The sequence below is a fragment of the Xenopus tropicalis genome, chromosome 8 (genome assembly GCF_000004195.4).
Source record: "Xenopus tropicalis strain Nigerian chromosome 8, UCB_Xtro_10.0, whole genome shotgun sequence".
Classification (NCBI taxonomy): domain Eukaryota; kingdom Metazoa; phylum Chordata; class Amphibia; order Anura; family Pipidae; genus Xenopus; species Xenopus tropicalis.
The window spans coordinates 78,061,765-78,187,268 of record NC_030684.2 but is presented as its reverse complement, the minus strand read 5'-3'; the positions used below and the strand labels follow the sequence as shown (position 1 = coordinate 78,187,268).

Below are 125,504 nucleotides of genomic sequence, written 5' to 3'. Positions count from 1 at the left end.
ATCTACCACATTTGCACATATATTGTCGTCCTCATATGCTGCAGTCATTTTATTCCCCAGTGAGGAGGCAACCTGATGATTACACCATTTAAATATCTGCTTTCTATTGTAGCACTTAGCATTCCATATTGTATAGGGTTAATGATCAGTTCAGATTGAGTGAATTTGCCTTTCAGGGAAAACACCCTGCATTTCATGTTGCTGTTACTTTCCATCTACAATGCAGCTCATACAGTTAATCTAACAAATAAATGAGCACTAACCAAAGATCCAGCTCAGAGCAAACCATCAGAAAAGTCCTCTATCAAAAGAAACAGGATTTCTTGTCTCCTTTTTTGTAAACATGTTCTTAGAGTATCTGACTTCCTCTCTCAGAAAAAAAACCTTCATTCCCTGTGCAGTTCTCTCCTTTCTCACCTCTCCTGCTCCCCCTCCCACAAGAATACAAAGAACTCCCTCCCCCCTCCCTTAGTAATGTGTGATCTGAGCTACCAAGGGCTAGACTGCAAACAGGAAGCTACTTAAAATTGTAGCTGCTGTCTTAAACAAACAGAGAATGCTTCCAGGGCTTTCTGGGATGGCTTGTCGGGGAGATTAGTCGCCCACAATAGTGAAGATTTATTGCGGGCAACAAATTTCCCCGTGTGCCACTGCCCTTAGAGGGAAATCACAAAAGTGTAGCAAGCTAAAACAGAGTAGAAACATTATTGGAGTTAAATTGCCATAAAAAACAGATTCACAAAATGAATCACTCTATTAGTGAATACACTGGTTTTGATGCTTTGGTTCTAGGTTGTTATTTAACACACCACTTGGCAGTCCAATGAATGCCCAATGTCTTAAAGCCATATTTGCAAATTCCCCCTATATTCAATGAGGTGTGTGGGCTCTGGGCTCTTGTATCAGTTTGTTGAGCTTCTGATTACCCTCCTGTCTATGTACTGAATATACCTGCAGGAAAATGGTGGTGGTTTACTTCTATACATTGTTATTAGAACCAAACACACTAGAGATGCTGACCTCTGAACTGTTTACCTATGGTTAAAAAATAAAACAGTAAGAAGCCTTACTGCAGATAACCAGACAGTTGCTAATATGGGATTTGCTGAAATCGTGGAAGTTTCCTCTCAACGTGCGCAAATCGCGGCGTCGTGTATACCATCCAACCGGCCATTTACATTCTAGCCGGTGGGATGGCATTTTGGGGAGCCCGTCGTTAGTGCCCATACATGGGCCGATAAGCTGCCGAATTGGTCTAAGGGTCTGATATTGGCAGCTAGAATCGGCCTGTGTATGGCCACCTTTAGTCAGATTGGGAAAAGAACCTCTGGTGGTGGAAGGTATTGTTCGCAACCAGAAAGTCAAAACTCTGAACAGATATAAAATTGTATTTTTAGTTATTGTGAGCAGAGGCTCTTGCATTGGCTGGTATGGCTGGTGATCACCAGCAAGATTAAGTGTTTTTCCTGTTTTTCTACTCTGTGAGTAGAAAAAAAATGACTTTTGATTAACTGGTGCTACTCCATGTTGTAGCTCCCATCATTCCCAGATATTGAGCAGAAAAAGATCCCATCAATACATTTATATATCATGGTTTAGTATACAAAGACCCTATACACTGTTGTTACATAACAATATATTGTAGATACAAGCAAGTCCAATAGTGGCCAACAGAATGTATGTTTTGTATATCAAAATTGTCCAGACCAATTAGCAATTTATCGAAACACACTGATAATCTATATAGGGGCTGTCACCACAAAAGCAATCTCCAGCACGTTCCTAACAGCCTATACAAGTGATGATGTATAGGCTTCTAATATCCATAAATTTCCAAAAGCAACACTTAATGACCCCTCATTTCTACAAGTTCATACCTCAAAATTTGATGTTTCCTATACAAACTTTACCTTGTTGTGGCAACACCTAACACACCTATAAATAAAGAATTGTTGCTTTTCTATTTTTGTCTACCCAGTAAAGTGGAGGTGCTCATGGATTTAGCGGATCATATAAAACAGGGCTGTCCAACTGGCAGCCCATGGCCCCCCACCTGTCTGGCTGCAGTGACTGCTAAAACTGTAAACTTTAAATGGTATCAGTACTTAGATTAACTGGCCCCCTGCATGGTTCACACCTCCAATTCAGGCTGTAAACCCCTGTATTGTTTAAACATGTAATCCCCTGTATTCTTCACACTTTTTAATCCCTGCATTGTTCACCCCCTGAATTGTTCACAACTCAGGCTCAGACTGTAAGCACCCACATTGTTCACCTATTCACACAGACTGTAGGAGCAGTGCCTGCATTGTTTCACTGTATGTACTGTGTATGGCACACACAGGCAGCATAGGGCAGGCAAAGTATGGCACACACTGGCAGTATAGGGCAGGCAGAATATGGCACACACAGGCAGCATACAGCAGGCATAGTACGGCACACACAGGCAGGGTAGGGCAGGCATAGTATGGCACACACAGGCAGGGTAGGGCAGGCATAGTATGGCACACACAGGCAGCATAGGGCAAGCAGAGTATGGCACACAGGTAGCATAAGGCAAGCATAGTATGGCACACAGGCAGGTTAGAGCATGCATTGTATGGCACAAATAGGCAGGGTAGGGCAGGCAGAGTATGGCACACACATGTGGGATAGGGCAGGCAGAGTCTGCCCTATGCTACATGTGGGAGGTGAATCTGGCATGGGTTTAGTCTTAAAGTTTGTTAGAATTTGGAAATAGTCATTATATGGTCCCTAAAGTGTATAATTATATGCTAGGGGTTGCTGTGCTATCCACAAGGGAGGAGGCATATGGATTTAAGGGTGTGTATTAATATGACTTAGTAAACTTCTTTCACATATGAATAAAGGGTGATGTCCCTGCAGTGAGTACCAACCATTCGGGTTTTTGCTGTGCTACCACCATTAATGTTGGTATGTTCTTTATAGCTCTTGTGATAACATGGGTGTGGTTTGAAGTGTGTGCAGTTTAAAAAAGGGGGAGTGGTCAAAACTGGCTTCCATTATCGGCCCTCCACCATGTAGGCCAGAAAAATTCCGGCCCTTGCTATCTAATGTAACTCTATGGTATGCAGAGTGTTTCTGCTAGAAGCAAGCTGCTTGTACTGTGAGTTGTTATAGCTGTCAGTTAGTGATTTGCTTTTGCGATTAGTTTATGTTTTAGTCACACCTATATGAATCTGTATGTTCTTTGTATGGTAGGGGCTTTAGTGTATTAAAAGTAGGGTTACATCCTGCCTTTCTAAGGGGGAGGGCTGGGGAGACCAAGCACTGGCTACGCCTGTACTCCCCGTAATTTACCTTCCCTGGGACATTCACAAAACTTTCCATAGTGTCTCTGTGGGTTCATGAGTATGATGCTTTTAGTACATCTAGCACTCCCACCTACAGAAACAGTTAAGAAAAGACACACACAATAATAATGAGATCCCCTGTAGGAAAGATACAAATGGATTTTGTATAGGTCATACTAAACTGAGGGCTGTCTTAAGAGCGTTTAGCGTGGGCCTTAGTGTGCAAATCAGAATCATTTTTACCAGTAAACTTAGAATCATGCTACAAATCCAGATCCAATTACTTTAACTGTGCTGGGAAGGGGGAATCAACTCCAGACTCATGTCTGTTATGATAAGAATGTCTCCTACAACTCCCAAGTGATACTGAATGATGATTGGTTCTGGAATAGGCAAATGGTAATGTCAAGTTCATACTTGCCCAGAAGAACAGGGATCTTTATATTTATATCACATTTTAAATGTATATGAATGTCATAATATTTCCCTTTATGCATCCTAATTAGGTTTTGGAGGTTTTCTATTACAAGGCTGATTTTTTAAACATTTATTACTTTAAAAATTGCTACATTTGCTTTGATAAGATCTTACTTATTCTTCTAATGAAGCCTGTTAAAAGCTAAGAATCCTGCAATGCTATAATTAATACGTTTCAGATAGGATCTCTGAGCACTGGGGTCTTACTCTGTAAGAGAAAGCTACTTTAGCTGGGAGCACATCATACTTCTTTTTTAGTGAAAAGGAGATAAACATCTATACCAGTGATCCCCAAGCAGTAGCTAGTGAGTAAGATGCTGCTCACCCCACCGTTTGATGTTGCTCCCAGTGTCCTTTTTTCAGCCTAACTTACTATGTTACTATGTTACTGAATTTAACAGAAGGCTACAATCAATAGAATCTGTATAGAACAGATTTAAATTGGTACTTCAAAGAGATGAAACACTTGCAGACTTTAAACTCTATTTAAGTCTTTGGGCTTTATTACTAAATAATCTGATTATACTGTATTTACTGCTGTGATGCACAGCTAGTTCCCACAATATTGGAAATGCCTTTATTACCATGTATTACCATAAATCAGGTTGAGCCTTGAATGTGTCACAAAATGAGGTTTGCCTCTGTTGTCATGGGGTTAATAAGATAAAACTGGCAGTGGATTGTTATGATGCAATGTATCATGTGACCTATATTTATGTCAAGAGTTTAAATTTTGAAATTTTTGGGCCCCTGAAAATAAGTAATGGATTGACTCCTATTACCCACTACCAGATAAGGACCTCTCCTTCTGAAGCCACTTCATACTCAGACAGGTGAAGCAGAGAGATGCCAAGAGTTATAAATATGTAAGTTATTATTCCAAATACTTTCCCTCACCTGGATGTGGCAAGTATATCTTCATATTATTCTTAGACAACCCCCCAATTGCAGCACAGGGTTAATTACAGTAAAATTTGGGTTTAAGGTTTATAGTTTGTATTCCAGGTTCCCCGTTATTTTAAAATTGCTCAGCTTCGCCTGTTATGGGTGATCAGGTACTTTTATTAATTTGCTGTTCCTACATAACAGGTTTTAAAAATTAACAGGTAACAACTTTATTTTATCTAAGTTTTCTATCATACAGGAATAACGTTTTTTGACGCTCAACACGTCAACTGTTGGAATTAAATGCTTTTTGAGTAATTATGTTTCCTGAATTCTTTTATTTTTCACACACCCCAACCTTTGGAATTAGGCTGTTGGGTATGGTCAACACTCATACCATTGGAATTAAAGGCTTTTTAAAGTTATGACGTTTTCTGTATTCTTTTATTTTGGAGAGAATGTTACTTTTGGCTGATCATTGCCAATCTAAGCCACATCGCAGCTATTACAAAGCTCTATCCTTCAAGGTATGGTTTTTTCTTATGGTGTTAATATTTATCTCTGGTTTCATCTTTATTCATGTCAAAATATTCATTTTTATAATTATTTCTAGCTTTTTGTAGACATCAGTCCGCTTCATTTTCAGATCCTCAGCTGCTTAGAGAAGCCAATAGTTGAGTGACAGCCCTAAGTTTGGGATGTCAGAGATTCTATAAATCTCTACAGTTGCCAACAGGTGATAGCTCCTAATGGCTTTTAAGACCTAAGAAATAATTGGGGCCAGCGACCTTGCAAAAACACTGTTTATCACTGGACAAGTGAAAGGGGCCCAAACTTTTGCATTTGGCGCAATTACTATTTTCTTTTGTTTCTTAAAGTTTGCAAAAAGATATAATATGGTTTTAATGCAAATACCAAGATAGCTACAAGAAGGGGTCAGTTAATGGAAGCTCTTTAAGCTAATGCCATTTCAGAATGGCCAAAAAAATAAACACAATTATATGTAAAGGGATACAACTTTTAGTAACCCTACTTTTAATACACTAAAGCCCCTACCATACAAAGAACATACAGATTCATATAGGTGTGACTAATGCCATTTCAGAATGGCCAAAAAAATAAACACAATTATATGTAAAGGGATACAACTTTTGTGAACCAACCACTGCTTTATGTGTGACCTTTTGGATGATTTCCTTCACATCTTCCATCTTAATCAACCAGGAAAAATAAGAAATTCTGGACTTTCTCTGGAGAAGTGACACTGTTGTGTGGTGTCATGCTAGCATAGTATTTCCCTGGCATGTCCAGAGTTAAACTTGGCAGCATTTGGCTTTGTGTCCACAACAGACCGTTAATTAATTCAATATGCAACAAGGGACTGTGGAAGGTGACAAACTTATCTGGGTTAGCAGACAATTCTAAGCCAGACCATTTGGGGCAGGAAATATAGGGCAATTGGTTTCTTTGATCTGTTGATCAAAGAAAGGCAATTGTGGACCTAAGAACAGCAGGAGGGAGCAGCTATGAGAAAATATGGATTATAGAAAGGGATCCATATCTCCTTTGCTTTAGGGTTCACATCCTCATAAATCATATATTGGTTATTAGGAGGTCCCATGCTTCCCAATGATACCTGCCTATACCCACCAGTTAGGAGGGATAGTTTCTGGGGGACTGGAACATGAGACACCCCTCATGTTTGTTTTCATTCTGATCGCCCACATATGGGCTAAAGCAAACCCATATTTTCATAATAATATTGGGTACTGGAAAGAAACTGGCCTGAGAATTGCAGCCCTCTACACGGGTTCACAAGGAACAAGTTCCTGGACACTTCCCCCCCCATGCATACGGCAATGAGGAAGGGTCCCAGCAGGGGATAAAAGGGCAACAGACCCAGTTACTGACAGCTCATACTTGAGGTTCCAATTCTGTTGGGTTGGGGTATGTGTTCAGGTTTTCAAACTCTGGCCTCTGGAGGACACATGAAATTCCTAACTTGGTAACGTTCATAGGATTTCTCTGTGTTTTATTCTCTTTTATTTTATTTCCTGTTTTGTATGCGTATGTCTCTTTTTGTAAAATCTTTTTAAATGCACTATTTACTCTTGTAATATTAAATATAAAATTTAATAAGTTATGTCCTTTTGCTCTATAAAGATCCCACGTACTTTGTATAAATGCTTGGGCCTAAAATGTCTGTGAGTGGAGGGCAAGTTGTCTGTGTATATGCTAATTAACTAGTTGACTGCTAGCAGGGGAGTGTGTTTGACTGTAATTTAACCCTTTGGCTGCTGTTTGTTGAATTAGTAGAAGCTAACCCTAATTACAGTGAGAGAGAGCAGGGAGATATTCAGATTAGATCAGATCGCCTGTTAATGATAGATGGTGGCAGCGAATAGTTATTTCGGGTGGTGGTGTGTTTGGGGGTGTCTGATGTTAGTCTAACCTGTGTGAAAGGTGACTGAGTGTAACCCCTTGTTTCCCCGTCCCAGTGTCACGTGCGTCTGGGAGTGGCGTGTTCCTGACATGTGGTATGGAGTAAATTATGGGAAAGGGTGTTGGCTGACATTGTAGAGCTTTGTATTGGGGTCTATTGATATGCTGCATTATGTCAAGCCTTGCTACAACGAGACACGTCATATAGACCTAGGGGATAAAAAAAAAACAGAATCCAGCATCACTTTCCAGTTTATATATTGAGCAGAGTTATGGGTTAAATGCTTGTAATCTTATACACTGCAGAGAAAATAGGTCATGAGTATTAATTCCTATACGTAGTAAAGCTATAAAGTTAATCCTGACAAACCACAGATTACAACAAAATTGGAACATATACTTTAAATACATTCTGACTGTATTATATATACCATGTTGTGAACTATACCTTGCATATAATCAAACCTGAAATGTGTGTAATAACTAAGATATATTAATAATGATGATAATTATAATTACTTATATATTACTATTTATTAAGTAAAGCTCATTTCAAATATATTGCACTTTTATTATTAAGGTCTTGTATTGCATTTTGTGTGCAAATTTATTATAATTTTTTCAGTTGTCACTGGTCAGCATAATGGGAAATAACCCAGGGCTGCTATCAGAAATTATGGGGCCTCATACAAAAAAATTAGTAGGGCCTCTATGGGCCTAATGGTTACAAGCACAGATGGGAACCCTTTAATATACTCACTTAAGGCTGTGAAGGAAGCAGTACAGGCCCAAATTGGTAACATTATTAATGATTTCTATTGCAAACACACTTTATTTTAAATGGGAAAAATTCCAATTTATATTTATATTAAAAAAAGCAATTTAGAGTGCACCCATGAACTTACAGAACAAGACAAGCACATTTTATCCATTCCTATGGGATTTTTAGAAATGTATTTATCAAATGGTTAGTTCTTAGTTTCACCCATAGATAAAAAAAAACTTCTAAAAATCCCTTAGGAATGAACAGAACATGGGTGTATTTATGTATTACAGGGGTTGTTCGTCTTTGGGTTAACTTTTAGTATGATGTTTGCAATAGGTTTTCATTTTTTATTATTGGTAGTTTTTTTATTGTTTTACCTTTTGTTCCCCAGCTCTCCAGTTATCTAGTTGCTAGGGTCCAATTTACCTTAGTAACCAGGGAGTGGTTTGAGAGAGTGACTGACATATGAATAGCAGAGTGGCTGAAAAAAAAAATAATAATAAAGTAACAATAAAATTATTAAAGAGCAGCTGCGTATCTGGCCAACATCTTCTCTGCAAGTCAACAGTCTTCGGGTTTCACCGCCAACACAGACCCTGCTTGTGCATGCGCAGTTTAAGTAGATTTCCTGCTACCTCCAACTGCACATGCGCAAGCAGGGTCTGTGTTGGGTCGTATCGGCGGAGACCCGAAGACTGTTCACTTGCAGAGAAGATGTCGGCCAGGTACGCAGCTGCGCTACTCTACATTTGTAGCTTTTAGGGGGCTTTTATAGCCCGGGGGTATAGTTCCCCTTTAACAATCCTACAACTAGACTAGTTCCAACCCGAGGACCCTACAAAAAGGGAGGTGCTGCTCCAGCTATTAGTAGCAGCTACAGAAATGATCCCCCCCGCATCAGAGAAATAACCCTTCCCCGTCACAGTAGTAAGATGATTTAAAGCAATTAATAAATATATGTCTTATGGAAGAACTGACAGCTGCACTCCACTGTAAGTATAATGTCTATTATTCAGTTTTGTGCCCCTACAGAAACTGTTAGAGCTCAAGCGATAAATAGATCTCTAATTAACACAATTGGTGGAAATAATTTTAATATGATGCATTGTTTGGTCAATTAAGATACTACCATAGATTAGGGGGCACATTTATGAAAGTACAAATTTTCACCAATTAAAAGCACGATTTGAAAAAATTCGGACTAACCATGATATTTCTGATGTGTGTTAATTGCGCAAAAATTTGTGTCGTGGACGTATGAAAATATTGTGGTGCGATTCGAAAGTTATTACATTTTCGTTCCCAAATGATTGTAAACCGCGCAAAAACCTTCCTGGCTTTGAAACTTCAATGCATGATTTTGGAAGCCTCCCATAGGACTCAATGGCTCTCTGCGGCTCCAACCTGGCCAAAAGGAAAGTCACGATACCGAAGCTTTAATTGAATTCTGAAACTTTCATAGTCGTTGCAACAAATAAAACTTTGTCGCATAATTGGTGCAAAGCAAGAAAAAGTTGCGTAATTTAACGAAAATATTGTGGAAATTTCACAATTTTCTATAAATTAGAAAAAATATGAATTTTTCCCATTCGGACCGAATCGTACTTTGGTAAATGTGCCCCCAAATGTATATGGAAACTGTATATTGATACAAATCGCTTGTGAACTGATTTAATTTCTTTTATTTGAGATTAACAGGATTTAATTTCAGATTTCATTTCTTTTTCATTATGGAAGTAATGATCTACGCATCACTGACTCTTCCAGATAAAGTTACCTGTGAATAAGTTTATATAAGCATAAAGTTTGTTTAATAAACACAGAACAAACACATAAAAAACTAAAATGTTGACAATTTTACCCTGCACCAGTTTGCACAAAACCTCCTTTCTGATCGAATTAGAAAAGGCTCTGCTTGGGGCAGGTACCATTGGCAATCTGGTAAAAGTATTTTTTTTTTTTTTATATATTCTTTATTTATTCTTTTTTTTTCCAAATGATAACACATATAGGGTAACACATTGGGGAAGGGGGAACAAAGGTATCCATTGTTTGTCACAGTTGTCACACTTGTGGTAAATATAACATTACATATTATTTATACAAGCTTATTACTTTAGGATCATGAGCTGTAATGGGTATTGAAATATTAACTGGTTTGCTTACTTAAAAATGGGGGAGGAGGTAAGGGGTTTGGACCAGGCAGCGCAATTCAATGGTAGTTAATTCTTTTAGGTTTATTTCAAAAGTATGTTCTGGTATTTTTGACATGCATTTTATTGTTTCATTACTTGTCAGGGTACACACTGTTTGTATGATTGTCTTATTTTCCAGCAGTTCAGTTCTGGGTCTGGATTGGGTTGCTGGTTGCTAAAAGTTGGTTGTATACTGGGGATTCTTTGTACAGAATCCATGCTGTCCATACTTTAGTAAAATTTTCTCATTGTTTAGTTGTATGGGCCAAGATCTCTTCCATTCTCATTATGTGATTGAGCTCAATCGCCCAGTCAAGTATTTTTTTAGTTCCTGGGCACAGCTGGCACTCTCAGCAGAAAATATAAATAATTCTTAGGAAATTAATAACTAAGGTGGCAAGGGGCATGGCAAGAAACGAAACCAACATGAAAGAAAACACTTTCTATTTTAGTTCGCTAACAGAAGCCGGTGGTGCGAGCAGACGAAAAACAAGTTGTCAGTAGAACTAGCGCGACTGTATGTATGAATTGCGCCGACTCTTCATCCCCACAAGGAGATGCGTCACTGCGCTTACGTCTCTGCGCCAGTCTCGCGTGATGAGAGCTGCGGTGTTGGGGCTGTAGGAGAAAGAACTTGCAGGCACCCTAGCAACCGCCCTCCCTTCCGAAGTAGGCAGCTCTGTGACAGCAGGGAACCCGATAATCCAAGTAAGTGCAGCATAGCCCCTTCCCCCTTAAGACCCGAAACCCACCGGGGCCATTGTCCATCCGTGTCCCTCCTGCAGGCGGCCCTGAAATAACCTCACCATGAATGCCTATGAGAAATAGATGGATCCATACACACTACTTTGTCAGCATCCTATGGAGATTAGATCAGTGCAGTGGTGTCATGCTTTAACTTTGTTTCGAGAGTGTTAGAAATGATTGTATATGTATTCAGTTGGTGTGACTGAGTTATTAACTTATTGAAAATCAGATTTTGCCTGAAACACTTGTATTCAGGGGGCCTATATTATTATTGATGTGTCCATTCATTATTCAGCCCCTCTCAACATCTGTTTCGTTTTCCTGGAGATTCTGCAGTGGTAGGCATGCAGTAGAACTGCAGTATTATCACTTCAAATAAAAAACAACATTTTTAGATACTGGCATAAGGGAGAAGACACACAGAGTTACTAGTAGCAGCTATTTGTCACAGCTACTAAAATAGACAATGTTGATCATTTACTGATAACTGTCTCTACTTGTGTTTTAGCAGAGGCAATTCTCAGCATTGTCTATGGCAGGGTATATTCTGGACATTAGTAGCTCAGTGTGTCTTCACCCTAAATGGTTGATAGTAATTGTTGCAAGCTTTGCAGACATCATGGACAATTGTCCAGCAATTATGACATTTGAGATGGACATTACACATTCCCGCATGATCTTTGTACACTGTGAACTAACTGACTGATACCTTTGAGAAGAATCGACATTCATTTGATCAAACAATTGTTCAAAGTGAAACTGCTAGCTGCCTCAGAATGATTGCCATTTAAGCACATAGTAAACATATGTAACATGGTAAATTTATATTCATTCTAGCCATTGAATCAAATGCAATACTGTATTGTACTGTAATCTTACTAGCTGAACTGGCAAAGTGTCATATATATGGGGTAGCTGACCTGGACTTTCATGTTTCCTGTAATTCCGTGTATTGATCTAGTCAAATGATCCTCACGTGGCTCATATTGTACAGTATCCGTATATTTAGATCTTATAAACAATTGTTTCTGCTCTTTTGCTGTGTATAAATGTGGCATTCAGTTTGTGCTTTATTTGTAACAAAGCCTGAAAAAGAGTCCCAAACACTGCATTAATTCTTTTGGCCCTGCACTAACCTGGGGTACCTGCGAGTGAGCAATCTTCTTTCTTCTTCTTTCTTCACACCGCTTGCAGATGTGCAGCAGAGTGTTAAGCCAAACTTTAACAAAAAAGCTGGCTTTTTCACTCTACTGTGCATGCATCAGCCATGGGTTCGCAAAGAAAGAAGATGGAAGGAAGAGGCTTTGTCACTCACAGGTATCCCAGGCCAGTGCAGTTCTCTGCTAACAGGAGCACCGTCCCAGGGTATCAGGTAAATGATTACAATCGCTGTGGATTGCCTAACATGTGATACCCCCCAGTGATTGTACCTTTCCTTCTCCTTTAACAGTTTAGAGGTTTGCTATATTTTCACTAGTATTATGCATGGTATTCACATGATATTTTGTTTGCAGTTAATCCTAAGAAAATTAATCTAGAGGACCTGACACAATTCTCCAGTAAATCATTTTTCTTATATATAATGGTAATATAAAGGGGAAGTGGGGAAACCAGCAACACAGTACTTGGAGCTGTGGCTGCCACCTCACCTTTTAATACCAGCCGCATATAGAATCCACATCCTGCATGGCTAGTTAGCAATTAATTTAGATGCAAGTTACAGCAATTAATTGCTGATTAGCCATGCAGGAGGTGGATTCAATATGTGGTGTTATAAAAGGGATGAGATGGCAACCCTAGTTGGCGCAGAACTACTAATATTTGAAACAGACCAGTGGGACTGTGAGGTGATATTGCACATTTTGGATTTTAAGGGCATGCTTTTATGTATTTATACACACCCATTCTAATCCTATCGCTGAATAAAAAATGTGAGCTAGTTCCTAATTTGCAGCTATACTTAGTGGGGGTAGACACACATATTTAGGATTAGATATCCTAGGGCAGATATATATTTTACACAGTGATGACACTAGACCTCGCTGCAAACTAAAAAAAATCACCCCCATACCTTGGAGCAAATTATAAGTTTGAATATGTATTTTCAGGGTTCATCAGTTTGAACCCTCAGTTAGATCTTTATGATTCTGTCACAAAACACACACACAATTCTGGAGTGGAGAGCTGAAACCTTTTAAATAAATACCTTTTGTTGTGCAAGACGCTGTGCTGGAAGACCCACATCTGGCACAAGGGTTATAAATACATACAAGGCTTATCAAGGCTTACTTATTAGACTCATTTACATAACTAGAAGCTCTGTTAAAAGATAGAGTTCCTTTACTGTCTTCTTTGTTATATAATCTGTTATGTTTCCACTGTGATTCATTCAGCATCTTTGGCTTGGGTGAGATCAGAGGCAGATGTTTTTATCCCAAAGGTGTTTATCTTGCTTAGGGGGCTCAATTAACTTGTTATTCTAGTGTTCTAGTGTATTCAATACTCAATTTTGAATAATATCGTAGCCTGTATTTTTATTTATACTTTTTTCTTTAAATTTAGCTTTGCACTGAGCTATGAATAGTTCAGTTTTGCTTATGTACTTTAATACTTATTAAATTATAACTAATAATCTCAGCCTCAGACTGCATCTGCTTGCAGTTATTTATGCAGTATGTGCTAGGCCTTGAAAGGTGTGGTATTTATGTAAGTATTGGATTTCCTGAGGTATGATTTGTGCTGTGGGATTAAAAAACACTGTATGCCACAGTTCTTTATCTTTTTCTTGGATTGGTCAAAGACAGAGTTAAACGAAAACAATCTATCTATCCTAGTTTTCCTATCTGATATTTTTCTCATTTACCAAAATAATTGATGTAAATAACAGTCAGCATAATTCTCATGTTATCCACTATTAAGAGTACAATTAAAATAATAAACAATAATAATAAAAAATTTAAAATGCACTGTTCCAAATTATTATGCAAATTCTATTTAAGTGTCCCAAAGATTAGATTTTTTGGTTTTCAGTTAAAATCATGGATGGCATTGTGTCTCAATGCCTTGGACGAGGTATGAAACAGATATTTCACGAAAACTTAAGCGTGATCTTCGCACTATTAAGAGATTTGTGGCTGATTCAGAGCACAGACGTGTTTGTGCAGATAAAGGCACATTGAGGAAGAGTTCTGCCAGATCCATGCATCAGGTCAAGAGAACAGCTGCTAAAATGCCATTACATAGCAGCAAATAGATATTTGAAGCTTCTGGTGCCTCTGGAGTCCCACGGACATCAAGGTGTAGAGTCTTGCAACTGTGCATAAACCTTCTATTTGGCCACCACTAACCTATGCTCACAAGCAGAAACGGCTGCATTGGGCAGAGAAATACATGAAGACTAATTTTCAAACAGTCCTGTGTAAGATTTTTGACTATATATTTATTAATAATAATAATATTAATCACCCCTCTTACTAGGGTTACGGTTCTTTTGAGAAGCAGACAAATTACCCACACCAATAAGTGTATATTAAAATGAATATATTGAATAGCAAATCAATTGATTTGTACAATTAAAGATTAATAACAAAGTCTACATCATCATAGTTACCGACAAACACAGAACATGGTGGTCTGGTTCCTGTTCTCTAACCAGCTGATCATGGCTTCCTCTGGTCTCTAGCCCTCACATCCTGCCCGGTCACTTCTGATGCAGTTCTCAGATCCTCTCCCCAGGTGTTCCCCAGGTGCTCTTCCCTTGACTACTATCCAGTCCACATTTTATACACCTTTTCAGCCACTGCCCCCACATACCAACTGATCAGATGGGGTTGATAAGAACCACACCTTGCCCATTGTTCAGTAACTGTCGAGAAGGCTTCTCGCATACAGTAATGAGTCAGGACTTGTCCTGAAAAGGGGCTCTATTCCGAAAAAAAATGATTTTTTTTTTTTCCATTCGCCCATTTCTAGGCGAGCTTGTCATGCTGGGACACTGGGAGGTTTAGTGACTTTTCCAGGGTCAAAAGGAGCCACCCAGGAGGTAATCGAACCCGAGTCCCAAAGGGAGGTTTCTTGCTGAAGGCAGAAGCCCTAATCACTAGGTTATTATCCCTCCTCCCTTTCTGGTCTCTTGTATGTTACATATGAGCGGTTGGCATGTCCTATTTGTGTGCATGAAACATGCAGGGTTGAAGCCCACTGCTTGCACCAACACCTGTATAACTAAGGTGGCTGTTTAATAAGTAGGGAGTAGATAGGACTGTGTGCTTCAGCAAATACAGAAACAAGAGGGCCTTTGCACTCGCCCATTATTAATATAATATATATACACACACATACATACATACATACATCCTCCATTGACGGCACTCACCATTTCCACGACTTGTGCTGGACCTATAAAGTTGAAAGCACTCACAGCAAGGTATCTGTCCATATACTGCAATATATTCAAGCTGGCCAACTACGTCAAAGTCATTCCCGGTCTGGCCAGTCCTACACTCAGTTTCATCTGATTCATTAAAAATTCTATGGCTTCATTATGCATTTTAAACATGGACTGAGTTTTACCTGCAAATTATTTGCTTATGGTTATGGCCTCATTGAACCTCCACTTAGCGGTTTAAAATTTAGTAGTTACCATGATTTGCCGTTCAAATTTTGGGGTCACACATGCCACATTGTTCAGTAATATCCCCAATTTTTGTGGGACAGTCCTGGTTTTAACAGCTCAACCTGCAGTCCCAGATTCTTATTCAGAAGTCCCTTATTTCCCTCTGATTTCCTGCACTGAATGCCAAAAAAGATACAAAGTTTCTCAAACTTAATGTAGAATACTCAACACCTGCATGTAGATACAATTGTTACTAATAAGAAAATCAGGTCTCTTGGGGTAACTGAGACTTGCAGCTTAAAGGGCAATTTCAATTGCTCTTTACAAAAATGGGCTTGGTCAAGAAATTTTCACGGTATTAAACACGCCATTTCTTTTTGTCCCTCCTTCCATTTTTCAAATGTTGGAAGGTATGCATACGTGCTAATGTAGTGTAAGTCATGCCTATTTCAATGAATGACTTGCATCACAACTTGGGTACACTTACAAGAGCAAACTCTAATTCACAACTGCACTGGTAGAAGTTCTGGCACTTGTGCCTACAATTATGTTGGCCTTCTTTAAAAAAGGTCCCACGCACTCAGCACCTTTTTGAGGTGCAAATTTCTTTTATGCAGTTTACTGCATGTGAACACAAGTTCTGGCATATCTGTTCTTCCCTCAGCTGATCAAAACCACAGCATAGATTAGACTGTGTGCCAGGTATATATATATCTCTTTATTCAATTACTATTGCTTCTAGCTGCCATTCAATTTATAGTTTAAGTATTATTTCACAGATGTACCTTAATTATTTGGGGCTCAAAAACTTCTTTGCCTGTCTCATGAGAGTTAATGAGTAAGATTGTTTCTGTTCGGTTCAGTTAAACATTAGTGCACACTGTTGCTGGGGGATTCCTTTTTGTGTGTGTGATGTAATATAATAAAAACCGAATATGAAATACTAACAATTGTTTATAATATTGCAGTTACATAAAGCTGGCTATACACATTCAGATTTAAGTTGTCTTACAAAGAACTTTTGGTCATCGTTTGTACATTTTAATTCAACAAAAACTAACCTTCAGATTGAAATTGTAGTAGGATAAAAGTTCTAAAAATAACAAATCTGACGATGTTTTGGCACGTAATATTTGCCAGACAAAAATTGTATGAAAGTTTATGTCTTGGAAATACATTGTGGGTCACCCCTGGATATTGTCAGAGTCCATGCACCATCCTAAAATCGTACAAAACAAAGTGATTTTGGAGTGTGTGTGGCTAGCTTAAGCAGTGTTAAGTCTAACTTTAAGAGACTGTTACCTTTTCCTCCCTTCTTGTTACACAGGTTGTTGTGATGGCAAATGTTAGTCCAGAGCTTGATAATATGGAAGTGCAAACACCCCCAAATAATAATAATCGATGGGAACAAAAAGAACATCCATGGGATGAGCCGGCAGCAACAGGGAAACTGTTTGAGTGTTCACGAATTAAAGCTCTGGCAGGTAAATATTTCTAATTTCATTGGCCAGTGACAAAGATTTTAATAGCAAAGAGAAATTCAGATGCTCAGTATCACATGTATATAACTAATCCATTATAAGGCATAAACAGCTAACTGGATTTACCCTATGTTTGCATTAACTAGTCTTGCCTATGTGAAATAAACACACCATATGGTCCTAAGTTCATAAATGTTTATGTTGAAGGGATGTTTTATTCTAAAGTTTTTAGTCTATCCAGTCAGAAATTGAAAGGTTTGTTAATAAAATGTGAGCACTAAACGAATCCTCAGGAAAGGGAAGAGACTTGTTCTGTTAAATTGTACTTAATGAATAAAATTCCAATATCTATGCCACGGTTCTCATGATTTTCTTGTGATCTGTGATTAGTGAGTGCCCAGTAGTGTCCACTATAAGACTCTTGGCAATAGTACTGTGTAATGCAGACCTAAAGTTTCAGTTAACTACCCTCCTCCTTGCACACAGCTCAGGTCGATTCCTGAGTGTTCCTGCACAAAATTGTGCCCTTATCCTTCTAGGTGTGGGGAAGGGGAAATGTTTAGAAATATATTTATTATTTATAAATAAAAATACGAATCTACAGCAGAGCTAATAAAATCCATTTGAGCTTCAAGCACCTTTTGTGCTTTCTTGAGAACCTCTCCTTTTGCCAGATAAAAACAGTGGATTTTGTTTTACAGGAACACAGTATGTTTTACCATGTTCAAAAAAATTAGTCAGTCACCTGGTACTTTTTCTTTTTGGATAATCCCACAAATAGTGACCCGCTGGCACACATAGTTCTTATACATGAAATGTAATGCTAAGCTTGTAATGTAATGCTAAGTGTTTAGTTATATCTTACTAATCTTTTGCCTTACAGATGAGCGTGATGCTGTCCAGAAAAAGACTTTTACTAAGTGGATAAATTCTCATCTTTCCAAAGTGCCATTGCGTGTTAATGACTTGTACACTGACCTCCGAGATGGGTACATCATCACCAAACTGCTTGAGGTGCTATCTGGGGAGCAGCTGGTAAGTGACAAAGGGAGGAAAATGTGAATACCCAGGTAGTGCCTGAAGGCTTTACTAGGCAGAATACTTACCACTCTTGCTTTGTGCCATCTATCTATCGATCTATCTATCGGTAGACCTGTGCCTACAGCGCAGTTCAGAACTGAGTCTAGACAAAGTAAAGCATGGGGGAATGTTAGCAGTGATGATGAAGACTGTGTAGAGGCAGACTGGTGGGGTGCCAAGCCAGGTAGTATTGCCTTCGACTTCAGTACTTCTTGGCATACTTTGGGCTGTGAGGAAGGATTTTGTATAAGGAGAGAGTGAAGTATAACAGGATTATAACTAATACTTTGTGTTTATAAAAAATGATGCCTTTTAATGCTTTGTGCTTTTCTTCGATACCTGTTTACATGTTATGCTACATTTTTGTGTGTATGTATGTGTGTGAAGGTAAGTCTTGCATTTGCTGCCTTCACTTTATATGTGTTACAGGAGAGTATGATACAGGCTTTGGTGTAGCTGTGTTAATATGCATGTTTTGGAAATCGGCTTGAACTGCTTTTGTGTGTATTGTAAATGTGATGGTTTTATTTTACTTTGTATAATGCTAACACGTTCATGCAAGTTGAGTTTTATTGTCGAACTAAGCTGGTGTGTTTATATACATATTATGCATATTACACTATGCTTAGAATGTTTAGACATGTCATTAGGTGGAATAATCCAAGGATACTAGAATTCTCCCTTTTCCAGCTCAGAAAAGTATTCTTCCTTGAGTATTACCCACATACATTTTTACAGGGTGTGCTTGAAATTAGAAATATCAGTAGGAGATGGTCTAATCCCAAGCACAGTAGCAACAAAAAAAGCAAATGGCACTCAGGACTACAAACAAGGGTAAAACCCTTTTAAAAGTTTTATTGCGGAGATGCAACATTTCAGGGCAATGTGACCCCTTTATCAAGATCCCTCTAGCAGTGTGCACCGGACAAAAGAATTTTTTGGAGTGTTAGGGTGTGCGGATAAGGTCTCTGTGGTCTAATCCCAAGCACACCCTGTAAAACTAATCCCACCTATACCAAGTACTGCACTGTATTGTCAATACTATCTTTTACTTTCTCCCCCCTCCAAGCTGTTTTAGCACTGACTTATATTGCTTAAAGGGGTGGTCCACCTTTAAGTTAACTTTTAGTATGTTATAGAATGGTGTATATTCGTGGCAACTTTGCACTTGGTTTTCTTGAATTATTCTTTATAGTTTTTGAGTTATTTGCCTTACTCTTCTACCTCTTTCCAGCTCTCAAATGGGGGTTAGAAAAAAACTGTTCCTCTGTGAGGCTACAATCTTATAGCTGTTGTTACTTTTTACTTATCTACTTATTCAGTCCCTCTATAATACATATGTGAGTCTCTTATTCAAACCACTGCCTGGTTGCTGGGGGAAATAAGACCCTAGCAACCAGGTAGTTTCGAAAATACTAAACAAACCAATTGCAAACTGTCTCAGAATATAATTGTATATACCATACTAAAAGTTAATTTAAAGGTGAACAACCCCTTTAAAGTGTGTGTCATCTGTAAGTTACAATTTCCTCTTTCCAGCCTAAACCCACTAGAGGTCGTATGCGCATACATTATCTAGAGAATGTGGACAAGGCACTGCAGTTCCTAAAGGAGCAACGCGTGCACCTGGAGAATGTTGGATCTCATGATATTGTTGATGGAAATCACCGCTTAACTCTAGGTCTTATATGGACTATTATCCTTCGCTTTCAGGTAAGTTTTTCTAGTAGGAGAGAAAAACTACACTGGAATTAAAATTAAATTTCAATTTGAGTTAAATGTTTCTTTGAATGAATGCAGTGTTCAATTTTCACTTTCATCTCAGGGGGACACAGAAACTGGAGGGTTAACATTGCCTTCTGGGAGGAAAGGACACTAAAAGAACAGAAGGCATTGATGTCCCTTCCAGGGGGCCAATCCAACCATTCCCAGAATGTTACAGTTCCTCAGGGAGGCTGTCACCAGTTCTTTTAGTGCCCTTATGGGGGGGGGGGGGGAACTAGGGGAGTTATTTTTTTTTATTCTTTTATTTTCACTTATTCTTATAGGTGTCTGAAACAGGAATCCTGATTTAGTACTGAGTTATTGCAGAGCGATAGTCAGGGGCAGGAGCAGGAGCTTTGGCTCAGTCCCCTGTGCTAAAATGGAAATGGTAACCCCCCACTACAACTCTAAAGGGCAGACACTATCCTCTAGCACTATCCACTAGCACTCCCGCACACAGCAAAGTAAATCCCACTGGCAAGCCCACCATACTCTGCGTTTAGCACTTACTCTTCAAGTACAAGATCTGTGGCTGCTACCACCTCCCTCTGGGTCAGACACAGCAGGGAATTTAGATACTGCCTCACCTGTGCAATGGCTGATCCCACCAGGGAAGGCCTTACCTTTTCCTGCTTGGTTGGGATGAGCGTTCCATTTAGCCCAGTGGTTTAGTTGGGCATTCTTGCCTTGTTTACTGTTGTTGGTTACAGTTAGAGATGCTTGTTTACATTCTGGGTGTAGACTGGCCTCCCGGAGGGAGTGTAGCCTGCTGGGATTGGTCAGGCCCTTGACAGGGCCGCCAGTGCCTTTTGTTCTTTTAATATCCTTTCCTCCTGAAAGGCAATATTAAACCTCCAGTGCCTGTGTCCCCCTTTCAATAAAGAGAGAAAATGATTTTACATGTAAGACAAAAAATCCATCTTTTTGCAAAAAATGGGCTGATTATTACTTATAGTAAATGTTAAAAGGAAAAGATTATAGTAAAATGTTATTGTGATACAAATAAGTTTATGGAACCCTTGAGCAGACTAGGGATTGCTCTTATAACTTTTAGCAATTGGGATAGGGGCATTATTAAGCAGGCTATTCTTAGGGATATTGTACCAGATTTAGCTATACACTCATCTGGTTAACCTGTGTGTTCAGACCCTTATTTCGGCAGTGTTGGGCTTGGCCACTTAGGGCCCACCAGAAAACTTGATACAAAAGGCTTTGAAATATATCTAGATTAACTATCCAGACTGATCATAAATTGTGGCATACTAAATTGTCAGCTAGGTAAACAAACCACTATGCACACTATGCACACAACTATCATAGTATTGTGGTTTCATAGAGGAAAACACCAGAAGGAGCTTAGGAGTGCTCTCATTTTCTGCCAGAACAGTCAACATTTGGCTGTGTGTGGGTCTAAATGACCAAAATTCTCTTTGCTTGAAATTGTTAAAGTTGTTAACTCAGACATGTTGCTAAATTCACCTATCTGTATTGGCTTATCAGCACATGCATACATCAGCAGCCAAATATTTTTAATGGACCTGTTGCCTGAGGCAGGTGCCAAAAATTTAGAAAAGGGCCAGAATTGGCCTGTTTGGCTAAAAGTGTTGGAGGCTGCTTAAGCTGATTAATCTTGAGAATATTAATATCTTTTCCTTGAGAATATTCCTTCCCATTGCATCTCTTTTATCTCTACAAAGTTCAAAGAATTTCTGGAGATATAGAAGATACAGCAGGAAAAAAGGTTCTCTAGGAGAAGTGGCAGGCAAGCAAGCCAAGGACCAATCATAGCCAAATTCGTATTGTTCAAAAAAATGTGGACCATAGCAATACATCACCACTGCTCTGAATTGTAAATGTTTCAAGCTTTATAATATATATTGGTTACATAGTAAGCCACTATTCCTTTTTTTGTGATCTATCCATAAGTTCTTATCTAGAAATCTGCATTCAGTACAAAAAGTTATTCTAGGAAAGGAAAAAGCACAAGGTCTTTGCTTATGTAGATGTCTGTCCTACAGACCAGATTGCTGGGGGCAGATATAGGCAACAATGCCTTTATACTGAAATAATAGTTTATAGAGAACAAGGCTACAAGTTTCTAAATACATACTTTTTGTAGGTTTGACTAAAAAAATATGAAAATAAACCATTGTTTGTTGCAATATTTTTTATTCCACCTTCATTTAGGCTGAAGATACACTGAGCTAATAGTAGCGGCTACTTTTTTACGGCTACTAAGCTCCAAATAATACCCTGCCATAGACAATACTGAGAATTGCTGCTGCTAGTAGCTCCGTGTGTCTTCACCCTTTGTGTTCCTGGACCCTCTTTGAAAATCACAGTAGTTCAGCAGATATCTTGTTTTCAATTTCTTACAGATTCAGGTTATAAGGATTGAAACAGAGGACAGCCGCGAGACAAGATCAGCAAAGGATGCCCTTCTCCTTTGGTGCCAAATGAAGACATCTGGGTAAGTGTCAACTTTTTCTAGAGTGATGCACGGCATCATACCTCTCCTAAATGTTTTTTCTGTTTAACATTTTGTCTGAATTTTTAGATATCCAGAAGTCAATATCCAGAACTTTACAACTAGCTGGAGAGATGGGCTTGCTTTTAGTGCTCTGATTCACAGACACAGGTACAGAGTGATTGGGATTATTTTTATTTTTTTTATTTTTTTCCAAAATCATAGATGAGTACACAAAGGTATTGGGGTGCTGAATTACAGCTATTGTCTTAGTGCAGATGATTCATTAACAAAATCTGAGCATATACAGTCCATATAGTAATAATTTGCATTTTATCATTAAAGGGGAACTATTGCAGAAATGAAAACTTAATATAAACTTCATCAAACTGAAATAATGAGCTTTCTAAATATCTCAGTATCTGTATCTCTTCATTCTCTCCTCATGCAGGAATTGGGTGTCAGATTTTTATTGACAGTTAAATTTCAATGTATTTTTGCGATAGTTCCCTTTAAAATTGGTTTCATGGTTTGCAGTTCACAGAAATTTTACCAACTCCACTTTTTTATATTCACAGACCAGATGTTATAGACTTTAACAAACTGACCAAATCAAATGCCACATACAATCTTCAGCATGCATTTAATACAGCTGAACAGCAACTGGGCCTTACCAAACTTTTGGACCCTGAAGGTGAGTCAGTTTTTGCTAAATTCATAGTCACATGCCATCTGATTACTTGACTCCAATTTTATATTAGCTGTTTTAGTGAGTGTATTAATGAGGGTAAGTAATAAAAGGGCAAAGCTTGCTATAGTTCTAGGTTCTAGGGGGTGTGCAGGTAACCTGCACAGTAATTTAATTTGGCTAGCGCACAATTTTGGTGCCATATTTATATTAGAACTAATAATAAAATAAGAAATAAAATCTTGGAAGATATAGATACACTTAGGGGCACATTTACTAATCCACAAATCCGAATCCCGAATGGGAAAAAATTGGATTGGAAACCAACATTTTGTGACTTTTTCATATTTTTGGCGACTTTTTGCGAATTGTCGCGACTTTTTCATAATGAGCGCTCGTAAACGGCGGGCAAACCTTTCCGACTTTGCATGATTTTGGAAGCCTCCCATAGGACTCAATGGCACTCTGCAGCTCCAACCTGGCCCAAGGAAAGTCATGATACTGAAGCTTGACTGAATCTAAAACTTTCGTACTCAGCGTGACAGTATGATTTTTTCGCAACGGCGCCGAAAAGTTTGCGACAATTCGCGAAAAATTTGTGACAGCGACGAAAAAGGCGCGCCTAACTGTTGCACTTAATGGTGAAGAAATTTGTGCCTGGGGGATTAATACCATCCCTCTATGAGGTACAAGGCTTATCTAAGGAGAGAAGGAGTCTACCAACTCCACAGTGGTGTGCAAGATTGTGAATCTTTAAGCTCCAGCGTTTATTGGATTGGATGTTGTTGTCTGTATATAATCAGTAGATTGATTGATACTTAGAGGCATTGCACAGTAAGACAAAATTAAGCAGTCAGAACCATCTAATTATGTTTATAGCATATGTTTGAATTTTACTGTGAAATATACTTGTAAATAGCTGCTTTTCTTGTTACAACCTAGATATTGTTTATATTCTGTGTTATAAATATGACAATAGCCTTATACTTATCCCAGATGTTAAAACCGGACAGTAAGACACATGATTAAGTTTACAGCCATGCTGTGTCTAAATATTTTACTGCACTTGCACAGCTAGGCTTTGAGTTTAAACCATTGAACGAGGCACTATGGTTTATTGATGCATAGTTGGCAATTACAGCACATCTGGTTGCCACTCACATCCCCAACAGCAATTACTTCACCACAAACTGGAAGAAGGCTGTTGGCAGCAGTACCAGGATAATTTCTCTCATAAATATGTAAACCCATTAAGGATTTATCTTTTTTTAATCTCTACATGGAATCATCACAGAAACTAGTTAATGTTTTACTTCATTTTGGTGTCTTTAATTTTCTTCCTTTGGTTTTAAAAGATGTCAATATGGAGCATCCAGATGAAAAATCAATCATCACCTATGTGGTATCTTTTTATCACTACTTCTCCAAGATGAAGGCCCTAGCTGTAGAAGGCAAGCGGATTGGCAAGGTTAGATGTGCCTGTTTTGTGTATGTACTTTGTTGCAGTGGTTACTCTTCTTCACAAAATCTGTAGGTTTCAAATACGGGAATGGGGCCTGTTATATAGAATGTTTGGACCTGGAGTTTCCGGATAAAGGGTCTTTCTGTAATTTGGATCCTCATCCTTTAAGTTCAAATTAATTGAAATAATGATTAAACCCAATAGGATTGTTTTGCCTTTAATAGAAATAATTGATATCTTAATTAAGATCAAGTACAAGCTACTGTTTTATTACAGAGAAAAAGAATATAATTTTTGTTTTAATTCTTAATTATTTGATTAAACTGGAGTCTATCGGAGATGGCCTTCCTGCAATTTTCTGAATAACAGGTTTCTGGATAACATATTCTATATCTAACATATGCCACTAATAATGATTCTAATGTTTCTAAAATTTATTTTTAAGGGGTAATTCATCTTCAAATTAACATTTGGTATGATGTACATAATGACATGCTAATACAATTTGCAGTTAGGCTTGATTTTTGCATAATTTGTGCTTTTTTTAATTATTTTTCTTTTTGTTCAACTGTTCACAGTTTGAAATTTGAGCAGCTGTTTGGTTTCTAGAGTCCAGTTTTTCTTAGAAACCAGGCAGTAGTTTGTATGAGAGACTGAAACATGAATAGAAGAGGGCCCAAATAAAATCATAATAAATATAAAAATAAGAAGCCTCACTGAGCTATGTTGTGGCTGTGGGGTCAGTGAACCACACCTTTCACCTTTAAACCTTTCACCTCTTGTGTATTTCTCATTTCCCAGTAAGCCTGGCCACTGTTACAATTAGTTGCTGACATCCATAAATTTGTAACAGGCTAGAGAATTGGTGAGAAGGGTTACTTAAGGTCCCCAAACACGGTAAGATCCGCTCGCTTGGCGAGATCTCCAAGCGAGCGGATCTTCCCCCGATATCCCCACCTACGGGTGGGCGATATCGGGGAGCTTGAAGTTAAAAAAAAAAAAAAAAAAAATAATCCGATCGTTTGGCCCTGTGGCCAAACGACCGGATTATGTAGGCGGCAATGGGGCAATCGGTTCGGGGACCGCATCAACGAGCCGATGCGGCCCCGATCCAACTGAATCTTTTAACCTGGCCGATCGATATCTGGCCAATTTCAGGCCAGATATCGGTCGGCCAGCCCGCTCGTTTCTGCCCCTACACGGGCAGATAAGCTGCCAAGTCGGTCCAAGGGACCCATATCGGCAGCTTCTATCAGCCCGTGTATGGGGGCCTTAAGATGCTATGGAGAGGGAGAGTAGGAGTTAGGGATTAATAACTTGAACGGGATCTAAAGGCAACCAATAAAAGTCAATTTCTCCACTTAAAAATAGGCCTTATATACTAATTAAAAAAACTTGATGGTCACTGGCTGAACTACAGTAAAACAATCAGCACTGTAGTGTTCTGGGTTTTTTCATGTGTAGCAAGTAGCACACTACTTCACTGCTATCTAGAACTCACAGTGCTAATAATTTCACTGTAGTAGTCCACCCAGATTTCGCCATGCAGTTTTTAATAGTGAGGGGAGACGAAGGGAAATTGAACTGCAGAAGAACATTTTCTTTAAAAAAAAAAATTGGTACTATTTTAGTGAAAGTATATTTTAAATAAACTTCTGAAGTGGGAGATCCAGAAAATTGTCTTGAATTTTTTGCCTTTATCACCCTTAATTAAATAGTAGTCCTTTGAGGCAATAACATCATTAGTGATTTTAGTTGACTCCCCTTCATCTCGTCCATTGCCAAGTTTGCACTGAAGAGTCCTTAAATCACTTTTTTCATTTTTCAAAATGCATTGTATCTAACAGGTACTTGACAAGGCTATTGAGACTGAGAAAGATATTGTGAAGTACGAGGTTTTGGCATCTGAGCTCTTGGAATGGATTGAGAGGACCATAGCCATAATCACCAACCAGAAATTTGCTAACTCACTGCTGGGTGTTCAGCAGCAACTCCAGGTCTTCACTACCTACTGTACCACTGAGAAGCCCTGCAAGTGAGTCATATCCTGTGAAACACTCTCATTGCTTTAATGTAAGGATAGGTAACTGACAAGATTAAAGTTTAAAGGGTCTTGCCAAAATCACCCCATAACATTATTTTTATCCAGCCTGGTGCTAGACCAGGCTGTAGAGATTGAATATAAACTGGCTTGCTTGTTTCAGGTTCCAGGAGAAAGGAAATTTGGAGGTTTTACTATTTAGCATTCAGAGCAAGATGAGGGAAGAGAAATGTAAGCTTTATGTCCCAAGTGAAGGCAAAAACATTTCTGACATCAACAAGGTAAGGCTAAAATGAGGCATGGGGAGAGTCACCCTCACCTACATTTACACTTATTGTCTCTGGACCTCTGAAAGCTCATTTATTTATTAAAGGAACATTAACACCATTTTTTTTTAAATACTCAATTCCTCCCCAAAATAGCTATAATGATAGGTAAGACTTACTTACCCTTGGATTTTTTTTAAAATCTTCAGCTTAAAATCATCTTGCCATTTTAACTAGTACTAATAAATATTGGCTTTCTAATGTATAGGTACTCACTCCCACAACCAACAGCCTTATACCAACCTACTTTTTTACCCATAATTCTTATTTCTAGATTGGCAAATGTACAGCAGGAACCTCAACTCCAGGGGAGCAAATTGTAAATGTGCCTTGGCTGCGCTTGCACAGAATTTCAAGAGTGACTTGTTCAGCATTTGTTATACAGTTGCTAGAATAAGTCTGTGTTTGAACTTGCACAGTTTTTGGAATACCAAAATGTACAGCCACCCTTGCTGTTTGCATTGATTTTAAGCCAAAATAATATTGCATAGATGCAAGCCTCAGTTCTATCAGTACCAAATTTTAATGCTAAGATATGCCCAGACACATTGGGGGATAAGTAAATTGCTAAATTGTAAAAATGTAAGCATGACAGATTCACAGAAGGCATCTTATAGTTGGATTTGTCGTAAAGCTGCCAAATTGTTGTATACGCGGTAAAAAACTGTCGTTATCGTGCTGTGAAAATGTTGTTTGTGTGCCAAAAATTTTCTTTATGCAGACTTAAGCCAAATTAACCTACCAACATTTTTCTTATGGCAGGGACATTTTGGTGTAAAAAAATGTCTTGGGCACGACTAATTATCAACAAGGTCGTACAAAATAGCCAGGCCCACTTTTTAATTACGATTTTTGAAAATTGACGGTAGAGGTGGAAAAATGAAGGTAAATTGGTCTGTGAATAAGTCATCACACAACATTTTTATACAACATTTTTACGACATTTTCCTTTACCGACATTTTTGTGGATTCCCCCCCATAGTGTTACCACAATATATTGTAGGCTTGGGCATGTCTGGAGAAGGCAGAACATGAGCGGGAAGTGGCTTTGCGTAATGAACTCATCCGTCAGGAGAAGTTGGAGCTGCTTTCCCAACGCTTTGATCAGAAGGCTGCCATGAGGGAGGCATGGCTAAGTGAGAACCAGCGCCTTGTTTCCCAGGTACTGTAAACAAAATCTGCTTTTCCAAAAGACTAAATACCGTAGATCCATGCAACTCTTATATCTAGTACTGATGCCTTCTCTAAACTACTCACCTTGGATTTATAATAATACATTTTTCATGGGGAACTTGTCAGTATCGCCTAATCTTGGATGTGCCGGTATCACTTCAAGCTACACAATTCTTAAGTGATCTTAAGGACTCCTCTTTATAATATTAATAATAATAATACATGTAGCATTCACACGTGCAAGACTTTAGCTGAGAACATATTAAGGCTCATTTACAAAATGCAGAGCCGGCGTAAAGTGCAGATTGTGCCCCCATGTAAAGGAAGGACAATGTTGGCAATGCCTGTTGATGGCGGCTTTCTAATGAACAGATGATCTGACCAAGGCTCAATGAACATGGGTCCAAATGGCTTTAAAATCTTGAACCACAGATTCAGCAGTAGGGGCTTCAACCTCTACAAAAGTGAAGGAAATGTTAAGAAAAATTGTGAAGCTTCTCGCTAGGTAAGAAAGTTACAGATTTCAGTTGCAGTTATGAGCGGATATGTTAGAAAAGACATCAGACTCAATGTAGGGACACGCAAGCCATGAAGTGCTGGTCCTGTCGCAGTCAGTGCAGAAATACTGCCCAGGATGCAAGTTTAAAATGAATGCAATTTTACTCCCCTTAATGTGTTTGCTGGAGCCATAGTAAATGAGGCCCTTTGTGTGTAAGAACAAACAGTGCAGTGCATTGCAGGAAATAGACACCAGAGGGCAGAAATGCTCCGTTAAGAAGAACTTTTATAAAGCATAAAGGAGATCTAAAGCCTGAATAAAGTAGGGCAGAAATGTTGTTGGCAAGTTTAAAGTCCTGAATCATTGCTGCAATTAAGATGCTGAAACTTTAGGCAGGTGCGTCAATTACGCTATATAAAATATGGCATTTTTAACCATATTCATTTTTAGGGTTTAGTTTTCCTTTGAGCTGTACTGTTTTTACTTCATGGAAATTACTCACAGTGGCATAGATTATCTGAAAAAAAAAATTCAGGATACATCAATGCCATCTTGTATTTAATGCATGGTGTTTAAAATGAACTGCTTATTTATATTTGATCCCTCTCAAGGGACTAAAAGTAATTGAACAATTGGCAAGTTGTTCTACTGCCAGGTGTGGACAGTTCCCTTGTTATTCAATGATTAAAGGTGGCTATATAAGGGCAGATTTAAGCTGCCAATTCGGGTCCTTCAGACTGATTCAGCAACTTATCTGCCAGTGTATGGGACCCTCCAACAGCACTCCCCGACTATAATCTGCCCAAAAATCTGGTAGATGTTGATTGGGCAAGCTTGATTTTCCTATTTAATTCAGGACCACATCCGCTTATTTATGCAGTCCTTGCTCCTCTCGCCTTCATTGTAATGTGATTGTTTGGCCCTAAATTATATTGCCCAATTTGTATTTGGAAACTGTTGCAATTGAAGCAGGACATCATTAGGCTGAGAAAACAAAACAAGTAAAATTAGGAGTGGCCAAACCAACAGTTTGGTTCATTATTAAAAAGAGGAAATGCACTAGCGGACTCAGTTTTTTCGATTTCTAAACTCCAATTTCCTCCCACACTCCAAAACACAGGTTAATTGGCACAACAGACCCTGCTGTGTGTGAAAGTCATAGTAATCTTAAATTGTAAACTTCATTGGGGCAGGAACTGATGTGAAGAATAAATAATCTATTTAAAGGAGAACTAAACCCCCTATAGGGGGCTGTTTGCCATAGGAGTGTTGCATAAAGTGAAAGTCTACTGGGTATATTTTGCCTTACCTATTTTGAAAATGAAATGATTTGTTGTTTGCCACTCCCTCCAGCATTCTAACAAATATTTGAATTTTTCACTAATAAATGGAAAAAAAAAAGAATTGCAAATATTTGACATAGTACACAGGTTGGTAGATTATGTAAAAGTTCAACTTTACGTCTCATCATTCACAGGATAACTTTGGTTATGATCTCCCTGCTGTGGAGGCTGCAATGAAGAAACATGAGGCAATTGAAGCTGACATTTCCTCCTATGAAGAAAGAATACAGGTAGTGGCTGATCTGGCTCAAGAGTTGGAGGCGGAGGGATATTATGATATCTGCAGGATTTCTGCCCAAAAGGACAACATATTACGTCAGTGGAACCTTCTTAAGGACATGCTGAGCTCCCGAAGGGCGAGGCTGGAGCAGAACTTGTCCTTGCAGAAAATATTCCAGGAAATGGTCTATATGATCGACTGGATGGATGAAATGCAGGTAACACAAGTTAATGTGTACTGGTTATAAGGAGCAATAAATGACTTGAGAACAGGAGAGAGTTTTCTCAGCTTTTAGTATTTGCAACATGCATTTGTTAAACATACCCTGAACAGAAGATGCACAACTCTCAGAAACTGTTTCTCATATACTACAACTAAAGAGAGGTTGCACTGCTCCTTGTAACTGTGACACATACAGGGCATTGCTACAAATGAGAGACAGAACAGACATCAGCAAGCCATATACCCATGACTGAAAAACTTTGGGCGCCCCTTGCCATATTATATATTTTATTATACAATTTTGTAAGTTAGAAGTAGTAAACAACTACTGCAGGAAGTGGTGTTAAAACATATTTGCAAATGATAATTTTATTTTACAAACTTTAAACATAGACACAAAAATACTAATGGTGGCATGTGCAAAAATGTGGACACCATTCTACTGCTCCAAAGATTAACACTGTTTTGCATGGTCCTTGACCCTAATTACCTCATTAGGCCCTAATAGCCTTTAGGGGCTGTTACAAGTTGACACGTTGAGATTATAAAATCTCTGACATCTCAAACTTTGGGCTGTCACTCAACAAACATGGGTCCCTCTAAGCAGCTGAGTGATCTTAAAATGAACCAAACTGATGCTTACTAAGCAGGGGAAGGCTACAAAAAGACTGAAAAACACTTTCAGCTCACAATTTCCAATGTCTGTAATGTCATCTAGAAATGGTAGTTATTGGTAACTGTGGAAGTCAAGGCAAGATCTTGAAGAACATAAAGACAGAACTGCTCAGATCAGAAAGACAAAAACAAATCTTATATGACATCAAAGGAGCTGCTGGGAGGTTTACAGGACTGTTGTTGCACAGTTCCAATGTGTAGCTTTGCTTGCACAGAAATGCTTTGCATGGAAGCTTTACATGCAGTCTCATCACAAATGTCAGTGTCCAGCACATACAAAACAGCATCTAGACACACCAGAGGCCTTTTGGAAACAAGTGCTGTGAAGTAAAAATGTAACAAAAAAAAGAGCAGCATTTGATGGAAAAAACACATTGCCATCTGTTAAAAATGTGGGTGGTTTCATTATGCTTTGGGGTTGGGTGGCAGCCAGTGGTACAGGAAACACTGTAGGTGTAGAGGGAAGAATGGATTCCACTAAATATCTGAATGCCAATGTGAAACAGTCAACCAAGAGACTGAAGCTGAAAAGAGGGATGGCTCCTACAAAGGCAATGATACTAAAACATACCCCAAAAACCAACATGAGCTACTTGAAAAAAGGCAAGCTGTAGTTTTGGAATGGCCCTCAGTCCCGTGACGTAAACATCTTTGGACATGCAAGATGGCCCAAGAAGATTTTGAAATTAGTAAAGATCTGTAAGGCAGAGTCCGAAAGACTCGTAGCTGGATACAAAAGGCATTTACATGCTGTGATCTGTATCCAAATTTTGCACATGCCACAGTTCTCATTAATTGTGTCACATCACCTGCTACAGGAGAGAGAGCCTTCATGGCCTTATTTACAGCTTAGTAATTATGGCATATACACTGCCCCAGGAGAAAGCTCACAGCAACTATGAAATAAACACTGAACGATATCTGAATATCTCCTAGGTGGAGCAAAATTCTTTGGGAATGATAAGCATTTTCATATTTTCCAGGTCCCTTTATCTTCCAAAGACTTTGGAAAACATTTGTTGGAAGTGGAAGACCTGCTGCAGAAACACTGTTTACTGGAGGCTGATATTGCTGCTCAAACTGAGAGGGTTAATTCTCTGAACCAAGCTGCCCTAAAGTTCACTCAGATGACTGGTAGGTATTTTGTTTAATTCTTGTCCTTGCCTCTAGTGAAAATCTGTAAAACTGGTTGGCACTATTTGTTGTAAGGCACCGGTCACACAGAGCCTTTTCTCCGCCTGCAGTTTTCAGTCAGCCAAAGAAAAGCTGATCCGCTCTAATATGCATTACATTACCCTGTAGCTTCTGCTTGGATGTCGCTAAACAGAGCAGAAGTGGAGATGGACCTGAAAACACAAAAGCAGGCACGTTGGACAGTATATGCTCCATGTAGCTGCACACAGGCAGAATCTGAGATAGTCAGTGCAGCTACAGGGCGATGTGTATTAGAGTGGAATTGCTTTTCTACAAATGACTAAAAACCACAGCCAAACAGAAGTGGAGAAAATGCCTTGTGTGACCAGGGCGTAAAACTATTGGATACAAAGCCTTATTTACAAAGGCAGTGTAATGTTTAAAGTGCAAAATGCGGATGCAATATGCCATGGCTTTTTACCAACAATACTATTTTTTTTTCCTGAATTTCGGTGTATTTGTGTCTACTGCTTCTTGTGTAATGTACCAATACAAAAGCAAAATTAGCATCCATTTTGGTTAATTGCACTTAATTGGTGCAAGTCTTTACCCTGTCTTGTTGTTGGAATAGCAGTGCTTTCTGTGTGCAGCTTTAGTAATGGTATTAGCACTGGATTGATTTAGCACTAGTCACTTGCACCTACTGGTGCATCCTGCAAAGGGAACCCTGGATTTTCTGACAAGTACAGGCTGCAACTAAGCCCTGGGTTCTCTTGCATTAATATGTACTTTCTTGCCTAATTTATCAGAAGAGTCTGAAGGTGTGCGTTAGCACTTGACCTAATTATTGACATGTCAATGTGTTCTTGATTTTGCTTTCACACTAGCACATTGCACTTGCGTTCATAAATGAGGCTTTAGTAGTACAAATGCAGGTGACCACAAAAGTTACTGACAGAAGTCCCTTTGCCAGATAAATTTTACTGTGCCATTTTAGAGTCTCACAAATAATAATAATACTCTGTTACAGCCTGCACTACACGTGCTTTACATCTAGAAATATTTTGCCTGGCATTGGAGCTAGAAAAATTTAATTGCATTTATTATCTATAGACTACCAGCCCTGCGACCCTCAAGTAATCTGCAACCGTGTGGAACATGTTAGGAGTTGCTTAGAGGGTCTGCGCCAGCTAGCTGAGAAGCGTCGTGGGGAATTGGAGGAGTCACGCCGCCTCTGGTGTTTTCTGCAGGAAGTGGAGGAGGCTGAAGGCTGGATTCGTGAAAAAGAACAAATCTTGTCTGCACCACAGAGCTATGGAAAGGATCTAAGTAGTGTTCTTCGTCTCCTCAGTAAACATAAGATCTTGGTAGGGGAACTAAGAGGCAGGCATGCCATGTTACAACAGACCCTCCAGAAGGGAGAGCAGGTGAGCTTGTCCACATAACTCCAGATAAGCTTGTACGTCAGTGCTGTCCGACTAATGTGGTACTGAGGGCCAGAATTTTTCTGGCCTACATGGTGGAGGGCCGATAATGAAAGCCAGTTTTGACCACTCCATTTTTAAAGAGCACCCATTTCAAACCACACCCATGTTATCACAAGAGCTTTTAAGACCATAACCACATGAACGTTTATTATGCCATATTAATGCATACACTTAAATCCATATGCCTCCCCTGTGGATAGCACAGCAACTCCTAGCACATAATTATACACCTTACCGCTGGAGGCTGTAAAATGTGATACATTATAAATTCCTTCATTAACATTGTTTTTATAGTGTTATGCAATTACATTCAGTTATCCAACAAAAGCTGTATTTAAAAACAGATTTTCTTTTAAGCACTGGGATCATAGTAACAACTGACTTATGTTGCATACTTCAACTGGTGCATTTGGATTTTAGGAGTAACCCATTGCAAGTAGCATCCAGTGTACAGCTGTGAGAACTGTTTAAAGTGTGGGCTTAGGTGTCTAGTCATAGACCTGAAACTAAGGAGAATTGAAAACTGTGACATTATCAGTACATTAGGAGGCAGACAGATTAATTAAGTGAAATTCCCATGACTAAGGGGCAGATTCATCAAAGTATGAGTTAGAATACCGAAATGGGTAAAATTTGGATTAGATACGATAATTTCTGATGATCAGAAATGTCACAAAAATGCTTACGAAAAAATCGCAATAGTCATGATATCGTATTCGCGATTCAAGAGTCATAAAATTTTCATATCCAAACGATCATAAACGGCGGGAAAACCTTTCTGTGCATGCAATACGACATTAAAACAACAGCAGATTCACTTTTTAAACAAGATTTATTATAGCAATTGTTACTTAACCTTAGTTAGTCTTCAAAGCTTCATCACAAACATTTTCTGCTGTTCATATGAAGATCCCCTCCCTACTACATCGATAGAATAAAGGGGGGACTGAGAAATAAACCTGTTACATTAGTGCTCATTGGCTAATGGAGGTATAAACAGGACACCTACTTTGTAGAGTTTAATTCTAAATTAACTGACTTGTAAACATGTAGTTATCATAATATGTGGCAATCAGTGCAAACACATGTTTTTCATTTCTGTATGCTGGGCCTTAAGGTGGCCATACACTGTAAGATCTACCTGATCTATCGGGCTAATTCAGTCGTTTGGCCCTAGGGCCAAATGATCTGATTAAAACGGTGGGTATAGGTGCTGACCAGCTGATGTGGTCCCCGATCCTAGGATAAAATCAAACCTGCCAGATCGAGATCGTTTTACGGCCAGATGTTGGTCGGGGAGGCCCATTCTTTGTGCCTATATACAGCCAGATAGCTGCTGTATCAGTCTAAAGGACTGAGATCGGCAGCTAAAATCGGCTACCGTTAGACATATTGATGCAGGAAATCATGTCATTGCTGAAACTGTATGTTGACATTAGACTTCATACTTGTTTGTTTCTAAGGTGCTTGCCAAGAGACGAAAAGGCATGTCTGGGCTTCGTCAGCGAATGGAGCAGGTGAGACTTAAGTGGGAAAACCTACAGAAGGCCTGTGATAATCATCAGCAAAAGCTTCAGGAAGCCTCCAGCTTCTACCAGTTCAGTGCTGACACAATGGAGCTAGCAGGTTGGCTGCAGGATACTTACCGCTTAGTCTCCAGTGATGACTTTGGTCATGATGAGTATTCAACCCAATCCTTGGTAAAGAAACACAGAGCAGAAACTGTGGAAATAGAGAAACACAAAGTTGCTGTGTTGGGTCTGAGACAACAACTGTCAGAACTGGGTGCAGAGTACAGGGATCAAGTTGATGTGCAGATTACTATTGTGGAGGTGGAGCAGCTCTATGGAGAAGTGGTGGAAGTGTCTGCCCTCAGGAGCCAATGGCTTCAAGATGCCTTGGATGTTTATAAAATGTTTGGTGAGGTAAACTCCTGTGAGGTCTGGATTGATGAGAAGGAACAGTGGTTGATGAAGATGGAAATTCCTCAGCGACTTGAGGAGGTGGAAGTTGTTCAGCACAGGTAGGAATAAATCGTACATGTTATATCATTCCCATTTTTGATGTATGAACAAAAAAGCAGCATTGTTATAATACTATGTATTGACATTGAGAATGATTACCTCTCCAGTGGTTGTAATGTTGCACTAAGTAATATTTTACATGTAAATGAACAAAAGAACAGAGGAAAATTTGATACAACAAATAATGTAACAAAGTAAAAAGAGAACAAAACAAAATATAATGAAGTCTCTGGTTAAATTTGAGGATTTTAAATCAGGAATTGCCCTTTGCTGCTGTAGTGGAGAAAGAAAAGGATATAGGAAGGTGCTTACAAACAGCAGCGGAGACTGCAGAAATGTTTGTAAATATTGCATCATGTAGACAAAAAAAGAAACAAGGGGGTAATGTGAAACATGGAGAGCAGAATCTGTGTGAGAAGTGTGTATTATCAGCCTTGCATAGGTTGCTCCATAGAGTAATAGCAGATGCCCCTTGTACATAAATACTTCCTTAATGGAAACGGAGGGCTATAGAGTAGCCAATAAAAATGATGTATAAGCAAAGTGACTGTAGTGGAAAGTGGCTTTATTAATACCTCCTTTTTAATTCTCTTTCTGTTTAGGTTTGAGAGCCTGGACCAGGAAATGAACAGCCTAATGGGGCGTGTGTTGGATGTTAATCAGATTGTACAGCAGCTTCTTGAGGGTGGTCACCCCAGTTCTTCTGAGGTTCGTGCTTGCCAGGACCACCTAAACAGCAGGTATGCCCAGGCATGCTGTAATTGTTCACTTAAAGCACACAGCACATAATCTTTTCATTATTATTGTTCCGTGTATCTTCCACCATGCACAGTAGGGAGGAGCATCAATGTGTATGGTTTTGGCCTCCACCTAGCACTAGTCCCAGTCAGGCAAATGATCGACAATTAAAGGTTAAAATTTTAGTTGGCTAGTAATTCCCAGTACTTTTCTATAATAAACTCTACTGTGGGGAGCACAGTGGCTCACTGAATAGCACTTCTGTGTTGGGGCATTGGGATCATGAGGGTGAATAAAACTTAGCTACTATCTGCAGGAAGATTGTATGTTCCCCCCATAACTGCATGGGTTTCCTCTGGGTATGCTAGTTCCCTTCCACTCTTTAAAAACATACACACAGTTTAATTGGCTCATGATTAAATTGACTTTATTGTGTGTAAATGTGATAGGAACCTTAGACTTGTAAACTCCATTCACATCAGTTGTTGCCCCAGTGAAGTATAATCTCTGCAGGGTCGGACTGGGGGTGAAGGGCCAACCGGGGCCAAAAAGAGCTTACAATATACAAATAATAATTCAAAAGCCATAAAAGATAGTGAAAGACTAATTACAGTGTTGCTTTAAACATTTATCTATATAAAGCATAGTTGATTTAAAGGTTAACTTTGACACTTTAATATCATTTTGATACCATTATTTATTTACATTGTGCCTGATATTCCTACTTTAGGAATATAGGTATGGGATCTATTATTTTAAAACCAGTTATCCAGAAAGCTCCAAATTTCCAAATTACCGGGTGACCATCTCCCATCGAATCAAATTTGATGAAATAATTCAAACCATATTTCCTTTCCCTCTGTAATAATAAAACAGTATCTTATGCTTGATCCTTGAACTAAGATTCAGTTATGCCTTATTGGAGGCAAACAATTTTATAAGTTTATTTAATGTTTAAATATTATTTTTTAGTAGACTGAAGGTAAGGAGATTTAAATTACAAAAAGACCCCTTATCCAGAAAACCCCAGGTCCCGAGCATTCTGGATAATTGCTTCTATACCTGTATAACACAGAAGAGCAAAATGATTAGTAAGGCACTGCAAGCAGGAAATCTGAACAGTAACCAAGAGCAACTGACAGGAAAGGTAGATAAAAAGCAAATAAAAACATATTGGATCATTTAATTTTTGTTGTTGTTTGTTTTACCTCCTCCCACATGCTTGGCTCTCAGGGTCTCTCTTACAAATGCGCTTGCACCTTGCCCTGCTCTGTGCAAAATGGACTTAGTATGGAGGGCAAAGACCTGCACAACCTCCATTAATGCAATGTTCATCGGCACTATATTAATGAAGGGTGTGCTTGGCAAGGCAAGTAGGCATCCTATGTCCTGTTCCCTGCCCACCCCCTAATTTGCATCATTGTGATGTGCAAATAGGTGCAGTGTTCTAAAGATCCTTGTCCTTAAATCACCTGCCATATGTCAGGCAATAAGGGCAGTGCTGCCTTGTACCCTCTGGCACTACACTCACTCTTCATCTTGCACTGGATTTTATATCAAGCCTAAAGTGTAGAGTGCATGATTGCTCTGGATGAAGGTAAGATTTTGCACCCTGTAGTTCTCTGCCACTTGTCTCCAGCTATATCAAAATGCGGCCCGTTTTGTATAGAAAGTATTCTGATTTTTTATTTTGCATCATAGTATTCAATCTCTAAATCTGTTTGAACAGGTGGAATAGAATTGTGGAGTTGGTGGAACAAAGGAAAGAACAATTGAGCTCTGTTCTCCGTCTGCAGAATTATTTCCTGGAGTGTAATGAAGTGAAATCCCAGATTCGGGAAAAAAGAAGAACTATGGAGACTCCACAGTGTGGAAGTGGTGAGCTAGGCGGCGTATTGTCCCTTCAGAGGAAACTTTCGAGTATGGAGGCCGCTTTGTTGGCTCTGGAACCTAAACTTGTTCAGCTTCAGCAAGATGCCGAAATTCTTGCCACCAGTCATCCTTCTCAAGCAATGGAGGTACTTGTGCATTTTGAGGAAATCAGTGGAGAATGGGATGCCTTAAAGAGGACCCTCCAAGGATGTGAGGACTCCCTTACAGTTGCCAACAAGCTCCAACAGTTCATTCAGGACTTAGACAACTTCCTGACCTGGTTAGTTAAAACACAGACTGCTGTGGCTGCTGAAGAACTTCCATCAAATTTAGCAGAAGCTGAGAGACTACTAGGACTTCATGGCTCCCTTAAAGAAGAGATCAGTCGGTATGAGGAAGAATACAACAAAATTCAGGCAGTCAATGATCTTTTAAGCCTGGAAGAGGCAGACCTTCCATATCTATCACTGCAGCAATGGCTACAGAAGCTGGAGGTGGGATGGAACAAGCTGCTGCAGATGTGGGAGAACCGAAGGGAGGTTCTTGTGCAGGCACACATTTTCCATCTTTTTCTAAGAGATTTTAAACAAGCTGAAGCCTGTCTAAACACCCAGGTGAGGTATTTCACTATTATCAGGGCATTTAAAGTAAAAACCATGTTTGCTCAATTTCCCTTTTACCCTCACAATCCTATTTCATTTTTTAAAACAGGCATTTATGTATCTTATTATGTTGCAGCCAGCCATACTGTCTTATTCCCCTATTTCCCACAACCTACCTAGTTATGCCCTCCAACTTTGTAATTTTTCCCTGTCTTGTTATGACTCCTTGTGTTTGGGGGGGGGGGGGGGTAAAAACCTGTGTCTGACACGTGGTGACAGGTGGTGGTCGCCTTTCTGCCCCATGTTTGTCACTCAAGGCATTTAATATAATCAGGAATGTTAATGGGGCATTTTAGCTTCACTGACTGCCAGCCAAAACACCTGTGTTCCATAAACTTAATGGAAACTACCTAATACTGCTAGTACAGGTATGGGATTCCTTATCTGGAAACCCCTTATCCAAAATTGTTATAAATAATTTTCTTGATCCCAACTAAGATATTAGTAGAAATTTAATTTAAGGCAAAACAATCCTAATGGGTTTATTTAATGTTTAAAGGATTTTTTGGTAGATTTAAGGTGTAGAGATCCAAATTACAGAAAGACCCCTTATCCAGAAAACCCCTGAGCATCCTGGATAACAAGTCCCATACCTGTACAGGTTATCAAAATTCTCTAATGTGCAAATTCAGTCTGTACTCAATTTACATCAATAAGTAGCATGAGTGGCTTCAATCATTCCTCTGTCAGCTAAATTACTGTTAAAAAACTGCCCGTATGCAATTATCTTTAGACTTTCTGAATCGGCTTGTACAGTTAAGGCAATACATACACTTGTACATAATGGTACAGTGACTATAATATTCCCACATACTTATACATTATACAGTACAGTGAGTAGCAATGCATCCTGACACCCCACACCCTACCTCACCCTTCCAAAAACCAGGTTACCTAAAGGGTGGAGTAGGTTTTATCACCGTACACCATCTGTACTGCTAAAAATTCAGTGCATCTATGTAGCACCTAGTGGTAGATATAAACACCCAGCAGGGGAACTAGGAGGAAAGTTAAGTTATATACCCAGGAAGATGAGAATTGCAGTAGCTGTCTGAAAGGACTTGCGTGATGCTGTGCTGGCTGTTTCTGCATATGCACGATTACTGCCCACACACATACATTTATTATTTTGGGAAAAAAAATAATTATTTGCATTATTTCAATTTACACAGTGTAATATAGTGTTAAAAACTACACCATAAAAATCATGACAGTATGCCTTTCACCAGAGTGTTAGAGGTGAGAGGAGCGAAGTACAAGGACCCAGTGCTTTTAAAGCAGAGGGAAAGCCTAATAAAGTGTTAATCTTAAATTACAGGCATATATTCAGTTCTCTTAATAGTGCCCTTAAGTCTCCCAATATTTCGCCTGTTCAGATGATCAGAAGCCTCATAGGAAAAAAAAACGCTGAGCTCTGTAAACAAAATTCCCACAAAGCCTTGCTCCTGCACATGCCCATTTTGTAAGACTATGAGGAAGCTTCATGCTGTATAGTGGAGATCATTCCTGGGGGGGGGAGCAGGAGAGGGGAGAGAGCTGCCCTTGCACCCACTTTAGACCCGAGCTAAAGTATGACGGCAAAGGATCTTTTTTTGCTTGTGTATTGGATATCCAGGGATGTACAAATACAACCCCATATAAGTAAATTTGATCAAAATTAAGGACAGTGGATTTGATATTCCATTTTTAGAGCCTCTTTTCAGGCAGTTGCTTGTATAACCTGTGAACTAAAAGATTGGGTATTATATAGGTCAGTATAAAAAAAAATCTATTGGTTGTCATTGACTAAAATTAACATGAAACATGAAATTAACATGTTCCAGCAAAGGCAGTAATGTTAACCAGCAGAAGAACTGGAAAACCGCTCTCTCTGCCATTGTCCTTTAAAGGAGAAGGAAAGGTGGAATGCCTGGGGGGTGCCAAAATATTTGGCTCCCCCCCCCCCCAGTGATTACGATTCTGTTTTCCCAGGTCTAGTGCGTGCAACAGTAAAGTGAAAAAGCCAACTTTTTTGTTTATTATCTTTTTCTGACTCCTTCATAATAAAATGGATTAATGTTATAAAACATATAACACTGCTCCCTACAAGAGAAGTTGTATTTTTTTAAACCGATATGTCTTCAGAAAACAAAAGTGTTGCCTTTTGTTAAAACAAAAAGAAAATCATTTATTAGGCACCTGCTGTAATCAAAATTGCTTACTTTTTACAGAGAAAAAAACAACTAACTTACTTTCCATTACTTATCCATTGCTCCACCCTGAACATTATACATGGACAGTATAGTAACTCCAGAGAGATTACTGTACTGCACATGAACACAGCTTTTATCAATACTTGGGATATCTGGGAACAGTTTCTAGTATTTTTTTTGGGGGGGGGGGGTTTGGCAAAAAAGCTAAATATTCTTGATGCAGTACAGTATATACTCAGAAATGAATCTCACAGATCAGATTGAATGACCTACTTTTTATACTAGTGCTGTCCAATTTGTGTGGTGCCTAGGGCCAGAATTTCTCTAGCATACATAGTGGAGGGCTAATGGAAGCCAGTTTTGACTACTCCCTTTTTTTTTTTTTAAAACCGTACCCACTTCAAACCACACCCATGTTATCACAATGGTGGTAGCGCAGTAAAAACCCAAATGCTTGGTCCTCACTGCGGGGATATCAACCATCATTCATTTTTGAAAGAATTATATTATATCATATTAAGACACACCCTTACATCCATATGCCTCCTCCTCCGCTGTGGATACTACAGCAATCCAAAGCTTATAATTACACACCTTAGGGACAATTTAATGGCTATTTACAACTGCTAACAAACTCCCAGAACAAACCCCTGCCAGGTTCACCTCCCACAGGCAGCATAGGGCTGGCAGAGGTATGGCACACACAGGCAGCATAGGGCAGGCAGAGTATGGCACACACAGGCAGTTCTCTGTCTGCCCTATGCTGCCTGAGTGTGCAATACGCTACCTATGCGAATATTTAAATGAGCACCTGTGGAGGGAGGATTTGTAGGCTATAAAGGAAGCAGACCCCACAGTCAGGGCCTCCCTGTGACCACAGGGTCTGCTTTCTTTATAGTATGCCACTGCTTACAAAATAGCAGCACTATTAAATTGTGTGTAAAACATTAATATATACAGTGGATATAAAAAGTCTACACACCCCTGGTAAAATGTCAGGTTCCTGTGCTGTACAAAGATAAATCATTTCAGAACTTTTTCCACCTTTAATGTGACCTATAAACTGTACCACTCAATTGAAAAACAAACTGAAATCTTTTAGGCGGAGGGAAGAAAACCAAAGCATAAGTGTGCACACCCTCTTCTTAATGGGGATGTAGCATCTATTTTTGCTGATGACACTAAATTGTGCAAAACTATAAGTTCCATGCAGGATGCTGCCGCTTTGCAGAGCGATTTGACAAAATTGGAAAACTGGGCAGCAAACTGGAAAATGAGGTTCAATGTTGACAAGTGCAAAGTTATGCATTTTGGTAGAAATAATATAAACGCGAACTATCTACTGAATGGTAGTGTGTTGGGGGCATCCTTAATGGAGAAGGATCTAGGGGTTTTTGTTGATAACAAGTTGTCTAATTCCAGGCAGTGTCATTCTGTGGCTACTAAAGCAAATAAAGTGCTGTCTTGTATAAAAAAGGGCATTGACTCAAGGGATGAGAACATAATTTTGCCCCTTTATAGGTCCCTGGTAAGGCCTCACCTTGAGTATGCAGTGCAGTTTTGGGCTCCAGTCCTTAAGAAGGATATTAATGAGCTGGAGAGAGTGCAGAGACTGCAACTAAACTGGTAAAGGGGATGGAAGATTTAAGCTATGAGGTTAGACTGTCGAGGTTGGGGTTGTTTTCTCTGGAAAAGAGGCGCTTGCGAGGGGACATGATTACTCTGTACAAGTACATTAGAGGGGATTATAGGCAGTTGGGGAATGTTCTTTTTTCCCATAAAAACAATCAGCGCACCAGAGGTCACCCCTATAGATTAGAGGAACGGAGCTTCCATTTGAAGCAGCGTAGGTGGTTTTTCACGGTGAGGGCAGTGAGGTTGGGGAATGCCCTTCCTAGTGATGTGGTAATGGCAGATTCTGTTAATGCCTATAAGAGGGGCCTGGATGAGTTTTTGGACAAGCAGAATATCCAAGGCTATTGTGATACTAATATCTACAGTTAGTACTAGTGGTTGTATTTATAGTTTATGTATGTGAGTGTATAGATTGGTTAGTATAGGTTGTGTGCTGGGTTTACTCGGATGGGTTGAACTTGATGGACAATGGTCTTTTTTCAACCCTATGTAACTATGTAACTATGTAGCTGTGTTCAGAATTAATCAATCACATTCAAAATCATGTTAAATAGGAGTCAGCTTACACCTGCCATCATTTAAAGTGCCTCTGATTAACCCCAAATAAAGTTCAGCTGTTATAGTTGGTCTTTCCTGACATCTTTTTAGTCGCATCCCACAGCCAAAGCCATGATCCACAGAGAGCTTCCAAAGCATCAGATCTCATTTTTAAACATATCAGTCAGGAGAAGGCTAAAAAATAATTTCCAAGGCATTAGATATACCATGGACCACAGTGAAGACAGTCATCAAGTGGAGAAAATATGGCACAACAGTGACATTACCAAGAACTAGATGTCCCCTCCAAAATTGATGAAAAGACGAGAAACCTGGTCAGGGAGGCTACCAAGAGGCCTACAGCAACATTAAAGGAGCTGCAGGAATATCTGGCAAGTACTGGCTGTATGGTACATGTGACAACAATCTCCCGTATTCTTCATATGTCTGGGCTATGGGGAAGAGTGGCAAGACGAAAGCCTTTTCTTACGAAGAAGAACATCCAAGCCAGGCTACATTTTGCAAAAACACATCTGAAGTCTCCCAAAAGCATGTGGGAAAAGGTGTTATGGTCTGATGAAACCAAGGTTGAACTTTTTTTGCCCATAATTCCAAAAAATATGTTTGGCGCAAAAACAATACTGCACATCACCAAAAGAACACCATACCCACAGTGAAGCATGGTGGTGGCAGCCTCATGCTTTGGGGCTGTTTTTTTTGGAACTGGGGCCTTAGTTAAGATAGAGGGAATTATGAACAGTTCCAAATACCAGTCAATATTGGCACAAAAATATAGGCTTCTGCTAGAAAGCCGAACATGAGGAGGAACTTCATCTTTCAGCATGACAACGACCCAAAGCATACATCCAAATCAACAAAGGAATGGCTTCACCGGAAGGAGATTAAAGTTTTGGAATGGCCCAGCCAGAGCCCAGACCTGAATCCGATTGAAAATCTGTGGGGTGATCTGAAGAGGGCTGTGCACAGGAGATGCCCTCGCAATCTGACAGATTTGGAGTGTTTCTGCAAAGAAGAGTGGGCAAATCTTGCAAAGTCAAAATGTGCCATGCTGATAGACTCATACCCAAAAAGACTGAGTGCTGTAATAAAATCAAAAGGTGCTTCAACAAAGTATTAGTTTAAGGGCGTACACACTTATGCAACCACATTATTTTAGTTTTTTTTTGTTTTCTTCCCTCCACCTAAAAGTTTGTTTTTCAATTGAGTGGTACAGTTTATAGGTCACATTAAAGGTGGAAAAAGTTCTGAAATGATTTATCTTTGTCTTATTTTTGTACAGCACAGGAACCTGACATTTTATCAGGGGTGTGTAGACTTTTTATATCCACTGTATGTATGTATGTATGTATGTATGTGTGTGTGTGTGTGTGTGTGTGTGTGTATATGTATATATATAATTAATTTTTATCTTTTCATCCCTTTTAAACCTGCTGACTGAGAGTGGCCTTTGTGTAAGGGGAAAGAATTCCCATCCAACACAACGCCTCTTTATATGATGCTAGTCAGACATATTTAGGTTGCTGCAGTTTCTGAAAAGATGAGAAACGAGAGCATTTCTTAAAGGAACAGTAACACCAAAAAATGAAAGTGTATAAAAGTAACTAAAATATAATGTGCTGCTGCCCTGCACTGGTAAAAGTTGTGTGTTTACTTCAGAAAGTCTACTATAATTTATATAAATAAGCTGCTATGTAGCCATGGAGGCAGCCATTCAAAGAAGAAAAGGCACAGGCACATAGCAGATAACAGATAAAACACTATTGTATTCTACAGAACTTATCTGTTATCTGCTATGTAACCTGTGCCTTTTCTCCTTTTTTCCAGCTTGAATGGCTGCCCCCGTGGCTACACAGCAGCTTATTATATAAACTATAGTAGTGTTAATGTAGCAAACACACCAGTTTTACCAGTGCAGGGCAACAGTGCATTATATTTTTATTACTTTAAAGCTCTTTCATTTTTTGGTGTTACTGTTCCTTTAATGCTTGTGAAAGCAAGTTAATCCCATGATACCACTCACATTGCTTTATCCCCTTTCTTCCTTTGACTGTGAGTACAGGCATGCAATTCAAAATGGCAAACAACTGCAATGTTGTCTATGTTTATTATGACTTACTCGTGTTCATAACCCTCTTTACCCTCTCAGTCACGCATACACGTATTCTAGGCACCAAAAATAACAACCACTTTTCTAAGTCCGATTGGAAGTTTAGCCTAAATATTTGTAAATTAGTGAAACTGCAACCTCTATAGAACTTATACTGCAGATAGCCAACAATCTTTCATGTATGCATAATACCGGCACATCTGTGGTATGCTAACGTGGACATATTGCTTCTGCATATGGATTTTTTTTACCATATGCATTTTACCCTTGACAGTATCCATGGTGCCAAATAAAAGCTAAGAAAAGCTTAGATTTAATAGCACTGTAAATCTTACTTAAGAGCACCATAGAATAATGTTTATTACATTATTGCATAAAATGTAATGTTCCTAAAAACAAATCAGAATCCAGTGTAAGCATGTACACATGCCAGATTTCAAACAAACATATGGCATACCACAAAAACTATGATTGTTCATGAAAAGTTAGGTGACTATGTAAATACAGCCATAAGCACTCACAGAAACGCTGCACTGAGCCCTCTATCAAAAAAAAACACAGGATTTTTTTGTCTCCTTTTTTTCTGTGCCAGAGTCTGCCCAGCTCTCTCCTGTTCCCACCTCCCTCAAGAATGCTAAGAACTCTCTCCCTCCCCCTTAGGAATGTGGCTCTGAGCCATTTGGCAGGAGGCAGGAAGCTTCCTCATAGTCTTAGAACCTGTGCATGTACAGGGGTCTTGGTGTAGGAGTGAGACATTATGGGAACTTTCTTTACAGAGCTCAGGGTTTCTTTTTCCTATGAGGCTTCCGATCATCTGAACAGGAGAAATATGGGGAGACTTAAGGGCACTATTGAGACAAGTGAAGGTATGCCTGCAGTTTGAGATTAACTCTTTATTAGCCTTTCCTTCTCCTTTAAATTGAATATTGCCTTATTCAGAGAATCATAAAGAAAGAGCCTTATATAACTGAGTTTCAGTGACACTGGGATATAGCCAAATGACTATGAGTATCTATATATTCCAGTCTTGCTCCACATATAACCTTCAGCATCCCCTTATTATATAGCAGTTCAGTATATTTCCTGTCACTAGCTGTACAAAATTTGCCATAATGTAAAATGCATCATTTTTGGAAATAGGATATTTGTTTTTGTGGCATATTTACCTATGATTTTAATTTATGAATTTTAAGTTATGTTTGAGAGGATTGCCCTGAAAATCTCAGTACTTTTTGGAGCACCCCTGATATAGAGAGAAATGTTTATAATCTAGGGATGCACCAAATCCACTATTTTTGTATATGGCGGAACCCTGAATCTTTTGTGAAAGATCTGTCCGAATACCAAACCAAATCTGAATACTAATATGCATATGTAGATAAGGTCACAGAAAGGCTAAAGAGAAGCGCACACTGTGTGCACAGTGAAGAATTTTCAACTTCCATGTTTATTTGATCAAGTCACGTGATTTTAAGGATTCGGTTCTAACACACACATGTTGCATCTGCAGCTCCTGGGGATGCTAATATGCGAATGGTTTATCTGCCGGTATCAGGATGCTAAGTGAATTTGTTAAATCTGTTATTCTCTGGGATGGTAACATAAAATACAAATATAGATAATATACTGGCTAGCAAGTACTTGTCTTGTGTTCTGTTTTTATATTGTTATGGACTGGATGCAAACCTCAAGGAATGTGCCCTTTCCCTGCCCCACACGTAACTCCTATGTGCTGCATAAAAAATTGTTAGGCGCCAAGCACATAGGAGTTACGTTCTCTGCACTCACCGCTTAATCAGAGTGCAGAGAACGAGCACAAGATGAAGAACCCCTAGGTCGTTCTGGATTACCTAATGATATGTGGGAGATAAGATGCTGGAATCTTTAGGGGAATTTTGGAAATGTTATCAAAATTGCCAAATTTAGGAAAGCTTTGCGGCTTGGTACTTTGAAGTAGAAAGACATGGGTACCCATTTTGAATTCAATGAAATGTGTAATTTCCAAAAATATATGGCTTTCTGGGGTGAGCGTACTTTTTATAGCTTTATCCCACATATAATGATGTTAATGTGTTGATTTTGCTGGAGCTGAAATAACAGAAATGATAGATCATATGGGGGTATGTTCCCATTGGGGCCCCTACATGCCACATACTTAGGTAAACCTATACATATTGGGCACCAAACTGTTCAGTGGACCCCTGGTGTTCATATTTAGGGTGTTTTATTTGGTTACTTTATGACCCACATAAGATAAGATACTATAGACGGGAAGCTTTGAAGTGATTTTTAAAAACTTTAGGAAAGCATTGCAACTTGGTAGTTTGGAGTAGACAGACAGTTGTGCCTATTCTGTATTCCCCAGAATCTGTTCTTTCTAAAAAAAAATGTATAATTTTCTGGGATAAACCTTCTGTTAGTGGAATTTTTGGCCTTGAAATCTAAAGTATGCAGCTTTCTGGAGCAGTGCTTTGGGAATATGGTAATGTACTGCTGGGAGTTTTTGACCTATACAAGTGAGAAATCTTCATAAAACTATATATATTTGGTATTGGCACATTCAGGAGACATGGGACTTTCCAAACCAGTTGTATTTTCATGCATAAAATTATTTTTGTTTCTGGTGTATGTGTTTATATTATGGAAAATTATAATTTTTTAAAATTTTTTAGACATTTAGAAGCCTATATCTTGTTACAGAATTGGAATTACACAAACATTCTACCATATTTTGAAAGCTTAGGTTGTGCTGATAAAAACTATATATTTTTTTCCTGGGTAAACTAAATGCCCCCCCGAGGAAAGGCCCCTAAAGTGAAACAGTGCAAAAAGTTCAAAAACTGTCTGGCAGTAGAAGTTCCGCTTTGACCAAAATGGCTGGCAGTGAAAGGGTTAAAAGCGTGAGTGCTGTCACCATTGCACAAATATATGCATTACACACAATGGTTCTTCTGATATCTGGTATGAAAACATGGATGACCGCTAAACTTGTTAGTATATATGTTAATTTGTATATGAGACTGTGGGTGCAGTACATTGATTTGTATTCTCTTTTCTGAATTCAGGAATCCACATTGGCTCATGTTGAGTTGCCAAACACAGTTGAAGGAGTGGAAGCAGCTATAAAGAAACACAAAGATTTTGTAACTACTATGGAGCTGAATGTGCAGAAAGTTTCAGTAGCCGTGGAGGCTGGAGAGAGCCTCATAAGACTCGGGAACGTATTTGCCGATCATGTTCAGGAACGGATCAGTGCTATCCAAAAGAGGTGAGATTGATATCCTTGTGGATCTATATTCCTGAACAGTATTGTACCTGTTGCTTTGTCCAAATTCTTCAGTTCTTTTTCCCAAGAAGGAGACGGGGCTGTATTTACTGGGTACTAACCCAAAAGTGGTACAAAAAACAAAAAAAAAATTGTATTAGCCTGAAATCCAGTTTGGGGAATCATTTGAAACAAGCCATATTTATTAGGGCCATTCTGCGTTCTCACTAATATATTCTGTATACCTTTTTTTTTTTTTTTTTACACATGGCTTATGTGACATTTTTGCACCTAGCACTTAAAGAAGAAGGAAAGGTAAAAGCATTATTAGAAAGGTCTATGTAAATACAGCCATAAACACTTACAGTAATGCTGCACTGAGTCCTCTGTCAAAAGAAACACAGGATTTCTTTACTCTTTTTTGTAAACATGATGTTCCAGTGTCTGACTTCCTCTCTAAGGAACATCCTTAATTTCCAGGGCCAGAGTATGTGCAGTTCTCTCCTCTCTCCCCTTACCTGCTCCCCCCTCACACCAGAATGCTAAGAACACCCTCCCCCCTCCCTTAGGAATGTGTGATCTCAGCTATAATGTCTAGAGACTGCAGGAAGGAAGCTACCTAAAATGGTAGCTGCTATCTTAAAGGGGAAGGAAAGGCTAAGTCACTTGGGGGTGCCAAAATGTTAGGCACCCCCAAGTGACTTAGATCGCTTACCTTGTACCCTGGGCTGGTGCCCCTGTTAGGAGAGAAAAGCACCAGCCCGGGATACCTGTAGGAAGCGCTTCCTCCTTCCTTTCTTTTCTGCCGGCGAAATCCGTCGGCCGGCGCATGCGCAGTAGAGTGAAAAGCCGACTTTAATGTTTAAGTTCGGCTTTTCACTCTACTGCGCATGCGCGCGCAAGAGAAAAGGAAGGAGGAAGCGCTCGCTGCTACCCCGGACTGGTGCTGTTCTCTTTGTACAGGGGCACCAGCCAGGGGTAAGAGGTAAGCGATCTAAGTCACTTGGGGGTGTCTAACATTTTGGCACCCCCAAGTGACTTAGCCTTTCCTTCTCCTTTAAGCAAAAGGAGAAAGCTTCTAAAGCTGTTTAAAGCTGTTCTAGGTGGCACTAATGTGGCAAATCTATTGGCAGTAAAATGCCAATATGACTTTCCTTCTCCTTTAACTGGCAGTAAGTGAGGCCCGTTGTCTGCCTTTATTCGTTGTTAGTGTTTGTCTGTCTATATGCACCCTGTATCTAAACAATTTAAATACAAGTATACACTATTCTCTGACTTGTTCTTATGTTTCAGGAGCCAGCGTAATACGGCACTCGCTCAAAAATGGCTCCAGAGACTGAGAGACCATCTACAGCTGCAGCACTTTCTCCAAAACTGCAATGAGGTAGGGCCCATAAATTTGCTGTGTAAGAGCAAGAGGTACAGGTATGGGACCTGTTATCCAGGATGCTCGGGACCTGGGATTTTCCGGATAAGGGGTCTTTCTGTAATCTCTATAACTTAAGTCTGCTGAAAATCATTTAAATATTGAATAAACCCAATAGGCTTGTTTTGCCTATATGGATTAATTATATCTCAGTTAGAATCAACTACAAGGTACTGTTTTGTAATTACAGAGAAAAAGGAAATCATTTTTAAAAATTATTTGCTTATAATGGAGTCTATGGGAGATGGCCTTTCCATAATTTGGAACTTTCTGAATAATGGGTTTCTGGATAAGGGATCCCATACCTGTACAAAAAATGAGCCTGGTGCTATTTAAATAAATTATATTATATAAATACAACCTTGTCATAGACATCCCTGGTCTGGCCAGCCCTTGATCTTATTTGACTTCTTATTTTTCGCTTGACACTTTTTTCACTTTACTGTCAACTTCCTTAGCAAAATTCCCAATTGGATTCCCTTATATATTGGACATTACTAGTGTGACTTGAAAAAAGTTAGGATTGGGACCTACAACCAGGAGTTCACTACTGCTCATATATCAATTAATAACAAAAGGTAAAGTGTGTATCCTTGAATCTTTGGCAACCTGTCCCTTTTCTTGCCAATGATTTATAAAAATCCAACATATTCTGCGGTGCTATACAATTAATGGGCTTATACACTGAACATGCAGATTACATATACAAAATATGACCAGTAACTGATAAGATGCAAAGACAGCCATGCTCATAAGCTTACAGTCTAAAATTTCCTTCAACCACTGCATGGTTGGTAATAGGGAAAACATATTTATACTGGATCTGCTATTAATTGAATTTAGATTTTGAGTCACTATTAGTTGCTTGGGCTTTCTATTCTATATTGGCTTTCTATTTTGTGTATGTGCTGTTTCAGATGTTATAAAGTACTTTTGCTTGAATAGGTATTTACTTTAGAAAATTCTTATGGGTTTGTGCTGGGTAGCTGCCCAATACAAGCTTGTGTGCGCGCGCGCACGCACGCACATAATTTTTGGGTGTGCACAAATAATTTTGTGTGAAAATAGAAAAATACAATTTTTTAAATTTATTCTGACCATAGCTCATAGTTTTTAAAAATGTGCACACAAGTTTAAAATGTGTGCACAAAAGATTTTTTTTGCGCACATAGTCAAAAAGCCTTACATTCTGCATGCCCTACCCTGCCTGTGTGTGCCATCCTCTGCCTGCTAAATGCTGCCTGAGTGTGCCATACTCTGCATGCCCTATGCTGCCTGTGTGTGTGCCATACTCTGCCTGCCCTACCCTGCCTGTGTGTGACATACTCTGCCTGCCCTACACTGCCTATGTGTGCCATACTCTGCCTGCCTTACGCTGCCTATGTGTGCCATACTCTGGCTGCCCTATGCTGCCTGTGTGCCATACTCTGCCTGTCCTATGCTGCCTGTGTGTGCCATCCTCTGCCTGCCCTATGCTACCTGTGTGTGCCATCCTCTGTCTGTCCTATGCTGCCTGTGTGTGCCATACTCTGCCTGCCCTATGCTGCCTGTGTTTGCCATACTCTGCCTGCCCTACGCTGCCTGTGTGTGCCTTACTCTGCCTGCCCTATGCTGTGGGAGGTGAGCTTGGCAGGAGTTTGTTCTGGGAGTTTGTTAGCATTTGGAAATAGTCATTATATGGTCCCTAAGGTGTGTGATTATATGCTGGGGGTTGCTGTGCTATCCACAGGGGAGGCATATGGATTTAAAGGTATGTCTTAATATGACGTAATATAATTCTTTCACACATGAATGAAGGATGATATCTCTACATTGAGCACCAACTATTTGGGTTTTTGCTGCGCTACCACTATTAATGTGGGTATGGTCTTAAAAGCTTTTGTGATAACATGGGTGTGGTTTAAAGTGGGTGTGGTTAAAAAAAGGGGAGTGGTCAAAACTCACTTCCATTATCAGTCCTCCACCATGTAGGCCAGAAAACGTCTGGCCCTCGGTACCACAGCAGTTGGACAGCAATGCTCTATGGGATCAGGAAATGCTGTGTGATACTGCTTGCCTACAAAACTTGCAGATAATACAATACTTTTGGCAGCAGCTTGGATCACTGCATCCTCATTTCATCCTAGCCATCAAAGAGAGAGGATCTGTAGCTATCATTTTTTACCTTCCAGTGCAGTGTTATATATAACAGGAAATCTACACTGTGCTTTTCAGACAATTCTTGAGAAGGAATAAAGAGGCTGGAATGGATGTGAGACAAGAAATATAATAAATGAAGAGAAGTTAGAGAAGACAGTAGGATGGAGAATGATTTTAGCTATTAAAGACTTTGTTGTGGCAGGTAATGAGTAAATAAAATATACTGTGAAAACAAAATAACTGGGCACAGAAACAAAATATAGGACAGCATAGTGAGAGGGTGAACAAAAGTGGAGGAGGGGTTATAAGAATGGAAGGTACCAGAGAAGCAGTGAGGAGAAACATAACAGAAGAGATACAGGCAAAAAACTGTGATGAAGAGAAGAAAGAAAAGCTGTAGGTAAGAGGGAGGGGTAGCAGGGAAAACCTGCTTCTGGGTACTTTGGTTTCTTCCCACACTCCAAACACATTCAGGCAAGTTAATTGACTCTTGATAAAACTGACCCCAGTGTGTGTGTGTTTTTTAAAAAAAATAAACGATGGAATGGGTTTTGATGAAAGCATAAAATAAAATGAAGCGTTCTAATATAGGGAGGAAAAGACGAGCTATATGATAGAAAACAAGTATAGGCAGATAGGTGACAAAGATGGGAGGGAGATGAGGCAGAGAACATTTACATGGAAAGTAAAAGGAAAAAGTGGGGAAAAGGCAAAATTAAGGAAGCTAAAAGACAAAGAACATGTGGGGAAGAAAAATAAGAGTTAAAAGCAGAGAAAGAATAACATAGAGAGGGTAGGGGATGAGACAGAAATAATGAGGAACAGGAATCTAGGAGAATGTGAAAGAAGGCTACAGGAGTGAATAACGGAAGGAAGAGATTAGGAATAAGGGAAAGCAGAGAAGGAAGAATGAAGGGAGGGTGGAATGGGTGAGGGGGGAGGGAGAAAGAGATGACGCATTCCAGGTTTGGTCCTCCCCCTCTCTGCCCATTCACTGCAGTGGGGTAATTCCACTATCCCACCTTGCCTGTTCACCGGGGACAGACCGGCAGGCAGTGAGCATGTGTCAAGAAAAGCAGGGCCTGATTAGCAGCTCAGTCAGCTCAGGGCTCTGTGTTGGAAAGAAGTCTGATCAGTCAGCCCTCCCCTTCCAGGGATACAGAAGCTCACTGCACCAAACAGCACTGCACACAATTCTGCACTGACAGCATCTGCTGCTGTAGGATAAGCAGCCACTACACAGGAAGCCACAGGCACTGCGTCTCTGCATATACTTCTTTATTTATTATTCTCCTTTACATTCCTCCCTCCTTGCTTCATCTGACAAGCTCACTGGTCCTCCATGTGCATATTCTTACTTTTATTATACATTTCTTGCTTGTCTTTGCTCGCCCCCCCCATCTCTGAACCTATTCTATTCATTTATCCATTTTTTCCATTTCACTGATTCTCCTGACCACCCTCCATTCTCAACAACGAATTACATTTTGTTAAGGATACTGGGAGAGTTCTGCAACCCTTTACTGTCCACTGAGCTCAGCATAAGTAACCCAGTGGCTACATTGTACAAGATTTCTTATGCATCAAGTCATGGGCATCCCTTACCTTAGCCTGGTCTCTATTCCCTTCAGCTGGATGCCTGGGTTCATGAGAAAACGCTGATGGCTCGAGATAGCTCACGGGACCTGTCTCAGAAACCCCATAAGAAATGGCTAAAGCACCAGGCATTCATGGCTGAGCTCTCGCAGAATAAAGGTTGGCTTGAGAAGATAGAAAAGGTAAGAGAAATCCGTCCATTATAGGTGGCGGGCCCTCTGCTTGCACTGAAACTAACATATTTTTAAATTGCAGTGTGTGTGTGTGTGCTGAAACAGACTGATTTTTACACAATTGTCAGATGTAAAACATTGGTTCTCATTAATTAAGAAAATCTGAGTAGTAACCTAGATCTTTATACCCATGGCCCTGTAGGTTTTCCACTGTATCTCAGTATTTGCTTTCTGGTTAATACATGCTGTTTCAGCCAGTGTGGAGCCAAGGAGCTTTAGCACCCAAGGCAATGGTAGCTGTCTGTGTCCCTCACCACACCATTTTTCCTTTCTGAAGGAATTATAGTGGACATAGGCCAGCTGATAAAGTGGGAAGAGAATTAGAGCTGATCTAATGATGAGCTGTTTAAATAGTGTGTTGTTGTGCATATCACAATTATCAAGTTTCCCTTTTCCCCTAAAACTTTGGTGCCTATGCTACCTATGCAACAAGGTCCAGGTACTGTTTGCCAGTAGCAGACACTTTGTGCCAACCTTGCACCTGCAGCATTTGTGGAGATTGATACATTGTCCAGAAATAAATGCTGCTAACTGCACATATGCAACTTTGCCCAAATATTAGCAATGTCCATGTCTGATAATGTCCCCTACTCTGCTTTATCTAAGCTTCATCTGCAAGCTACCCTATTAATAGCTAGTAACAGAAAGTTGGCTATCAGGAAAGTTTTGATAAATCCCATAAAAATAGAACTGCTTTCATAAATCTGTCTATATTTGTTATTTCTACAACACCACACACAGGTTTGGCAAAGCTTCTAAATCTTATGGCCAATTGTTTTTTCACCTACTTTGTTTTGCCAAGAGCAGAGGTGGAAAGTGGAACGGTAAACGAAATTTCAGAGGAAATCGATATGTCACAGACTGGAACATGTGGAATTATTTTACCATTTCAGAAATATATAACCTAACTTATAATAAATAATGCAGGCATAAATAGTCTATATGTTTCAAGTATTTCCTCTTGTTCTTCTGGCAGTTCTCTTTAGGAGGAAATACAATACTTACGTTACCTGGTTAGGACATAGAAAAGGTCATTATTTTCTCTACATACCTTAGACATGTACTGAGAAAAGTAATTTCCCTTTCTCAGATATTTAAAGCAATAATGGAGACTGCATGCTGTCTCATTTAGACTGTTCTTTTTATTAGAGGTAGAACTCCCTTTTACTGACTAAAGATGGATAAAAGCTGAGAGTATGTGATTAAATGCAGTCAGAATCAGACAGTTTCAGCAACTTTTTTTGTAATACTTGTGCACAGGCACATCTGCAGCTTTGTAGATTCAGACAAAAACTCTTTTCTGGTCGGTCTAACAATAATTTCATCAAATTTGAGTCTCTTTGCGCTGCAAGTTTGAGTGATGTTATACCCTTCCCCCCCAGCTGCCACAGCAGAATAATGTGCAGGTAGCAAGATACCAGCTCCCCAAAAAAACTGCTGTAGAATTTAGCTGCTTGAACTGTTAGCACCTCCATGGTTCTATGCTTCTGTCCAGGGCAGGAACTAAAGGTAGGCAGAAGGGGCACAGGCCTAGGGCTCAACAGTGAGGGGAGGACACTAGGTACACACGTTCCCTGTTGCCTACACCTCGTCTATGCCCTTATTCATCCCCTTGTTCATTTGCATTGCTAAAAATGCTCCAGGTCCCCCTAGTGTTAGATGTGAGAATAGCACCACCCAAGCTGGAGAAATAGAACCTTGACCCCATGACTCCAGGACTCCTCCGGTTACATTGAACTGAAGAAACAATAGCTGTCCCAAAGGAGTTCCAATGTGCAGAGCTGGCTCTTTCTGAAAGAACAGAAGCAAGCACAATGACTTTCCTACACACCAGTATTAAAGCATCAAAAATACATTGATTGATTTAAGAAAAAAATTAAATGGTACAGTGAATTATTTGCAATATACACAGTATAATTTAGTAATAAAAACAACACTATAAAAGACATGACAGAATCCATTTTATCTGTCTGTTAGTCCAAAGTTCACTATGCCTTATCTGTGCTGGGTTTACTTGAAAGGGTTGAACTTGATGGACTTCAACCCAACGTAACTATGTATATGTAATTATGCAGGACTAGTGTAGAGTTACGGAGTCTTCTATCAGCGAATAGCACTGTGCTTTACTGAATTATTGCAAATGTCAGTGTGAATAGTTTTTAGAAAGCAAAATAAATCAACCCAGTAACAGATGTGGCTACTAAATTCAGGATTATTTATTGTGCTTTTGATGATACACATCATATACATGATCCTCCGAAGATAAATATCATACAGCAGGGAAATACAAATAATTTAAGATTATAGGTATTACTCTTATTAACAATCTTTTATAAAGCTCCAACATAAGTTGTACAGTCTGGGTCAAATGCCCCCTCACAAGCATCACTTGATAACAGAGTGCAGAGCAAAAACTAAAATCCCACTTTAAAACAGCACTTTATTTTTTAAAGTACCAGAGCAACTTTTTGCCTCCCCTTGTAACCTGTGTGGTGGTGCTGCATGCATACCTACGTATATGTACTGATTGAAACAGGCCCTGCTCATTAGGCTGATGGCAGATCAGATATTTTGTCACCAGCATGAGCGACAAACTCCTCCTGTGATAAATGTAAATTGCCAGTGGTAAAACATAGTTTCTCAAAGGGGTACTATTTGATGCATATGTTTGAGGTAACTTTGAATGTTTTGTCACCCAATCTGGAAGGAGATTAAGCACAGGCAACAAAATATGCCAATATGCCAACATGTTGCTCCTCAACCCCTTGGATTTCGCTCCCAGTGGCCTCAAAGCAGGTGCTTATTTTTGAATTCCTGGCTTGGAGGCAAGTTTTTGTTACATAAAAACCCGTTGTACTGCCAAACAGAGCATCATTAAGCTGCCAGACCACATATTATTATTAACATTTATTTATAAAGCGCCAATATATTCTGCAGCGCTGTACAATAAGTGGGTTTCATACATTGGAAATACAGAGTAACATATAAAGCAATCAATAACCAATACAAGTGGTAAAGAGAGCCCTGCCCAAAATAGCTTACACATAAGAGCTACCAAATAGCTAATCACAGCTATTATTTGGCAACCTCATGAACATTTTTCATGCTTGTGTTGCTCCCTAACTCTTTTTACATTTGAGTGTGGCTCATGGGTGAAAAAAGTTTGGTTATCCCTGCCTTAAAGCTTTTAACCTGGGCACTATTTCAAGTCATTTTAGATATAACATGAGAAGCCATAGTCTTAGTGACCATTTAGCTCTTCCTTCTGTGTATAATAGCATGTGGCGCTAAATCTGTTACTGTGTATTTTCATTTATTATAGTGTTTGGTCTCCATGGTTTGCACTAGTACTGTTTGCTATGCTGTGTATACATATATAGCAATCTGAGTAATAAAGGTCCATACTGTACCTTCTTAATATGCAAGCACCTTGATTGGGTCACTAATGACACCAATTGCCAAGATATTTTGCCAGTCCTGTAATCCCTATGTCTAGAATTAGTAGACAAACGGGACATGGATATTTTAATTACAGCAACAAAATGCCACGTAAAAGCTGTGATGTGAATTTGGTGTAGTTTACATGTGCATTGTATGTGGTTATTATTTTTGCCCAAAAATGCTCCCATCCATTTTTCATGGAATAATCACACTGTGATGTTTGCTTCCTATTGTCAGCGTTCTCAAGGAAATCTGTTGTAATATAACATTATAGGCCTCATCATCTCATAGTCTTGACACCAATAGAAAGGAGTCTGATTGACCCATTTATTACAAAAGCAGTTTCTATAGCTGATGAGGTTCTGCTTTCAGTCATTGCAAGCAGCTCCTTATCCAGCCCCCTCCAGAGTGCCAAGGCTGTCATTTGCATATAATTATATCTGCTTCATTCCTTGGAAAAAATAACTTGTTTCTTATCGGAAGAGCAAAATATAAACCATTAAAACCATTTTCTAACCAAAATAATAAGTACTGTACTATAGTAGACAGTGATATGAATACAATGCCATAAGTATTTTGTAGTCACCATAGTACTTCCTGGGGTAAGTTTTTTGGTACAGAGAGAAAGAAAGAGAGGAAATGTTGCAACAATGATATTTGGAGATATTTCTGTGCACTACAGCAGAAGTTTGGCAATGTGATGCTATGCATATATCAGTGTATATGTAATGATTATAATGCCATATATATGACCAACATCTTCTTTGCCCCCTGTGTTTATTTTCAATATATATAGTGTTGGGTAGAATGCAGCATCCCACACCAACTCTAGGCATACCTAGGTTACCTTTGTAACTCTTCTTTTTTTTTTCTACTTTAAATTGGCATGGCCTCAATGTGCTTTTTTTCTAGCACAGAATGGCAATGCTCAGCATTCAGCACACTCTGTACCACTGTGTTTATTTTGATCTGTATCTGAAACTAAGTCTTTGTCAGTGGGACACTCTGCTTTGCATTTGGTTTGCATAGGAAGGTCAACAGCTAATCCAGGAAAAACCAGAATTGGCTGGAGTGGTGAAAAAGAAGCTTGAGGAGATTCGACAATGTTGGGTTGAACTGGAGTCAAGTACCCAGGCCAAGGCCCAGCAACTCTTTCAAGCCACAAAGGCAGACCAGGTGGTGCAGAACTACTCGGAACTCGGCAAAAGGTTATACCATTTAAAGGAACAGTTACAGCCCGTGGATCCAGTACCTGATGTTTCCAGTGTAAACACTCAACTCAAAAGGCTTGAGGTGAGTACAGCCATGCAAAATGCTAAGCTATAGCTTCTCTGTCAATGTTAAGTCATAGATTCTCTGTGATGTTACTTCATAGTACAGATATGTATATTAGCTCACTATAAACAGAAAAGCTACTATTCTTTTATTCTATTACTAATGTCTTGCAACATTTAGCAGATGAATTTTGCTTCACTTCATAATGAATATCAATTTTACACTTCCCTCGTTCCTGCCCAGCTACTGTTCAGTTACCACATCATTCTTATGAAGTCTTATTGCGCCATTGTGTAGAGCAGTAGTTCAGAAGGCTTTTGAGAAGTTATTAACTGTTAAAAAAAAACCTGCTTAGGATAAGGTGTAGTAGCTTCTGGTTGTGAATTTGTTTTTCTGGGAAGAGTTTAAACTGCTTATAATTAAAGGTTGCCATGCACTGCCATACCCTCCATGATATATTACCAATAGACTAGAGGACTATACAAAAGAATAAGGGGAGCACTCACCAGGATAGTAACCCGTGCATCAGACACCTGTGCTACCACGCCTCCAAACGCCCCCGATCCAGGCGAACTTTAACAGCAAAAAGAGAATAGGACGGAGCACTGTGTCTTCTCTGATTAAAAGTAATTCTTTATTAATTCCTTTATTAAAAGCTTTGTCATGCTTTTAATAATGGAATTAATAAAGAATTACTTTTAATCAGAGAAGACACAGTGCTCTGTCCTATTCTCTTTTTGCCAATAGACTAGAGGGCCTACTACTGTTCATACATGTGAATGCTACATTCTGTTGTCTATTTGTCCGAGCAGATAGTCAACACAATCAGAACTGCAAGAAGTAAGCAGAAGTTGCACATTTTCATCTGCCCTTTTTGCCACTGCCTCATTTTTTACCCCAGGGTCCTAGGATTTAGGTCAGGGATGTCCAGCCTATAACTGATAGCAATTAAGCTCTAGAAACCAGATTTTAAAATTCAGCTTCTCATAAAACATAGTTAATAATTCAGAAACCACAAAAAATGCAAATTGTCTTGAGAAAACATTTTCTTCCTTGTTCTAAAAGTTAGTATTTAATTGAACCACACATTTAACTTAACTTCCAGCACCTGCTTATGGTGGTCACACAGAGGGTCATAAACACTACTAGCTTTATCTCTGTAGACCAATTTGGCAAGATATTGGCCTGTGTATAAGGGCCTCTTTACAGTCTTTCTGAAAATCTAACAGATTTGTATCAGGCAGGATACAAAATCCTTTCGGCGAGGCCCACATTGGACAAGGATTCATAGTGTCTGCACAGGCCATATAAGGATCTGGTCATTGACCCAGAGTACAAACAGACCAACCTAATATGACCCACCATGTGGTTAGCCAAATTGAATATCCCTATAGCCAGCTTTAGACTCATTAGCTTAAAGTTGTAGAGCAACAGAGGCTGAAGGGCTACAGAACAGAGATTCCCAACAAAGAAATTAAAATAGGGTCAGTCTGATCTTCAGATTTTGAAATTTCATCCATGCAAAATATTTATTAAAAGAACGCGCTTAATTCTAATATTCAGGTATTAGATCAGTAACTTGCTTGCCAGAATTAATAGGGGTTTGTCATTTTATTTATTTATTTATTTGTAAAAAAAAATATAAAATACAATTCTGGAGATTTCTAAAAACTGTATATGTTGCCTTACAATAAATTTAAGAAATTCTTCCCATATTTTGGGCATTTCCTGTTCACTTATTTTGGGCATTTCCTGTTCTTAAGAAATTAACATAAGCTTTAATATATAAAGACATTTTCAAAATGTAATCGGTTATAAACTCTGTACTTTTTCTGGTATATTCAGTTTACTTTTCCCTATCCCCTTCTTAGCATTTGTTTCTCTTCATTCTTCATGCAGGAGTCAGGAGTCTGATTCTGACATTTAGGTCTAATACAGCCTTTGGGAGGGGAGGGGGTACTCCCTTTTCCTAAACAATGTATTGAATCTCACTCTTAAAGTAACCAACTGGCAGAAATACTTTCTCAGTTATTTTAGTAGATTTTGATTACGTTGGAATCAGTTATTTGAATTAGCTCTGATACATCAGCTAGGAAAGGCAGTTCCCCCCCAAAAAAAATATTACATCTGTGAATCAAAATCTGACTCCTGCTTGAAGAGAGACAGATGCTGAGAGGGAGATAGTGAGGAGAAACTTGGTTATTTCAGAAACAGTACAGAATTATTGATTCTAAAAATAAAAAAACATAAATTAATAAAAAACATAATTAGAAAGTTTCTTATTTCAGTGTGGTGTATCTTATGGTGTAACTTATTACATTTTCATGATAGTTACCTTTAAATAAGTCTGTTCCATGCCATTGGTAGTTTCCTTTGCTTTACGTGCCATGAACATTGGGTAGGAAGTGAGGTAGGTAGTGGGTACAAAAAGTTTCATCATTTGTGCTTATCATCCAACAATGATCCATTCTCCCTTTCAACAGCATGTCGCAGATAAGAGCCGTGCATTCCTCCCAACACCACAATGCAGTTTGTCTCACAGCCCAAACTGCTTGCCTGCATCGGGGTATAGTAGTTTGTTTGTTTTTTTTCTTTCTCCCTTCATCTTTCATTTCCACTTTCTTGTTTCTCATGAGAAATCATTCAGCTTTGTTTACATTTTAAAACGACAGGGCTCAAGTACCCTTACCCAGATGAAGAGCAGCCACAGAGTCTTGCACATCCATGTATATGTTTTCAAGATCATAAGATCTTTTTTATTTTCAGCATGGTGCAAAGCTGGAGTAATGATGGTGGTGGGGATCTGTGTACTTATGTTGCAGTTTTCTTCTTATGGAGCCATGCGAATTACATGTGGAATATGTGATTTTAATGCTGGAATCAGCTTATTCCATTTTACCAACAGATTGTAAACTGCACCAATTTAGTTACAGCAATTAATCAGTGAAGCTCGCCATACATTGAAAGATCCACTCGTTTGGAGAGTCACCAAACAAGTGAATCTTCCCCGGGCGATTTTGGAATGATCTGGTCATGTAGTCCAAGGGCCACATGATCAGATCACAACAACGGGGGATACAGGCTTTAGGACAGAGGACCACATCAACCAAGCACTGCAGTCATCGCTCCACCAACATTTTTAAATTTGTCCAGTTGCTATCAGCCAGATGTTGGTCAGGTAGGTCTGTCAGAGTACCCCATACATGGGCAGATAAGCTATTAACTTGGACTGAAGGACCTGAATTGGCAGCTAATACCTGACCATATATTGGTGGCTACAGGTAAACTCACTCACAAGTCTCATTAAGCACCTGTGTTAATAAATCAGTCCCATTGACTTTTAGGCCAATATCACATGGGGCTGGGGATCTGCTGGCGAAGAAGCTTATGAGAGTGGATCTGCTTTTCACCAGCCCTGTGTGACATTAGCCCTAGAATAATGAATTATTATCCCAAGCCTGTTCTTTTTCTCTTTCTTTCTTTCTCCAGAGTTTGTCTAATAATTCACTGAGGTATGAGCCATACATAAATGTATAGTTGATGTAAACAAGCTGAAATGATTTCCAACTGATTTTGCCTCCTGCTACCTTATTCTTTTTCTAGCAAGAGAAATTGTTTGGAAACTTACAATAACTGCAAGTCAGCAGAGAATAGAATTCCCCCGTTTGTACAAAAGGCTTATCATGTTCTTTTCTAGATTAATCTGCACACAATTATATTGTACAGTTCAAAGAAGTTAGATGGGTTTGTATATTGTATGTGGATTGTATCCTTCTTTGTGCTAATGTCATTGTAAGAGGTTTATTATTATTTCCTACTTTGTAGTTATGATGGAGCTATCCATAGTGTAGTTATCTCAATACCCAGGAATAACACAACAGTGTTCTTTCCAAGTATTCTTCGTTCTGTAAATTGTTCCCTCACCACAGACAATGGAGTCTCAGATGGAAGAGTGGTACAAAGAAGTTGGAGAACTGCAAGCACAGATTGCCTCTCTTCCTCTGGAAGTGGCAAGTCAAAAGGCACTGGAAGAGAAGCAAAATGAGGTGGGAACAACAATTGTGCGCCTGATTGAGCCACTGAAGGAGAGGAGAAGGATTCTTTTGGCTTCTAAAGAGGTGCATCAGGTTACCCGAGACCTGGAGGATGAAATTGTGAGTATAAGTTAAGTTTTGGATAGGGTTGGGGTTTTCTTGTTAAACTTAAAATAACCAATATATTATTTGTATTAGAACTTATGGTGATACTGGGGGCAATATATGCATTAATTGTATGCAACTTTCATTGTTGACAGTTCTGGGTGCAAGAGCGACTGCCTCTTGCTACTTCCAAGGAACATGGGAGCAATCTTCAAATTGTGCAGCAACTCATCAAGAAAAACCAGGTGCGAGTTCATTTTTGCTGTGTGAAGTCGTTCTTTCTAAACATGGGAACCCAGAATAAAGCAGCAATTATTTTATTTATAAAAAGTAAAAATCACAATGACGTGTTATAAATATGATATATATATTTATATAAATACATACTGTACCTACATATGCAGGTATGTAATCAGTTATCCAGAAACCCATTATCCAAAAAGCTCCTAATTACTGAAAAGCCATCGCTTCCATAGACTCCATTTTAAGAAAATAGTTCTAATATTTAAAATGATTCCCTTTTCACTGTAATAATAAAACAGTATCTTGTACTTGATCCCAACTAAGATATAATTAATCCTTTTTGGAGGCAAAACAAGCCTATTGGGTTAGTAGACTTAAGGTAGAGAGATCCAAATTACAGAAAGTAATTCCCAGGTCCAAAGCATTCTGATTAACAGGTACCATATCTGTATATATTTTGTAGCCTTTTTTCATTAGATACACTTTTATAATTTCCTTGATAAAGGTCCAAATAAGAACCCAAACTCTGGATTTCTGTATAATGTGTGCAAAATGTGTAATATGAAAACACTGCATCACAAATTTTTTGTTTGTTTGTTTTTTTTTATTTTGTATCCTGGGAAAACTTGTACAATATTCCTCAGCAACAATTTAGTCCCCTTTTTCAATATGAGCTCATAGAACATGAATTTAAATAAAGAATATCTATGGGTTTTGTTATTTTTTGCACTATACTAGAAAATAAAACAACTTCCACTTTTGTTAGTACTTCCTGGTTCCTGGAATCACTGTTTGCACAAATAAGCCCTCTGTATAATGAGCTGCTTCTTATCTGGAAGCAAAATATAGGCTGCAGCTTATAATTTGTTTGCAAAGAGCTCATTATTCTAAAAGCTAGCCTAAAAGTAAGCCTTTTATTTTAAAATACCTCAATTTAGCCCTATTTCAACATGAATGGCTGCTCCCATGGCCACACATCAACCTGCAATGTAGCCTATAGTAGTGATGCTGAAGCAAACACGCCAGAATTATTTCAGATGATATCATGTACGTTTTTGGGTTTTTTTACTTACTAGATTTTGGATTTTTATTGTTCCTCAATACATGATAACATTGTAAACAATACTCTTGTATTTAAAGATTAGTAATGTGCAGGTCCCATGTAGTTTACCCTTTAGGTCAGGGGTTTAGGGTTGAAATCTGAGAGACCATCGTGGGTTTTGGTTGGGTGTGGGTCAGCTGAGGAACTACACTCTTCCTCTGCACCTGAAATTTCCCTGTCTTATAACCTAATAACCTATAAGAAGTAGAGTACAGAGTAGAAAGACGTGGGTATGGGTTGGGTGGGGATCCTATAATGGAAACTTTTTTGCAGGTTAGGGTGGGGTGCAGGTTGAGTTTTTCATGAACCACACATCACTATTAAAGATGACATTTGTACACAATTTTTCACAGTTTTCCTGTCATTCAGTCGGTTAAAATGTCATTTGTTGGCAGACTGAATAAAAGCATTTTTGCTGTTGTAGTGCTGTCCAATTTTTTTAGGTTAAATCATGAGACTTCTTTACAAAGCTCTGATGCTATACTGCAGCAGAATGAACAATGCTCAGTGATCACAACATACTGCTTTGCATTCGCCTACACATTTCAACTGCAGCCACCTGCTGCCTGGTGTTCTGTAGGAAAAAGGCAGGGTGGTGGGTAAAACATGGACATAGTGGTCTTGGAAGTAATACAAATATTGAATTTTATTTTGAGCTGCTGTGATTGAGGTTTTGCTGATCTGTAGGTGTTTGTCAATATTTTACACATCTAATGTTTTTCAGAACCTGCGACGGGAGATTCAGGTGCATTCCCCTCGGGTAGATGATATTCTAGAAAGGGCAGGGGCTATTGCCAGCATCCGAACTCCAGAGGCAGAGGGAGTGCGGCTTGGGTATGAGAGCCTCGGGGAGATGTGGAATATGCTACGAGATGAGACTGAAAGAAGACAGCAGCTACTCGACATTACCTACCAGGTGCAGCAGTATTATTTTGATGTAGGAGAAGTGGAGACCTGGCTGAGTGAGCAGGAACTTCTTATGATGAATGATGAGAAGGGGAAGGTGAGCAATGGAGTAAGAATCAATACAATTTTTTAATTGCAGCAGGTTTAGATTTTAGCTTAGAGGTGGAGCTGAGAAATTCTACTTTCATTATAAAGTTGGTCTTCATATTTTATTATTGTTTTTGAATATTGTTTTTGAATTGTTAGCCTTCCTATTTTGGCTCTTTCCAGCCTGCAATTCAAAATTAGGTCTGGTTGTTAGGGGTCTATTATTCTTATTTTCATTTCCCATATTTCTTATCAGTTCCTCTGCTATTCATTTTTTATTTTGTTTACCAAACTGCTCAAGATCGGGGATAATGTGAATTGTGGGCCAAAAACATGGAGATGCACCTTTACCTAATCTTGAAATCATAAATACCCTAAATGTCTTAAAAACATGAGGCTATCATTTAATATTTCAAATCCATTGACATCATTTCTTTACCTGCTCACCAGGATGAACAGAGCACTCTGCAACTCCTGAAGAAACACCTTATGCTGGAACAGACTATTGAGAATTATGAGGAGACAATAGCTCAGCTCTCTAGGCAGTGCCGCACCCTTCTGGACCTAGGACACCCAGACAGGTGAGAAGAATTTTTAGTATAGCTGAGCCGCTGTTGTCTTAGAGTCTCTATACTTTGTTATACTGTGGCCTACATAACTCTTTCTCTATTTACTGAACATTAACTATATTCTGCAGATTATGGTGCTGTAACGTTGCTAGCATCATCATTTAATGCTTTGAGTTCTCCAGAGAATCCACACTTTGGTAATCTAAATAGCTAAAATATTTATATGGCTTTTAGGTAATGAGGTGGCTGGATTCTAAGCAGAACAATGCTCCCTGTCCTTTCTGGGCAATAAATTAAAATAGTTTCATGCAGTTGAGAAGATGATGTTAATATTAACTAGAATGTTTTTTTTTTTAAATGCAGTTAGTACATTACGGTTCAGGATTAATTTTATTTGGATTACTTTATAAAAGTGTTTGCCTGCATGTCCATTTTGCGTAAAAACACTGTAGGGTTCATTTACGAGCACAAGGGTAGTGTGCACAGTGCAATTTCATATGCAAGTTGCCATGTTTTCTACCAACATGCAGTGTTTTTTCCCATAATTTCATTGCAATTGTGACTGTAAGGGAAGTTGTGCTTGCTGCAATTTTATCCAAAGTATTAATTGTGCACAATTGCGCATGTGTTTTAAAATAGACAAGCTGGCTGGGAGCACTGGCTTTTTGTGTCCTAATGCGCAAGTGCAAGAACCACTTGAGATGCAAGTACTTTTAATAAGTGGCACCCTTATATGGTGCTGAAATATTAACCCTGCATGACCTGCATGAGGATTTAGATGTTGTGCTGCAGCAATAAAGCAGGGCTCAGAGGGAACCTTGGAGCTACCATCAGCTTCGGATGGCTCTCTGTGTCAGTAGTCATAAGATAGAAGTACAAGGAATGGCTTTTCACTGACTTTTTTTTTTTACTTTAATGAATGGGATTTTTTGTTCAGTTTCTGTAGGTACATTTAATATTTTGTGACACTGAAATTAGGGTCCCAGAGGATATTTAATTACTGAATTATTTATTAAAAAATACTGCCATGTTTTAATGTTTAAAATAGCACTGCTAAAGCTATTGTTTTCTCGTGATGTGCAGGCTGGCCCCAAACCTCTGCGGGTCAGGTCAACACTCTATTGTCGGGTTGTGGGTGGGTTCAGGCTGAGCTCTAGCTTCCGCCTTCCCCACTTGCAACCTTACACAGCTCATCTGCCGCATATTTATAGGTATGTGCCTTCCCTGCCCCACCCCCTTGTGAGATCAGAGATAGATAGGACAGGCAGTGGATCTAGGAATAGAGGTGCATTGCTGGGTCATGTTGGGCTCGGATTGGAAGGCAGCAAAAGCTGGCTATACACGCATGGCCTAAAAGTCACACAAAACAGATTATGTCGGTGTGTCCGCTTTAGGGTCAGGTGTGGGTCAAATAAATGATGACCTGCACATCACTATTGCTTTCCTTCTGATTTAAAGGAGAAGGAAAGGCTAGTAAAGAGTTAATCTCAAGCTGCAGGCATACCTTCAGTTGTCTCAATAGTGCCCTTAAGTCTCCCCATATTTCTCCTGTTCAGATGATCAGAAGCCAAACAGGAAGAAAAAACGCTGAGCTGTGTAAAGAAAGTTCCCATAATGCCTCACTCCTGCACCGAGACCAAGACCAAGTGAACATGCTCGGTTAGTTAGACTATGGGGCTGATTTACTTACCCACGAACGGGTCGAATGGAGTCCGATTGCGTTTTTTTCGTAATGATCGGTACTTTGCGATTTTTTCGTATGTTTTGCGATTTTTTCGGATTCTTTACGAATTTTTCGGATCCAATACGATTTTTGCGTAAAAACGCGAGTTTTCCTATCCATTACGAAAGTTGCGTAAAAAGTTGCGCATTTTGCGTAGCGTTAAAACTTACGCGAAAAATGCGCAACTTTTCGCGTAAGTTTTAACGCTACGCAAAATGCGCAACTTTTTACGCAACTTTCGTAATGGATACGAAAAACTCGCGTTTTTACGCAAAAATCGTATTGGTAACGAAAAATTCGTACAGAATCCGAAAAAATCGCAAAACATACGAAAAAGTCGCAAAATGTTCGTTTTCAAGTCGGAACTTTTCCAATTCGGGTCGGATTTGTGGGTTAGTAAATCAGCCCCTATGAGTCAGCTTCCTGCTGATTGGCTCAGATCCACATTCATAAGTGAGGGAGTGAGTTCTTAGCATTCTTGAGGAGGGGGGAGCAGGAGAGGGGAGAGAGCTGCGTGTCTCTGGCACATGAATTACAGACACAAGAAATCTTATGGCTGTATTTACATAGATATTTCTGATAAAGCTTACTTAGTTTTTACCTTTCTTTCTCCTTTAAACCTGTATATTTAAGTGTAGTTAGGTTATATCTTTATATATGTGCTTAAGGATACATTAGGAGAAGCCATTGGTGCAACTGGCTTTTTTGTAAAGGCAAAGTCATGTTAGTACATACTATATGTATGCACATCTCTTCCTAGACAGTGTTCCTAACTAATGCAATGACTGCTGTCCTTGCACAGCGAGCAGATAAGTAAGCGTCAGTCTCAGATTGATCGGCTCTACGTGTCTCTGAAGGACTTGGTAGATGAGCGGAAGGGACGCCTGGAGCAGCAGTATTGGCTCTTCCAGTTAAGTCGTGAGGTGGATGAGCTAGAGCAGTGGATAGCAGAAAAAGAAGTTGTGGCTGGATCTCCAGAGCTTGGACAAGACTATGAGCATGTGACAGTAAGTAGCAATTAACCTTGGTGCAGCATTAGCACATTCTTTAAAGGCACACTTATCTAAATTTTTTCACGTTATCAATGGAGGAAGGGTTTCTTTCTTTATATAACGAATAATAAAGAATTAAGGATATACAGTGGCTTGCAAAAGTATTTGGCCCCCTTGAACTTTTCCACATTTTGTCACATTACAGCCACAAACATGAATCAATTTTATTGGAATTCCACGTGAAAGACCAATACAAAGTGGTGTACACGTGAAAAGTGGAACGAAAATCATACATGATTCCAAACATTTTTTACAAATAAATAACTGCAAAGTGGGGTGTGCGTAATTATTCAGCCCCCTGAGTCAATACTTTGTAGAAGCACCTTTTGCTGCAATTACAGCTGCCAGTCTTTTAGGGTATGTCTCTACCAGCTTTGCACATCTAGAGACTGAAATCCTTGCCCATTCTTCTTTGCAAAACAGCTCCAGCTCAGTCAGATTAGATGGACAGCGTTTGGGAACAGCAGTTTTCAGATCTTGCCACAGATTCTCCATTGGATTTAGATCTGGACTGTGACTGGGCCATTCTAACACATGGATATGTTTTGTTTTAAACCATTCCATTGTTGCCCTGGCTTTATGTTTAGGGTCGTTGTCCTGCTGGAAGGTGAACCTCCGCCCCAGTCTCAAGTCTTTTGCAGACTCCAAGAGGTTTTCTTCCAAGATTGCCCTGTATTTGGCTCCATCCATCTTCCCATCAACTCTGACCAGCTTCCCTGTCCCTGCTGAAGAGAAGCACCCCCAGAGCATGATGCTGCCACCACCATATTTGACAGTGGGGATGGTGTGTTCAGAGTGATGTGCAGTGTTAGTTTTCCGCCACACATAGCGTTTTGCATTTTGGCCAAAAGTTCCATTTTGGTCTCATCTGACCAGAGCACCTTCTTCCACATGTTTGCTGTGTCCCCCACATGGCTTGTGGCAAACTTCAAACGGGACTTCTTATGGTTTTCTGTTAACAATGGCTTTCTTCTTGCCACTCTTCCATAAAGGCCAACTTTGTGCAGTGCACGACTAATAGTTATCCTATGGACAGATTCCCCCACCTGAGCTGTAGATCTCTGCAGCTCGTCCAGAGTCACCATGGGCCTCTTGGCTGCATTTCTGATCAGCGCTCTCCTTGTTCGGCCTGTGAGTTTAGGTGGACGGCCTTGTCTTGGTAGGTTTACAGTTGTGCCATACTCCTTCCATTTCTGAATGATCGCTTGAACAGTGCTCCATGGGATGTTCAAGGCTTTGGAAATCTTTTTGTAGCCTAAGGCTGCTTTAAATTTCTCAATAACTTTCTCCCTGACATGTCTGGTGTGTTCTTTGGACTTCATGGTGTTGTTGCTCCCAATATTCCCTTAGACAACCTCTGAGGCCGTCACAGAGCAGCTGTATTTGTACTGACATTAGATTACACACAGGTGCACTCTATTTAGTCATAAGCACTCATCAGGCAATGTCTATGGGCAGCTGACTGCACTCAGACCAAAGGGGGCTGAATAATTACGCACACCCCACTTTGCAGTTATTTATTTGTAAAAAATGTTTGGAATCATGTATGATTTTCCTTCCACTTCTCACGTGTACACCACTTTGTATTGGTCTTTCACGTGGAATTCCAATAAAATTGATTCATGTTTGTGGCTGTAATGTGACAAAATGTGGAAAAGTTCAAGGGGGCCGAATACTTTTGCAAGCCACTGTATGTGAAGGTTGCCCTCTGATGGCACAAAGGGAGATTAGTCGCCTGTGATAAATCTTGCCTATAGCAGGTGACTAATCTCCCAAAAAATGCCTTCCCACTGCACGAATGTAAATCACCATTGGAATGGCATAAGCGTCACTACTGTTTTCTATACTCGCCCTACGGGTCACTGAGACGACTCGTTTGCCATCCCACCGGCGATTCTTGCTGGTGGCAAGGCATTCCAACCTGTGGAAGATCTGCAATTCCATGAACTCATTAAACTGTCCATATTTATATAAGTAATTGTCTGCACTATTTATGCACCTTTTTAGCTTCTTCAGGAGAAATTCACAGAGTTTGCCACTGAAACAGGCAGTGTAGGACAAGAACGCATCTCTGCGGTGAATCAAATGGTGGATGAGCTAATTGACTTTGGGCATTCAGATGCAGCCATTATTGCAGAGTGGAAAGATGGTGTCAATGAGGCTTGGGCTGATTTGCTGGAATTGATGGAGACCAGATCACAGATGTTGGCTGCTTCTCATGAGCTGTATAAGTTTTTCAATGACTGCAAAGAAGTATTAAGTCAAGTTGAGGAGAAAAAGCAGAGGTTGCCAGAAGTGAAGGCTCAAGAAGCCAAGCTATCGGCAGGGTCCTTGCAAAGGATACTCAGCTCTTTTGAACATGATATTCAAGTTCTTGTAACTCAGGTATGTGTAAAAAATGAATTTTTATTGCCAGAGTTAGAGTTGTTATTTTTGCCTTGTTTTCCTATCTTAGTCATTGTGGAAATTGATTATGATCATTATCCATATTCTTCTAAATGTATTGTTGGACCAAAAATTAATAGAACAGAAAGGTAGTGTTTACTTTGTGAACATGTGGATTCATTTTGTTGCATTAAAATTTGTGAATTGGATAGGTACGTCAGCTGCAGGAGAATGCAGCCCAACTGCGCACTGTTTATGCTGGTGAAAATGCCGCTGCAATTGTGACTAGTGAGCAGGAAGTCATGCGAGCATGGAAAGAGCTGCTGACATCTTGTGAGGACTGCAGACTGCAAATAACTAGTACCACTGATCGAATTAAGTTCCTCAATCTTGTGAGAGACCTGATTTCCTGGATGGAAAGCATTACGTGCCAGATTGGCGCAGAAGAAAAGCCCAGGTAACCTCCTTTCATGCTTACAATCTCACTGCCCTCTGAAAATATGCACTTCTGTGCCTCGCAGATAGAAAAGTTCAGTACAACAAACCTAACTCCAGTTTCTGTATGATATCATATTGCTATGCATCTCAATCCACAAAAATAAAAAATTAGGGCCCTTTGTTTTTATAACTGTATATGTAGAATTTTAACTATTTATATATCTGACAATACCTAACTTACATTATAATCCTTATTTCTTCCGTTACTGTATATTTCTATTGTTGTTTTAGAAGATGACTATCTAATAAAAAAGCAGTCTGTAAATCAAGAGTCCTCAATCTACGGCCCATACAGCCCCCAGGGTCATTTACCTAGCTCCCTGCTGTGTCCTCACCCCTGGCTACTACCTGTCTGCCTCAGTGTGGTGCTTGGCCCCAGTGAGCGTCAACCGGTGGGATTTGGTGACGTGACGCGCTGGGGCTGAGGACAACACTGAGGCAGACAGGTAGTAGCGAGGTGTGAGGACGCAGCAGGGGGCCAGGTAAATGACCCTGGGGGCTGTATCCGGCCATAGTTTGAGGACTCCTGATTTACGGACTGCTTTTTTATTAGATAGTTAAACATATATTATACCTTTCAAATCCCATACCATTCTATAGGAAAGATTTTTCAAGACTATATCCTGTGGGTTGTATTGTGGCTCATGTGAATGCCAACACTTGTAAATCACTAATGGCAGTTTGGTTTTTACCAGAGATGTGTCATCTGTGGAAGTCTTAATGAGTTACCATCAAGGGCTAAAGAGTGAGATTGAGTCACGGAACAAGAGGATTGCAGATTGTGTGGAGCTAGGCAAGACCCTGGTCCTGAACAAAAGACCATCTTCAGATGAGGTGATGTTTAATTTTCATTTAAAAAAGCTCTCAGGTTCCTAATTTATAGACCTAATGTATAGATTTATAGGTTAACTGATTTATAAAGAGCATTCAACCTGCATGTAACAGTAGTCTGTTATATAATACTTTTCCCATTATGCTTCTTATTTAACTCACTTGACATATTCTGCACTTTAGATAAAGCAGAGTTTGGACAGGTTAATGGCAAAGAAAAAGGAAATGTTGGAAAAATGGAACAAACACTGGGAGTGGCTTCAACAAAGTAAGTCCTCTGTATGGTACATTCGTGCAAGTCTTAATGACACCAGCAGTTTATCGCTATTATCTTTTGTGCATTTTTTAAAATACTAATCCCCAGAATATATAATTTAATCTCTATCCTGGCAGAAGGCAGAGTATGAACAGGCACCCCCATGTCATCCAGCAGAGCACTAATTAGAATTGCCATGGAAACCATAACAGCTCCCACACACTCCTTGTACATGCTTCTGTGACGCATGCGGGGGAGATGCAAGGTACATATGTAGCAGGGGCAGAACTGGTAACAAATACAGACAGCTTCCTTGTTAATTTGGAATATTGTAAATGGAAATTATTAGATATGTTTTTCTACAACGATGTAACACCTCTTTCCTGTACCGAAATTGTACAGTTGGCAAAAATGTAAACTATCATGGCATATTTTAAATATTTTACCGCATGTGGTGCATAGGGAAATTGGAATTCTGGTATGGTATTACTGTTTGTTGCCAGATTTGTGCTTTCTTTTATGATCTGACACTTCTGTGCTGGGCCGACAAGCCCTGCCAATTTCCCCCCACGCTCACTAATTCAGCATTGGAGAGGGTTTTGTGGGGTTGCATTGTAATTGCGCTCTGTTTACTAGAAGAGCCATGGTTTTTGCTGCCCCTGGTAATGTACAGGGCGCTGCTGCCTGAGGCAGGATTCTAACCTTGCATTATGGTAGAAAACCCTGGGATATCAAGGGCTCTGGTAGGTAGTCTGGCTGATTCTCAAAGAATCAGTCATTTTCTTATATTAAAATCCCTAAAACTACCCTTATCCTTAAAGCTTTCCAGAACAGCACTGGTGTAAGTACAAATAATTTGACTCAAGTTTTATGAAACTGCAAAATAATGCGGTGTATTTGTTTCCTATAAACAATGGTAATACCTTTAAGAATAGTCTTTACCAATATATCTGCATTAAGCCAAGCTTCTTGCTTAGAGAAAACTGTTATGTTTATTTCACTTTGAGACTGTTGTTTATGGTTTTGTGGCTTCTGTTATACTCTTATCGCCAGCAGAGGGAGATCCTCCTATATCTCATTGCTATAATCATAAACAGCACCATGCTTGCATGTGACCTTGCTGATATACCGCTAATCTCCATTTAAATATATAAGGCTGGGAATCTTTTAATTACATGTGCATCATAATTGCGCTCTCTGCACTAGAAGTGACATATAGGACGCTGCTGTCTGATGCAGTATTCCTACCTTGCATTATGGTAGCAGCACTCCAGCAGGAGACCCTGGGATATCAAGAGCTCTGGTGGGTAATCTGGCTCTTGCTTAGAGTATAAGTAAACCTCCTATATTACAATCCCTTAAACTACTCTAAACAGCCACCAAAATGGCATACCTCTCACCCTTCATTGAGTCTGATGTCTTTTCTAACATAGCTGCTCAAAACAGCAGTTCAGACCAGTAACTTTCTCATCTAGCGTGAAGCTCCGTCCTTTACTATACTGAGCCTTCCGTCAACTTTAAATAGGAAGCTGGTTTAAAGAACTGCCTACTGCGCTTGCTGAAGTGATTATCATTAGAGCAAGCGGTAGCAAGCATGCACAGTAGATGGCTCTTCGATGGGCTTTCTTCATTATATTATGTAAATATACAAATCTATAGCCCTGAATAAACTGTTCAATACATCCTTTATAAACTTTCATTGTGATGTTGCCAAACCTCTTGGTGACTACGAATATCCTTACAACAATATTGCCAATATAATTCCTATATATCCTCAATGCCGATATGTTCATCTTCTCTATGTAGTGTTGGAGGTTCACCAGTTTGCCCAAGAAGCTGGAGTGGCAGATGCCTGGCTGACGGCTCAAGAACCTATTGTTAAAAGCCCTGAGCTTGGCAACAGTGTAGATGAGGTGGAGCAGCTCATCCGAAGACATGAGGCCTTCCGCAAAACAGCCGCAGTTTGGGAGGAGAGGTTTAGTTCATTGAGACGCCTTACTACGGTAAGAAGTCATATGTCAGGTTTTAAAAGGGACAGTGTACACTTAAAATACCTTTGATAAAAAAAGAGCCAAATAAATCAACCTTCTTTTAATAATGCAGTCTGCCTATTTAATTTTAAAAAATCTATATTTTCCTGATTACATTCTTTAAACAGCTCATTAGCAGAGGGCTCCTCAGTCTGCTAATTAGTTTTATCAGATACTACTCTACATGTCAGAACCAGGAAGTGCTAAAGTGAAACTGGTTTAATTATCTTCTTAAGTGCCAGAAAAAACATAGGTATTTCTTAATTAAAACAATAGACACAAAGTTTAGCTCAAGCACTATTTAATGAGCTCATTTAGCTCCTTTTCAAAAAGTAAAACGTCTCTTTACAATTCAGTGTAACCTGGTATTTTTCTGTATACTATCAGCTAGAGAAACTAAAAGCAGAGCAAAGTAAGCAGCCTGCAACACCTCTTCTCGGCCGCAAGGTTTTTCCAGACACAACTGATTATTCTGCTCGCCCTTCCCCTCTTTCACGTCAAACCGTCTATGAGAATTCTGAGACAAAATTGGATCAAAAAGAAGCTCTTTCCATCCCTGATGGTGGCCAACAGGAAATTCGAAGGGCAAGAGCTGAAAAGGGAGAGACAAGGGTAGGATATGTTCGACAGGATATAAAGCCAGAACGTCTACAGCCAAAGATGGACCATGTGGAGACCAAAGTAGCAGATAAACCACTTGCAGCACAGGAGGTTGAAAGGGCAGAGAAGACTGAAATCAAATTTGCACAAGGAATGGCTAACTTGACTGTGGAAAAACCAGAAATTAAGGGAAGTCGTCACACTGAGAGGAAGAGGGACAGGCATGAAAGGCGGTTGGAACGGCAAGAGTCTAGTGAGCAGGAAACCCCAAAACAAGAGCCTCCGGAGAGACGGCGAGATCGTCATGAGAAGCGATTAGAGCGGCAGGGATCCAGTGAGCAGGAAACCCCAAAACAAGAGCAATCTGAGAGGAGAAGAGACAGGCATGAGAGGAGAACAGAAAGACAGGATACAATTGAACAGGACAAGCCAAGGACTGAACCTGAGAAGCAAGCAGGGTAACTTAATGTGTACTGCCTGGGTATTATTTGAGAATGAAGTAGATAACTGTTGTCTGTTGTTAAGGCAAACAGGAGAATTGGGTGTATTGAACATAAGGATGTACCCAATACCTAACATAAGACTTTACTCAGGGCTTCTGGTGAATCATGCCCCTTTTGAAAGGGTAATCAATGGTCCCATTGCCTCTGAGAAAGGCCACAAGAAAATTAAATTCACTTGGTGCCCTTAATGTCTAAAAGTAGTAGTTAATATACAGATGTAAGTATTCCAGCGGGAGACAATTGTATACTTTCTGACATTTGTCCTTAAGGAGGACATAAGGTAGCTTCCTTGATGTCTCTATTTTTGTAAGTGGAGAGTGGTAGGTGCAGTCACTGGGGGGTACCAAATGTTAGGATGTAAATACCTTGACTTTTTTGCATAAGGAGTGGCAGGATATTTACACATTATTCTCCTAATACACCAAAAGCAGTTAGTCAAAATTAACTTATAACTGTCTTCATTTGCTTCTTTAGAAAAGCTACTTTGGCAGATATTGTGGAGCAGCTACAAGAGAAAGAAGCTTTCCAGAACAGCTCCGGTGTAAGTGCAAATACATTTACTAAAGTTTAATAAAACTGCAAAACTTAAGCCGCCATACATGAACCAATATTATTGTATGTAACCTCGTTTCGTATGATATTTGGTGCGTGTAAGGTGGGTCAACGAGACGCCCAATATCCAAAGGCTGTGGATATCTGTCATCTCACTGATTGGGCTGGTTAAAAAATTTTGACCAGTGGTCGCACGAAAGATCAATTGCTACGTGAATGGCCACCTTTAACCACTGATTACCACCAAACTTCACAGTGGATCAGAAATCTGGCTTTAGTTAGCAATGTGCTCTATATATTTTTTAAATTTTGAGCGTGTTCCCATAACTGTTAATGGGTTCTGTTGAGACACTGGGAGGAGAGAACAGTTAATCTGGTGTATTTATTTGTTACCTATAAACAATGGTAAAACCTTAAAGGACAGTCTTTACCAATATATCTGCATTAAGCCAAGACTCCTGCTTAAAGGAAATTGTGTGCTTACTGTTAAGTTTGTTTCACTTTGAGACAATGTTGTTTATGGTTTTGTGGCTTCTATTATATTCTGTGGCCAGGAGAGCGAGATCTTCCTATACCACATTGCTATAATCATAAATAGCAACACTCCTACACTCCATTTAAATATATAGGGCTGGGCACATTTTTTATTACTAGCAAAATTTGTTTTATTGCCCTACCCTAAGGGTCAGGGTCTGGTCAGTATGTGATCCCCTCAGGCTACTGTCCCCAGCCACTTGGTTAATGGACAGCAAAGCTGTTTTTTTTCCTTCAATTACCACATGACCTGCATGAACCTGTGCTTATTCTTACTCCACAATGGCCCATTAAAAACAATTGAATTGCACCTTTTATGCTGATGCCAGTTAAGGTTTAGCTTCATAGTGGAGAGAATATATTGTGAAGTTGATGGGGCAAGCTTGAAACAACAGGATTCTCATTGCAGTAGGATGGTGAAGATGAGAGGCAGGTACACAAAGGCATTCTAAAGTGCTGTACAGAAGGTGGGAAATTAAACAACCATATAAGAAAGATTCAGTTCTATAGTATTATAGATATAAGACTTACTAGTCCTGGTATCCTTGCATGCATTTAGCTTAAAAATGACAGTTTCTGTATCTGTTTTGGCACTTTGTTTATTATATGTTTCTTTTATGATTCAGATTCCTTACCTTTCCCATAAAGTAGCAATGCTTTCCAGACAGTGCAGGAGAAGATAGCCACCACAAATAACCTGCATTATAAGTGTATGACATGTGTGCACCCAGATGGTTATATGTTCTGCCTATGTCACCAATGCAGAAAAATTATTAGTTTTCTAGCCTGAAAAAGAAAATTGGTTTTGTAAGTAATGCCAATATCTATCTTTAGGGCCAAGATTCTCCTGCCCGTGTACCAAATGGGGTAGACAAACTTCCTGAAAGAACAACAAGACCAGATCGTCCACGAGCCAGAGATCGTCCAAAGCCAAGGAGAAGACCTCGACCCAAAGATCCTAACCAACCTCCTGGCGAGGCACGAAGGTCACGCTCAGCCCCAGCACAGAGCAGTGCTCCACCTCCACCACCTCCCACCCACACCATTCAACAAGAAGGATACCTGTTCAGGAAACATGAGCTTGATGGGCCCAGTAAAAAGGCTTCAAATAGGTCTGTACTGTGGCAAAATCCAGCAGTTTTTGTCTGCAACAATGAGTACTTTCTGTGAAAATTTAATGGGAATTAATGGGAAAACCCTAATTTTGTAGGCAATTATGTGCTGGTTTCACTTTGTGCTAAAAATTAATCATATCTGTAAAAATGACCCCTTTATTGGAGCTCCCTATAGATCGTATCGGTTCTCTGACTGTGTTTGAAATGAAGGGTGAGCGTGTCCTAAACGGTCCCTGCCAGAAACACAGTAGGAGTGGGAGAGCCAATCACAGCCCTGCACTCACACAAGCAAAGACAGGCTTCAGTTCCCTATCAGGTCAGCCTAGCTGCTGATTGGGACTACTGGGGTTTTGGTGGAATTTCTCAATAAATCAGTCTGAAACACAACTTTTTTTAAGCACAATCCTTCTATATTTAGAGGAGTATAATTCACTGGTAAATTCGTAATCTTTATAGGATATGTCTCCTTTTAATATATAAAAAACTGCCTCTCTGACTACCTGACTACGCTCTAAAATGTAACCCTTTATAAACTACAATGAAGTAATTGTTGTTTGGAACACCATACTATTGTATTCATGCAGCCACACAAGCTTTTAGTTCTAGTATAATGCAAACCACTGAACTAAAATAATATTATGGAGACAAACCATATTTTAGATTAGAGGTTTCCAAACTACTGCATAAGCATCCTAGTTTGCGTTCAAGCCAAAAAACAGTGGGCCAAGTATAAAAGGGACTTACGGAATTATTTTGGGAAAATAGTTATTTATTGTTCTGAAACTACAGCAGGGTGGCTGGGTATGTGTATCTTTAACCTTGTTATGAGCTATGGTGTGTCTAAACCATATCTTGAAGGGATTCGATCGTGATTTTAATGGTGTAGTTTTTATTACTAAACAAATAATTCACCATTTAAAATTTTATTCTTGAACCAACAAATGTATTTTTCTTTAGCCGTAATATTGGTGTGTAGGCAGCGATCTCTGTATCTGCATTGTGCCTGATTCTGAGCTTTCAGGAAGAGCCACCACTACATAATAGAACTGTTTTCAGATAAGCTATTGTTTTTCCTACTCAATGTAACTGGATAAGTCATGAATTTGATTTTTACCATTGAGTGCTGTTATATCTACCACTAGGTAGGGCATGGGAGCATTTTTAGCAATACAGGCATCAGGGAGCTTCTATCTTGCTACTTTCCCATTGTTCTGCTGATCGGCTGCTGGGGGGAAGAGAGGAGGGGTGATATCACTCCAACTTGCAGTGCAGCAGTTAAGAGAGACTGAAGTTTATCAGAGCTCAAGTCACATGGCTCAGGGAACCTGGGAAAGTAAGACTTTGTCTAGCCCCACGTCACATTGTAAAGTTAAATATAAAAAAAATGTTTTCACATGACAGATTCCTTTTACGGTTTCATGGGCTTTTTCCCTGTGGTTACCACTATAAAGTCTAATCTTACAATGAAAATTAAACCGATTTATCCTCCATATTGTACGGCTATTATTTATGCTGTACTTGCTTCCCCCCACCTGAAATGATTCTCAAGTTAAAAATAGGTTTAAGCTTTACCTGATCTGAATCTTGCAACAAAATATGTTGCTCTTGTAGACCCTCTGGCACCCGCAGAAGCAATGAAAAAATACTGGTTTACTCTATTCCACCCAGTACTTTATCAAAAACGACTATATATTATTTCTCTCTTTATGGTGTAATTAGCTGTGTTGTGATTCATTTGTGTTTCTTTTCTTATGTATTCTCTTATGTACACAGGTCATGGATAAATCTATACTGTGTATTAAACAAAGGAGATCTTGGGGTATACAAGGATGCAAAGAGTCAGAGCTCAGGGGCCACACATGGTGGTGAGCCCCTATTAAACCTACTTGGAGCCTCCTGTGAGGTAGCTAGTGAATACAAGAAGAAGAAATTTGTGTTCAAACTCAGGTAATAGACCTGTCATTAGATGTTTGCCCGCAGGTTTAAACAGTGGCATCAGCCTGCTAAAAACTAGTCTTCTTACTATTGTAGGTCAACAGATGGTAGAGAATTCCTCTTTCAAGCAAAAGATGAGGTAAAGAAATGTCTGCTTTAACAAAACCACCAATATCTCAGCATGTATGCAAATCTATAACTGACTAAGAAATGTGGCATTGAATGATGACATGCACTTTGCAATGTTGTATTGTGAGACTCCATTTGCATAGGAGTCAACCAGCATTTTACAGGAACACTTCATACGAGAGTGGCTCCGAGGCATGTTTATCAAACCATGAGTCCTTCTGATGCAGAGTTGATGTAATGTGATGAGTTATTTGATTCAGCATGTTAAGTGCTGGTCTGACCATTGTTGAAGAAATTAGATATATTCACCAGAAACACTAGACTGCATTCTCAATTCTGTTCCTTGGCTTTAACGTGTACTTAATATTTCCCTTTTTAAATGTGTATTCGCAGGAGGAGATGAAAAACTGGATTACTGCGATAACCACATGTGTCTCACAACATGCAGAGATTGCACGGTGGAGCCAGAGTCTTCTCACTACCTCCTCCACCGATGAAGGTAACATAAAGCGTGAGACTGAGCGCAGACCCAGTGGGGGTGGTCGGAAAAAGTGAAAACAATGAGGAAGCAAGGAACATTCCAGTCAAACTCCTTCTGCCTTTGGTGAGAGCTGGAGAAGAATACAAGCAGAATTAACCTTTTCCACATGTGGACAGCTAGATTTCTGCCATGATTTGGGACTAAACCTTTATGTCTATGCATTGCCCGGATTATTTTGTCCTGCAACCTCAAGTCTAAGGGTTTACAAATGGTTGCCCTTTCATCGGTAAACTTCCATTCATGTTCAGTCTTGGCTATACAGGGGCAGATATATTTAATACTCTCTATATGGATCCAATGAACATGCATATCATATCTACAGCCAAATTTTTATAAACATATAAAAAGCAATTAACCATGCACTGGAAACCAAGCCTAGGTGGGAACACCAGTTTAAAAACCATTACTGTGAGCTGAATCTTCCAGATGTTGATGAAACTTCTGTTAGGGAGGATTGTTAGTAGGGAAAAATAAAAGCACACACTCGTTTAAAAGGCAGGGGCAGGGAAATGAATAATAATGCCTGTTTGTAGATAGGGTTTTGCTGAGGAGAGAGATTATTGTTAAGAAATGTTGAATAGAAATTGTTAGCTTTTTAAGTGCAATATTTCGGTGTCTGGCACACTAACAAAACCACCAGTGAGAGTTCACTGGTGACTAAAAGGTTTGCAGTATGCATGTATCTGAATAATCTCCTTTGAGTGCAAAGTCATTCATTTAAACTGCAGATTGGCTGGTCCTTAAGACCAAATTTGTTTTTGCATTTCTTGCTGTGCCCTATAACCTGCTCCATAGCTGCAAATCCATAATGAAGACATCACCCTAAAGAAACCAGGGCTGCTGCTATTGTAGAAATACAAGTGTAGGTCCACTTAGAAGAGCAAACACAGAAGGCAGCCATTCCCTAACCCATGATTGGTAAAAACAATACAATATTTAAGTTGAATGCACAAACCAAATCTACATTGTGTTTAGTGCATTACTAGGTTGTTGATAATTAGGTAACCCATCTTTATGTTGTTTCCAGAATCTTACCAAATGCAGAAAAGCTACAGCCCGAAGTTTGAGAATCCTAAAGAAAACGCAAGTAAAAAAAATCCTGTGCGATTTATTACTAATGTGGGTGAAAATGTGCACTAGGGTAGTAAACCATAGCAGTTAATGAGACACATGCATTTGTTATGCAGACTGCAACAAAAGTGATGGGTTACTGCACTAGGGCACATTTCTCTGTGTTAGTAAATAAAGGGCTAGAAGAGTCTGATGTCAGGTGACTGTTACTTAGCAGCGCTAAGCTCTCGTGTTTGACAGTAGCTAATAGTTTAGCAGAATGCTATAGTGTCAGTAGGAGCATAGTTTTCATTGTGTTTGCAGAGTTAAAAGGATATATTAATCTTATTTCTCAATGAGTGAAGTATAATTCACAGCTGTTATGTATATGCAACTATATATACACACACATCTATGCACAACCCCTGTGATATCATGTGTCTGTGCCAGCATTTGTCCAATCTGTGATTTGAACTTTAGAAGGAACAAACACATGAAATGAAACTACTTTTAGTTGAGAGGTGAATGATAAGTAGATTGCAAAATACAAATTTTCTCTTAATCTAAATCTCAGAGCCAGTCGTGATGGTGTGTTTTGGCAGTACGGTTACATATTCACTCAATAAATATTACAAGTAAACCCCTTAACGACTTTCACAAACATTTTCTTTCCCCAATAGTTAAATCTCACAGTTCTTTATGTTTGGACAGTGCAAAACAGATGTTGACCAGACTTATTTAGGGTACTGGCACATGGAACATTTTGTCATCCACGGTAAATCAGTGCTACCACAGGGAACAATATAAGCATCTGCATAAATGTATATAGCCAATGGGAAAACATTGCCTGTGCTTTCTAAAGTTGTCTTGCAAGGCAACTTCAGGCTACTGCACAACTTATATTTTTCCACTGGCAATTTACTTTTAGGCCAGTGAAAAGACGACTAGGGACACTTTGATGTCTGCTGTTGCACAGATTTACCACGAGTGATAAAATGCCCATGTGGCATGGCCCTTAGCAGCAAAGCTACCGAGTAGCAGAAAAGCAGTACATAAAGGCTCTGTCACATACAGTGGTGCTGGAAAGTTTGTGAAAACCTAAAACATCATCTGATTTTTAAACAAGTCCTAAAAGTAGAATAACAACCTAGTTAAACAAGTACCAAATATGATAGTTTTTGTTTCAATGTATTTATTGAAAAAATAATTGAAATAAAATATCTGTGTGAGACAAAAGTAAGTGAATAGTGCAGTCAGTACTTGGTGTGACCCCCTTGTGCAGCAATAACTGCAACTAAACATTTGTGGTAACTGTTGATCAGTCCTGTACATTGACTTTGACAATTTTAGCTCTTTAGACCCCTTGCAGTTAAGAGTTATCTTCTGGGTAGGGTATTAACTTGAATTTCCTCCATTTGTACACAGTCTGTCTGACTGCTGATTGGTGGAGTCCAAACCATTTCCAGCATTATGGGCATCAACAACTATTTCTGAGGTCCCCAGACACCTCCTTTGTTCAAGCCATGATACACATCCACAAATGTGTTGTGCCAGAGATCAGGCTTTGCTGGATCCTTTAAAATGTAACAGGGTCTCTCACTTAAACCTAATTTTCATCCCATTGACTGAAAACACCACTCTGATTTCACCTTCAAATAATATGATAATCCTAAAGATTTACTTACCATCTGCGTGTCACATAAGTATTGGATCATATTTATTTTAAATAAATACATGACCTAATATTTGTTCCATTTGGTTTACTAGGTTAAAGGAAGGGTTCACAAACTTTTGAGAACCACTGTACCTGCCTGCTCTTCCTGCATCCTTTGCACATTGTCCTTTGCTATTATTTTACATAGTTCTGCAGCTAAAGCTTTGTATATAATATTGTTCTCCAAAGCCATTTGAGCCCAGGGAGCCACCATAAAAATAAACAGCTAGCTTTAGTAATTCAGTTTTCATTTGGGTGCGTTTTTAATAGCTTTTTAGAGAGCCTGGGTGCTGTTTAGTCCACTCAGTGTTACATGGTCCATGGAAGGAATGCATGCTGTTGGGTACAGAAAGTAATGTTCATGCATGAGTAGGTGACATCCTCTCACACTCGGTAAAAGTTCCCACCTCTGTACATGGTTTTCTAAATCATTTAATAAAATGTATTTTATTGTACAGAAAATGCAGATATTAGGGAGAAAACAGTATGTACCCTGTGCAGACATTAGGAGTTCAAATTAAACAACACATTACCAGAGGTCTATAAGCAACGTCTTGGCTTTATACCTTTCTGAAAAATAAATGAAGGAAAGTCATTGTACAACGGTTTCTGTTCTTTCTTTGCAACAGGGATAATGTTTTATAAAAATGTATAGTTAAGATAAACATTAAAAAGATACCATATAGTAACTGAAGAATTTCACAGTTGAAGGAAATGCTCATGTACTGGTACCTATTTGTGGAGAGAGAAAAACTGCAGCGGCCAACATCGAACACTGATAAATTGCAGAGGTTTCACGCCAGTACATTCACAAAACAGTCTCTTCCTTTTTGTGTTCAATCAAAAGATTGTCGTTTTCTATGTTATGGGTGACAGTGTTATAGCCCGTCATTTTTGATGACCTCCTTCTTAAAGAATCTCGTGGATGACGTAAAATCCTAAACCCAGCCCACAGTGCCCTAATTTCCTTCAGTAGATCCTGCTTAATGCTGTCGCTAACAAAGATATTAATGAATGGATCCAAGGCACTGCTGAGGCTGGTCAAGCAAAAGGAGATACGATAGGCTGGGCGGACTTTGACTTCTAGGGGGCATGTGCACATGTCTTTATCACTGATATACGAACGGATGAAGAGCACCACATGATAAGGGAGGTAGCAGATGATAAAGATTGCCATCATTGTCATTAGGAGGCCAATGATCTTCCGTTTCTGCTCCTTCTCCAAACTTGTACTCTGATGAACCACTCGACCAACAGAGCAGTAGGAGACAATTAAAAGAACCAGGGGTATCAGGAAGACCACAAATATGCGAAAATAATTGATATGAGCCATCCATTCATCCATAGGGTATTTTTCATAACAAAGTTGTACATTTTGGCTGGAGAGAAACAGTTCATCGTGCCCAAGGAATACACAGTGAGTTCCCAGGATGATCAGCCAGACACCAGCACATATTATCAGGGCAGTTTTCATACTTCTAAGGGACCTGGCCTGAAAAGGGAACACTGTGGCCACAAAACGATCCATAGCTATACAGCTGAGAAAAGCAATGGTAGTGTATAGGTTGGCATTGAAGAAGAAGCCCACAATCTTACAAGACAGAGCCCCAAAAACCCAGTCGTCCTTTGCTGTATAAGCAATCCAAACGGGTAGTGTGAAAATGTACATTAAATCTGAGGCGCAGAGGTTGGCCAGATAGACACCTAGAATTTTCCCACGCTTCACATGTTGGACAATAATACCAATAGCTGCCAAGTTTCCAACAAGGCCAAAGAGGAAAACCAGGCTGTAGATTACAGGGAATAAAGTGGTTTCATAATTACCATAGTATTGACAGCTCTGATTACACGCCATAGAGAATTTCTTTGGTAACTACCTATAAGAAAACAAACAAACAAAAAGTTAACTTTAAAAGCAGCAACCACTTTATCAAAAAATATAAAAAGTTAAAAACAAGTTGAATGAGACATATTTAATAAGATTATTTCCCTTATGTAATTAAAGTAGGGATGTACGGAATCCAGGATTTGGTTCGGGATTCTGGCTTTTTCACAGGATTTGGATTTTTGCCGAATCCATGCTACTGGCCGAACCGAATCGTTAAAATCGTGTGACTTTTGGTCATGTAAACAAGGAAGTTGAAAATGTACCCCTTCCGTAACCAATTTTGCATATGCAAATTAGGATTCGGTTCGGTATTTGGCTGAATCAGATATAATTGAATTTGGTGCATCCTTAAAAAAAAGTGCAAGATTTTTGCTTCTAAACAACTGACCAGTAAATGCTTCCTTGATCAGCTGGTATAGTTGCCGAAACCTGTAGCAAACTTTCATACAAAGGTAAGTAGGGGATGGAACGTAAGGAGCCTGGTGCACAGCTAGTTTCCCCAACAGAGTAAACAGTTTGAATGAAGTAATAGAATTTGGCCTAATACTTTATTCACTGCATCTTCAGTAGAGGAAAATGGGGGTGGAAAAGGCAGATCATGAGAAACAAAAAAAAGTCAGAACCTTAAAGGAACAGTAACATCAAAAAATTAAAGTGTTTTAAAGTAATTAAAATATAATGTGCTGTTGCTCTGCAAAAAAATGGTATTTTTGCTACAGAAAAGCTACTATATAAATAAGCTGCTGTGTAGCCATGGGGGCAGCCATTCAAGCTGGGAAAAAAGGAGAAAAGGCACAGGTTACATAGCAGATAACAGATAAACTCTGTAATACAATAGTGTTATCTGTTATCTGCTATGTAACCTGTGCCTTTTCTCCTTTGAATGGCTGCCCCCATAGCTACATAGCAGCTTACTTATAAACTATAGTAGTCTTTCTGAGGCAAACACACCAGTTGTAGCAATGCATGGCAACAGTACATTATATTGTTATTACTTTTATACACTTTCATTTTTTTGGTGTTACTGTTCCTTTAAGGTGGCCACACACCATTCAGGGCTGAAACAGCAGATTAGGAGGTAGAAACAATAGGATTTCTACCTCCTTCTGCCGATTCAGCCCTGATGGCAGATTTTGGTCAGGCGCCTTCTATGGCACCCGATCAAAATCTTTTTAACCTGGGTGATCGCCGAGTCGACCAATATCAGCAGGCTTCTGCAATAGCGGTAGATTCGCCGACTTGCCATACACGCACCGAATATCGTACGAAACGAGGTTTCGTACGATATTATCGGTGCGTGTATGGCCAGCTTAAGACTGTAGAACTAACATGTAAACGGGGTGGTGTAACTGCACCAGGGCAGTCAGGCTGAATCTGTGATGCAGAATCACCTAGATCAGTGCTGTCCAACTTCTGTGGTACTGAGGGCCAGGATTTCTGGCCTACATGGTGGAGGACCGATAATGGAAGCCAGTTTTGAAAAAGTTGCTCACTGTAGGGATACCTGCAGCCAGACAGGTGGGGGGCCAGTTGAACAGCACAGAGTATTTTGACCTTAAAATTTGACCTAACAGTTCCCCATTATATAATCTTGTTAAAGGAGAAGGAAGGGCTAAGTCACTCGCTCCAGTTACCCCGGGCTGGCACTGTTTTCTCCTAATGGGCACCAGCCTGGGGTACAAGGTAAGCGATTTAAGTCACTTGGGGGTGCCTAACATTTTGGCACCCCCAAGTGACTTAGCCTTTCCTTCTCCTAAAAATATTTGCAGAAAGCGATGTTATACCTGCCAGAAGGCAATGCTAAAAGGCTGGTTATTTATTCTAATGCAAAAGGCACTGTTGCTAATTACTCGGACTTGTACTGTAGATTTCATATAGTACATACAATATACTGTGGGTCAGTTGCTTAGTGTAGAGCATGTTCTGTGAATAAGCAGTAAAGAAGATGGGCACATATTGGGGGCATCCTTAGTGCCCCAGATGTAAAACTGTACAGAAGCCCAAAAGTGTAGCATTTCTAGCCTAGTTCTTTGATTAGCTTTGTTCTCCTTTAACTAGAGTATGTAAGTGTTGCACCATACATATCACAATAACAACAGATCATTTTAATTAAAGGGTTCCCATCTGATATTCATGGAGGCCCAGGTTCAATACCTGTGTCAGATTCTTGGGAACTCAACTAATTTACAAGTCTTACAGCACCAGCCCTTAAGCCTTCCATTGCTTGAACACTATTTACAAACATAGGTGCTAGCTTGCTTATATGCAGCTTACAGTAGCAATCAGGTCTTTTATTTCCTAATGTGTGTATACTGTTAAAATGCTCAGTGGCTGCTTTTGGCACCTGCACTATATACATAGTGTTATTTACTAAGATTGTTGCTAGAAAGTACAAGTGCAATTGTCAAAAGCTACCAGCAATCAGCAGTTAGTTTTTATCAGTTAAATATAAGGTAGAAAGTGAACACAGGGACCTGATTGGTTGCTATAAGTAAACTGGTGCTCCTAAGCACATGTCTCTGTAAATCTGCTCCCATATAATGTTTGTAAATCATTTAGCCACATCATTCCACCTACAGAAATGATTAAATTCTATAGATTTCATCTGTTGTGAAAAAAACTTTTTCTGTGTAGAAAACTTGATCAAATATTTAAAATCAGGTATGACCCCCTTGAAAAAAAAAAAAAAAAAAAAAAACTATGTCTTAATACATAAATCTCAGAAAGTCTGCTTATACAGTGGCTCATAGGGACAAAATTTCCTCTGCGGTGGAACGCAGGAGTGTCCAGGGCTAACTCCAAACTTCTCCTACATTATTATAATCATAAGAGTCAGAAACAGAGAAGAGAAAGCAATGAACACCGCTTTATTGTAATTACAAACAAACAACTAACTTTCAAAATCATTAGAAAATATATTGGGAGGTTGTTTAGGATTACATTTTCATTTATAAGGCAAAAAAAATATTTTTGGTTGGGGGATCCCCATTAGAGATGCTGTTCATTATTTTAAGCATTACATTTTATAGTGTTCCTACAATTCCCTGATGCGCAAAGTAGAATAAATCACCCGCGTAGCCTGCAGCTGCAGCAACAATTTAGCCAGATGGCCCTCAGATTAGCATATATATTATACATATGAGCTATAAGATAGTATAGAAACAGGACTGGTAAACAGGAACATAACATCCAATCAATAAGGAGACTGAGCCAGAGCAGGAGACTTTACAGGAAGTGATATACACAAGCAATAACACCTACCTTCTCCTAAAGGGGAATATAGAGAGGAGCTCAGACAAGTTTGGTGGGTTCCCCTGGTGCAGGAGCCACAGGTAGCAATGCCCTCAATTAATGCACGCTCACACATGCAAGTAGCCTCCCTTACTCTCAGTCTGTCTCAAAAACACACAAACTGTCTCACCCACAGTGAAGACAAACCAGTCTCACAGCCTCACACCATATCATGTGACCAGTTTGTGGCTCAGTCTCCAGATGAGCAAGAAACAAAGCTGCCAGACAGACCCTGCAAGGGTGTAAAAGCATCTACACATTTTGTCCATATTGTAGGGATTTCCCCTAATCCTTAAATTTAGATTAATTTAACATTACGTTCCTACAAACACCTTGTCCGGTGGACGTTTTAAACCTTTTCACTGCCGGCAGAATTTCACATATTATTTGAGTGAAAGATGGTTTTTGAACATTGTGTGGGGCTTTACTTTAGTGGAAATTTGCATTTAACCAAGAAAAACAACATATTTAATAGCACAATTACACTTCTGCAACAATATATAGGGCACATAATACATTATAATATAAAAGGTACACATCAGAATTGGATTCTATAGAAACCCTAATTTGGAATTTGGGGAAAACAAATAGGGCTCCAAAATGATATAGATTTTATATATATATATATATAAATATATATATATATATATATATATAATGTGATATCCCCCCCTCCCAGCAGCCAATCAGCAGAACAATGGGAAGGGAGCAGTAGATATCAGAATAGCGTTCAAGATTAAGGAATCCAAGTCCGGCTTGGGACTCCTCCAGTTACATGGGAGTAGGAGAAACAATAGGTTACCTGAAAGCAGTTCTAATGTGTAGCTCTGGCTCCTTCTGAAAGCTCAGACTCAGGCACAATGCACTGAGATGGCTGCCTACTCACCAATATAACTAAATTTAACTAAAAAAAAAAATACATTTGTTGGTTCAAGAAAACAATTTTAAATAGTAGAGTGAATTATTTGCTATGTAAACAGTGTAATTTAGAAATAAAAAATACACCATAAAAATCATGACAGTAAAGTAATGGGAGCCTTGGAATTCACAATTGTAGCAAGTAGGCAGGCACCATTTTGTGGACGCTGTTATCAGAGCAGGCATTGCATTCTGCCAAAATCTTGTTTCTGTGCCAGTATGGGGGGGACCTAATGCCCATGTCCATGCACTGGTTACAAAATGACATGGTGAGGAGGGTGGGGGAATGTGAGGAGTGCAGCAACATCTAAGAAGTTCTGAATTGAAAGTGAAAGTAACTGTCTGCCCCACCTCTATGCCTGAGGTATAGAGGCGGGGCAGGCAATTTATGATTGACAGCTGGGATTTTTAAATGCTTTTATAAAGGGTATGAATGTGGTAATAAAAAAAATGATTTTGGGTCTCGTTTAATTTGTTTTTAAAATTTTATTATACAGCTTTTTATGTCTGGGTGACAGGTCCACTTTAAAGTACCACTCCAGAAATCAGCATACTCTACACCATAAGGCCCCAAAACCCACCAAGAGTGGGTTTATATGGCTTGGCCTACTAAATATAGGTGACAACAGATTCTCTGGCCGCAAAAGGACAAAAAAAAAAAAAAAGTATATGTGCGCTTAAAAAAGGTATGTAATTAGCTGTGTGCTAAAAAAAAAGTGAAAACATTTGCAAAATCAGCCAATTAGTTGGATTTGTGCAGTCTTGTCATTTCTCAGCAAAGCAGCAAACCGGCCCAATAGTCAGCTACCCCAAAAGATTTGTGAATTTTCCTTTAAGACAAATACATTGCATGCTTACAGCTCGGTGCCACACAGGCAATGGGTTGGAATAGCAAACTCAAATAAACACCCATTTACACCCCTTGACTTCAGTATAAGCCTAAAGCACAGGATGTACAGGCACTAGCACTGATAAACTTTATATTTCATCAGGAAAAATTAGTTATTGCAGATCTATCCTACACAACAACTTATATCTAAACAATCTAGCTGTACTTCCCATTTTAAATATAGGCTGTCAGTCACATGGTTTTACTGTGAAAAAAGGAAGGTTTATCCGACCATATTGGTTTCCAACTTTGCTCTACATAAAATGCCATTCTTGCTACGGTTAGGATAATCCCACTTTGAAAAGATACAGATGAAAGATATTTTGTGCACATACACTAAAGAAATTAGATGGAAAATTAATCAACCCCCTCTTTATGAGCTCATTTAGTTGGATTTATGGAAAAGCTGCATAAACACTATCTGAACAGAAATATGTACATAGAAAATTTATTTTCCCACCCCTACACAGACAGATTCTGCAGACTTAAAAGAAATCATGATACTCATAGGACCCATTATACCAACCCTTCAGAAGTGACGGATTCTGGGATAATTAAAGTCCCTCTGCTTTCCAGTGTGGATGGTGCACAGATTCTCTGAAAAGCAGAGGAACTTCAAGTCTCAGAACCCATCACTCCACAATGAAACAAGGTGGGGAATGGGGGTGTATTACACGGTGAGCCTAAAGGGGTGGGGGAAATGGCCTGCAAACAGACTATTATGGTTTCCTTTCAATCTGTGTAGAAAATAAATTTAAAAAAAACAAATAAATAAATGTTTAACCATATCCCCAACTGAATGAGCTCATGTCAAGCAGGAGGTATATTTTCCCTTTACCTGGTGCATTCAACTGCACCAGGTGTTTAAATTCATTAGGCAAGTTTAGGGGCCTATGAAGATCTGTCAGGAGGGGACCACATCAACACACCAATGCTAGTACCACCCACAGGCCCATAAACTACTGACTTGGTTTGGTGTGGCCAAGTGTTTATTAGCCCATGTATTGTCAGCTAGGGATAGTAGTTGAGGGAGAATACATTCAATTCGGAGACATACGCTGTGTACCATAAGTTAAAAACTTGTGTAGTGCAGGAATCATGAATGTGTTGACCAAAGGTTTCCTTAGTTACATGATAAAAATCAGCTTCATAAAAAATTTCAGCAACTTTGTTAACAATACAACAATTTATTACACAACGTTGTTACTTGTCAGTTATATTCTTAACTTTAATACTTTTGCTAATACTGAACAATATAGCCTTCCCCACACAGTAGGGCAGTTAAATTCATATTTGATAGACCTGTCCTCTTTGTAAGTAGAAAGACCAAGTTTAAGGCCCATACCCACCCATGTTTTTCAGTTTTACTTATAAATATTGAGGTCCAAGGCCATTATTGCCACATATTTACAAGTTACCCATAACAATGAAATCAACTTGTTCAGAAAGGTTGCAGTAAATTGACCAAAGTTGAAGCTTTCTTGGTTATCAGATACAGGGTTTGGGTTGGATGCACTTGTACTTGCAGCACATTCTGTTTATAGAAAAGCTTTAATCCCTTGGGAAACAGTAGTGAATTTGAAATCCGATTTTCAGGAGTATAATCCCAGCTCCATTTAAATTGAACCACAAAATGTCTTGTCCAAAAAACGGTTTACAGCCTAGACTGCATTTTTGTTTGGTGTGTGCACAAGAGGCCACTGTTTCTTTGAACATTGCCGTCACAGACATCGAGGCACCTCATTTTGCTCTTTTCTTTTCGCCGAACTACCAGGTAAAACCAAAGAGCCCTTATTTCCACCATCAAGTCCCGCTTTACTCCTTCACTCACAAAGATATTCAGGAAAGGGTCTAGGGCACTGCTCAGGCTAGTGAGGGCAAAGGTGATACGGTAGGCGGGGCGAACATTCTTCTCTAGTGTACAGCTGCAGTAGCCCAGGTCACTGACATATGAACGGATGAAAAGGATTACATGATATGGCAGGTAGCAAACCACAAATATTGCAGTCATAGACATGAGCAGCCCAGTTATCTTCCTCTTCTGATCGGTTTCCAATGTGGCCGTACGATAGATGACTCGAATTATAGAGCAGTAGGAAAATACCAAGAGAATCAATGGGATAAGAAAGACCACAAAAATTCGGAAGTAGTTCAGATGAGCCATCCATGTTTCCATGGGATACCTCTCATAACAAAGTTCCACATTCTGGGTAGAAGTAAAAACATCATCCCTGGTTAAGAAATACAAATGTGAGCCCAAAATGATCAGCCAAACTATCACACAAATCACTACAGCAGTTTTCATGCTCCGAATGATCCTTGAGCGAAGTGGAAAAACCATGGCAACAAAGCGGTCTGTAGCTATACAGCTAAGAAAGGAAATAGTCGAGTAAAGGTTGGCATTGAAGAAAAAGCCCACAATTTTGCAGGTGAGGGTACTAAATAGCCAATCCTCCTTTGCTGTGTAGACAATCCAGACAGGTAGGGTCATTATGTACATGAGGTCTGAGGCACAAAGGTTGGCCAGGTAGATGCCCAAGATGTTTTTCTTCCTGATTAGTTGAACAATAACTCCAATAGCTATGAGGTTACTCGGCAAACCAACTATAAAGACACTGCTGTAGATTATGGGGAATAAGACGGCCTCATAATTGTCAGGGAATGGACACGACACGCTCTGGTTACACATTCTTCCAGCGTGAACAGCTGCACTTCAGTTCCTGGCAAACAACAGCAAATAAAATATGACTTTCTAGGTTTACTTCTCAAACATGTGATCTCTGGTTTCCAAGGACATTGAGGAAAATCTTTATTTTAAATATACAGTAGCTACAGCCGATGGATGGCCTTTAGACAAATCACACATGCATGCACACACATATACAGACAAATAAGAATTTTCATCCTGCATATTCAAATGAATTAACCTAATTTCCTCTTGGCTCTCACCTCATCCAGAATCCCTGAGAAAAGGTTACATGTTCTCATGCTGAAAGCACAGAGGAAGCAGAGGCGACAAAACAAACGCTAGACCTGCACTTTACACCTGATTATGTCCCACCGTTGGATGAGATTTAATTTCCTTCACTCACTCCTTTTGTCTAATGTTACTGGCTGGTAAACTAATTCACTGTCCCTTTGCAGTTGCTGATAACGACTTCTGAGGAGTTCATGGTTCTAGAAGCCAAACAAAAGTAGCAAGAGAAGCTTTGCTAAAGGACCAAGAATCTATCTTCCTGTTTGCAGAAGCACTGGCAAATATGGAGAAAGAAGCAGTAAATTGAACCTCTTCTTCCAAAAGTCTCTTAAAACGTCATCCTTTATTTTGGCTATTTAAAATACATACAGAGGTCAGGTAAACCAAGCATTTCAGACCTTACCGGTCCATTAGATTGTAAGCTCTACGGGGCAGGGACCTCCATCCTCTTGTGTCTTTGACTCTTAGCTTATTGCAACTGTATCTTGTATTTATTTGTGCTTATTGTAATACTTTGTATTTATCTATTTTAATACCCCTGTTTATATTAATGTATTTTACTGTACAGCGCTGCCTACATAAGTAGCGCTTTATAAATAAAGTTATACATACATGCTTATCATTATGCCTATAAATCCTATGTGGAAGGACCTTGAAGGTCCAAAACTCATCAGGCGACCTCTGTATGTATTTTAAATAGGCAAAATAAAGGATAAAGTTTTAAGAAACGTTTGGAAATGCAGTTCACTTTCTGCTTCTGGATATGAATTGTTTTTGAGGAATTGGCATTCCAACACTGTAAGGCTAAGTGTATGGGATTGAGGCTTGGATAGATGGCATGGCTGAAGTGGCATTTTGTGTGAAGTTTCTACGCAAATATGGAGAAATTTAATTTTGTTGCAAGTGGGTAAATATTGAGATGGAAATCATCATCACTACTCACATACTGGGCCACTACTTAATATACTGAGGCCACACAAGAACATTCCTCATTACATTTATAACCAGAAACTCTCTAAAAATATAATAAATGTGTAACCCTACTTAATACAGATACTTAATACAGATTACAGTCAAAACACCTCTTCTGCTATACCCCTGGAACAGGCACTGCAAGAGACTGAAGCTGGCCATTCATGGGGAGAGACAAGCTGCTGATTTGGCCACTCTAGCCAGTACAGCTTTATGACTAATGTTTTATCAAAGATTGCACAGATGTCCATCAGGCAGGTAAAAAGTACATTTGGACAAAGATTGCATCAAAGCTTGATGTACCAGGTGGGCATGAATATAGGCTTAATTTGGCCTAATGAATAAGTGGCTAAATTGGGCAAAAACCCAGTCATTTAGGACTTTGCCAGACCAAAAATGTTGCCATTTATGCCCACATTAGACTTAGCTGTTAAGCTTTGCATGGAAGAATGGCAAACTGCTTTAAAATGGTCATTGTTTTAAAACTAACCACAAAAGTAAATAAATGAGCCTGATGATACCTAAATTGCCTGATATGCAAAAAGACAATCTCTTTAGTGCTTCCAATCATAGCCTTTTATGTTACCAGAAAAACAAACACAATCATCCTGTCTTAAATAAAAGCTCTATAAACATTAAATCCACCTCGTCAGCATTTGCCCTGCCTTTCATGTGGTTATAAAGGTACAGCCGACATTCTACAGTATAGCACATTGCATGCCGTCACATCATAGACTTGCTATAATTTTGTGTGTTTCCCCCCACCCAGCAACTGTCTCATCCCACCCCACCCGTCTGGAAGAAAATGTATCTGTAATCATGCAGACTGGGCCTAAAGTACAAGTAAAATTTCTATGCAGTATTTTTCATTCCACTGTAACTACTGTAGTTGTTGAAAGTTGCCAGTGCTAAATTTATGTGGGAAAGCAGTTTCATGCAGTTAGATACTTCCATTTATAGAAGCTAGTTTTAGTAATAACACAAGCCCAAAAGTATAGGAGGTCCAGTCAGGGTCTGCAACTTTATGGAGAGTTTGTGTCATCTACTCAAATGTTTGCATGGTGCCCATTAAAGCATTTGCTGTGGGCCAGTAACCTTTAGTTATGCACACATTTGAGTAGATGTGTTATGCGCAGGCGATTTTGGCAAAACGGCGAAAATGCCTTGCAAGGCAATTAGACAATTTGCCGAAATTGCCTGCGCAGCGTGTGCCATCCCACCGGCGACTTACATTTTCGCCGGTGGGATGGCAATCCGGGGAGATTAGTCGCCCGCGAACATGGAGATTTGTCGCGGGTGACTAATCTCCCCGTGTGCCAGAGCCCTTAAAGGAGAAGGAAAAGCTAAGTCACTTGGGGGTGCCAAAATGTTAGGCACCCCCAAGTGACTTGAATCGCTTACCTTTTACCCCGGGCTGGTGCCCCTGTACGGAGAGAACAGCACCAGCCCAGGGTACATGCAGCGCTTCCTCCTTCCTTCTTCGCCGCGCGCGCATGCGCAGTAGAGTGAATAGTGGAACTTTAACAGAGAAGTCGGCTTTTTCACTCTACTGCGCATGCACCCGACTCAACGAAGGCGGAAGGAGGAAGCGCATCGACCCAGGTGCCCCGGGCTGGTGCGGTTTTCTCCTAACAGGGGCACCAGCCCGGGGTACGAGGTAAGCGATTCAAGTCACTTGGGGGTGCCTAACATTTTAGCACCCCCAAGTGACTTAGCCTTTCCTTCCCCTTTAAGATAGGGATCTTATCCCACCCTAAAAATATATATATTTTTTATTTTCACTGTCTAATTTATATATACTATATCCCTGTTTGTCTTTGTGCCTTGTAAAGCAATGTGTACATTTGCGGTGCTATATAAATAAATACAAATAACATGAGCCAGGCTGGCTGATCCATTTATCACTATGCAAATGCTAACCTGACCATAGGAGATACCGAGCTAGAATCTTGCTGTTTTTAGTTCCATGATTCTTTATTTCACCCATGAATACTACCAGTGTCACATATAGAATATGCACACTTCAATATGCAGTGTGAAACCTGCATGTTCTCAATAAAAGAGAAAAACTGTTTGATCCCAAATTGACAAAATCCTCTTTGTCCTACTGCCTCTTTGAAAGAGCTTAATCCACTTTGTACCAGTCTGAAATAAGCAAGCGCCTCCTTTTAGCAAAGTAAAAATGGAGAGTACTGTTCTGGGCTAAACTGCCTATTATGGATATTATGCAGTACTGTTGTTTTCTGTCAACTGCAATTTTAGATTTTTTTTTCTACAATTAAATACTAAAAATGTTTTTTTTTTCTTTCATAAAGTGTGAGTAGCAGAGTTACTGGCAGTTTAACTGTTAAACTGATGTTATGAATGCAAGCGTAACAGCATTAACAATGCAAACAAAAACTTACACCAACCTCATGTTGCTGTAAGTCCTGCACATCTGTGTAATTTCTAAACTGTAATTCAAATTCACAAAAGCACTGTGCGGAATGAAAAATGCCAAAGCATAAAAAAAAAAAATGCTGCATTCACAAAACTGGAGGAAGTTGTTGTGAATATGCCTTTTAGACAAGTTTTACTTTGCTCCAGCCTTGTCACAAGTAGCAGGACAGGAGGTTTTGTAAGTAGTAACCATCCTTTACACATGTGATCATTACATTACCTCAAGCCTCCTCACAACAGCATGAAGCATATTCAGCCCAACCATTAAGTATTTTTAAAATGCTGTGTTCTGTTTTTGCCAGCTTTTTGGTACATTAGAATGGTAGAACACAGCACAGTAACAGCCTCTCCTTATTTCCAGAGACAGCAATGAGGCTCTCCAGTATACTCAGCAACCCACAAACTCACATCACATAGTTAAACAGTGAACTCAAACCCACACACACACACACACAACACCAGACTGAGAAATCTGCAAAATAACACAGTTACCTGTGAGAGCAGCTACAAACGAAGCCAGAAAGAGCCATCCTAAGCAAGCAGCCACAGGCACAATGAAACACTCTAATCACCCGCAGCTTCTTATATTGTGTTTGTGAGTCATTCCCAGTTTCCTATAGATAAATACAGGGAGGGGGCTAATCATGGTTGTTTAAAGCCAATACTGGCACATCCTTTGCTGTTTTTCCCACCCTCCCCCCCTGAGAGGTTTCTCATGCACAGCATGTCTATTATTGCAAGTTACAACAGCTCACTCATTTTTACTGGGATTCTTTTATATACATTGTTTTTTTTTTTTAATAATCCTATAAATAACACAGGAGGCTTAGTTTGTTCCCTTGAATGAAAATGGAGTTTGTTTAGAACATTGTTTGGGAAGCACTGTATTTAGTTTGCAACAAACTTGTAAGAACCATTTCCATGCAAGGCACCAATTTTTTTTTTTCCTTCACCCCTTTTTCCCTTAAAAATAATACTATCTTTTATATCCAACATGGCCTTAAAGAGGTAGCACTTTATATAGATTGTTCATACTTAAGTAAGTCCTTGCCCCAGTTGAAGCTTACAATCTGGGGCAGATTTATCAAAATGTGAGTTCAGAGCTAAATACACTCACCCATGTTCTATACATTCCTATGGGATTTTTAGACTGGTAAAAGTAAGAACTCACCTTGATAAATAAGCTTCCAAAAATCCAATTGTAATGAATAGAACGTGGGTGAGTTTTTATGTGTTAAGCTCTAAACTCACATTTTCATAAATCTGCCCCTTTGTATCACATTCACACAACACACACATGTCATGAGTCAATTAACCTGCCTGTATCCTTTAAAAACATGGAGCAATGAGGAGGACATGTAAACTTCTTTCCAGACATTACTGCTTTATATAAAACAGCATCAGTTACTGCACCACAGATACAGGGTATCTACAGTGACTAATGGCAAAATGTTAGGGATTTATATATAAGTATAAGGCAGGGTCAATGCAACTAACTTTATCAGCGCTGGTACAGTGGGGAACTGGTGTACTTAACTGTGGGGAGATGCAGAAAAAAGCATTGTGGCTACCTCTATAGTTGCTACCTCATTTCTACTACATACGCTAGATTCATACTGCAGACCTTAATGATTTCTAAGTTGTTCTGAAACAAGCACCTCATCTGACAGCTCAGCAGCCATGCAACCCTAGGGATCTCACATGTGTCAGGTATTAAAGGGATTAACATTAATTTGCAACAATAGTTTTTTTTTTACTACAGAAAAAGCATGTTTATAATATTTTCATCAAAAATAATATATTCCTTTTACATGAAAGATGAATATTGACTTATGGATATATGTTTAAAAGACCCTTAGTAGAATATTCTTCTTGCTAGTTGGGAGAAAGGAAAATTTTTTTTTTTTAAAAAGTTGCTTCTTTCAACTTACTTGAAAAAAGCACAAACAAACAATGTTATCCAACTTTCTGGGTAATGGCACATGGGTAGATTTGTCGCCTGAGGTTAAATCTTGGCTGCCATAGGTGACAAATCTCCCCGAAATGCAGGAAACTTTGGGCAACTTCAGAAAAAGAACCTTGGTGTTCTTTCCCACTGCAAAGCATTTCAGGGAAATTTACCATACATGGTAGCTGAGATTTAACCACGGGTGACAGTGTGCCATTAACCTTAGGGCCGTGACATGGGGAGATTAGTCGCACTGCAACTGTGAAGTTGCCCTGAGAGGAAACTTCGGCGACATCGGCAAATCTCGGTGCCGCGTATGCCATCCCACCCTGTGTTTCATGGCCCTTAGGGTCACAAAGGAAATAGAAAGTTTTTAATTGTGCTTCAGTAAAGCTTAACAAAGTCAAGAAGTTCTGTGATAAATTGAGCGTAAATAATTTACTTTAAGAGAAAGGCTGTTTTTGTGAGGTTTCGAAGACAAATTTGGATGATTAATTGTTTGAAGCATTTCTTCCTGCACAAACAATTTAAACTGAAGTTGGCCAAACACTGGCTGATTCTGGTGTGATCCAGCTTCCACTAGAACCATGTTCTTGTTGAGCAGGCTAGCTTTTATACCTTTAATGCCTCCCTAGGCTGCCTTATCTCACACCACCAAGAGAACAAACTGACCAATGAACCTTCCTTGGGCCATCTGTGAAAAATAGCAAAATGACATACCCAACCCAAGCCCCTTACAGCCAATCCTACTAATATATGGGCATTATTTTGCGTTTTTTCAGATTGAAAACCCTATAAATTTGCATTCATACAGGTAATTGCACATGGGCTGTTTTTCAGACTGCTGAAAAAAAACAGTTTCCTGCAGAAGATTCCTATTCAAGGACAGCTTTAATGTGCTGTAGTCCTTCTCATTGTGGCTTTTCCTATTAGTATGGCCCTCACATTGAGGCCCAAACAATCACATTTTGTAGAGTATTGACACAAATAAAGAGAGGATACTATGGCAAGGGTAGTGATGTGCATGTGAAGTTATTAGTTCTAATCATAAGTTACACAAAATAATGCACAAAATGTATCCCTTATCGGGAAACCCATTATCCAGAAAGTTCCGAATTACGGAAAAGCAATCTCCCATAGACTCCATTATAGTTACATAGTTACATAGTTACATAGGGTTGAAAAAAGACCTGTGTCCATCAAGTTCAACCCATCCAAGTAAACCCAGCACACCTAACCCACACCTACCAATCTATACACTCACATACATAAACTATAAATACAACCACTAGTACTAACTGTAGATATTAGTATCACAATAGCCTTGGATATTCTGATTGATCAAGAACTCATCCAGGCCCCTCTTAAAGGCATTAACAGAATCTGCCATTACCACATCACTAGGAAGGGCATTCCATAACATCACTGCCCTCACCGTGAAAAACCACCTACGCTGCTTCAAATGGAAGCTCCGTTCCTCTAATCTAAAGGGGTGACCTCTGGTGCGTTGATTGTTTTTATGGGAAAAAAGAACATCCCCCAACTGCCTATAATCCCCTCTAATGTACTTGTACAGAGTAATCATGTCCCCTCGCAAGCGCCTCTTTTCCAGAGAAAACAACCCCAATTATAAGCAAATAGTTCTAACTTTTAAAAATGATTTCCTTTTTCTCTGTAATAATAAAACAGTAGTTTGAACTTGATCCCAACTAAGGTATATTGAATCATTATTGAAGGCAAAACAATCCTATTGGTTTTAAATGATGTACATGATTTTTTACTAGACTTAAGGTATGGAGATCCAAATTACGGAAAGATCCCTTATCCAGAAAGCCACAGGTCCTGATCATTCTGGATAACAGGTTCTATAGCTGTATTTCTTTAATAAGCACCATGATTATAATGACGCTAAACTTTACAGTCTATTTTTTATGCTTGTCCAGAGACGCTTGCTGTTAATTCACGTTGCTGTATTTACTTACTCCGTGCCAAATACCATTAACACTGACTGACATACATGAGTCAAATGAGTCATGACAAGATCAGTTATAACCTGTCTGGAAAACACAGGCAAAATCCAAAACTATAATGATTTGTACGACTTTTCTTTCTGAAATGGCAAATGCAGTAATACTGTGTGTTTTGTTGCCCATTAGGAGTAATAGGATTTTTTTTGTGTGTGCATAGAACTTTCATCCTCAATATATCTACATGTATGGCTGGCCCCTGCTGGTGCATTTTTAAGTACCATGTAGAATGCATATGGCAAGGAAACCAATATGGTAGCTTTATCTGAGATGTGTAGCCTTCATGCACACAATAAATTATATTCTTATCTTTTTGGCTATGGGCAGAAGGATGACAAAATAAACCAATGTGGCCTAATCTAATATAGAAGTCTCTGAACAAACAATATCATAGTTTGATCTGTTCAGTGAGGCAGTCAGGATAGAAAAATCCCACTGAAATAGCCTCCATATGAACTGATTGCCTGCACAACCAACCAGCTAAGCTAATCAGATAGGTACACATGACATAGTGATGATAGGATCTCTTTTACTAGTACTTTTATTTAGTCTTGTGCCTTTATAAGGACAATAATTATTATTACATTCATTCATGAACCACCTACATATTGTGCAGCACTGTACATATGGGTACATAACAATCAACATACAGACAGACAAATCGATACCATATGTAACGAGTGCCTAATAATAAGGGCTTATAACAATGCATTCTATTATAAGTATGTCTGAAACTTTTATCTTCTCTCTATTTTGAATGAAACTTTGTTTTCTGATAATTGCTTAGAAACCTATGCTCATGATTATTTACTTAGGTTTGCCATGAAAATAACCATTAGCATAATTCAATTTCCTGTTAATAGCTGAAACTGAAGACATTTTGTGTGCTTATCTCTCCTTTTATTATACTGTCTCTTGAAAGAAACAAACAATCGTACCCTACAATGACTGGCTCTCAAGGCATGTTTAAAAGTAATTTTGTTCATTTGTCACACAATTAGCCATGTAGTCAGCCAAAGTGGCCAGTCATTTCTCTGTTTGTAGGCCACCTATTTATCTAAGCAACATACAGGCAATATATTTGCTCAAAAGATCCTGTTTACCTTAATTAGGGTAGCCAACTGTCTCAGTGCATAACAAAGAGGTAGCCACAGGTTGAGTAGGGAGATCAAATGCTTAGGGGCTAAACTACTAGATCAATAATAATTCTTCCTTGACACAAGCATTATACCTTGCCAAGTGTATTTACAGTGCATAGAGATGCCCAATATCCAGATAGTACAATGCAGTAATCAAAACAGGACAAAGTTTAATAGCTGTCAATAAATTTATGCAGTACAACTTGTTGCTATGGCTTGAGGCAGAATCATTTCCTGTACAATAAATATTCAATGCTGATACAGTGGTGTGAAAAACTATTTGCCCCCTTCCTGATTTCTTATTCTTTTGCATGTTTGTCACACAAAATGTTTCTGATCATCAAACACATTTAACTATTAGTCAAAGATAACACAAGTAAACACAAAATGCAGTTTTTAAATGAGGGTTTTTATTATTTAGGGAGAAAAAAAATCCAAACCTACATGGCCCTGTGTGAAAAAGTAATTGCCCCTGAACCTAATAACTGGTTGGGCCACCCTTAGCAGCAATAACTGCAATCAAGCGTTTGCGATAACTTGCAATGAGTCTTTTACAGCGCTCTGGAGGAATTTTGGCCCACTCATCTTTGCAGAATTGTTGTAATTCAGCTTTATTTGAGGGTTTTCTAGCATGAACCGCCTTTTTAAGGTCATGCCACAACATCTCAATAGGATTCAGGTCAGGACTTTGACTAGGCCACTCCAAAGTCTTCATTTTGTTTTTCTTCAGCCATTCAGAGGTGGATTTGCTGGTGTGTTTTGGGTCATTGTCCTGCTGCAGCACCCAAGATCTCTTCAGCTTGAGTTGATGAACAGATGGCCGGACATTCTCCTTCAGGATTTTTTGGTAGACAGTAGAATTCATGGTTCCATCTATCACAGCAAGCCTTCCAGGTCCTGAAGCAGCAAAACAACCCCAGACCATCACACTACCGCCACCATATTTTACTGTTGGTATGATGTTCTTTTTTCTGAAATGCTGTGTTACTTTTACGCCAGATGTAACGGGACACGCACCTTCCAAAAAGTTCAACTTTTGTCTCGTCGGTCCACAAGGTATTTTCTCAAAAGTCTTGGCAATCATTGAGATGTTTTTTAGCAAAATTGAGACGAGCCATAATGTTCTTTTTGCTTAAAAGTGGTTTGCGCCTTGGAAATCTGCCATGCAGGCCGTTTTTGCCCAGTCTCTTTCTTATGGTGGAGTCGTGAACTCTGACCTTAATTGAGGCAAGTGAGGCCTGCAGTTCTTTAGATGTTGTCCTGGGGTCTTTTGTGGCCTCTCGGATGAGTTGTCTCTGCGCTCTTGGGGTAATTTTGGTCGGCCGGCCACTCCTGGGAAGGTTCACCACTGTTCCATGTTTTTGCCATTTGTGGATAATGGCTCTCACTGTGGTTCGCTGGAGTCCCAAAGCTTTAGAAATGGCTTTATAACCTTTACCAGACTGATAGATCTCAATTACTTTTGTTCTCATTTGTTCCTGAATTTCTTTGGATCTTGGCATGATGTCTAGCTTTTGAGGTGCTTTTGGTCTACTTCTCTGTGTCAGGTAGCTCCTATTTAAGTGATTTCTTGATTGAAACAGGTGTGGCAGTAATCAGGCCTGGGGGTGACTACAGAAATTGATATTGAAAATTGAAATTGATAAACCACAGTTAAGTTATTTTTTAACAAGGGGGGCAATCACTTTTTCACACAGGGCCATGTAGATTTGGAGTTTTTTTCTCCCTTAATAACGTAAACCTTCATTTAAAAACTGCATTTTGTGTTCAATTATGTTATCTTTGACTAATAGTTAACGGTTTTTGATGAGCAGAAACATTTAAGTGTGACAAACATGCAAAAGAATAAGAAATCAGGAAGGGGGCAAATAGTTTTTCACACCACTGTATATTTAGATGCTGGTGAAATTCTGCCGGCCACTTAAACTTTTTCCTTACCAGGCATCAGCATAGTGACCGTTCCAAATATCTAGGTCAGGGATCCCCAACCTTTTATACCTGTGTGCCACATTCAAATGGAAAAAGTGTTGGGGAGCAACACAAGCATGGAAAAAGTTCCAGGGGTTCCAATAAGAGCTATAATTGGCTATTTGGTAGCCCCTATGGGGACTGGCAGCCTATAGAAGGCTCTGTTTGGCTTTACACTGGGTTTTTATGCAACCAAAACTTGCCCCCAAGCCAGGAATTCAAAAATGAGCACCTACTTTGAGGTCCCTGGGAGCAACATCCAGGGGGTTGGGGAGCAACATGTTGCCCCTGAGCCACTGGTTGGGGATCACTGATCTAGGTATAAGTACAAAATGTCCCTACAATGAAACCTTTTAAGCTCCATCATTGTTCTTGTGCAATGCAATCATTTTTTATGGAAAAATTTTTTTAAGATGTCATAGAAATTACTATTTGTGTAGTTCACTTTAGTACACTGCATCAAGGTTTTCTTTGAGAGGTCAACACTTGAACCCAATATAGACTATGCATCTAGTCAGGTTCGTTTATGGCAGCTTTATTTCCTGGCAGTCAGTTACTCTTTTTACTGAATATGGAAGATCAGCAGTGCAAATATGCTGTGAATGCAACTACTGGATTTTAATTGCATAGTCTGGGAACAACACCCATGCATTCCAGATTATAAAATCTTGCTTCCCATGGGCTGCATTTTACATGGAATCACTGTCCCTGTAGCTTAGCACTTTAACAGTATGTTCCTTGGCAATGGGGAGGCTCTGGGAGAAATATAACGAACCCATTTATTGGGTTCGTTATATTTTTGAGAAAAAAATACATGTGAAGGCCCCTTAGAAATATCTCCAAAAATAGTGTTGGATTCCCTGGATTTTAATCATGCTAGATCTTCATCACTGGTCATATGATTTCTTCCAGTCCCCATATTCTGCACTCCAGTTTTGTTTTTCATTAGTACATCAAGGCTAAGAGGCAATACATAACAAGAAAGTAATTTAACAATATTTCCACCTCCCCTAGTTTTCAGTCTTGCCAGAGCTCCAGGCACTAGTCATAGGATTTCTTCCACTACCCACATTCTGCTCTATATTTGTGCTCTCCATTAGGCTAGCAAGGTTGAGAGGCAATACATAACAGGAAAGTCTGTCAGCAATATCTCCGCCTTCCCTGGCTTTTACTCCTGCCAGATCTCCAGGTACCAGTCATGCAATTTCTTAACTACCAACATTCTGCCAGCCTGTTGTGCTCTAGTAGTAAGGCTGAGAAACAATACACAATCAGAAGATACTGAGCAAAATCTCTGTATGGATACCCTCCATACAGAGTATTGGCAACTACAAATGGCCAATATGATTTTGGTCAGTCACCTGTTCATATCAGCTGGTTTTTGCAATTTCTGCTGTGTGGAATATACAATTAGCAACATATCTAAATCAGAAACATTTTCAGAAACTTACCCTTGGTGGGTTGGTACGTCAGTGGGCATAATTACTACAAATCTATTATATCTGAACCACACCAAGCTGTGACATCAGTGCACACAAGAAGCTGTTGTCACACATACATGCTTAATACAGAATCATTTACATTCCCGCACTGGATTAAAATTCAGTTCAAGGTATAGTGAATTTTTCTATATCTGTGCCTGGATCCCCATTTAGCTGCCCACAATCACCCATATCATAACAAAATGTAATGTTTTCTGCATCAATCCAATCCCTGCATGTGGAATTGTATTCTGTTGTAACTGTTCTTTTTAAGCTATTTTTATTTTTTTTTTATAAAAAATAACATGTGTTGAGCTTTTGGGGGCCCCATGAGATCCTGTTACAGACAGAGTTCATGGAATCTATATTCTTTCAATCATTTTGCTATGCTCTTGCTATAAATATAATATAAAATGACATTTTGGCATATATTACCATTGGGCTACGCCCAGGTAGTAAGTGGTCAGTCTGAACAAGTACTGAGAGTGAAACCCAGCCAGAATACATGGTAATATAGGTATATAGAACAAAACACAGTACAAAGTAGGTACAATAAAGAAAGAAATGAATATAGTTCCAACAGGATACTTGTGAATTTCCCCAAATAACTTTTTTAAAATAATAAAAATGAAAGGATTACCATTAGCGTGTATCTGGGAAGAGGTTCACCCAAAAACTGAATACTGGTCTCAGATAAACCACAATGAAATCCAGCAGGTAACCTAGTAATGTGACAAATACCTGTAAAGAGACACATGAAGAATTTAGTTACAGGGATGGGACATAGACATTAATGTATTGCTAACCAGCCCCCCCCCCCCCCTTGGTGTGAGGCCCTAAAATGATACAAACTAATTTGACCAACTCAAAAAAAAAGGTGCTTAATGAATAAATATTAGGGAAATTTCTATTAAACTGCTTTGATTTCTGCTTGGAACCATGAAAATAAACAATTTTGTTCAGTTATATGTTTGGCCAATGATTACATTAGTGCTTGTTATTGATCACTGCCTGGTTGGTTTATCAATAACTACATTTTTAAACATTGTGTTATTTGGCACATTAAATAGAGCAAGACAGTGCATTCAGTTGTGCTGTAGATTATTTCTTTTGATCACGTATAGAACCTACTACCTGTTTTATTGGTTGACATTCCCATATGTAGCCAGCATAAGAATGTTATATGGCTCACTTTGGCTACTAGTTGTATTAGTGATCAAATCATATTTTTAAAATGGAGTTTGAGAATGCAGAAACAGTGGCTTAATTGTATTAAAATTTAACGAATTTACACAAAATTAGAATATATTGCCATTGTCCCTTTACAAAGCTCAGATTCCATCAGCATTGTGTGTGACTCCAATACACCTCCCCACAGCCTATTGTTAGGCTGCCCATTGTATTTTTACAGCAATGTGACAAAACCCCCAGGCTACATATTCAGCCCCTTTAGTTGGAATAATGGAAATGCATAGCCTTTGGATTCCTACTGACAATTCGTTATCAATGTGAGAGATCACTGCTTTCTTCTAAAAAAAATAGCAAAGACAATGTCACACACTTCATATGTTTCTTTATCTTTAAAAACAATGAAATGACTTGTATTCTTATTGCTCGTTCACCTTATTTCTGCTAACCCCAGAGCCGTCTTTAGGGGGTCCTAAAGACCCTATTTGGAAAAATGGAAACCAACTGGCCCACAGGCTGATTAGAGGGGTACTGTATGATGTGGCCATGCATGGCGATGATTGGTACAATAGCGAGTTAGTCACCCGCGATAGATCTCTGCTATCGCGGGCGAGTAGCTGCTCCAAAAAGGCTTTCCACTGGTAACAACAGAAGTCACCAGTGGAAAGCCTTTGGCATTGTTTTGGTAATCAAGAGTTGTGCAAAGTTTCCTCCTGTAGGCAACTTTGGAAAACTAAGTGATGCGAAGGGCTTTCCACCGGCGACTTCTATTGTTGTAGAAAGCCTTTTTGGAGCAGTTACTCGCCCACGATAGCAGTGATCTATGGCGGGCGACTAACTCATTCCTGGGTTTTTACCCTAAGCTGAAAAGGATCGGTAGCTGCTCTTATCTTCCTCAGATCATAGAAGCAGGTCTGGACTAGGATTCAAAATAGGCCCTGGCATTTCAAGTAAAAAGAGGTTCAAACAGACCCCACCCGCCCACTAAATAGTGACTGTCTGTGGCATCTTACAGCAGCCCCTCTGGCATTTGGCAGGATCCACAGATTACCAGTCTGGGCAAAAATGCAGGAGAAGGTAATTTCACTGGATTGCAAATGGCAAGGTATATTCAGTCACTTTATTGACTGTGGGAGAAATGGTTCCCGCTGATAGGGGTTAAATTGCTAAATGCTGAACCAAACACAATTTGGTTTTGAATCATGAAGGTCTGTGCATGTATTACTTCAGTTGTTATGATTATCTTCACTATCCTGTCTCTGTCCAAGTTGCTCTGGCCTTGATAATCTCAGCTAATGTTCAAGGCTAAGAAAGCATAATAAAGCTTCAGTAGCTACTTTAATAATTTCTGTATTTCTGCTAATAATTGCAAGGCATATGCAGGGCCGCCATCAGAAATCACGGGGCCCCTCACAACTAAATCCAGGCCCACCCAAGCATACTGCTGCTTTCTCCAGGGCCCCCCCAAGCATCCTCCAGTTCCCCCCTCCAGTGTCCTCCTGCTTCCTCCAGCCCCCCCAAAGATCCTTCAGCTCCCCCATCATCCTCCAGTTCCCCCCCCCAGTGTCCTCCTGCTTCCTCCAGCCCCCCCAAGATCCTTCAGCTCCCCCATCATCCTCCAGTCCCCCCCCCAGTGTCCTCCTGCTTCCTCCAGCCCCCCCCAAAGATCCTTCAGCTCCCCCATCATCCTCCAGTTCCCCCCCCCAGTGTCCTCCTGCTTCCTCCAGGCCCCCCCAAAGATCCTTCAGCTCCCCCAAGCATCCTTCCGTTCCTCACCGGTCCCCCTGCTGCTTCCTCCGGTTCCCCTGCTACTTCCTCCGGCTTCCTTGACATCCACCGCTATGTCCCGCTGCTGTCTGCAGCATCTGCGCTTTTATAAAGGTTGCGCCCCGTGCGTGTGACGTCACTACGCATGGGGCGCAACCTTATATAAGCGCAGATGGAGCGGAGAGCAGCGGGACATAGCGGCGGATGCCAGTAGTGACAGGGCCCGGACTCGATTAAAGGGGGCCCGAGCTAAGAAAACTCTAGCACGGCCGGGCCCCCTTTAAAGTTAGAAACGTCCGGGCCCGGGATGAATGTCCCCCCTGTGCCCCCCTGATGGCGGCCCTGGGCATATGTACCCACCCATGATACGTAAGCATAATGGGATGTGTTTTTCTATCTACTATATAAGTAATAACAAAACAAAATAAAGTTGAACTTGTTTGCAATACACATACTGGTTGTATCGTTTGTACAAGCGGACCGGTCCGTCACTGCTATAGAAACAGTGCTACAGGTGCACAGACAGAGTTACAGGATTTAACCCTTACACCCGCAGATGACAAATTTCACCATGTGCCATCACCCAAGGAGGAGCAAACTGTTAATACATCTAGAAATAATTATTTTTTTTAAGGTTTTAACTTTTTTTTATTGAGGAATAACATGTTACATAACATATTCAATGATAGTTCAAGTTGTATATGATTACATCAATAAATTATACAGTTGTTAATCAAGTATAATTCTTGCATGTCATTCTTTGGGGGGGGGGGAAATGGGTGGGAAAGGGAGGTTGGGGGGGTGGGAGTGCAAGTCAGGGTCTTGTTTTTAATTAATGTATATTAGAAAAATGCATAGAATGACATTTTCGTTCATAATGCAAAATAAGTTTGTCCCTTTTAGAACTGTCATGCATCATCTATTACTAAACTACAACTCTCACCAGTGCCATTAGAGGCTGCTGGTGTAGTGTTGTATCAGCTGGACAGTCGCAAACCGATTTTCACTGGTCATGGCCAATGGAAGGAACAAATGAATCGAGGCTGGGAGCAGAATTTTGGTAAATACATTAAAATACATCGCAATGTTTAAAATGAAGCAATGAGGACAGGTACTTTGTGAGAAAGAAAGCAGTATCACCTTACACCATTCTGATTCTCTCCATTAGCTCTGAATTCAGATGGATAGTCTGGCTGGTAACCAAAATATTTGTCACACAATATTTTTTTTTTTGCATAAACTGGTTATTTGTCCTACAACAGATAGTTGTGGTTTATTTCATCTGGACCAGTAGATAATATTTTGCAAAGGCTACAGTTGTCAGGCTGACAAAACAAAGTAACCTGCTAAGGCTAATGTCACAAATGGCATAAAAACACAGCTTAACTGCCAACCACACTGACAGGCACAGCATCCACATGTGGTGGAGTGGCACCATGTGTTGCATTAGCCTAAGGGGCAAATCTATGAATATTTGAGACTGTGTTTTTTTTCTGTGATTCTACAAAAATCACTGACCCTAATCTGTCATTAACGATGCTGACTGCAGACTCTCCTCCTGCTCCACAAGTGCTGCCCCTCTCTGCCAGTCCCTGCACCGGCAACCTGTCATATACAGGATTCAATTGAAAATTGTTATAATCACCTACAGAGTGCTCACCAGTGCCACACCACTATATATAACCACTCTAATCATCAAGTACACCCCCAGATGTAACCTTCAGTCTGAACTGCTTCTCTCCACTTCACTTCCTTCCTCTCACTCCTGCATCCAGGACTTTTCACGTGCTGCACCCATCCTCCGGAACTCTCTGCCCTGTCCCATTAAAAATTCTTAGAGCCTCAAGGGTTTTAAATGGTCACTTAAAAGCCACCCTTTCATTCAAGCAAGTAACTTAAGCCCTTGGCAACTTAACCACCCACAGAGCCTCCCTATTTTCAGCTTGCATACTCAGTAACTATTGATCTCTTAAGCTGGCCATACACGCACCGATAATATCGTACAAAACCTCGTTTCGTACGATATTTGGTGCGTGTATAGCAAGTCGGCGAGTCGACCGATATCACAGGAAGCTGCTGATATCGGGCCCTCCCCCTCTGTCTCTTCAATTGTAACTGTGAATCATTTTGGAAAAATGTTTGTTTGTATATATTAACTGCTTAGTCTTGTATTTGTATCCTTTTACTATGTAAAGCACTGTGTGAAATGATGGTGCTATATAAATAATAATAATAATAATAAATCAGAATAAAAAATAGTTGCCACCTAAAGCACGTTGAGATTCTATAGAAGTCAAAAGTCTAGATTTTACAACCTCATTGAAATAAATGAAACAATGTAATTATCACGTGTAATCAACTTTTTTACTGTGATTAAACATGCCTAACCCATTCAAGTTTTTTCATAAATATGCTAGAAAAAATGTGCTGAATAAAAGTCGCACAAGTTTTGCTGTTTTATATTTCCATGACTGCATTTGTTAAAAGATGTAAACTCGAAAATTTATATTTAAAAATTTAATTTTCCTGTAAGTCCGAGACCTTTTCTTAAAAGAAAATGATCATCCTCCCTGGGACACAAACCTATAATGTTACTTGTTTCACAATGTACCTATCTATCACTGCACTTAAAATGTTACTCACTGGTTATATACTCAAATGCATCTTTATGATTGTTACAATGTTTTTCCATTTTACAGATGTGTATTTTAGGATTAGTATGCCTTTAATACTGGTTGAAGGTCAAAAGAGCCTTTAACTGGACTTTAACCATTATGAGCCATAATAAGTAAAAACTATTGGCCAAGCTTTAAAAGTGAGTCATTATTTGCATTTAAGAGGGTGAAGGTGGCCATCAGTCTGATTCGGCAGTGTATTGGCTCTCAGGCCTAATGATCAAATCACTCCAATATTACCCACCCCAAGGTGGGCATATTGGAGAAAGATCAACTTGTTTGACGATCGCACCAAACAAGCAGATCTTTCAGTGTATGGGCACCTTTACTAATACTTCATTAACAATTGTATCTGAGCAGTAATTGGAGGCTGCAGCCCCTGTCACTTCTGGATCTCGTAACTCATTATGCACACTCTAAGCAAAAAACATAAGCAGTTCAGAAGACACCAACTTTCTGGCGACACCAACTAAGATCCTATCAAACTGCAACATTGTCTGCCCATACTGCCATAAAAGCACAGATGAACTAGTAGAAAGAACTGAGCTGCCAAACAAAACTGAGGTTTGTATGACCACCCTAACTTATCGCACACCTCACTTTTTTTCTAGATAGGTGTCTAAAGCACATAAATAAATATATGCTCCCCATGACAACTACTTGGTGAGAGGTCACGTGACTATGAGACAAAAAGTCAGAGGCACGGTCCATAGTTTTACTTCCATATAAAAAGGATAACCATTTTGTTCTGATTACAAGTATATATCAGTTTACAGAATGTAACTAATAATTGTAACAGTTTCAAAATCTCTTCTAGGACCCAGGGATAATGCACAATCACATGTTGTGGAACTGCCACCCGACGGGCACTTACCTGTGACTGTGCCAAAGAAACACACAAAGAAAAACTGCTGCGCTTCTTTCCTCTGTATTGGTTTAATCATCTGGTCTAAAAGCAGAAGTCTGGCTTAAAGTAACCAACACACTGTAGAAGCACATGCAACTTTAAAGTAATACTGCCACATATAGCAAAATGCCCCCTGGAAACTTCTCTTACATGATAAACAATAAATGTGTTCTTTGTTTTGTAGAGAGTACTTGCTGCAGGTTTACTGTACCACTGGCAAATTCTGACTCAGCTGGGAAGATGTTGTGGTGAAATAACCCAAAGCAACTAATGAGATGTTTTTAAACAGGTGATCAGAAAATATTTTCTGCTGATTGGCTGCTATAGGTGATTAGACCTGTAACAAGCTATACACCTTTAATTACACTTCCAACACAGCGTTGTGTAGCTGTCATACACTGCTAAAATCATAAATGTGTTGCCTTATTTGCTGTGCCAGTTAAGATCAAGACCCTTATATCATGTCCCTGTCTTTATTCACAACTCCATGAAATTTGGCTCTGTACATATATTTTACATTTTGTTGCATTCAAGGAGAAAAACATGAACTGCCACAAAATTTGCAACGTATAAGAATAAAGACCAGAGGCATTGTCTAAGCTATATGCAATTTTTTCCATGAAAAGAAATTCCCAGAAAGAACTGGACATAAATTTTGGCTGGCTAAGTCCCTGCCCTTTGTTTGCGCTGTCAGTTTCTACTACTGATTTGTAAAACGTCTCTGGAATGGCATCCCTGATTACCTCCTGAGGAAATTGTCCCTGAGTCTGTGCCCCTACCACTGCTCTGCTTTGGGCTGATAGCACATGCTGGTACCATCCTGTATTTTAGGAGTTGAAAAAATGGCAAAAATGACTGCCTCCCTTTTACTTTAGGGTGATGGCACATGGGGAAACTTGTCACCCACAGGAAGTATGCCATACCCAGAGAAATCACCTTTACTTGCATTTGTGGCAGGTGTGTGATTATTCATGAGATTTGCCTCCCATAGGTAGGGCAGATTTCCCGACAAATCTTCTAGTGTGCCATAAACCTTAAGGGCATTAGCAGACGTGGCACTTTGTTGCCCTTGAGATATCTTGCCCCCACAGGCTGCTTAACCCACAACATTTCATATAGGGAGCAATACAAAGGTATTTGCCGGAACTCTGATACCTGTGGGGAACAAGATATTTTGAGGGCAACAAAGCACCCCAACTGCCATTTTCTTAAGGGCTACGGCACATGGAAGGTATATGGAGTTTGACAACTGCTTCTGTCAAGAAAACCAGCAGAGGTTAAAACAGCCCTGTCTGCCTGTGACAGTTCCTCATAATATAAAATGCACTGTGGATGATGCACAGAGAGAGGTGACAGTTGGAGGTCCCCTTTCATTGCTTCATGTCACTTAGGTACTTTTCAGTAAATATTATCTGGAGTGGTAATGGGACATTTAAGTATTTTACCTGGGAATCCTGATTTACCATAGCCCAAATGGCTAACACTGCTAGTATAGATGCTCTAATGTGTGTTTTTGGGGCAAGAACTGACAGTACTTGCTGTGTTAGTCAGTTTCAGTTTACATAATAGGAAGTGGCATGAGTGGTTTCAGCTTTTCGCTGCCAGCTAAAATAAACTGTCCCATAACCGCCCCATTTTCCATTAACTTCAGACTCTTTAAAACAGCTTGTTCAGTAAAGGCACTATATATATATATATATATATATATATACAAGAAATCCTCTGCACTCACCCATTATCAATATGACATTAAGACATTCTGTGCATTAAGCTGCCTAAATATGCCAACTACGTCAAAGTCATTTCATCTGATTCATTAAGAATTCTACTGCTTATACATTTTACAAAAAGATGAGTTTTACCTGCAACTTAATTGCTTTCAAGGTTAAAACCCCCAAATGGTTGTCTTTTTTTTTGGCTCCACCACTGGGATCACCTGACTGTAGCAAGGAGCTACAACATGGAGCTGGCCATTGCTCCTGTATTTAAAAAAAAATAAAAGTTTGTGCTCACCACATTAGGTGGGGGATGCAATGAGGGTGTGACCACAAAATTCATATAGACAGAAACAAAACATCCTCTACATTCACCCATTATCAATATATGATTTACTGGTCACATATTTAAAAGCAAGCATCTTATTGGTTGCTAAGAATTACTGCTCCTGGGCAAACTTTGTACCTTTTATTACAGATAGTGGTTAGTTCATTAAGCTACCAAAAATTATATATTGAACACCTGAACAGCACCCCATTTCTCTCCAACTGTCCAGGTGCATGGTAAAAACACTTTACTTATGGTAAATGTTACTAATCATACAGTACTTAAATATATTAAATACGGTGAGAGGCACTGATAGTGGCATGGTTCCTGACATCCTAGACCCCCTCACTCTTCCTAAAAGCAGGTTAACTGAAAGTTGGAGAAAGTTGCAGCACTGTATAAATCAAAATGAACTCAGAAATTGTTTGCATTGCTAAAAATATTCCCATGCTCAAGTGGTAGATATGAAAATAGCACCTAAGAAGGAGAAATAAGGCAAGCTCCACACAGTCCTGATTCTTGACTCCTCAAATCTCACAGGGAAAAAGAGTTTGCTTTTAACCTTGCTGACAAGATGACATCCATCCTGGCTGGAATTAAGGCTGAAAACTCTGTAGCCCTCCCAAGTCTCAGCAGGGTAGATACCACATTTTCAGACCTGAAATTTGCATATCAGGCGCCCCCTAGGCACCTATCTTGGCGCAGCACCATGACTCAGGAAACTCAGGGTACCCAGGTTAGCACTAAAATCCTTGCTTTCTATCAAACACTACCCACAGTATTGAACTATTTGGCATATTCAATTCAAAAGGCATCTTTTCTGGGTATCTTTAAAAGCAGACTCAAGAGATATCTGTTCACCCTGGCTTTTAAAGTACAATAAGAAACATCTCTTCAATCAGTAAAGTGTTAAGTGCTTTGAGTTCTATGGGAGAAGCTAAATAAAATTTTTTATTATTATTTCCCAGGCCAAAAATCAGCCGTGTGGCACTAATTCTTCTGCTTAGATGCTATTTCATGTCTACCACTAGGTAGAGCATGGGAGCATTTTTAGCAATGCAAGGCTGACAGTAAGCCCCGTGTGGCACGTCTAAAATTGACCATATTTCGATCGAGTAGGTTTGATTTTCCCATCAGATTGGGGACTGCACCAGCTCATTGATGCGGTCCTAATAAGCAAATAAACTAGGAGTACAGGCATATTACATTGATACTTTGGAACTGGAGTGCTGGAATATGGATTTGCATTGTCCTTAAAGGGATACTGTCATGATTTTTTTGGTACAGTTATGGGACCTGTTATCCAGAATACTTGGAACCTGGGGTTTCCTGGACAAGGGATCTTTCCGTAATTTAGATCTCCATAACTTAAGTCTGCTAAAAATCATTTAAATATTGAATAAACCCAATAGGCTTATTTTGCCTCCAATAAGGATTAATTAGTTGGCTTCAAGTACAAGGTACTGTTTTATAATTACAGAGAAAAAGGAAATAATTTCAGTGCATCGTGCCTGAATCTGAGCTTTCAGAAGGAGCCAGAGCTACACATTGGAACTGCTTTCAGGTAACATATTGTTTCTCCTACTCCCAAGCTGGACTTGGATTCTTTACTACTGAGTGCTATTCTGATATCTACTAGGAGCTGCTATCTTGCTCCCTTCCCATTGTTTTGCTGATCGGCTGCGGGGAAGGGGGTGATATCACTCCAACTTGCAGCTCAGCATTAAAGTGTAATGGAAGTTTATTAAAACACAGTTCACGAGGGGCGTGGCCTGACCACCGATGTGAGCGCACGTACTTGTTAGAGCTCCGCAACTGATCCTGCTAACATTCTGAACAACCCGCTACAAACCCTTCGCAAAGGAGCCAGAACCTCCTGTGAGGCAGCCGCTACCCCAGAGAGAGCAGATGGGGCAACATAAGGAGCATAAACGAGCCTCGGAGGCAGCAGCCCAACTCGAAAAATATGCCTGGGAAACAAACCAAAATGGCGCTGACTCGGAACAAGTCGCAAACAGCCCTGTCCAAACCGTGAGTACTGCTGATAACGCTGCACCGACACGCACAAGCACCACGCCGGGGGCAACCCCGCACACCTCAGAACCAACTCTGCATGATGTTATAGCTGAAATTAGAGCGGCTAACAGCTCTTGCACATCGCTCATCAATACCAAAACAGAGGAGATTAAGACAGACCTCTCTATCATAAAGTCAGACTTGCAAAAGCTGCACAAACGTACTACAGCAGTTGAATCACGAGTCAGCAATTTGGAGGACTCGTGCAGAGATCTACCTAATCAGTATCGTAACTTACAAAAACAACTTGCAGACTGTCTGAGTAAAAATGATGACCTCGAGAACCGACTGCGGCGCAGCAACTTGCGGTTTGTAGGTTTCCCTGAGCGGGCAGAAGGCAACTCCCCAGAAACATTCCTAGAAACCTGGCTTAAAGAAGTATTTGGAACCGCACAGCTCTCAGCCATGTTCTCAATTGAGAGGGCACATAGAGTCCCAACTAGGCAATCGCCTACGGGGGCACCTCCTAGACCCCTAATTGCTAAACTACTAAATGCTCGGGACCACGACAAGATACTCTCCCCGGCCAGAACACAAGGCCCTCTCTGCTTCCAAGCATCTAATATATCCATCTTTGCTGACTACTCCATGGAGGTACAGAGACAACGCACAGGCTTCCAAAGCTGCAAGATCAGACTACGTGAGGCTGGCCTCCCCTACTCGATGCTCTACCCTGCCAGGCTCCGGGTACAAGCAGATGGCCGCTTTACCTTTTTCACGTCACCACATGAGCTCAACACATGGTTGGATACCAGAGGAATTCGCCCTTAAAGGTCCAGACTGGTTTGCTCAGGGAATTCGATACCTGCCAAAGATCACCACTCATCCCTCAGCCAGACCAGGCCTCTACAAAGTGCGGGTTACACACCCTGCCACAGTAAGGATCATTGCGGGCCTAACGCAATGCTGTCTATACCTACCTGAGTTACTGTTTACACTTTAACGCTAGCTTTCTGCAGCATAAGCTTAACGGAGTGGCGTGATCCACCACAATACTGATCAGAGTTATGGTTTATGTTAAGAGACAAGTTCTACCCAAAGTTGGGAACCGAGTGGAAGGGGAGGGGGGTAGGTTTTTGGGGAAACTCTTTTTATGTGCTACTTCTCAGCACAAATGTTGGTATAAATTCTATGTGCAACAACATGTAAGGTACTATGTATGTATGTTTTGGGAGAGAGCCTTAAGCAGGTATACCCTTAAATATTCACTTAACCCCAGACCATGCCGACAAGCTGGAATGTGAGAGGCCTTAACTGCCCAATTAAGCGCAGATTGTTCTTAGACGGCACTCTACTTCAATTGCCTTTCTCCAAGAAACACATCTGACAGGTTCTAAAATTCTAGCTTTTAAACGCCCATGGATAGGATGGGCTTATCATGACAACTTCACCACACATTCCTCATGGGGTATCAATTCTTATAGGCAAATCTGTTCCCTTTAGGTTTGACAACCTAAAGACTGACCCAAAGGGCAGATTTATTTTTCTACACTGCTACTTTTACTCATGTGAAATGCTTTTAGTCAATATCTACATCCCCCCTCCATTTGATGGAGACGTAATACGCATTCTTGCTGACCACCTAGCTCTGTACCCAAGAGCGCTGGTGCTAGGTGACTTTAATGAAGTACTAGTCCCTGAACTAGACAGGCTATGGAAACACCCTCTAAGGTCTCCCCCCAAGAGTACCCAGCTCTCTAAATTAGCTCTCTAGCATTAATAGATCCATGGAGAGAAACTCATCTCGGGGTGCCCCAGTACTCATGCTTTACTTCAGCCCACTCAGCCCTGTGCAGAATAGACATGGCCTTTATCAACACAGCCGCAATCCCCTATGTAGTCGACACTGCCTATCTCCCTCGGGGTATATCTGACCATGCCCCACTTCAGCTCAAACTAGAGCTCCCACACAAAATCAAGAGCCCACGCCCCTCTATAAACCCAGTATGGCTAAACATCCTGGACAACCAAAACTGTAGACGACACTATAAATGACTTTATAACACTAAAGAAAACAGCTGACCGCATATTCCCCTTTTGGGATTCTCTGAAATCCTATATAAAAAACTCAATATCTGCTGAAATAACGGCATATAAGAAACTGCTTAATGAAGCATAAAACAACTACACCCAAGACATTAAACAAAAAGCAAGCTGAACAAGCTTTATTTCACCAAAACGAACATATATGAACAAGGTGAAAGGGCGGGTAGAATGCTAGCACACCTGGCCAAAGCCCATAACACCCTCCCTCCAGTCCCTGCATTGAGAGACTCTCTAGGCAACTTACACACTGACCCCCAGGCGGTCCAAGAAATTCTGGTCTCGTTCTATACGGACCTGTACAAAACCAAACTCACAGCCCCAGAATCAGAAATTAATTCCTTTCTTGCCTCACTAGCTCTACCAACACTGCCCCGAGAATACAGCAATCATCTAGACCAGGGATCCCCAACCTTTTATAACTGTGAGCCACATTCAAATGGAAAAAGTGTTGGGGAGCAACACAAGCATGGAAAAAGTTTCTGGGGGGTGAAAATAAGAGCTATAATAGGCTATTTGGTAGCCCCTATGTGGACTAGCAGCCTATAGAAGGTTCTCTTTGGCTTTACACTGGGCTTTATGCAACTAAAACTTGCCTCCAAACCAGAAATTCAATAATTAACAACTTCTTTGGAGCCCTTGAGAGCAACATCCAAGGGGTTGGTGACCAACATGTTGCTCACGAACCACTGGTTGGGGATCACTGATCTAGACTCTGAACTTACTGAAATGGAGATACAAGAAGCTGTAAACTCCTTCCCCTTAGGTAAGGCTGCAGGGGCTGATGGTCTCCCCATAGAAATATATAAGAGGCATTCTCAAATTTTGACTCCATTACTGCCTAAGATTTTTAAAGAAGCTATACAATCGGGTCAGTTCCCCAAATCCCTCTATGAAGCGGCAATTGTTCTCCTTCCCAAACAGGGTAAAGATCCACAACTATGCAAATTGTTTAGGCCAATTTCTCTCCTCACAGCAGATGTAAAAATCTTTGCCAAAGTACTAGCCCGCAGGCTGAGCAGGGTAGTTACTAAGATAATCCAACCGATCAAATAGGATTCATCCCTGCAAAAACTGCAGCCCTAAACACCAGACGGCTGTACCTAAACCTAACATACACTCCTGTCGGACTGGGGGGGCAGAGCCATAGCAGCCCTTGACATCACAAAGGCGTTCAATACAGTAGAGTGGCCTTATCTCTGGCAAGTGGTCACCCACTTTGGATTTGGTAAAAAATATATACAAATGGATCAGCTCCTCTACAAGTACCCTAAGGCCAGCATTCGCATTAACTCTCTCACTACCCAATCCTTTGCCTTATCCAGGGGCACAAGGCAAGGGTGCCCGCTATCCCCCCTGCTCTTTGCCATAGCCATAGCCATAGAACCCTTCGCCCAGGCAGTGCGGGCGCACCCCCAGATCACGGGATTTGAGTACCCTGGCTTCACTGAAAAAGTGCAACTATACGCCGATGACACTTTAGTGTACCTAGGGGACAGAGGCCCCTCCCTGACTGCACTGATTGAACTCATTCAGGGGTTTGGTAGGATCTCAGGGCTACAAACCAGCAGTGCTAAATCGGTGCTCTTTCTGGTGGACAAGCAACAACCCAACAAACCCCTAGATACATGCCCACTGCAGATTTCTAACAAATTCACTTACCTGGGTATACAGATAGCTCTCCTGATATCACAATACCACAACCTCAATATAGAGAGCCTCTTCCAGTGGGCACAAAATAAATTTAAAGCCTGGGAAACACTACCAGTGGGACCAGCGGGGAGAATCCAACTGATTAAAATGTTTCTGCTACCAAAGGTCCTGTATGCGCTATGGCATTCCCCTGTATACATCCCCAAAAAGGTGTTTACCCAACTGAATTCATTGCTTAGTAAATTCATCTGGGGCACCTACAGACCCCGATTACGCTTAACCACTCTCATGAAACCTAGAGATGGAGGGGGATTGGCACGCCCAGACATGTATATCTATTATGTGGCTGCTCAGTTAGCACATATTTCCCCTATGGTCCATTCGGACATCTCCCCCCCACTGCACCAACTGTGGGCTTCGGTATCTGGCAAACAGGGATCCCCCTGGCCCTCTCTATTGACCAAAAAAATTGCCAAGGAATGCCTCACCCTTACTGACACTGCAAAGCAGAATACTTCAGGCTGGGCATAATTTAATTGGAACAATACCCACCTCAGACTCCCCTCTGGCACAATCTAGATTTCCCTCAACTGGTATCACATAACCCTCCTAGAATTTGTTGCACGCTCAATCTTACCACGCTTGGAGATGTCTGGACTGATAACCAAGTCATACCCCTGCAACAACTATGTGACAGCAGGCAGCTCCCTCCCACGCAATGGTTAACACACTATAAACTGTCAAGGGCCCTTACCTCTGAATCTCCTCGTTCCAACATCACAGTAGCCAATTCTCCAATAATGGACACTCTAATACCAGCCCATAAGGGCAAGATCTCGACCTTGTACAAACAATTGTACAAACCTCAGCATATAGACCCAGAACTAAGAGCACGTGATGCCTGGGAGGGCAAGCTGGGTGCTCTCCTTGATGTTCAGTGGGAATGGATACTTACCACCCCAAAGCTGGTTTGATTTGCATATAGGCATAGCTTGTTACAATTGTATCTAATTCATAGAGCTTATTATACTGAACAAATACTGTATGCTATGAAAATATTGACCTCACCTCTATGCCAGAGATGTGGCTCCGAGGCCGCTACACTAGTGCACACTGGAGCTGCTCGAGCCTAAAACAATATTGGGACGAAATTACAGGGTAGCTTACAGCTGCAATTCTGGGCTGGGGCACGGGTACTGCTAGAAACTGCCTACTAACAGTGGACTTAAATGAAAACCTTGACAGCCATACAAAAATGTTTATTTTGAAAGCTATGTTTCATGCCGGGATAATACTCACCTTGCATTGGAAGGACCGGATACCCTCAAAATCACATGAATGGAAAAAGGCCATGGACAAAACTGCAGCACTAGAACGGACTATACTAGACTAAAGAGGAAAATACTCACCTTTATGCAAATCTGGCGTCACTGGACCGACTGCCTCGGCTCCCCAGTCCCCTTCCCCACAGAAGATCCCCCGTTGATAACAACCCCTCCCCTGTAAAGCCTCCACAGCTCCCAACCCCTACAGGACTCAGGTTTTGGACCTTTATTAGTACCAACACATAATTTATGCCAATGTTGTTTTTGACTATCTGGTTGCTCAATAAAGATATTGATAAAAAAAAGAAAACACAGGTCACATGGCTGTAGCACTCTGAGAAATGAAGAATATGGCTAGCCCCATGTGAAATTTTAAAACGAAATATAAAATAATCTGTGTTTTTGAAAATTGGATTTCTGACTAAGCTCGTGAAATGTTTCCTGACAAATTTTTAAGCAGTAATCACCTGACTCTCTTGTGTAGGGATCCCCAACCTTTTATACACATGAGCCACATCTAAATGGAAGAAGTGTTGGGGAGCAACACAAGCAAGAAAAAGGTTCCTGGGGGTGCAAATAAGAGCTTAATTGGCAACTTGAACTGGCAACTGGAAATCACAGGGCAGCAAATCAATTAATAAAGTATAATAAAATGATTCTTCTATATTTCTATGTTACCTGGCCCTGCTTGTGCTTATTCAATAGACTGTTTGGGGGATATTTCATTTACCTAGGCAGTCGAAGCTCCCTGTCACACTTATAGCTACAAATATGTAAACAAATAACTCTGTCTCTGCAGCATAACCTATAGCCATATGTTTTGCTAAACCTTTATAAAGTATAAGTTATACATACTGAGAGTAACTATATAACTTGCTTCAGCTTGCTGTTTCTGTTAAGAATACTTTAACAGTTGTCTTTGCCATAGTTTTTTGTCTTTTATTTATTAATAAATAAATAAAAATAAATATCTGTAAGGTGCTGCAGAACTGTTTCAGAACCATATAAATAACAGGCATGTGATAGGGACTTAGATTGTAAACTCCTCTGGGGCAGACACTGATGGAATGATGAATAATCTCTGTTAAGCGCTGTTGGTGCTATAAAAATAACAGGAAACTAATAAACAGTTTAATGTAAAAATTAAGAGTAAACACTTCTAACTATGGCGTTTTTGTCTAAAAATACATTTTCTGGTTGAAGAATGATTGCATGTCTATAATATTTTAAGCCTTCTTGAGCCATTAGAGTCTAGTTTTAGTCCAGCTCAGTGAGTCTAGGTATTTGCAACATAATAAGAATATGGAATGGGTTGCACGCTGCAGCTTGTTCTGCCTAGAAATGGGGCTATGTATCATCTTACAGATAAGGGGCTGACGCTCTGTGATCGCCGGAAATTGCTACACATCACTGTATCACTAAATTCATATTAACCATTAGTTCTATGGGCACCCTATAGGCAAATAATTCAGAAGACAGCAAATTAAAATATAGATTCTCCCAAGTGTAAATATATTATTTGCTTGCACTATCTTTCAGCTAACACATGTACAGTACCAAATAGCTGAAAGGGACTTACCCAACAGTTATTAGAGCACACCAAAATTTGCAGAAATCAACTAAAATGTATAAACACCAGAAGCAACAAAGCTGGAAGTCAAAGAACGTTAAAACAAATCTTTGTATGTGTGCGGCAGGCGTTAAGTTAGGCACAACTACAGTAACCGAAATGTCTAACTTATTATCCTGTGCTGTTGCCTCTTTTCTAAAAAAAATAAAGCATCCAAATGTAATTTGCTGGGGAGTGTGGTGGCCAGTTGTTTTAGGGTACTGGCACACAGGGAGATTAGTTGCCCACGATAATACCACTAAATCGCCAGTGGGAAAACATATGATATGCTTCGCTTTTCTGAAGCTGCATTGTGAGGAAACTTCAGGCAAATTCGGGAAAATGAAGCACTGTTTATGTTTTTCCACTGGCAATTCACAGTAAAGAAGATTCATTGCGGACGACTAATCTCCCCAGGCATCAGTACCCTTAACCACCCAGAATTTTGAACTTTTCTTGCCCTTTAATTCAAATGCAATGAGTGCAGCATAACTAATTGCCTGATTCTGATTATTTAAATTATTTTTAATTATCTTATAAAATGGGGCTTACTCTTACTGTTTAGTTAAAGGAACAGTAACATTAAAAAATGAGAGCTTTAAAGTAATAAAAATATAATGCACTGTTGCCCTGCACTGGTAAAACTGGTGTGTTTGCTACAGTAACACTACTATAATTTATATAAATAAAAAAGTTGTGTGTTTACTTCAGAAAGTCTACTATAATTTATATAAATAAGCTGCTGTGTAGCCACGGGGGCAGCCATTCAAGCTGGAAAAAAGGAGAAAAGGCACAGGTTACATAGCAGATAACAGATAAGTTCTGTAGGATACAATAGTGTTTTATCTGTTATCTGCTATGTGCCTGTGCCTTTTCTCCTTTGAATGGCTGCCTCCATGGCTACATAGCAGCTTATTTATATAAATTATAGTAGACTTTCTGAAGTAAACACACAACTTTTACCCGTACAGGGCAGCAGCACATTATATTTTAGTTACTTTTATACACTTTAATTTTTTGGTGTTACTGTTCCTTTAAGGGCAGTGGCACATAGGGAGATTAGTCACCTGTGATAAATCTTCACTATTGTGGGCGACTAATCTCCCCGACATGCCATCCCACCAGCAAGAATGTAAATCACCAGTGGGATGGCATACATGTCCCTTCGGTCGCACGAAGTTGCCTCGCAAGGAAACTCTGTTCCAATGACAGTAAACTTTTGAAATTACAAATGAGAAACAACTGCAATATCCAACTTTCATACATTAACTGAGTTAAAGGAATTAGGATGCCGTAGTTGTACAACATACTGGTTGCGTTAAATTTGGCTTTGCAAAACAGTTAAAAAATACACTTAGGATCCTGACACAGACTGTGAATATAATATTAAACTTTATATAGATACTGCCCTTTATGTCATAGGTAAATTACAACTCATAGATTTTACTGATAGCCAAAGGCAGTTAGGCGGTGTTGAGAGCTGAAGTTCAGCAATTCAGCATTCCTGCTCTAGTCATTACCCTAAAAATAAACAGTCTAATTTGATTGCCAATTGCAGCTTATATTTTTGTTTAAAACTAGACCACAAAACTCGCAATCTACTTTTGCACTGGAAGATACTCCCTCCAAGGACAGACATGGGGCATTCACATCTTTCAAGCTGTTTTGTATTTAAAATCAACATCCTGTCTGAGGATTGTGGATGTGATAACTCAATAATAGTTGGGGAACAGGAAGCTGCTTCGTGAAAATAGCTTATAATGATAAAACAAGGGTGATAAGCAGTATGAAGCCAGCTGTAAGGGAACACTAGGACTCTGGGAACTGTAGTTCATCAGCAGCTGTTGGTGTGCCACAGAATAGGTTCATCTAAGTACGGCACTCAAGGCACTAATTATGTGCAAGATAATTGCTGCTACTGGGTGCTTGGTAGTACAGTAAGAACAAATCATACCAAGCAAACCATAGCAAACACTGCCTCTGTTGACAGAATAGAATTAGAGATCTTCCAACTGGTTTCGTAGTGTTTACTTCCTGAGTTGCTTCTTATTAGTTATTATGTCAGCATAAATAATACTTCAACTTCCCTTCTCTGTACCAGCTACAGCGGGAATTTGGAGGTACAAAGAAATGTGCTTACCTGAAGAGGATACCAGATAACCCTTTCTCGCTACTTCTGCTTTATTTCAGGCATGTGGTAATCTCTCAGAACTAGTTTGCTGTCTTTGCTGAAACTAGATACCTCTTTCTTTCAGATTGGATGGAAACCCTGTAAAATATTCCCCACACCCATTCCTTTGCAATTGCCCTCTCCTCCCCCAACAACAACTGCTGCACCTTTTGTTTGTGTTGTTAAAGGAATGGAATTATGCATTTGTAAGAAGCACCAACACTGTATGTATTGCTATGCAAATGGCACTATAATAAGAGAGAGTCTCAGTCATGGTCATGGCAAGATGCCATCAGCTTGGAGCTTAATGGGGTATTGTAAACATTAAGAAACAATAAGGATGCAGCAAATACAAAAAAAGTGAAGCACTGTACATTAAAGTTTTCTGGTTATTGCAGTGCTGCATTCTGAGGCATTTTCTTGAGCAAAGGGTGCTTGAGATTTTGTAGGAATTACAAAAAAGGAAATTCAGCAAGGTAGAAGTAAAAACAATAAAGTTAAGCATGCACAGTTTTCATAATCCAACTGTTATTTGTATGTATAACTGTATTTATAAAGCGCTACAGGGATATGCAGCGCTGTACAATCTTACAATGTACAAAAGTAGGTCCCTGCCTTTTGGCTGATGCCACACGTGGCGTTTTTACACTGCGTATTTTCTAATTCTCTGGGCGGCTGAAAAACGCACAATATCATCATCCATAGAAATAACTTGAAAAGACTTGAAGCAAACCACACAATGCGTAAATATGCTAGAAAACACCTTAGCACAGATTTTTCAAGCGTTTGCCGAAATACGCCAGTATTTGCACAGCAAGCTATTCCTATGTATACACAAAGGCAGCTGTCAGACCTAGCGGAAATACGCGGTGTTTTTTACTATTTCGCACTATTAGCACCATGGAAGCAGGATTTGCTATGTCACCAGTACTAGGCTGAAAAACTCCATAG

General features: G+C 39.7%; 3 protein-coding genes across 8 annotated transcripts; 1 reads left to right on the top strand and 2 right to left on the bottom strand.

Moving 5' to 3' along the window:
* Positions 1-10,619: 10,619 nt before the first annotated feature.
* On the top strand, positions 10,620-83,760 carry sptbn4 (spectrin, beta, non-erythrocytic 4). The gene is made up of 37 exons (XM_002938815.5): positions 10,620-10,787; positions 16,769-16,925; positions 17,806-17,957; positions 19,542-19,715; positions 22,145-22,236; positions 22,324-22,404; positions 22,812-22,927; positions 24,277-24,389; positions 26,231-26,418; positions 26,588-26,705; positions 27,754-27,912; positions 29,900-30,202; positions 31,866-32,016; positions 33,130-33,443; positions 34,967-35,526; positions 36,130-36,267; positions 37,995-38,751; positions 48,357-48,559; positions 49,850-49,940; positions 53,753-53,899; positions 58,421-58,684; positions 62,596-62,820; positions 62,961-63,050; positions 64,875-65,153; positions 65,594-65,724; positions 68,238-68,442; positions 70,495-70,872; positions 71,085-71,329; positions 72,066-72,204; positions 72,385-72,469; positions 74,264-74,460; positions 74,875-75,545; positions 76,065-76,131; positions 77,511-77,788; positions 79,565-79,738; positions 79,823-79,865; positions 80,249-83,760. The coding sequence occupies exons 2-37, from the start codon at positions 16,778-16,780 to the stop codon at positions 80,408-80,410; spliced, it is 7,638 nt and encodes a 2,545-aa protein (XP_002938861.2). The 5' UTR covers positions 10,620-10,787; positions 16,769-16,777; the 3' UTR covers positions 80,411-83,760.
* LOC733726 (Novel 7 transmembrane receptor (rhodopsin family) protein) lies at positions 83,589-124,624 on the bottom strand. 6 transcript variants are annotated; one of them, XM_012968539.3, is made up of 3 exons: positions 124,524-124,624; positions 105,738-105,838; positions 83,592-85,037 (listed from the first exon to the last, which is right to left on the bottom strand). In XM_012968539.3, exon 3 carries the CDS (start codon positions 85,013-85,015, stop codon positions 83,969-83,971), a length of 1,047 nt encoding a protein of 348 aa, XP_012823993.2. In that variant the 5' UTR covers positions 85,016-85,037; positions 105,738-105,838; positions 124,524-124,624; the 3' UTR covers positions 83,592-83,968.
* Positions 91,318-97,081, bottom strand: MGC69520 (Novel 7 transmembrane receptor (rhodopsin family) protein). The gene is given in 2 exon segments (NM_001004810.1): positions 91,318-92,866; positions 97,027-97,081. A coding segment is annotated over 1 exon segment (1,035 nt). The 5' UTR covers positions 92,836-92,866; positions 97,027-97,081; the 3' UTR covers positions 91,318-91,800.
* Positions 124,625-125,504: the final 880 nt, after the last annotated feature.

Bases quoted from the DNA above. Each gene is read 5' to 3' on its own strand.
- sptbn4 (XM_002938815.5), top strand. From the start codon at position 16,778: ATGGCAAATGTTAGTCCAGAGCTTGATAATATGGAAGTGCAAACACCC. The intron at 17,958-19,541 runs GTAAGTGACAAA...TCCTCTTTCCAG, and splicing joins TGCTATCTGGGGAGCAGCTG to CCTAAACCCACTAGAGGTCG. The intron at 36,268-37,994 runs GTATGCCCAGGC...CTGTTTGAACAG, and splicing joins CAGGACCACCTAAACAGCAG to GTGGAATAGAATTGTGGAGT.
- LOC733726 (XM_012968539.3), bottom strand. From the start codon at position 85,015: ATGGCGTGTAATCAGAGCTGTCAATACTATGGTAATTATGAAACCACT.